We start from the raw sequence: 144,179 nt of genomic DNA on the forward strand, positions 1-144,179 counted from the left end.
CCTGAGATGATCAAGACTCACAGGATACTTCAGTCATGACTTGATCATAACTCTAAATTTTCTTTAGGTCCCCATAAGATTATCAGCGCCCCAACCAGCTGGAAGTAGCCTGGAATACTATGCCCACATTCCCAAAAAAATGGACTATGGATATTTTCCTTTTTCTTTTTTTAAAGAGGGGGAAGTGGTGTGGGAAAATTGTCTGTATTCTGTCAATTATGTTATAAATAAGCGCTGATTGGCCAGGCAGGAAATACAGGTGGGAAAACCAGACAGGAAGTAGAAATGATGTAATGAGAACAGGAGAATTCTGGGAAGGAGGAAACTGATGCTTCCCACTCCTGCCCAGACCACCGAAACAGCAGGATGTGATCTGCCCCACTGAAAGAAAAGGTACTGAGCCACATGGCTAACATAGATCAGAAAAATGGGTTAATCAAGATGTGAGAGTTAGCCAGTGAAAGGCTAGAACTAATGGGCCAATCATCTTTATAACTTATAGAGACCTATTTGTGATTTTCTTTGGGGCTAAACAGATGTGGGGTACCGGGCAGGACCAAAACAGAAACAAGCAGGCCCCTTCATGTTACAGGTGGTCCTGGGTTGTATAACAAAGACTGTGCAAGTCACAGAAAATAAGCCAGTAAGTAAGCAGCACTCCTCCATGGCTTATGTCTCTTACCTCCAAGTTCCTGTCTTGAGTTCCTGTTCTGACATCCCTTCAAGATGGACTGTGAACAGTATATGTGAGTAAAATAAACCCTTTTCTCCCTTAGTTGCTCTTGGTCACAGTTTATGACAGCTCTAGAAGGCAAGCTAGGGCATGAGAAAACATTTGACTGTCTCTATTTGATTCAATTTACTGACTCTGATCCAATTAGCTTCTGTCCAAAGGTGGTAGTATATGACGTAACTATGGGCAGACGTATTTACAAAGCAGAGGCAGAGAATGTAGCAAATTTGAGAATGCAGATATTGTTGTGGCTGGGAAGAGATTCCAAAAGACGTTACCTGCTTCATTGGCTGGAAGAATACAGGAGAGGATGAATAGGTTTTTAACGGTTTCCCAATTTAAAGGTAGTGTTATTGGGAATTCAAGTCTTTTTGAGGGGTTATGAGCAAATTTTAATTTATAGGAATTCAACATACTCCTTAATATAATAGTCACAGAAGCAAAAACATTGTGTTTGGCAAGCTTGCATCAAACTTCTTAGTATCAAAGTATTGTGGTTTGAAAAAAAATGTTCCCTATAGGCTAAATATTTCAACACTTCTTCCACAATTGGTGGTGCTGTTTGGGAGGCTATGAAATCTTTAGGAGGTGGAGCCCTGCTGGATTAAGTGTATCACTGAGGTGGGTTGTCTTGGCATTTATAGTCATGCTCTATTTATTGTTCTTTCCATCTGTTTCCTGTGTGAGGATAAAAATGTGATCAGCCAGTTCCGATTCCTGATGCCATGCCTTCCCTGCCACAATAGACCCTAACTCTCTGAAGCTGTAAACCAAACCAAACCCTTTATTTCTTAAGTTTCCAATGACCATGATGTTTTATCACAGCAACAAAAAGTAGTTAATACAGAACTAACCTAAGTTTTATTCCATTTATTTATTCATTCGTTTATTCACCCATTCATATATGTGTGTACAGGTGTGTTTGTATGGGTGGACTCCTGGGTGCCTCAGTACATGTTTGGAGGTTAGAGGACAGCCTGCTGGACTTGGTTCTCTCTTTCCATCAGATGTGTCCCAGGGATCAAACTGAGGTTATCAGGCTTGGCAACAAGTACCTTTACCCACTGAGTCATCTCGTCAGGCAGCTCCTAACTCTTTAAAATGAGTATTTATGGTTACTAAATTGTTACTTAAAACCTTACTGAAGAGTGAGTAACATTCTCCATTGTCGTTTTTATATAGAAAGTTTTCTCCACCTCTAAGTTAAACTTCTTATTTCTCAGCTTTCCACTTTCCCTCTGAAGAAAGTGTGCTTAATTCTCTAGCTCTTCAGGCTGACTTCATGCTGTGCCAATAACTTCTTAAATAACAAAACTGACCTTCAGTAAACCCTGAGATATGAGTTTTATAAATAAAATCTATACTTCTGCCACTGCCAGCATTCATACCAACACATGGAACCAGAACTTCTTCTTCTCTAAGCCAAAGCAATCAGCCACCAAGTCCTGCTGCTTTCTCTTTCTTGATTCTATCAATGAAGCTTTCATACAGGTTTGTGTCCTTGTCTAGCATTCCCTAACAAACTTTCAGTGGCTCACTAGTATTTTCACACTCAAGTCTTCCTTCCCACACTGGCATCCCGGAATCCTACTACATTTAGCTGTTGGTGTAAATATTAGTCTGTTTTTCTGTCATGATAACACAATGCCTTATGCTAGGAACTTCATAAAGAAAAAAAAAAGCAAGAATGTTTATTTAGGTCGGAGTTTTGAAATCAGTAAGTCTAAGATAAACTAGCCTAATCTGTTCATCTTTTGCAGAAAGCCCCTGTAGTTACATCACTGTATGGGAGGGAAGCAGAACAGGAGATAGTGTTATTACAGAAGGGTTAAGTTTAAGAGGTGGACTTGTTTTATAGTAACCCACTCCTGTGAGATCTCATCCATTCTGTAAGGCCAGCAATGATATCTTCAGAGAGCAGTACCTCTCAGGATGTAATTACCTCTTAAAGGTGTTTCTACCTTAATACCACCACTCTGAAGAGGAAGCTCTTAAATAAAAAATTTAGCAGAAAATACTCACTCAAACCTCATGATCTCCTCACTCCATCCATGGATGTTGCCCCTGAGAGACTAGCCATGTTCCAGCATGTGCTGCCACAACAAATGTACACATAGACAGAACTAAGTGAACTCTGGATTTATCAAACAAAACTACATGAAGTGTGGAGGAAAAAGTGGTTGAAGGGTGACAGGGCAACAGTTATAGGGAAGGGGGAATATGTTTTATTAAAACATATATATGCATATATATGAAATTCTCATTAAAAGAGAAATCTGGGTGTGGTGGCACATGCCTTTAGTTCAGTACTCAGAAGGCAGAGGCAGGAGGATCTTTGTGAGTTTCAGGCCAGCTTTGTCTTGATTGTGAGTTCTGGGGCATCCAGCAGTGTCCAGTGAGATCCTGTAGCAAAACACAGGGCGAGAGAGAAACTTTAAGGGGAAATTCCAGCTCCAGAGTCTCCAAAGCCTCTAGCCTCCATGGATGTCTGAATTCATATGCACATATCCACATGTAGACACATGCATACACATAATTAAAAATAATAAAAACTGTTCTAAAATCAGAAAGAAAAATTATGCTTTATATTTTATTTAAAAATTGTCAGAGCCACCCCTGAGAAAAGTAAGATTTTATCATAACCTCATGTTTCTTTCAAAGTTTAGTATTTGGAGTATGTGTGAATTAATTATCTTTGGGAAATATTATTACTTCTGCAGAGTTCCCTGAGTTTATCATCGTAACAGTTTCCATGCTTCTGCTTTGACAGCAGGGTCTTTGAGTAAGAACATTCTTCGGTGTACTGTCTCTTGAAGAGTGTGTATGTAGTTTATCTCAGAAACTTTCCCCCATACATCACCCGAGTTTCTACCTAAGATTCCTTCCTTCTTCTCTGGGACTCAGAAGTGTTGTGGAACCCTTTAGGAGCCCCAAGTCTCTGGTTGAAAGTAACCCCTTCCTCTAAATCCCAGACCTCTCACATAAGTTACACTTATTGGCTCAGAAAATGACTTTGTGTCATGATTGCTTTTATTCATGTAGAGCAATCACTGTGAACTGAAAGGAAATTTCACATGGATGAGACATGTATATAAGGGTCATTTTATATGTCTGCCTTCGTAGATTATATTTCTTCCTCTTGGTGACTGATCACTGATTCTTGTCTGATTCACTTCTATTTTTGTCCTTATACATTTGGTGTAGAAAGGATGCCTCTCATTCCTCTTCCTCTTGGGATGATTCTTATTTCCCCTGAGTCAATTGGCATAATCCTCCACACCTCACTGCCTGGCCACATGGTTCCTTCAGAGAAGTACTCTACAAGAAACCAGAGCCAAGCAGGTGCAAGGAAGTACTGTCAAGGTTTCTGGGAAGCCAACACACCCTGAAAGGCAGAAGGAAACAAATGAGCAAAAATTAGTATCATGGTTTGCCCTTATGTATCCCACATTTTACCTGTTGATGACAACTCTGCTGTTCTTGGTTTTAACAAGATGGTCTTTGACAACACAGAGAATACTAACAAACACAATCATCTTGAGCTAACAATCAGTTTCTGTCTCTATACATTGTAATTGGAGGCTTAATATTACTTATAAATGTTGAGCTGATGGCTCAAGCTTATTACTAGCTAGATCTTGTATTTAAATTAATTTCTATTAATCTGTGCATTGCCATGTGGCCATGACATTACCAGTTTTCTGGCATCTTTCTTCTCTGGCAGCTGGCAGGCATCTCCCTGATCCTGTGCTTTTTCACCTCTATATTTGCTTGTATTTCACTCTTGGCTCTATTCTCCCTTGCCATAGGCCAAAGTAGCTTCATTTATTGACCAATGAGAGCAACACAATTCACAGTGTACAGAAAAACCATCTCACAGCAATACATGAAGGCAAAGACATTGGGATTTATCTCAGAGAACTGGGAAGATTTTAAAAAGTCATATGTTTGAAAGAATTAAGGCGTGGACACTTACAAAAATTGTTGTATTGCTATGTTTATTTATAAGTGTGATATAGGGAGGTCATCTTTATATCTGTTGTTTTCATTGGTTAATTAATAAAGAAACTGCTTGGCCTGATAGGTCAGAACATAGATCGCGTGGAGTAGACAGAACAGAATGCTGGGAAGAAGGGAAGTGAGGTCAGACGCGATGGAGCCAGCTGCCAGGTCAGACATGCTGAATCTTTCCTGGAAAGACACCACTTCGTGGTTCTACACAGATTATTAAAAATGGGTTAATCAAGATGTGAGAATTAGCCATTAAGAGGCTGGAACTATTGGGCCAGGCAGTGTTTAAAAGAAAACAGTTTCTGTGTTATTATTTCGGGTGTAAAGCTAGCTGTGCAAGAGCCCGGCAGAACGAAAAGCAGACTTGCTCACCTCATCACTACGTAAGTGGTTGAAAGAATCTGGGATTTAGATTCAGAGCTGTTATTAATCCAGGGCAAATTCTGCCATTTTTTTCTGTTGCCTGGGTAGCCTCATGTATTAGCTAATTTTCTGTTGCTGCAATAAACCTCCATAGCCAATGTCACCTGTGAAAGGAGGAAAGTTAAGTTGGGCTTATGATTCCAGAGTAAGAGAGAGTCCATCCTGATGGTGAGGGATGACAGCATGCAGCAGGCAATTCCGTTAGGAAAAAAAAAAAAAAAAAAAAAAAAAAAAAAAAAACAATGCAGAGAGAAGGAACTAGAAGTGGGTCTAGGCTGTGAATTATAAAAACTGGTCCCTAGTGACACACTTTATCCAGTAAGGCTATACCACCAACTGGGAATCAAGCATTCAACTCCTCAGACCTGTGAGGGACATTCTCATTCAAACCACCACAGCTGTATTCCTGACATGTATGTTGTAAGACTTGATGTCTTCTTCGGAAAAATGAAGCACATTTAACGACATGGTTCTTAAACTGTTTTAAACATTTTTTGCCATTTTCAGAATCATACCAGTGTCTAATATGAAATTTTAGTGACACAGATAGTGCTTTTCTTTCCTCCTTCCCCTTTCCGCATGCACTCACCCCTTCTCAGGTGTGTGACTATCTTCCTATACTAAATAAACCTGAGAGGTTGCTACTAGGAACCTGAATGTTTCCTTGCAAGATGGCATAGCAACACAATGCTACAAAGACAAAAGAATGTTAAAAATAAAAGATACACACATTAAGGTTTTGTGTTTGCTGTGCAAGGATGGGGACTAGAGTTTATATCATCAGTATCCATAGTAGATAGGGTGTGGCAGTGCTTGCCTGTTGTCCCAGTAGCGGATGGGTGAAGATGATATGGCTCCTAGGGCTCATTGGCCATCTAGTCTAGCAGAGTTGACAAGTTCTAGCTTAACTGTGGGACTCTGATTAAAATTTAAGGGTGGACCGATTGAGGAGGATACCTGGCCAACACACAGACACACAGACACACAGACACACACACACACAAAGAATCTTGCCCTAAATATATTCTGTCATAGCTGCTCCACCACCAACTTTTTACCCAGAGAAATAATGGGCCAAGTACAAATCTGGTTGATTGCTGCTCTCCAGTTAACCTTGAATCAAGATGACAAGAAGATCAGGAAGTGGAAAAGGAGGAATGAAAAGGAAGAGACAGCAGCTTGGTGAAGAATCCAAGGTTTCTCCAGGGAATGAAGCTAAACTCCACTAATCAAAAGAAGTGAAATCTTTTGTGAAGTCTTTGCCTGATTCTTCTAGGTTTTTAATTCTGTTTCTTTTATTATTTGCCTATGGGTCCTGGCATGGTTCCAAAAGCTCCCAAGAGATTTTCAGAGAATCTCCCCACTGTTCTCTGTCTTTATCCATAACACACCATGCAGTTCTGTTAGAGGATGAATCAGAGATGTGTGTGTGTGTGTGTGTGTGTTCATGCATGCCAATATGATTTAAAAGCTTCCTGCTTCTCCTAGTGCTATAATAAATGTTTGTTTGCATTTTCTCATAAAGGTATTTTATAGAGGAGGTGCTTTGTGTTATTTCATTATTTTTCCAACTGTAGAGAAGATAAATTTTGATGTCTTTGTTTGCTCTCATGGAGTCCTATGTGTACATTTAAGTTGTCTTCTCTAGAAAAAGGAAAAGATAAATATACAAAGATGAATTAATATATTACAGAAAAGAATCAGAATCAGAAATTTTCCCTAACATCTGTCTGGTAGTATGGAATAGATTCTGTTTGCTCTGGTGTTTTGTTCCTGCCCTTATCTTTCACCTGAGTGTGTGAGCTGGGCAAAATCACTTCACTTAGCCTCACTTAGGAAATCCCTGCTCTCCTGCTTCCATTTGGTCTTGGATTCTCTTTCCTAGTTTGGTATCAATGCTCGGGAGAGGTAGTCTGTTCTCTAAGCATCCCTCTAAAACAGGACCAGCATTTCTGGATTACCTAACTTGAACCTCATATTTAAAATCAAGAGCTAGAGATGCAACTGAGGTCAAGACAGACTGTTTCTAAGAAAGCCACCAGCGTGTTGGGTACATGAGAAGATAAATCAGTGTGTGATCCAGCATAATCGTATCAGCCTTCCAGTTCTTTAATTACCCTCCCTCCGATACCTGATAGAGGTAGTGTACTTTCTTTATAATAACCTTTTAAAATTATAATTTTCAAGGACATCAATATTTCTCCTACTTCTAACATGACTGATAATAATATAGCAAATGATAACTACCATTTTATACGGGTTTGTATCAATCGCTGTGCTAAAACCTCTCTGCATGCTTGTAGAGAGCTGCATTGTGCAGTGCCATGAGGGTGGTGCTGGTTTCTGCCCATCACCCCTTCTTGAGAATGTGCTCTAAGTCACGTACTATTCCCATATATGGTTAAGACTGAGAAGGTGGTCTCAGTCACATACCATCCCATATATGGCCTAGACTGAAAATGTGGCTTGAACACCTAAAGTCCTGCTGTTCTTAACCACAGAGAGTGAGGGGTCATTTAATAGCACCACATACTGAGTGCAGGGGGAAATTGTTAGGAAGGGAACAGGTACTTAGGGTCACTATCCAAAGTGAGCACCATGAAGTCTCCAAAAGAATCTCACTGGAATACGAGGAAATGCTGGCAACTGGTTAGATTCCAGGAATGTGTTTGCTTGGCTGGGACTGAGAGTTAGCTTTTCTGGCATACATCACCGGAAAGTTGTACAACATGAACCACAACTACCATGCAGCACCATAGGTGGAGCGGGAGAGCATTTTGAAGAAGAGCTCACTTTAACAAATAGAGAAATCCATTTTAATAGCAATTAAGCAGAACCTTGGAAGATGGGTAAATATTTACCAGACACATATGAAGGGCGCCCGGAGGAAGGCATTCCTGGCAGAGCATTCAGCCCAGGTAGCAGCAACTGAGTAGGTGACAATCTGCAGAAGAGTCCCAGAAAATTAAGCTTTTGAAGAGTTTGCCCCACTGGGATGGTGTGGCTGGAGGAACACTGGCTTGGGGATTCTGATTGACCTTGGAAGGATCACACCCTAGAGCAGGATGCACTCAGCTCTTGAGGGAATTTTAGGAAAAGAAGAACCATGTCAGATCCTGTCCCTAAGGCTCATCCTGGTATGATCCAGAAGATGGCTGGAAAAAGGACACACAGAGCATCTGCCTTGTTCCCAGACTTTACATCCAATTGCTAAGTACATCCTTAAAACAAGTCCTGAATGTCTCAGGAAATGACAAACTATGTGTCACTTTCAGAGCAGATGTTAGCTTACTGTGGTTTGGATTTATATCTGTGAGAAATCATGAGAGCTGAGTGGCTTCACAGCGTCGCTGTTGGATGTGCTGGGAAAGCTTGGTGGTCAAATCAAGTCTTGCTGCTGATTATGAAAAACATATTTTTCTATTTCACCACTCAGTTAATAAACAAACATCAATTTACTGTACACAGTTTGCTGGGTGGATGGTTCACTAACACTGGGGACCAAACATGATTTAATGCCACTGGGACCACTGGTAATAAATGTGGCCATAGGCAATAGTTATCAAGCTATGTCAGACATTTTGCTAAGTGTTTTGCAAACATTGCTTAATTTAACCCTCACAAAAATATCACTAAAAGGTAGATTATATTACCATTTTATTATACTCATAAAGCAACATATACGGAGATATACAGTATAAAATTGTAAAGCTAGTTGGAGGTAGAATTGGAATCTTAAATTTGTCTAACAACAGAACCAGAGCTTTCGACTTGATATGTAAGGGGAATGTGATGAATTATGGGAACAGGCAAAACAGTGCAGAGATTCATTTAGAAGCTACTAGAAAACTGTGAAATCCTTCACAGACTTGTATGCTAATAACAAAGGGGATATGATTCTTACAGGTGATAAGAGTTGTGTGACGGGGAAATAATGAAAATACAGGTTCACTATATTAATGGCTTCAGGAAAGAGAACAGCGGTTGCATTTTGCATGGGAGGATCAGGAAAATGGGAAAGAGAACCATTTGCTAGGCTGGGATTTATTTATTTATTTATTTATTCCAAATTTATTCGGAATTGTGTCAATTTGACACAAACTGAAAAGAAGGGAACCTCTGGGAAATTCTTCTCTTAGATTGAGCTGCAGGCTTGTTTGTGTGGTGCTTTCTTGATTAATGATTGACGGGGGAAGCACAGCTTACTTTGGGTGGTGATACACCTGAGAGACTGGCCCTGTTGTGTAGAAGAACACAAGTTAAGAAAACACAAGGAACAAGTCAGGAAGCGGCATGCCTCTAAGGTCTTTGTTTCACTTTCTTTCATGCTTCCACTCCTGCTTTGACTTCCCCATATGATGAACTATGACCCAGACTTGTAAGCCAAATAAGCTTTTCCTCCCCAAGCTGGTTTTCATCAGTGTTTTGTCTCAGCAACTGAGACAAAACCAAATTCTAAACATTGGCATAAGTAATGAAGCATATGTAGTGTCATGGGCGGGGATGATCTAAAACAATTGCGGCAAGGAGTAGTGAGATGACAGAGAGAAGACTAATGATCATCTCTGGAATAAATTACCACTGTGGACAACTGAGGCTCTGATTCAGCAAGTACTCCAGGTGGTACCCATTGCACTAGTCTTAGTTTGGGTTTCTGTTAATAATTTCATCAGAACAGCAAGGGAGCTGTGTAGTTATTCCTCAACATAATCCTGTCACTGACCAATTAACACCTACCTCATTATCTCCCAAGAATGTCCACCTAGCCCTAACTCAGAGATCAGCCTGTGAGCAGAAAACATCCAGCAGTTATAATAGGATAAGTCGGGAATATACTAACACAGTGTACCTGAGGGTATTGGACTAGGCACCAAGAGCATTGGTTCTTTAGTTGCTTTTCTCATTGATTTGACCAAAAATCTGGCAGGAAATAAACTCAGAGAGGAAATGTTTGCTTGGGATCATGGTTGAAGGGGGTCCAGTCCATCCTGTGGAGAAAGAAGGCTTAGTGATGGTAGCAACATGGGCAGTGGAAGGAATGTACTATGTGTTCCTCATACCTAAACAAACCAGTAAGCTGGAAATCTGGGACAAGATGTTGGGTTTGGTTTATCCTGATGGCACCTACATACTTCAACTAGCTAGGCATCATTTTCTAAAGACTCCACTACCCTTCAAAGCAGTACGACTAGCTTGGAACCAAGCATTCAAATAAAATGTCGTCAGACAGCTATTGTATTTGAACTGGAGGCACTCCCATTGCCAAGGACGCAGGAGTACTCCTCTTGGCCAGTGTTGACTTAGATAAACAACTGCATGTATGAGGAGGGCCCGCTTGTTTATCCAAGCCACCTGGCTAGCTTAGCCCTGAAATAACCACACAGAAACTATATTATTTAAATCACTGCTTGGTCCATTAACTCTAGCTTCTTATTGTCTAACTCTTACATCTTAATTTAACCCATCTCCATTTATCTGTGTATCGCCATATAGCAGTGAATTACCAGCAAAGATTCGGCATGTTTGACTCTGGTAGTGGCTCCATAGCATCTCTCTGACTCTGATCTTCTTTCTCCCAGTCCAGTCCTCCCCACCTACCTAAGTTCTGCCCTATCAACAGGCCAAGGCAGTTTCTTTATTCATTAATGGTAATCACAGCACACAGATGGGACTCCCACATCAACTGCAGTTCTAGTACACTGCTCCTGAAGAAAGTAAGAACATCTTTCTGATGCATTGATGCCCTGGGAGTGGCTCACAGGGAGACCAGAGAAGCTTTCTCTGAAGAGATATGGACTAAGTTGTGATAGTTAATAGGGATTAGTCTGTCAGGCTATAGATTTACATGGGAGACACAGCTCTGGGCTAGTCTGTGGGGGTAGTTTCTAGAGCATATTCACCCTACACATGAACAGCACTGAATTAAACAGCAGCAACGGCTTCTCTACCATGCTGGACTAAATCTCTGAAATTTGAAGCAAAATAAACCTTTTGTTTCATGAGCTGCCTTGTCAGGCATTTTGTCGCAGCAATGAGAAAAGTAGCTGAACTCAGAATGCTGGCATGCAGAAGCAGCAAAGGGTGTGAAGCCGAGAAGAGCATGTCAAGTTGGGATAGTATTTAAGAAAGCCAGTGTGGCAGTGGTCGGAGACAGATGAGGCTGGGGATTGAAGAAGGTGGGATGGCAGGTAAATTTCTGTAAACTGAGAACCAGTTACAATGACATATCCCCCTTCATACTGGGTATCATGTTGATTCAGTTACCAGTACTATCTTGGTCCCTGAGAAATGACTGTAACTCCAGAAACTATTAAGTTGGTCAAGTACAGGGTACGTGAATGCAGCCAACCCTATGATCCACCTGATGTCATTCAAAGTGAGTGGCTACATATGTTATTTAGGATGCATTTGGATGTTCAAAAAATCTGTTAGTTGCATGAGTCAAATAAGATGGATATTTTTCTCCCATAGGATATATGTGATCAGGCTTCCATCCTCAGAGATTTGGATGGTGTTCTGTTGCCTTGATTATTCCCTCCTCTTTGCCAGCCCCTGTCTATTCTTGATCCTAGGGCTGGTTCCAGTAGTAACTTCAGTGGTGATTTGTTTTGTTCTAGAAGGTGAGGGGTAGCCTATTTTCTTGACCATGGGATGCACATATTTAGATCATGTCTTAATAATACAAATATTGATCCTATCCTTGGACCAACAATTGTCCATAGAGAATTTCTAGAGAAGAATGACTTGGTTTTGAGTAACACTAACCATTAGAGATAAAATCAGGACTCTTGTGAGCTCAGAGAAAACAAGGGCATCTGAAGGTACTTATATTAATTATGAAAACAGGATAGATAGACTCCAAAGTAATTTTTTTTAATAAATAAATTTATTATTTTACATCCTGATTGCAGTTTCCCCTTTCTCTTCTCCTCCCAGTCCCTCTGCTGCTACCAGCCCCCAATCCCAAGCCACTCCTCCGTTTCTGTTTAGGAAAGGACAGGTCTCCCATGAGTATCAACAAAACATGGCATATTGAGTTGCAGGAAAACTAAGAACGTCCCCATGTATTAAGGCTGGGCAAGATGACCCAGTATGCAGAGTAGGTTCCCCAAAAACCAGTAAAAGGATTGGAGACAGCCCCTGTTCCCACTGTTAGGAATCCCACAAGGACTAAGTCACACAACTGTAACATATATGCAGAGTGCCTAGGTCAATCCTACGCAGGCTTCCTGATTGTCTGTTCAGTCTCTGGAAGACCCTTTTTGTTACCTACTCTTTCTGGGTCTATGGATTCTAGCATAGTTATACTTTATTTTACAGCTAATATCTGCTTATGAATGAGTACATACCATGTATGTCTCACCTAACTCAGGATGTATTTTTCTTGTTCCATCCATTTGCCTTCAGATTTTCTTGCGTCCTTGTTGCGATTTTGTTTTTCTAGACAAGGTTTCTCTATGCAACAGCTGTGACTATCCTGGAACTTGCTTTGTAGACAGGCTGTATTCAAGCTCCCAGGCTGTTGCTCTGCCTCTTGAATGCTGGTATTAAAGGAGTGTACCACCACTGCCCAGCTAGTTATTGTTTTAAAAGATAAAAACAAGAAGGAATAAACAGTTGAGTTTACCTCTAGAAGCTCTCCACTTGGGCTGATTTCATGTCTTCTTCAGAAAGCCCTAGAAAACACAGGTTTAATAATTGGTAAGTTTCAAAGCGTGGATTCTTCGAAAAATAGTCACTTGAGATGACCTGGTATTGCAGTGACAAGCTTGGATCCAAATCCAGGTTCCAGTATTTACCACATGTCTGATGTCAGCAATTAACTTAAATTCCTTGTTGTTATTATCAGAATACCAGGGATATTAAAATCCACAGAGAATCATGCACATTATCATATGATATCATATTCATTGAAATCACAGAACTGTGCTGGGCTCAAGATAAGAATCTAATAAAGTTAAGCTATGTCATTACTTGTTTGCTCAGTACAGAATACACCCTTTGTGTTATGAAAAACAAGTGCCTGAACCTGTGATGTGTGATACGAGGTGCCCATCTGGAAGGCATCTTTGGGAATAGGTGAGCCGCCACGAATTTAAATTGATTCCTCATAGATGTTTGGTTTATAAATCAGAGTTGGAAAAGGCAGCTAAGGCATTGGAAAGTGCTTCCCTGATAACCTAATCAGGATACCAAAGCTTCTAAGCACAGACATGACTGAGCCCCTTTAAGGAACAGATGCGCTTAACTAGCAATGAATGGAGTGATAACCAAAGCATAATTAGTGGGAAGGCACGATGATACTGTTATTAGATTGGGGATGTGTGGAATTGAAGAGGACTCCAAATACCCTTCTTTCATTGAAGTAAAATCTTTAGAGGGGATTGGAGCTCGGGGAGTGAGATGAGAATGAGCTTCCCGAGGATGAGTCCATTGTGTACGCCAGATCCCATCCAGCCATTCGGTAGTTCTGCGCATCTCTCTCCTGAGAGAATGAGAAGATAATTTTCAAGGCAGCTAAGCCCACATAACTGCTAAAATGGAAATGAAATTAATGGAATAGTTTTTATATTCCCTCTCACACTCATCTACAATAAATCACACAAAGCCAGAGCAATTTATGCATTTATCATACACATATTCCTTTTCCTCCTAATGGCTACACATCTGTCCTTAAATTCCAGGGAAATGGATTCAACGTCTAAACAGCTATTGTAGCAGTTAATACCGAAGCCCCTAAGTGGCCAGAATGCCAAGGATAAGTGATGGCACAGTACTTTGTTCTAAATGAAACGTCTTTATCACCTCATCCACGGCTTGGAACGGTTCAGAAGAAGGGATAGGAAGCTGTAAGAACTGAGCTAGGGAATACAGGAAGCAAAGAGACATCTTCAGGACATGGTGCGTTACTCATGAACTCACTTCAACTGTGGTCATCTGCACAGGATTGGGCTTGTTAGCATTTCATCACAGACAGGGAAGGGGTCCACGAGGCCCTAACTCTCCAGTTGAAATTATCAACAGTTCATATTAATTGGTAAAGGAGGTTATCATAGTTATTCTTGCCAGCTTGACACAAACTGTTTATAACAGGGGAGAGGGAAACTCACCTGAAGAATTGCCTCCATTCGATTGTGCTGTGGGCATGTCTGTGGAGCATTTGCCTATCACTACTGATGTGGGAGGGCATAGATCATGGTAAGCAGTGCCATTCCTGAACAGTTGGGCCAGGTTGTGTGTGTGTGTGTGTGTGTAAAGGTAGGTGAGCAAGCCAGAGGAAGCAAGCCAGTGTGCAGCCTTCCTTTGTGGCTTCTGCTTCAGTTCCAGGTTCTAGCTATACTTCCCTCCATCATTAACCAAAACCTTAAGACAAATAATCCCTTTCCTCCTCCAGGTTGCTTTTGGTCACCATTTTATCAAAGGAACAGAGGAGGAGACTAGAATTATCATTTTCTTCAATGGTATATACATAGATAAGTCACCCTTGTATCACTAAATACCATTCCTCCAAACATTCAACCAAGTACCTTTTATTAATTTCAGTGGTCCACACACAAACAGCAGACAGGAAAGTAGGAGGAGGGAAGTGGGGATGAACATGACTGAAATTCATTGCATAAATATATAAAAAAAAAAGTGAAAGAAGAAAAAGAAACAGGGATGTAGTCCATTTGGTCTTGTGTGTGAGACTGTCAGGAAGGGGTGGGATGCTCAAACTATGAAGAGACCAGCCCAATCTTGTGTCATTCTTTTTGTCCACTGGAGATACTGTGCTATTTCATTGTTTGCTGTGTGCAGAGAATCCCACAGCAAGGAAGCCTTGCTCCTGTCCTGTTCTTACTTAAGTTTCCTCGAGAGCTGAAAGCAAAAGCATCGGTGACTCGGGGCTTTTGAAAGGAGAATATATTGTTAGCATTGAGGAAAACAAATGGACAGTCTCTTCATCGAAGTTGACTATCCCTGGTGTGATATGCCTTTCTTCTGTAATCCAAAAGGACTCTGTGTGTCAAAGAATGGCACTAACCATTCCTTGCCTAGAGGACCAGGGCAAACCAGGGCATCCAAGACAAAAGGACTTTCTCTTGTCTTTCTCAGACCTTTAAGTTTAAAATTCTATTTTGTCGAAAGTCAGCAAAGAAAGAGTATCATAGACTGAAATCCTAGAGTGAAACCGTCTGAAAACTGTAGTGGGTGCCCATGGCCGGGCCTGTGTTTCTCAGATGTGTTTGACCCTTGGCAGCCCAGCTGATAGGATTGGTATGTAATGGTGAAGTTAGGTCTATTTGAGTGGGTATTATTTGTCCTGCTTGAGGATTAGTGTGTGAATTCAGAGTGCATCTGGCATCTGACTACAGGAACAAAGTGGCTTAAACAAGCAAGGATTTCTATTTACTTGTGTAATATGGACAACAACATAAGGTAATGGTGTTTCTAGAGGTTCAGATTTAGTTTTTGCTTTGCACCCTTAGCAGCCATTATTAAACTTTGCTTACCTTACCAGATTTTTTTTTCTGATAAAATGTTAGCTCCCCTTACTGATAGAAGACAGCTTTTGTCCCTCTGTAGAGCAGGGGTGTGTTTTTTTAAATTAATTTATTTATTTCTTTATTAAAGATTTCTGCCTTCTCCCCGCCACTGCCTCCCATTTCCCTCCCCCTCCTCCAATCACGTCCCCCTCCCTTGTCAGCCCTAAGAGCAATCAGGGTGCCCTGCCCTGTGGGAAGTCCAAGGATCACCCACCTCCATCCAGGTCTAGTAAGGTGAGCATCCAAACTGCCTAGGCTCCCACAAAGCCAGTACGTGCAGTAGGATCAAAAAACTATTGCCATTGTTCTTGAGTTCTCAGTAGTCCTCATTGTCCACTATGTTCAGCGAGTCCGGTTTTATCCCATGCTTTTTTCAGACCCGGGCCAGCTGGCCTTGGTGAGTTCCAGATAGAACATCCCCATTGTCTCAGTGTGTGGGTGCACCCCTCGCAGTTCTGAGTGTCTTGCTCGTGCTCTCTCTCCTTCTGCTCCTCATTTGGACCTTGAGATTTCAGTCCAGTGCTCCAATGTGGGTCTCTGTCTCTGTCTCCTTTCTTTGCCTGATGAAGGTTAATATTCAGGAGAATGCCTAAATGTTTTTCTTTGGGTTCACCTTCTTATTTAGCTTCTCTAGGATCACAATTATAGGCTTAATGTCCTTTATTTATGGTTAGAAACCAAATATGAGTGAGTACATCCCATGGGCACAGGAGACCACTTCCTACGTATAACCCCAGCAGCACAGACATTAAGGGCATCATTGAATAAATGGGACCTCCTGAGACTGAGAAGCTTCTATAAAGCAAAGGACACTGTCATTAAGACAAAAAGGCAACCCACTGACTGAGAGAAGATCTTCACCAACCCCGCAACTGACAAAGGTCTGATCTCCAAAATATATAAAGAACTCAAGAAATTAGACCCTAAAAGGCTAATCAACCCAATTATAAAATGGGGCACTGAGCTGAACAGAGAATTCTCAACAGAAGAAGTTCAAATAGCCAAAAGACACTTAAGGTCATGCTCAACTTCCTTAGCGATCAGGGAAATGCAAATCAAGACAACTATAAGATACCATCTTACCCTGAGCAGGGATGTGTTTAAGGTGGGAAGACTGGGACAAGTGTTTGGGTAGTTGTTCTAATTTCCTATCTGTTGCTTTGTTAAAGTACCCTCACCTAATTTGATAGCTAATGCTACCTATTCCTACCTGTCTCCATCCTCTGACACAGGGAAACAGAACAATTCTCTCTTCTCACTAAGGATTCTATTTTTCCATCACGTGTTAGAACTAGACCGTATTTCCTTCCTAGGTGTGTGGACCTTCGCCACAAGAGACTGAACAAGTGGCCTCCATTGGCTTTGGTCAGTTAAAGGTTCTGGCTTCTGGGGTTTGGCATCTTGAATAAAGTTAGGTACACATGTGGACAAGAAGAACATGGTAAACAGCTGAAGATGCATCTTACAAATGCTGAAGCAAGCTAGGATGCATCACATGCCGTAGTGCAAGCTAGGATGCACGACATGCTGCAGTGCAAACTTAGAGTTAGGTTTTCAGACAGTCTTTGAATCAAGACAGATGCCTGTTTCAGTCAGGATTTAATGAAGCCACATGCTTTAGCCTTCCATAGTCAGTTCACCCTGCCCGTGTGTAAATGACACCTTTCAGCCTTGCCTTCCTCTGGCCCATTGGCCCTGTTGTGACTGTGGTGGTCTCTGAAATTCACAATCATCACTCTTTATTCTCAACTTTGGTGACTGGGGACAATCCTCTAGGGTATCTCCAGGCTTGAAACTCATCCTGAATACGGGAGAGGTGACACTATCTTATGGACTGTGGGCCCCAGACTGAAGGACTCAACAGAAGGGGAGAGTATTCCTTTCTCTCTGCTTTCTCACTACAAATCTTGACTCCCTCTTGCCACCAGGGTTTCCCCATCAGGCCCTGAGCCCAGATAAACAGTGTGTTTGCTAAGGTAAGTGTGACTTTTCTTATTTCTGTGACAAAATGAGAGACAAAGACAAGTTAAGGGAAGAGTGCTTATTTCAGTTCACAGTTTGAGGGCACTGGGACAGGAACATGGGGCAGCTGGTCTCACTGGATCCATAGCTGGGAAACAGAGAGAGATACCTGTTGGTGCTCACCTCCTTTATATTAAAGAATTCCTATCATTACATGGAAGTTCTCACTTCAGTTAACCCAATAAGAAAAGCCCTCACAGACATGCTTAGAGGTGTTTTGCCTAGTTGCTTCTAGATCTCATGAAGGTGAAGGTATTAATCACCACAGTGATGGATTTTGTCACAAAAGACAGAGTAAAGTGATGGATTGAGGCACCATCTAAATTTGTTTTCCCCTCAGTTAACTCATGTATTCTCAAGAGTGTCAGGATAAAGTCTCAAGTTCTGTTTGTGACTTTCAAATTCCCACAACCCTGGCTGATCTCCAGCCCCAGATCTTAATCTTCCTGTTCACATTTGAAGCTGGTTCCAGACTTACTCAAGTCTTCAGCACAACTAATTTCTCTTGCTGCTGAAGCCAGGGCATACTACCCTGTGTGTCCTGATCATTCTCATGCTGCTTCTGGTACAAATCACTCTCTGCCATCCCTCCACACTGTCATTCCTCTGGGAAGCCCTCCCTGGTGTCTCTCCTGCTTTGCAGTCTTTTGACACCCTCTCTTGGCATTTATAATTGTCTATCAAAAATGCTACAAGAGGAAATTCTGTCCTTTCTCGAAGTGCTGGAGTGAACACACAAATCTCAGACATTGGACTCAGGAGATAGCTTGGTTGGCAAAGTGTTTGCCATGAAAACATGAGAATCTAAGTTTGAGCCTCATAAACCCACATGGAAAAGGCCAATGTGGTCACTTGTAATTCCAGCTCTGGAGGGGTCAGATGCCCACAGCTTGCTACTCAGCCAGTGTAGACTACTTGGGGAGTTTCATGCTGGTGGGAGGACTTATTTTAGTAGATAAGATGGATATTTGATCAGTGATATCTGAGTTTGTCCCCTGACCTCACACAAGTACATACATTCATGTTCTCACACATGTATATGTCAATGTCACATATATAAAACATACACACACACACATGTAGAATCAAACATCAGACCTTAGGAAATGAAAAGATAGTGTATCATAGATGAGTAGGCACTTGTGACCTCAATATCTAGGTCAATGGGAAGATGAAGCAGAAGATGAGACTAGAAACTGCTTCTATGAGCAGGGCTTCTCTCTTCAATAAGTAATGTCTTATTGCTTACAGTTTATATTGTAAAGGAATCTGTTGTCTCACATTTAAATATTTGCTGTTTTGTTTTCCTTCCACTTTACAAATAAATGAGTATTCTAGGATACTTCTTCAGCAGACTTTCCTCTAAACTGCTTTACCAGGCTTGTTAGCACCTATTTATGGTAAGTTAGAAGTAGACAGTAGGACTGAGGGCCCATGGGAACTGCAGGAGCTAGGCTACTGATAACTCCAGGGTTATGGTAATTGTCTCATAAGGAAGACAAAAGCATCAGCTGAGTTCTCATATCTATACTTGAAGCTCCTCATAATGCCCAGGCTTGTGAATGAGCAGACATCCTCTTACTTGATCTTTTTTGAGTTGAGATTTTATTATTCATAATGAATCACGAATGTGGAATTAAATCAGAAGTGTATTGATTGGTTGACAAGAAGGTCCATTTCATCTTTGTGGTTAGCAGAGGAAAGATTTGTTTCTCCCACAGCACCGAAGAGTCAACTATGGGAAAAAGGAGAGGAAAGCCAATGATCAAAAAACAAAAACAAAAACAAAAACAAAAAAGGGAAGGTGCCTTTTTAATTGCCTCAGCACACATCATGAGTTGCTCTAGTTGTTTTGTTTGCTAAGGATAGGACTTCATTTGGAATGGGCAAAATAAAGGCAACTCTCTGAAAATTTTGCAAGTGCCATTTTTGCCAATTTTAATTTTCTGAAAGTCAATTTGGCAAAAACATCCATTTTAAGTTTTAATTTAAAATTCAAAGTGTATGATATAAAACAATCCTATAATAAATAAAAATTAAAAAGAAATTATCTTCTCCATGCTGAACATTTAGTTCCAAATGATAAAGTGATATTCTGACTATCATGTTCAATAGCTAACGCTATTAACCCTTAAACTTTTGTCTTTCACTACACACTTGTAATGAGTAGATTTGTTGTGTTGGGCTTAATAATTATTGTGTGTCTAGGCTTTCTAGTTGGCCTGGACCTGTTGGTTGGCAGTAACCACCCCTTCTTCCTGATCTCTTCCAAATCAGTTGAATTTCCAGCACTTGCTGGGCTTTTGTTGTACAAGGCAAGGAATCCAGTGTTTGTGGGAGAATATACAGGAGAAATAGAACATTATCCATGGGAGAGGTCACAGTACATAGCATGAAACTGCTTCACAGGTTGCCTCATTACATCCCCATGCCCAAGACTCTGGACCAATACTAATCTGCCACATTTGTGCCATTATGTCTTTTAGAACCACTACAGTGGTTAAAGAGCCTGGGTTTTAGTACTGATTCAGCCATGTACTAACTTATATAAGTTACAGTAAGCTGTGTTTTAATGTAGTAAGCAATATCCCAAGTCTCAGTGTCTAAATGTCCTTTAACAAGCTATTTCGTTAAGAAAAATACTATTGTGTATGCATGCCTGTGTGCATGATGCATGAGTAAGCACGACATTTGCCATGGTGCATGTGTGGTGAACATAAGAAAACTTTGTGGAGTTGTCTCTTTTCTTCTGCATTTATGTGCATCCTGGGGGTCTACCTCAAGTCCCCAAGGCTTTACAGTAAGAACCTTCGCGCTATTGGCCATCTATCCAGTCTTTAATGCTATTTCCGGCTGATGTTCTATGTCCAGTGTGAGTCAATAGGGAGATAATCAGGTCATCCTTGCAGTTATGGAAGGTCCCTGTAAATTTTATCATTGTATAACTATACAGCTTAAGCACTTGGCCTCCTTGGTCATGATGTTAGAGAAAGAGAAAATAGTGACAGTCAAGCATAAGCTCTTAAAATCTACTCATAAGTCACATTTACATTTTATTGTCCCACTTAAGTGACACTGTTATACTTAAAGAGATCAGGCGATGCTTCTCCTTGTATTTATTTAGAAGAGAGCTTGATATTTGGAGAACATTAGTATTGTCATCCCAAGATAATTGTTCTGTTCCTCTGTGAAGTCATCTGTAACATAAGGCTAATAACATTCATGTCATCGAGCTGCCTATGAAGTTAAAATGAAAAGTGGAGTAGAGAAAGGCTGAGTGCTTTATTTGGCAACCAATCAATAAAATCAACTATTAAGATTATTGGTCCAAATATATATCTTTAGCCATAAAGATCATATTATAGTCTCACATATACAAAATCCATTGTGGTGGGGAATATACGGAAAGAGAAACAGTTGCAGCTTTAGCACACTGGGACAGAACAGTATATATCCATTATATTACAGAGTCGTTTAAAACTATACTTAATGGGGCTGAGGAAATTGCTCAGTCGATATATTTGCTGTACAAGTATCCTCATGTTGTACATGTTCGGATTCCCCAAGTTAAGATTTCCAGTACCCATGTGAAACCCAGATGTGACAGTGTACATCTGTTATCCCAACATTGGGGAACAGAGAGAGAAGGGTCCTAGAGACTCACTAGCAAGTCACATAGCCCATTGGTGAGCTCCAGGATCAGTGAGTGAGCTTGTCTCAAAATATAAAGTGGAGAGCAATAGAGGAAGACACCTGACATCAGTCTCTGGCCTCTACACTTTCATGAATGGGTACATGCACCTATGCAAAACTTTACATACACATGCATATTATACACACATATGCATGCACTTAAAAATGTGCCTTTCATTTAAAAGGTCCAATTAACCAATTTTCATTGAAATGAATAAGTTGTGTTATTTTGCATTTTGTTTGATGTTTTCTTCCTTTCTTATAAATAGCAGTATCAACCACACATCCAAACTGTGAAGTTAGACATCTGTTTTCTTTCACTACCTATTTTAGTCAGTTAGAAAAGCCCCATTAATTCTGCTTTTACATCACCTGCTTCAAACTCACATTATTGTTGTGGGTAGAGTTTTTATGTGCCCTTCACCTTGAGTTCATGTGTGGAAGTAGTAACCTCAGTATGACAATATTAGAAGGTAGAGCCTTTGGAAGATAATGAGGTTTATATTTATTCATTAATGTAGAGCCCCATGTGATGGGATCCATGCCCTATTAGGAAGAGAAAGATTCACCAAAACACTCTCTCCTCCATCTGACATTGCAAGAAGTTTGGTCCTTCAGGCCAGAATGAGAATCCTTATTATACACATAGAAAAATCCATTTTTTCCTTCTGTATTATAGCCATCAGTAGTTTTTTTTTTTTTTAATTTCATCATTTTACCAAGAGTTGTAGAGCTCACTGTAGGAAAACACAGTTCTTCTGAAGAATACTGTATTCTTTTCTAGAGTTGTGGATTTCCTCCAGCGTTCAATCCATTGGCTTACACTGGCTTCTGATTCTTTGGCCTGGGCTCCTGGCATACATTCAGCTTACTTCCTGGTGCCCAGTGATTCTCTCCATTTCCAAGGAAAACTGTCACCAAAATTAGTCAAACACAAAGGCCACTATTGTCCTCCCTTCCTCCAGTGGTTTCTCAGTGTTAAGATTTTAGCCCCAAACCAAGAATCATTGGCTTCTATGACTTTTCCCATTACTGAGAACAAATGCCTGACAAAAAACAACTTAAGGCTTTACTTTTGCTCATGATTTGGGATGTTGAATCCATCCTGGTGGGGAAGGTATAGCAACAAAAACCACTCACAGTGTGGTAGCGGAGTCTTTCCTATGTCTTTGTGGATTAGGAAGCAAAGAGAGAGGAATGCTCATACTGAGATAGGAACCCCAGCCTCTGAGTCAGTGGCTTTTACTTTCTCAGTCAACTCTCTTTGGAAACACTGATGTGCCCAAAAGTGTGTCTTCTTGCTCGCGACTCTGTAATATAAAAAGACTCCCTCCTATAACTCACTGTCTCCTACTCAGTTTAAGGAGAAATATTTTGTGGAATTGTCATATTCACAGTGTGAAATATGCTCTCAACAATGGCAGACATTATTAATCAAGCCTGATGCTGTTCTTCACCAAGCTCTATTTACCTTTCTCATCTCCCTCTTCTGAGACAGTCATTCACAACAGATGAGGGTTGTAGAAACAGCTCAGTGGTAGAATACATGTTTCCCATGTGTAAAGTTCTAAGTTTGATCCCTAGAAAGACCAAATAACAGCTGAACAGCCCTTCACCCAACTTAAATATAAAATAGCACACTTTTGCAATCACTTCTACTTAAATGGCTACCTAGAATTAATGGTGTCTCTATTATTGTGTATTTACCTCTTAGACATATGAAGACATGAAAAGCTTTAGAAGGTCAAAAAGAACAAGAAATGCCTGATTGAATTTCTAATATCCTCCGTTTTGCCTGCCAACCATATTATTAAGACATAATCAAGAACTGAGGCCCTGCCAGCTTTCTCCCTTCCATACTAGTGCAATATGGAATGAGAAAAGCCATCTTTGTTCAAACTTTCTTTAGGTAACCATGCTAAGGATATTCATACGTGTAGCCTCTCTGGAACTTCTAGGAGTCACAATCTACTCAGTCCGAGATTTCTAAGGCAGGGACTGTTACATGTGCTGCCAGTATTAAAGGCTAAATATGTCACAATGCTTATTAAACGTTTTTGATTTTTCTCTTGTATTATTTTGGTTACACAAACTCCAACAGTTACAGGAAACATAGAATTAAAGTGTTCCTACTTGGAAGCATTTATTTAGTTCCATTCTCTCATTAAAATAATTTAGCCTTATCTTATCTAATCTCAGTGTGATACTGAGGCAAAGAAGGTTATGATATTATGGTGAGGAACTTGGACTCTTTCCTGCCAACATTCCTCAAGGAATCAGAGGCAGGCAAAAGGAAAAAGAGGGAAAATCAATCTAAAATCAGGCATTACCTGTCGCATCTGCCACAGAGTATTTCATTGATAAAAGTCAAGTTGGAACACTCTCTATAGCACTGAGCTCTTAATGCACCAGTTATCACATAAAATCCCTCTTGAAATGAATCTAAACCCAAGACCCCACCAAGCTCACCCTTCAAGGCACAAGAATGAGACAACACAGTGTCCTGCAGATCCTCCTGACCCATCCACGCAGCTGCACTGTGAATATTCCTGACCATGGATTTCTAAGACACTCAGGTTTGATGGCTCATGGAATATGGAGGTTTGTGTATGATGATACCAGGCATGTGTGACTTTCCTTCCCTGTCTCCTATCTCACGTTCACTGCTGAAAATATTTTGATTTCTCTCTCTCACGTGCCACAGATCAACACTTTCTGTTTCAAACAATAGCCTTTTTATTCAAAAACTTCACACTGTAATGGGTAAGAATTTGAAAAATGCCTGAGGGAAATTAGTAGCATCATTTTCTTACACACTTTCAGTCTATTAACAGCATCCTCAAACTTATACCCTAACTGGGGGGATGTTCTGTTCCCAGAGTCTGCTTCTGAATTGCTTCAGCTTTTAGGAATAATGCAAGAAAAGTAAGCACGGGGCCTACAAAGCATCACAACATGTTCAAGGGAAAAAAAATATCTTAAAATAAACAGTCAAACAAATAGATAAAAATAGGGCCTAGAGAGATGATGGCTAGGCAATTAAAAGAACTTACTGCTCTTGCAGAATACCCAAGATTGGTTCCTAGCATTCTCATTGGGCATCCTCAACTATAACTACAGCTCCAGGTGGTCCAGGGCCCTTTTCTGGCATCTGAAGGCACCTGTATTCTTGGGCACAAACCTTACACTGACACATGCATATCTACATGATTTTGAAAGAAAATCTTTTAAGATATTGAAAACTGAGTGACTTCAAGTGTTCATAGAGCTAATGGGTCAGACCATGCTAGCCTTCACGCAAAATCATTAAGAATTATCAATAATTGCGACTATTTTCATTCAACGCCATCCTTGCAGAAGCAGCTTTATTGTATTACTGAGGGATGATAAATATATAACAAGGATTAAAGATTGCCGCACAGCAAGTAGACCTCTTAACCGATATGTCATTACACTGATTACAAAGGTATGCAAATGCTATAAACAGAAAAAAAGGTGTTTTTCTTTTATGCTAATTTTAGCCTGGCCCACCTGTGCATTAATTAACTCATATTCAATTAGCTAGTTCACCAAGGCAGAATTCTGTCTTGTCAGCCCGCCCTCTGTGGCACATAAGGCAGTTGGAACTTACCCTAATTTTAAACCCATACTTTTAACTTTCGCCTTTTTCTTTCTTTCTTGTTTTCTTTAAATCTTTCCCTATTTTGTTTTTTAGTTTGTTATGTTTGTTTGTTTGTTTGTTTGAAACAAGGTTTCTCTGTGTAACATTTCTGACTGTCCTGGAACTTTCTTTGTAGACCAGGCTACCCTTGAACTCATTGAGATTCACCTGCCGCTGCTTCCTGAGAGCTGTGTTTAAATGTGTGCACCACCACTGCCTGGCTGCCTTTTTATTATCAAGACAATAAAATCCAGACAAATAACTTTTGTTGACCAGATGAATTATGGATGTCTTATGGTGTAATTCTGGTAAGAATCTGTCCTTCCTAACCAGTCCATCAAGTTAGAAAAATGAATGGTCCTGGTTGCACAACTATCATGATATGCTCATGTGTTAGGCTGGTGACCATCTTGCAAGCATCTTAATTTTTTAAAATAAAAGATTCAGTTTACTTTTAATTCTGCATATGTGCATATATTTGGATGTAGGTGCACCCAGGAGTGTCAGATTCCCTGAAGCTGGAGTTATAGGTAGTTCAAGTCTCCTCAAGCAAGCACTGGGAATTCTTCAAGATCAGTTACATGCTCTTAATTGCTGAGCCACCCCTCTGGTCCCCACCCTTGCTACTCTGTGTTTAATAGTTTGATGTGAACTTGACAAAAGCTGAAGTCATCTGAGAGGAAGGAACCTCAATTAAGAAAATGCCTCCATAAAATGATGTTGTAGGCAGGCCTGAAGAGCATTTTGTTGGTTAGTGGTTGGCAGAGGAGGGCCAAGCCAATTATGGGTGGTGCCATCTCTGGGCTGGTAGTCCTGGGTTCTATAAGAAAGCAGGCTGAGCAACCCATGAAGAGCAAGCAAGTAAACAGCTCCCCTCCATGGCTTCTGCATCAGCTCCTCTCCCAGATTTTGTCCTGCTTGAGTTCCTTTCTGTTATGATGACTTCCTCTAATGATGAACAGCGATTTGAAAGTGTATGCCAAAGTGGTTGCACAAATTTGCATTCCCACCAGCAATGAATGAGTGTTCCCCTTACACCACATCCTCTCCAGCAAAGGCTATCGTTGGTATTTTTGATTTTACCCATTCTGACAGGTGTAAGATGGTATCTTAAAGTTGTTTTGATTTGCATTTCCCTGGTCGCTAAGGAAGTTGAGCATGACCTTAAGTGTCTTTTGGCCATTTGAACTTCTTCTGTTGAGAATTCTCTGTTCAGTTCAGTGCCCCATTTTTTAATTGGGTTAATTAGGGTTTTAAAGTCTAGCTTCTTGAGTTCTTTATATATTTTGGAGATCAGACCTTTGTCAGTTGCAGGGTTGGTGAAGATCTTCTCCCAGTCAGTAAGTTGCCTTATTGTCTTAATGACAGTGTCCTTTGCTTTACAGAAGCTTCTCAGTTTTAGGAGGTCCCATTTATTCAATGTTGCCCTTATTGTCTGTGCTACTGGGGTTATACATAGGAAGTGGTCTCCTGTGCCCATGTGTTGTAGACTACTTTCTACTTTCTCTTCTATCAGGTTCAGTGTGTTCCAATTAATATTGAGGTCTTTAATCCATTTGGACTTGAGTTTTGTGCATGGTGATAGATATGGATCTATTTTCATTCTTCTACAGGTTGACATCCAGTTATGCCAGCACTATTTGTTGAAGATGCTTTCTTTCTTCCATTGTATACTTTTAGCTCCTTGTTCAAAAATCAGGTGTTCATAGGTTTGTGGGTTAATATCCGGGTCTTCTATTCGATTCCATTGGTGGACTTCTCTGTTTTTATGCCAATACCAAGCTGTTTTCAATACTGTAGCTGGATAATGGAAGTAGACATGATTGCCAGGAAAATATTGGAAGCTCAGTGGTGGGGGTGGGGTAGGGGTAAGGGGAGATGGGGAAAGAAAAGGGAGAAGGGGAGGATGGGGAGAGTTTGGGGAATGGGATGGTTGGGATGGAGGAAGGGTGGATATGGGAGCAGGGAACTACATATCTTAATTAAGGGAGCCATTTTAGGGTTGGCAAGAGACTTGACTCTAGAGGGGTTCCCAGGTGTCCAAGGAGATGTCCCCAGCTAGTTCCAGGCAGCTGAGAAGATGAAGCCTGAAATGGCCCTATCCTATAGCCAAACTGATGAATATCTTGCATATCACCATAGAACCTTCACCTGGCGATGGATGGAGATAGAGACAAAGACCACACTGGAGCACTGGACTGAGCTCCCAAGGTCCAAATGAGGGGCAGAAGGAAGGAGAACATGAGCAGGGAAGTCAGGACCGCGAGGGGTGCACCCACCCACTGAGACAGTGGGGCTGATCTAATGGGAGCTCACCAAGGCCAACTGGACTGGGACTGATGGAGTATGGGATAAAACCGGACTCTCTGAACGTGGCTGACAAGGAGGGCTGACTGAGAAGCCAAGGACGATGGCACTTGGTTTTGATCCTACAGCATGTACTGGCTTTGTGGGAGCCTAGTCTGTTTGGATGCACACCTTCCTAGACCTGGATGGTGGGGGGAGGACCTTAGACTTCCCCCAAGGCAGGGAACCCCGACTGCTCTTTGGACTGGAGAGGGTGGGGGAGGGGGTGGGAGAATGGGAGGGAAATTGGAGGAGGGGAGAAGGTGAAAATTTTTAATAAAATTTTTAATAAAAAAAAAGTGTAAGCCAAATGAACCCTTTCTTCTCCAACTTGTTTTTTGGTCATACTTTTTCATGATTAGAAATTCTAATCATGACATATCATTGTTACATCAGTATCCACCTTTGCTTCAGTTGCAAGCCAAGACTTGTAATCTGATTTTTCTTTGGGCCTCCATTTCACAAATAATGACATATAGACATAGAGGCAAATAGATGGAGCTAGAAAACATCATTTTGAGTTAGGTAACCCAGACACAGAAAGACTATTACCACATGTACTCACTCATAAGTGGTTTTTAAACATAAAGCAACAACAACAACAACAACAAAAACAGCCCACTAATCACAATCCTAAGGAACCTATACAGCAATGAGGACCCTAAGAGATACCTACATGGATCTAATCTACATGGGTAGTAGAAAAAGACAAGATCTCTTGAGTAAATTGGGAGCATGGAGACCTTGGGAGAGGGCTGAAGGGGATGGGAGAGGCAAGGAGGGGAACAGAAAAAAATGTAGAGCTCAACAGAAATCAATGAAAAAATAAAACAACAACAACAACAACAACTAGCTCTTAGAACTTAATTAACCTGTTTTTATTAATCTACATTCTATCTCGTGGCTTGGTTAACTTTCATCTGTTCTATATATCTGACTTGTCCTGAGTCCCACTGGCATCTCGTGTGCTCTGAGATTCATCTGTCTGACTTCCTCTCTCTCTCTGGAAATAACATCTCTTCTTTCCTGCCTATCTATTGGCCATTCAGCTTTTTATTACTCCAATCACAATGACACATCTTTACACAGAGTACAAATATCTCACAACAAAGATTAGATGCAGTAAGAATAAATAGTTTTAGATTTATTTCCATAAGGGCAAAAATGGCCAATTACACCACCGTACCTGCCAATTTAAAGCAATCTGTGCAAGTAAATCAGTGAAAATTCAGTAGGAAGATCCAGGTGGGCTATGTTTATGGGTAAGTAAGAAGTACTGGTAAATTTTATAAGGATTTCCTCCCTGCATAGGAATTTGTATTCTTCCTTTTGGTCTTAAGATAGAGCTACATGTAACAATTTCCTGTAGCTTTATTGTTATCAGTGGCCAGGATCTTGCCTCAGTATTTCCAGGTTCTTGGTCTCTTGTTCAAAATTGAAATAAAAGTTCATACGGAACAAAGGATGAAGGATGTATTATTAAAAGCAAAGGGAGAGAACAGTGTGAAGGTGTGAATATAATTTGCCCCATATTCTCACAGGGAGTAGCACCATTAGGAGGTGTTGTTTTGCTGGAATGGTTGTGACTTTGTTCAGGATACTTCCCAGTGTCTCAGTCAACTTCCTGTTTCCTGCAAGATGTAGGACTCTCTGGTACCATGACTGCCTGCATTTTGTCATGCTCCCCATCATAATGATAATGGACTAAACTTCTGAAACTGTAAGAGAGTTACTGAAATTAGATGTTTTCCTTATAAAATTTGCTGTGGTCATAGTGTCTCTTCATAGCAATAAAATACCTTAACTAACAAAAACAAGTAAGAAATATAGCAAGATACTCAAAGGGCTCCAGTGTATTGCTTGGGGTTTCTTTTTGTGGCATCTAAGGGAAGGAAGGTCTGGTAATTAAGGAGTGTTGCTGGCATATGATTGAGAGGTTAGTTTATATAATCACTTATCTACTGAACATGTCATATGCATACCCAATAATGTGTAAAATAGTAAATATGAGATTCTTCTTAAAATCTCACTTTAGAACACATTTTTTCTTTATTGTGTATCACAAGCCATTTGAGATTGGATAGGCCTTTACACTTGTGCAATAGTATATAAGCAGTGTATGATGCAATAGAATCTGTCTACATTTTATGGCCATTAAGGGGAAAAGAACTATTTGTTGCTCACAGTAGGGTGTGCTTGCAGCTCTGCACCATGAGGATTGCTAACAGCTGGCTAGTTAAATTATTGCAAGAGGTTTGTACAGAACAATTTGTATAGGCAAAATCTCAGAATGTCAAGTATATTATTAGAAGAGGGAATTACATACCCCATACCAAGTGGAGAAAGGTGTATGCTTGCCTGTATCACTAGTACGTCCTAAGATTACTGGGTCTGGAGTTAGACAACATTGGTTGAAAGGTCAATTATTGTCACTTATAACTGAGTGAACTTGGGAAGATTTTACCTATCTATGTTTAAATTCCCTGAAAACCAATAAAAGTAAGTAGCCAATATATAGAATTATAATGAAGGTTGAGAGAAATATCACATGTAGACTTTGGCAGAACTACACACAATGACTGTGCCATAAAAAGTGTTCAGATGATACTTACAGTCATATAGGAATGAAAATTCTTGCTTGCACCTGTAGTTCAAAATTCACCTTTTATTTTCAGCAAGGAAACCCAGGGAAGGATGAAGAATAGGCCTGCTCTGTTGGGATTTTAATTCACAAATCCCCGACCATTAAGTTTGGCATCAGAGTCTTATCATTCCAAGTGGTTAGCTGATATGAAGGCATCTCAGAGTTTGGAGTGCAGAGGCCAAAAGACCTGCAAACCCAAAACTGCCTTCTCCAATAAATTGCTTTCCACATTCATACAGCCTTATCTTTCCGTGTGCAATCCCAGACGTAATACCAATGAGACATAAATGGGTTGCTATTTTTCTTTTCTTCTTTGACCTTAGCAAGGCAGAGGAATCATGCCATTGAGGATAGGTTCTGGGACTACTGACTCCTGCCCCTTATTGCCTACTGATAAACTCCCTCTGTATTAGCCCCAGTTTATATTTTTTTATGTCATGTGGCTTTTTTTTACAGAGCTAGGGGGCAGTACCATAGCCTTACCCATACCAGGCAAGCACTCTGCTCCTGACCTGTGCCCTCGTCCTTGTGCTTATCATATTGACCCACCCTGCACAAATTCATTTGTGGGTTGAGTATGAAATATCCTTCACAGGCTCATATGGTTGAACACATTGTCCCCAGTTTAAGGTGACATTTTGAGAGGCTGTGGAACTTTTAGGGATGTATTCTAGCTGCAGGACATGCGTGGACGTTGATGTTTATAGTTAGGCTCTGCTTTGTTTCTTTTTTTTCTGGTTGCTCTTCTACCCAGGCAGAGGAATCAGTTTACTGATTGCATTGGAATTCTTCAGTGGAATTTTTACAGCCTAATTAGTTAAGTAACTACAGGGTCTCCTATAACCACCTCCTATAGTTCTGTGACTATGGTTAATTTACGTTCTAGACTGGTTTGATCTGTTAAGTCAAATGCAGACATGAGACCAAATCAGTATTGTCCTTTAAAGTTCACAATCTGAGTGTCAAGAGATTTCCTCTGGAGAGAAGGATTAACAGGGCTAAGTAAATATTTGCATACAAGGATATGTTTAGCAACCAGGTTGTGTGATTTGTTGTTGGTCTTAGGTCAGTGCTTTTGCAATGGTTCAATAGGGATATTGCAGGCTTTTCTGGGTTCAGTGTTAGAGGTTATTGTCAAGGGTATTGATTGTCTCCTACATCCTGATGGAAAGGCCATGTTGCTAAAGACGGCATTTACTTAGGTTGTCAAACATGGGGAAGTTGAGCTGATGCCTACATATCCTTATTATCATTCCTGGTGATGGAAGATACTCTGCACACTAACAGAGGAGAAAGGTTATCACAAATATCACCAAGCTAACAACTCCGTAAACTTCAACAGGGACTTGCCTGCAAGTTATACTGGTATAATAGTGGCACAAATATTATGGGAGTAGCTAATCACAATTTTTAAAATTAGATTTAAAGTCCACTCCATGAGATGAATCCCATTCCTGATACTAAAGTGACCAAGAACCTGTTACTAGATGGGTCTTTGACTAGGGGAGAAGTCCTCCTCACACAGTTTTTCAGCTAAAGGAAATAGCAATAAAAATTACTACTAATTACATTCTGCTATACCCATACATCAGTGCCTCACTTAGTTATCTGCAGAGAACCTTTTTCTTGCAGTATATGAGAGTTAACAGGGACTCGTAAATGGATAATGTGCAGAGACTTTAGAGCATCCAGTCCTTAAGGAAATGTCTTTATCAAAGTTGTCCCTGCAAGACACAGAGTCATGAAGACGAGGTGGTGGAAATGTTTTAAGAGGTGATAGATGACTCCAAGGAAACAGTGTCTTCAGACACAACAGGACAGTGCACATATGAACTCGTGGACACTGTGGCAGCACACACAAGACCTGTACACACAAAGCAGGTTCAAGCAAGATGGTATCCCAGTACTGAACGAAGGTAGAGAACATGGAATCCCACCCCTGTTGGTACCTACTGGCAAATAAAAGAGTTAGTTTTACCCAATGGAGCGTCACTGGCTATATCAAACATACTCCAGGGCAGGACCCTTACCCAGGAGTTGACTGACACAAAATGAATTTCAAGTTTTTTGTTTTACGGACTTTTTGTTCTATTCTGTTTTGTTTGGACTTTTTTTTTTTTCTCATTGATGTTTTGATTCTTTGGTTTTATTTTTATTTTTGTTTTTTTGTGATTTTTTTTCATTGAATATTTTTTCATTACTATATACCAATCATGGTTTCACCTCACACAGCTCTTCTAGTTCCTCCCAGATCCCTATCCATCTAATTCCTTTCCTTCTTTTTCTCTCTCGTTCTCTTTAGAAAACAAACCAAAGGCAAACAAACCAGATGGGAACAAAGAAAAATAACAAAGAGAAAACACAACATGCACACACATACATACACATACACACCTATAAAAACACAAAATTGGAAACTCTAGTATACAAGAAGACAACTAGTAAGACAAAAGAATGTCTAAATAAAGTGATGTGAGACAAAAACACCATTGAGTTTCCTTGTGGCTTTTCTGTTTTGTTTTTCAGAGAGAGAGAGAGAATTAGAAGAAATATGGCCTCGCAGTTTCTGTGCTACCGAAACTCTTTGAGTTGCTGTTGTTACAGTCATTTCATAGACGCTGTCAAAGTGTTCTGGCCTTGCATGAGATTATGCAGACAGAGGAAATCTGCCATTTTGGACTTGTGGAGTCGTCAGAATGAATTGAAAACTGGTTAGGTATCCAAGATAGTCATTATAAGCAAATGGTGTAACAGTAGCAAACAGTGTTTTCAAGATTTCCCTCCACCTTCGAATCACCTTTCTTACTGAAACTGACAGACTCTGAGGCTCCTTCTCTTAAGAGTTACAGATTTATAAAAAGATTTCTTAGTACATTTTTTAAAAAAGTGTTACAGATTTATAAATTGCCACTTAGGACATTTTGATCCTTGCAACATCCTGATTAGGCTCATTAAGTTTAAGAAATTTGTCTAATATAAAAAGCATTCATGAGTCTCTGAGGTACATGCAAAGATAAAATTTGACTACTAAGACCAGGAAAGAACACATGGAATAGAAAAGGGGACAATGAAGTAGAATGTCCCCATCACACACACACACACACACACACACACACACACACACACACACACACACGTGCAACTGGACTTTGACTGAAGTGCCCTTATGTTGGTGTTGAAGGCTTGCTAACTTGGCAAGGGTATGTAGATATTTTTCTGCTGCATGCCTGCACTTTGGGCAAGTAACTGACTGGTGCAGTATTGTAGTAGGAGCTGCAGGCCTCTTCCCACAGCCTGGCTCATGGCTGCCTGGCTAGCTTATGCCCCAAAATAGCAACACACAAACTATATTCTTTTAAACACTGCTTAGCCCATTTCTATTCATGTGTGTAGCACCCCAAGGTGCACTTACCAGAAAGATTCTAGCCTGCATCCATCCTGGGTCGGAGCTTCATCGCGCCTGCTCTGGAGAGGAGAACATGGCGTCTGTCTCTCAGAGGAGCTGCCCTGCATCTGATCTCACTTCCTCTTCCTCCCAGCATTCTATTCTGTCTACTCCACCCACCTAAGGGATGGCCTATCAAATGGGCCAAGGCAGTTTGTTTATTGACAAATGACCTTCCTCCATCATTTCCCCTTTTTCTGTTTAAACAAAAAAAAAGGAAGGCTTTAACTTTAACATAGCAAAATTACATATAACAAAACAGTTATCAAGTAAAAATTACAATATTTACATCTATTTTATCTTTATTATAACTAAGGAAAACTATAACTATAACTATCTATCTATTCTTCAACTCCATCAAAGACTCCAGAAGAATACAATATTACCTAAGCAAACAAAAAGTAAGCAATTTTCAAAACTCTAGAAATCACAGAGACATCTCGCTGCCTGGACAGTCACCCAAAGTTCCTCTGTACCATTGGGGCATCCATCTTCGGCCTAAAAGTCCACAGTATCCAGAGACATTTCCATGAAGCAGGAAATTTCAAAGGCAGTTCAGTCACTATCTGCTGTGTCCTGCAGAATGTCTCGCAGACTCCTTCATGAATCAGGAACCCTGAAAGATCATGTCATCTTTAGGCAAGTTCAGTAGTCCTCTCTCTGCGGGTTCTCTGTGTCCAGTTTATACAATAGTCCAGGCAAGAGCAGTTTCTTGCCCAAATAGCTATCAAACTCCATAAGGTGCCTCTTCGATGCCCATCTTCTTCTTGAAGTAGATTGGTGCTGCCAGGAGCAGACGTGTCTCATTGTTATAAAAAACCCTAAGTTATTAAAACATTTAAAATGCCATATTCTATAATATTTGAAAGATATGAAGAATGCCTATCTAAAATATATCTATGTACATCTAGAAAATCTAACTAACGTGACTACAAGCTTGACTATTAATAATTATCCATTAACAACCTATATACATTACATTTTTAAGTGAACTACACAATCACAATACCTTAATCAATATCAGAAATACATATACATATAATAAAATTGACCTTAAATTAATATCAGTAAACGAAGATTCATATCAATGCAAATTATTCACATCTATATCATCTCCCCCTTTAAATGTAAAAAAACATTTATAAACAATATATGGGAACATGAGCGCAGTTTTTTTCTCTCCAAACTGCTTCCTGCTGAATGGGGGCGCTGTTATTCAGGTCTTTTATGGGATAACCTGTCTGCTAGGTTCATCTCAGTTGGCAGTTGAGCGAAGCAATTTTTTAAGGGTGTTCACAGCAACCCTTCAGGAGGGCGTGGTCTATCATACCATATTGGGATCAAAGAAGCAATCCACAGTGTCTCATCCTCTGTGAAAACAAAAGAAGAAACTCTTTTCCAAAGTATCATATCCTTAGATTGAAATTCTGAAGTCAAGGTATTTTGAAAATATCTATCTTGGTTTAGTTCAGCAACATTTATAAACAAATATCTTTTAGCAGCTGTTGTTCCTTCCTCAGCATTCAAACAATTCAAACAGAGCATAATAGCATATAGTATCAAGATTCTCATTGTATTTTCCATCTTTGTGCGGCTTTATTTTATCCTCTATTTCGTTTACTTTAACTTTTATATTTTCTGTATATCTTTGTCCTGGAATAACCCTTTAGACCAGGCTGTCCTTGAACTCTCAGAGATCCTTCTGTCTCTGCCTCCTAGGCATTGGGATTAAAGGCATGTGCTACCACACCTTGAAGTCACAGAGGTCAATCTCCCTCTGTCTCCTAAGTGTTGGGATTAAAGGTGTGTACTACCACACCCAACTACTTTCTTCCTTTTTGTCTTTTAGCCTGCATATATTTTTTACACACTGTAAATCATTTAGAAATTTTCTTTTGTTTTGTTTTTGAGTCTCTCTTTACTGCGTATCTCTCTTTTTTTATCTGACCACATGAGCCTTCAAATTACTGAGCAATATGACTAGGATTAAAGCCGTGGCTTTGCCGGCTAGATCCAGCCCATTCCTTAGCTTTCCAGCCTCATGGCAGAGGTACCAGCTGTAGCCATGTTTATCACCTCAACTCTGTGGCGTTTCAAGGTCCTTGCCAGCAAACAAGCTGCAACAGACAACACTCAAGTCCTCTCTCTGTAGCTGGCCCTCCTGCCTCAAAGAATCAGAGTTTTCCCTGGCAGGACGGCCCAGAAAGCCGGCATTTTAAAACAGCACAACTTTTTTCCTGCTACGGCCGAAAACAAACAAGCATTCGGTCAACTTTTTATCAACACTATTTAAGTTTTCTTGACAGAATCTCTTAAGAGCTGCAGAGTTTTGCAGCTAAAGCTGAGTCAGGAAGCCTCTCTTAGATGAGAGCGCTTGCTTGCATCTAGCAAGCAGAGCAGACCCAAGAAATTGCTGCTACCAAGAAAACACGTTTTATTCTTTCCCAAGCTTTCTCAGGCTTTCTGTAGATTCAGTGCCCCATGTCTGGGCGCCATTCTGTAGTAGGAGCTGCAGGCCTCTTCCCACAGCCCGGCTCATGGCTGCCTGGCTAGCTTATGCCCCAAAATAGCAACACACAAACTATATTCTTTTATACACTGCTTGGCCCATTTCTATTCATGTGTGTAGCACCCCAAGGTGCGCTTACCGGGAAGATTCTAGCCTGCGTCCATCCTGGGTCAGAGCTTCATCGCGCCTGCTCTTGAGAGGAGAGCGTGGCGTCTGTCTCTCAGAGGAGCTGCCCTGCATCTGAGCTCACTTCCTCTTCCTCCCAGCATTCTATTCTGTCTACTCCACCCACCTAAGGGATGGCCTATCAAATGGGCCAAGGCAGTTTGTTTATTGACAAATGACCTTCCTCCATCACAGTACAGATGCCTAACTAGCTGGAGAACATCACTAGAGGATGCCTAATCTTCAGGGAGTCTGGAGTGTGTTGCCTCAGTAACCATGATCTTGTTTGTGCCTCTGTAAAGAAAAAAAAATCAATCAGCTTGTTCAGGGAACATAATAGAAATTGTCTTCTGAAAATACTGCTTTCATGACAATCTGCTCCCCTTATCTTTCCGTTTTTATAGTGACTTAAAATCCCCTTTCCCTCCATTTACACACATTTCTAATGTTGTTAAGACCGTTAATTTCAGAAAAGAGTTAGACATATATATTAAGGGCAGCTTTAAAGTCTTAAATAGACCCAGTGGATGAAATCCAGTGGAAGACAGATTTCGGGGGACATTTAAAAAAGAATGGTTTAAAATACCAACTGGGGGATTAACTAGATAAAGGCACAGAAATAGCTCATCTGGGAGCATGAATGCATTCTTGGCTGCCTAGAACACCAGATGGGGGAGGATTCTGAGCTGACACCTGGACTTACAGGGAGAATGTGCTTTTACTGTTTAATGACACTCATCCCTGGCTTCAGAAGGATGTGCTAGAATGTGCATGGTAGGTTAGAATCTTTCTGACTCATTCTAAATATAGCAGCTTGTAGAGCATTAGTCTCCTTCTGAGTATGGTAACTGAAACATGGAATCCCAGCCCTTAATGAACAGGTTTGCACCCAGTTTGGTGCCAGTTTGGACTACACAGTATGTTCCATGTCAACCTAGGCCATAGAGTGAGACCCTGTCTCAAAATCAGACAAGCAAGAATAAAGACAAGAATAACAACCACGATATAAGAATTTACTTTACATTGAGAGAATGGCTGACAGCGTGAAAATGCAAAACTGTGCTGAGAAAAAACCTCAGTCATTGGTTGGTAACTTCTACATGCTTCTGTATGCTCAATAGTACAATCAGGGTTCAATAAAGTATTTCCATAAAGAGCTAGTTAGTAAATATTTTGGGCTTTGAAGGTATGTAATCTGTGTAGGAAGTACTTAGAGAAAGAAGCTACAGGCAATATGAAAGCAACGAGTGTGACTGTGTTCCAGTCAAACTTTACTTACATAAGCAAGTGGTGGGTCATGTACAGACATTCCACACAGCCTACTGACTCTTGACATAAGGGATTCTTAAAAAATTCCTATTACTTTGTGGACAATTTGGATTCCGGGAGATATGAAATCATAATTGCGGAGTTGATGGGAGAACGAGTATTGGATATGAGACCTTCTGCAGAGATTCTGCTCAGACCTTCCGATCTTGCCTGTAGGGTGCACATCTCTATTCGCCAGCAGAGTTACATTATACTGTGAGGATAGGGTACAGGAAGGAATCGTCAGGGATGTTCTGACCTTTGTCTCTGCTGATAGAGTTTTTTTTTCAGCAAACATCAGGAGCATTTGATGGGCACTGTGTAAAAATAGCAAATGGTTTAATATACCAATGTCTCTCTCACTATTAAAATATTTAGCTTGTCAGCCAATGTATTCTTAAGAATATTTTATTATGGCTTTCTCTCTGTCTAGTATTCTTGCTTGACTCTGAATATTTGCAAATAGACAAAATGAAATTAAATCCCTACTATTTGCAATTTTTTTCTGTCTTGGTAGCTTTGTTTCCAGAGGCAGTTCAAAATTATTGAGGTTTTTTACAAAAGTGTTTTTGGGGACAGTTAAAGGGCAGAGGTCTGATTGTGGCAGCTATTCTCATTGCTTATATGCTTTTAAAAGTGGCTTTAAATGAATAACTTTAATCAACTTAAAAAAATAGCCCTAGTCACTAAGTTTTTGGTATATTATCTCTAATGAGAATTGTTTCAAAGCTGTTTCCTAATTGTTCTCTGGGTGAATCTGTACTGAATTCTGAGTGGATGTGTTAAGATGCCTGGGGACTTGGTGAGGAGGGCACAATCACTTCTGCTTTATTAATACTCTAAATAAAATTTGTTTTTTCATCCTTAAGGCCTGGCTCTACTGAGCTAATGGTAATGGAGTTTAAAAACGAGACAAATAAAGAAAGATCCTACTGGACACTATTCTGGAAAAAGAAGTGAGAAATATGTCTGTATTTCTTGCTATGGCGATTCACTCCCTTCTTGACGGATCATAAAACCCTGCCCCAAATAACCCACAAATTGTGCTGAAGTTATCCTTTGCTTGTCATCTTCCATAGTTCATTGCCTAACAGAAGGATCTGCTGGCCAGGCAATTAACAAGTCCTTAAGTGTACAAGCCTTCTCTTTTCCTTCCTGCCAAGGTCCACCTGGTTACAAGCAACCTGCTCTTTTGTTCAGTTCACATCTTCACTTCATGGAACGATTGACTTCTTCATGAAGATCAAACCTCCTATTTCCATCTACATCCCATTTTCTCTGACCTGGCTCAACTGTGAGGTTCTTGGGGTCAGTTTTCTTTCCAGCATTTGATGTCGTCTTCCTTTCTGTTCAGAGAAAATTCTAATATATTATCATCTGTGGAGCTGAAAAAAATTTTAAAAACATTTTTAAATGGCACAGTTCTTCATTACTTATGTGTTTCTCAGCTTTCCCAGATGCAAATATTTTAGTTGTCTTCTTATTGATCATGAACGGAATTATGTCAGAATAGGGTTTACTGAATGATTATCCTTCAGTGTTTGCATGGACTTACCTTCTTGGTCATTACTACTATGTGGAGTCACCTCCAGGTCAGGTATTCTCATGTTCCTGGCATCTCATTCAAGAAATTGAAATAAAAGCCACAGAAATTTGCAAAGTTAGCAAGGAAACTTTATTTAAAGCAAAGTGATAGACAGGGTCAGAACAGACTTTAAGAGAGCAGCAGGCCACACGGGTGAAGATACTGAAGGGCCCCTCTTTGTTTGGGGTTCCCTTTATGGAACTGAAGAGAAGGAGCAAGGAGTTTTTGTTGTTCTCTATTCTGACTGATAGGTTAAGCAATTTCTCTAACGTTCATGTCCCCCTATGACGCTCTTCCTTTTCATCATTTGTACGCCTAATTTTGTATAATATAGTAAGTAGAAGAATCTCCCTAAAACTTTACTTAATTCTTGGATTGTGTTTCAGGATGTGTTTGAACAGAAATGGAGAATTAGTAAGTGGTTTCTAGGCGAGTTACTTATTTCCATAGTTTAAAGTACGTATAGGTGTCAACTGAAGGAGGTGGGGTCTTGGGGTTGCCAAATGGTTGCTAAGTACAGTGTTTGGAGAACAGTGTGTGCAGAGTACATGGGTGTATATACACGGAGGTAAGGGACTGGGCTTCCAGTTTTGTTATAGTGGAGAGGGATGTGCATAATTCCAATCAAGTAGATTTTCAGGTTACTAAGGTATTCCCTATGCATGATTGCCTCAACCCTAACAAATGTTTTATTGGTGGACTTTGGAAAAATGTGAATTGTGCAGTATTTAACAAGCTTATACAAGGTCTAGAGAGATGGCCTAGAAGTTAAGAGTGAACATTGCTTTTTTTAAGAGATCTGCGTTTCGTTCCCAGTACCCACTCTAGGTACCTCACAACTGTCTGAATCATATGCACACATACACACATAAAGGCATAGATATATACATACAATTTAAAATACAAGGAATCTTTTATAAAAACAAACTTACTTGATTTGCTCAAATTTGTTGCTTCTTTACTAATGTTTTTTTTTTGATATTGCTTCTCAATGACCAGGAGAACTATCAAAGACTTAAATAGGAGAGTCCAACTTTTTGACATTGCAACATAATGCTGTTGTCCATCAGTGTGTTGGGTAGTGTTTTTAGTTGTCTTTGGATGCACGCAGTCACTGGATCATGTATTGGTCTAGTCTGGACTAAAGCAATAATGTTAAATTGTCAACTCACTAATTTAAATCAAATTTAGATGATTCAATATTTTCGCAATGGACATTTTTATCATCATGTGTTGACTTGTCCCTAATAGCTCTCTGACCCCCTTCATGGCTTGCCTAACTGAAATCTCAATTTTGTACATTCCTTTATTTTGTTATTTCCTATTGAAATTAAAGTCCTTCATATTGTTTTTCATATCAAGCTTTTTTGGTTGCTGTTCATATGTTTTCCCTTACAGTACAGAGAAGAATTTTTAAGTCATCATCCACTTTTAAAGTAGAAATTTCATTATCAGTTCTATAGTTACACTCAGATTTTACTTATATTTGTTTTTTATCTTAAAATATCTTTTTAGTTACTTCTATTATTCTTTTCTTAGATGGAGGTGTTTGTTTTTAACTCCTTCTCTCTCTATAATATAGTGTTTTTTTTTTTTTTAAAAAAATGGTTCTCTACTAGTTTGAAAATTATGTAATTTATTTTTTAAAGTAGAATTGCTCAGGTATTGTAAATTTTATACTCTAAGGGAAATCAAATATTTATCCTCTTGAGCAACATGGAGTCCCAACATGGAGTTAAAATTCTCTTCCCTTTAGAGTAGCTGTCATGACCCCTATTTCTCAGTATTTGAGAATATTGATCTTCTCTTTTTGAACCTAGTTGTTAATAAATACTCAGTTGACGCTCATGTATATAGAAACACCTTTTTGTGATCACTCATTACTTCTGTCTCACAATTTTCTTTGCAAAGCACTTATTTCATTGTTCTCTGAGAAAGAAGATTTCTTGTGGTTACTCTGTGTTTTGTTTCTTCTGAAGCTATCAGGTAATATGATATCTTTGTTCTTGAAAGTGGTTTTCTCGGGAGACCCATTTCTTGCCTAGATGACAATTTGACAATGTTTCTTTTCAGATTTCTGGATGTATATTATTGTATTCTAGCTTCATTTTGTTTTCTAAAATGAAGTCCACTGACCATCTAATTATCATACTACTTTAGGTAGGCCACCTCTCTCTCTAGTTGCTTTTGATCTTGTTTTATTAACATTTCATGTTTTCACTCTATCAGTGTATGAGTTTTTCATTAAGTTCCTCCTAGAACACCTTATGTTTCTCAAATCTGTAAATCCATGCTTTCTAAATGAAAGAAATTTCTCAGCCTGTTTTGGTGAACTATGGGTTTCACAAAGCATGTGAGGTTCATTACAATGCTGTGGATGCTGCATGTTTTCCATTATTCTACATCTTTCCTTCTCTCTTTAAAATCAGCTCTGCTTTTAAAAGCATCAAGGCACTTATACTCAGTAGAGTTCTCACCATGATTTTTTTTTTTTTAGTTACCTTTACCATGGCTTTGATGAATATTTCAGAGAAACAATATAATGGAAGAAAGGTTGGTTTAAGGTTATAGTTTCACAAATTTCAGTTCAAAATTGCTGGATTCATGTCTCTATGTCTAAGGAAAAGCAGAATATTATGGCTACTGGAAAAATGTAGCAGCCTGCTCACATAATGACCTTCATGGGCCGACATGAGCATGCCTGACTGGTAGACTGCTTCTGCTTCTCTTGATCTATCCACGTCCCCATCCTAGACTTGCTGCCCATGCCCGTGGATGGTTTTCTTGTTTCATGTTCTGTCACACATGCCAATTTTCTCTGTCATCTTCAGCCTCCAGGCGCTATGGTGTGCTCAATTAATTTACTAAGCACTTTTCAATCAAAGCAAATTGACTGTCCATTGCCATATTCACAAATGTTCCCTTTGTGGGAATTATCTGATCTAAGATCATCCCAGAAATCCTTAAATACTGAAATGATAAATCATTGGTTTATTTACAAATGTTATCTGAGGGGGTAACATTAGGGTATTGGGTATAAGTGATAGTATTCCGGTTTATCTTTATGGCTTTTACTAGGACATGTGCTCAAGAAAAGAAATAGTTGTGACAATGCTCAAAATGCATTCTAAAGTCAAGACAAGCAGAAGCAATGAGCAACTAGGAAATGGAAATTTAAAGTATTTCTGGAAACTTCTACTCCCAGGCATGTGGAGTACGTGCACCAATTTTCCCCTCCAACATTAAACAAAATTAAACATACACAAACTCTGGTATAAGGAATCTTTACAACCCCTTGAAGATAGAAAGTTCAGGAATCCCAACCCTGAGAAAGGGGGCAGCACTGAATGGAGATCTCCTGATTTAAATGATGGTATCATACATATTCCCATAAGTACTCTTTCCTGGTTGTGTAAGTTATGAATTATTTTATACTGTGACTTCAACCTCTGCCTTAAGGTACCTCCATTTTGAGTGCTACTTTGAACACTCATAACTAATTCTCTTTCTTAGTGCAAACTCTCTTCTTCTTTGATTTCTTTTCATGCCTTGGTACCCATTCAATGCCTCATTTTCCTTATGAGATTGTAAATAAACATGGTATATGAACAGAGAAGGAAGAATGCTATAGTTTAAAGAAAGAAACCCCTCTTCCCTTTGAACTGAAGTTTTAAATTGATGGAGAAAATATATTCCAGTTGTTTAGTGTTATATTTTTAAAAAACCCTGCTAATACCTGGCTGTATAAAGTACCCATTTAATTTTGCTCACTATGTATGCCTGTCCTCAAATCCAAGAGAATGCAGAAGGAAGGGTGCTCTCTGCTCTTCAGTGTTAGAAGCTCTGAAGACTCAATGGTTTAGAGATGGAATCGTGTAGAATATTTGTCATTCATTCACACATAAGAGATTGGATGTGTCCCCAGCTGAGCTCAGCTGGGTTATTAAATTTAGTGCCAAACTGTGATTTTCCCAGACTTGAGATTCCTTGTAATAAGGTCACACTTGGGTAGCTGGACTGTATACCTGATAACTTCAGGTTTTAAAAGAAAGTTTCGGTGACAAATATAGAAACCACAAGACACATGGTGCCATTTCAGCCTCTCTCCATTAGCTGGTGTCATCATGCATGTGCCAGACTCAAGAGGAGGGCCTCCTGATTGGAACTAGACTCAGGGTTTCAAAATCTTGCTTTAAACCTGCTCTGACTGAAAAAGTAGTGTACACTCTGAAATCTTACCCCAGAGGATCATATTTTCTAATAAATAGGGTATCCTTTCTCAGTTGTAAACAATGCACCTTGGTCATAGGCACCACATACTACAACCTTCCAGTCTTTCCTGGATCTCCCAAATCCACCTTCACATTCCCTCCAGGAACAGCCAACACCATACCCTTCATTCCCTCTTCTTTCTTGTTAATAACTCAGAGTCCAGTTAGAAAGTTGGCTGTCCTTGTTGCTTTGATCTTGTGCAGGTGACTCTAGTTGCAGTGAGCTCATGACTGCAATGGCCATGGCATGTACTGAAGACAGCATTTCATGGCATTCTACTCCATTCTCCAACCCTTATATCCATTCTTCCATGAGGTTCCATCAGCCTTGGAGGAAGTGGACTGACATATATATCCCATTTAGGGATGACACTGAAAACTGAATAGAATGACCCTGTGTAACACATTCTTGGTCTTAGTTTTTGGGGTCTTGCAGTAAATCAGAGCACAGTTGAACTTTTAGTTCTGGTACATAAAGTAGCAGTAGTTTATGGAAATGTCCTTTCAGTCTTAAAGATAATATTTTTTCTCATTGTATGTTATAAATATGAATATAACACATTTATAAAATATAATTGTTAAGTAATGGATGGACCATTTGATTGGATGGTCAGTAGAGAATGGTTCCTCTCAACCTAGTCTGTGTCTCCAAATCTTATTCCCCAGAACAGAACTGGAGTCAATACACTGATTCACTGAAGTTGGTGTCCGTGCATTATGTGGTCCAACTATAAGACTTCTACCTGAGTTGTTGGCCTCCAGGAACATGAGTGCCAAACAGGAACTTCTCATATGTTACTGACAGTCCACTGTAGCAAATTCATTATTGACCACTCACTACCAAATGCTGTTGACATGTGTGCATTGTGGCAAGGTGGCTCTGACGTTCAGCTCTTTCAGGAAAGCAATTCCATGAGGAAATTGCCCGGGATAGCAGCAGTGGACTAAGCTGGGTGACAGCCATGTCACAGCAATCAATACAGGAACAAAAAATATCAAATATTAATGAAAGATGAATTTGTCTGTGCAGTGGATCAGTGTTTCTTTGTAAATGCTATTTTACTTCCTCTGTCTGCTTTCCAGTCAAAGCTGAGTAGAAGCTCAATGACACTAAACTCAAGGTGACATTTCTCATTTCAATTATTTCCTAAAGTGCCATCCACCTCCTTTCTCTCTCGCCACTTGTCAAGAGCTGCAGGTGACATAATGAAATACTCCATCAGCTGTGGAGTCCAGAGTCTGGTGAAGCAGCAGAGAATTGTGTTCCGCTAACTAAATGCAGAACAGTTACTAACTGTGAAGCTTGGATGTTGCTGTGAGATCTTGGGCTCAGATTAAAATATTACATCATATTATCTTAAAGAAAAGTTTTACTTTCAGTTTAGCCAAGTTACCTGTTAATTAGATTTAAATTTGAAACTTCAGTAATCAACTCATAGGAATGACTGTACTACTGAGTACCATTTCTAAGTGTTTATGCTAGAGATTATGAGACTCTCTTTTGTTTCCTGAGAAGTTTGTGGTAATTTTTATTCATTATGCTTCCAGATTCTGTAAATATTCTTCTTTGAATGATTATTTTGTATATTATGGCAATGGTCATGATACTGAGAGAGGAAACAAAAAGAATTATTTGATCTTATACTGGCAATGACTTGTTGAGTCACTTCTGGATTAGTTTTTTGGATCTGATTGAGCAATTACTAAGTCACTTTTGAACAGCAATCTTTCAAGCTATTGAAAGGAGTGGGTAGGTATCACTTGTCTTTAAAAACATGGAACATCTAACTCTTACAGTCATTGCGGCTGTATTAGTTATTTCTCTGATGTTCTGATGAAATAACTGGAAAAAAAAATTTAAAGAAGAAGTTATTTATTTTGGCTTATTGTTCCGGAGGTATAGAGTTAATCATAGTGGAGAAAGCTTGGAAAAAGTCAAGGGAAGCAAAGGGGCAGGAACTGCCCTGGCTGGTCACATTCATAAAGACATAAAGAGAAAGAATGGGAAGTGGTAGTGAAGCTACCTTAAATCCTGCCTTCAGTGCCACACTTCTTTCAGCAATGCTGTCCCTCTTAAGGGTTCCATAACTTTTCCAAATAGCACTACCGATTTCAGACCAAATTTTCAAATACATAGTCTTATGAAGGACACATTTCTCACACCAGCCTCTACATGGTCAATTCCTGAAAGACTCCCAACATTATTGCCTTTGTCTTGGTTTTGAATGAATGATAATTACTCATTTTGGTATGAGGACTCATTTGGTAACACTGCCCTTAAACTTCTAAAATTAATCAAGTGTTCAATGAAGAAAATATTGCTTGACATGGTGTTTTATTAACTTAAGTTTAAACTTGAAACAATTTTGCTGGGAATGAGAGGGACTGAGACCTACAGAAACAGGCTATAATCCACTGGAATGTTTCAAGAAGTGACTGGGTTTTCACTCATAACCTCAAATGAAAGACATTAGGTTGAAGCAATAATAATGAAGTTTTCTTTTCTCCTCTCCTTTCTCCATGTTGCTTGGTGGTCAAGAGAATTCTGACCCCTCAAAGATGCTCACATCATAGTCCCTGTATCTGTAAATATGTACTCTACGTGGAAAATGGGATTTTAAAGGTGATTAAGGATCTTGAAATAAAGAGAATATCCTGAGTATCTAGCTGAACCCAGCAGATACACAGGAATCCTTAGAAAAGGAAAGAAGGAACGTGGAAATATAAGAGACAAATGGGGAATAGAACCTATGATTTCGTCATCGGAGCCAAGAAATACAAGGTAATGTAAAAGGACCCCTGCAATAGCCCAATCCTGCTAATGTGGTATTTAAGCCTTTTGGAGACTTCAGTCCTGCAGAATTAAAAGATAACAAGCCCATGGAGCTTCAAGTCACAACATAAACATTTGTAACAAATATAGCCTCTGTCCCTTCCTTGACCCTCTCATCCACATCTGAGTTTTTCTTTCTCTCCCAACTAACCCAAGTCACTGATGTCTTTTCTTCATCAACATATTTTAACAAAACAAAATAAAATAAAACAAAATTGGGCTCATGCCATTGTGGCTATATAACTAGGAAATATTGGACAATAGAATACTAATTATCTTATAAAAGTGGTTGAGTTTTCTGAAATATGCAGGGGTCGGAGGAAATGGGGGCTGAGCTTGCTTTTTGGGGGCTTGTTAAGGGATAATACATAGCTGGAGATGCCAATATGAAAAAAGCTACCCATAAAAAGGTGCCAGTGAGATGATGGAGTAGTATGGAAGGAGTTAGGGTAATGACTGCTGTTGTAGCGTGAAAGGCCAGCATTAGCCAAGGAAATGTAAGCAAAAGCATTCAGACTACATTATATGTGTCACATATGCTCTTGTTAAATGACCATCACTCTTGTAACCTCAGTGAAAAAAGAATCAATAGCTCTCCCATAGGGAATTTCAAGCTCTCCCTACACCTAACTTAAGCTACTAAAATTCTCATTCTTCAAGAAATGGGAATGTTTAATTAATTTGTTTGGCTTTAACCCCCACTCAACATTGAGCAAAGGTTCTACTAGGATTAATGTCTCAGTAGTGGAGGGACTGACTTGGCCAGCTTGACCTTGAACTTGATGATTATACGGCAATGTTTACCAGCTAATCTTCTAAGCATGCTGCATGGTGGAGGCCTCAATGTATAGCATGGCGGCTTTGGTTTCCAGCCTCTTTGCGCATTTAAGTTTTATCCCTCCTGGAATTTGTAACCTGTTCTGGGATGTTCTTCTGATGTTTTATCTTCCACAAATAGTTCCTTCTCCCAGTTTGGGTACCTGATTAAAGGACGGAAGCCTTTCCCCTCTGATCTTCATTCTATCACTTCCTGCCGGAAAGAGACATCACAGACAGTTCAAGGCACTAAATGCTTTTCTTTGTATTTGCATTACCTTTCAACCCACAGGCACCTCTTGAGTTACATGAATATTTGCCTTCTGGCTATGTTATTGGTTGCTATATGCAAGGTTTTGAGTTATAGTAATAGACAGTAAGATGTGAAACATAGCAGTGGGGAATAACTGAGATTATAGCAGCAAGAATCAGTGTCGCCCACAATGTAACTTTGCATTAGGTAGTGATTTTGTTTATTTACCTTCTCACTATGATTTTAAAATTGTCCCGTTGAACGCTTAAAATGTTTGTCTCACCATCCACTTCTTCCTGTACCTTTCCTGTTTGTACTTCCTGCCTTATCAAAATGTCCCTGATGTGTTCCCAGTAATTAAATTCCATAACTTTCCACCCTTCAGCCTCATTGTTTTTAATTTTCTTATATGAGACATCATAGGCATCACTTCCTTTATTTTACTTATTTATTTATTTATCTATTTATTTATTTTTTTATTTTTCATACTGACAATAGCTGCCCTTCCCTCCTTACCACCTACTTCCTTGTTTCTCTTCCTCCTAACCCTCCCAATTCACCCCTCTTCCGTATTCACTAAGAAAGGGGCATCAGCAAAGCATGGCATATCAAGGTGCCTTAGGACCTCCCCTGTATCCAGTCTGGGCACAGCAATCCAGCATAAGGAATAGGTTTCCAAGAGCCAGTCGAGGTACCAGAGACAGCTTCTGCTCCCACTACCAGGAGTCTCATAAATAGACCAAGCTACACAGCTGTCTCATATACGCAGAGGGTATCCCTTCCTTCTTAAGCTGTGATCTGTCCAGACTTTTATTATGTGTTTGTTGTTGTTTGCTAGTATTTACCAGCCCTCATGGTTTTCCTCTCTGCTTTCACACCTAAATCCTACAGTCCCATTAGGATATACACTCAACTGTGCTTTCTGTTTTTAATCTTTAACAAGACCTTCTCATGTTGAAAGGTGTTCTCTTTACATGCCGCTCTGGCTTTATTTATTCCACATCATGAGTGTGTAGTGGACTAGGTAACTTTGAGAAAGTTCTATGGGGGCTTCATGACATCTCTGCCTAGTGCCGCCTGTCAGTACATGAAGCCAACTAAGGAGACTGAAACAGGGCTATGGTTCACAATTTCCCATTTGATTGTCATGAGGCTTAAATTCTAGGATGCTGAGTATGTGGCTGAGAAGCTGCACACACTGAAGTTTTCCACATGATCCTCTAAAGACTGATTTGTGGTAGTGCTAGTAGAAATGACTATTGTGCTGCCCAATGAGATCCTGATGGGAACACTCATCCAGGCAGGTGCGTTCCTACTGACTGCAGCAGGGACGGAGTAACCGAGCCATCATGAATATGCTCACTATTTTCCACTGTTTTCAGGCTGAGTGGACACAGCAGACTTTTATCCTAAAATGACATTCACTGTCTTCTTTTCTTGTATATTCCCTTCCAAATGAAGAAAACAAAGTTTCCAGAAATGGGACAAATGATAGCCAAAAGTTTGTGTTCATGGCTCCATGAGTCATAGGTGACTTAGTCAACTAATGAACTTCAGCTATGTAGGGTTTTAACTCCCCTCCAGACAAACCAGGATTTTTTTTTCCCAGGAGACCTTCTGATTTAACCCTGTTTCTATATGTGAACTCATTGGCTGTCCAGGGCATCACTCCAACCCTGATTTAGGAATCTCTCTTTGCTCTTTGTCATTCTGACAGAATATCTAGCTGAGAGGCTGTGGCTGTGGGAATGGAGAGGGAGGGGAAAGGACAGATAATAAAGTAAATGATGAGCTTAATGAGACTTGAGACTTCATTATGAAGAGCGGATGAAGGAGAGGGTGGAACTGGTCTGCAAGAATAGTTAGCAGTCATTGGACCCTTATTTACATGCTTGGCATCGCTCCAAATTCCATCTGCATTGTCTTCCATTAAGAAACTAAAAATAGATGACAACTGAAGTTCTAACCAGAACTGACTGGTGGTAGGTAGGTCAGTACTACTTTCTCAAAGGACTGCCGCAGACTGGGGAGGTCCACAAGCTGAGCAACAAGTGGTCTGTGACATGGTGAATATAGTAACCAAAGCACTTAGAACCCCTTGTGACGCAGAGAAAAAGAGGTTTGATTGAATATAACAACAAAGTTTTGAGTTCTCTGTTTTGTTGCTGTACTTTTGCATGTTTCACATAAGTCATCTTCATGGCCCTTTACACTTGTATCTGTTTCATTTACATGCATATTTTTGGCAGGAGACATGGAACCCTAGATTAGAGAATCAGTCATTTACTAACCATAGAGGACAAGTGCATCAGTTCCCTGTGCTCCCATCAACGGAGAGAAACACCAGGACAAATCATCAAATTGTTTCATTTGGAGTTCACATCGTGTGGCTAGGAATGGCTTATCCTCCCTTCAGAAGAGAGAGTTATTGCAAGAGAGGTAAGCAGAACGAGGCTAATGGTTTCCCTAGTCTTTGGAGAAAGAATGGTTTCTAGATAGAGAAGTCTCTGAATCGCCTCAAAACAGTGTACGATGGTCTCCAGCTTCTAAGACATAATTGCTATAGACTCATTCTTTTTTTTTTAATGAAAAAAAATTATTTTACATCTCAGGTCACAGTTTTCTTTTCCTCTACTTCTCCTGGTCCCTCCCTCCATGCCCTCTGTTTCCACCCCTTCCTGTTGAGGAAAGGGCAGGTCTTTTGTTGATGAATATCAACAAAACATGGCATATCAAGTTGCAGTAAGACTAAGCACCTCCCCATGCATTAAGGTTGGGCAAGGTGACCCAGTATGAGGAGTAGAGTCCTAAAAACCCATAGGAAAGTCAGAGACAGCCCCTGTTCCCACTGTTAGGAATGTTACAAGAGGACCAGTCTACACAACTGTCACATATATGTAGAGTATCTAGATTAGTTCCATGGACTCTCTTGTTATTGGTTCAGTTTCTGGGATCCCGTGTGAGCCTAGTTAGTTGAATTTGTGAGGTTTTTTTTTGCGGTGCCCTTGACCCTCTGTGACTCCTACAATCCTTCCTCCCCCTCTTCTGCAGGATTCCCCCAACTCTGCCTAATGTTTGGCTGTGGGTATGCATCTGATTCCATTAGTTACTGGATGATGCCTCTCTGATGATGATTTGACCAAGCACCAATTCAAGCATATCCCATAGGCAGGACAGGCTATAGGCTGAAAGTTATGTGGTGGGTGGGTTTTCTACACTCCCTTCTTGAAATCTTGCCTGGTCACAGGAGATTGCCAGTTGAGGCTATTCATCTGCTATTGCCAGTCTCACCTGCAGTCATCCTTGTAGATTCCTAAGAGATTCCCTTGAACCCGGTTTCCACCTGACCCTGAAATGTCCTCCCCCTTTCCAGTAGTCTTTTTTAGTATTTGTCCTTTACCAGAGTCAGCCCATGCTTGGGGAGCACAAACCCAAAGCATGAAGGTAAAAATATCCATAGAGAATCACATTTCAATAGCACCAGCAAGAAAGAGATTTACCAGTTTGAGATCAGGTCCTACAAAAACTCTCCATCTTTATTCTCTCAATCCTGATGCCATTCTGGGTAATATCCACAATCTTCATGGGGCCTAAAAGAGGTGGAAATGGAGAACAACACCTTCTGGAATGTTGTGTGGCAGGCACAGCCTTCTGAGAGAAGGTACAGATTAAGAAGAGATTGAGGACACAGAGAAGAACTTTCACTGGAAACTCTGAAAGTTAGTAGGGATTTGTTTCAGGGACTGAAATCCATTGGATCTTTCCTAGTAAAGAGGTGTGGGAACTGAATTTTGATCCCCTTTAACGGACTCATTCCTCCCCCACTAACTTGATTCGAATCCATGCTCCTTCTTAATTGAATGCATTTTTCATTCCTTTAGTTTAATTTAATTTAATTAAAAACACAGTACCAGAGTCTCATAAGCCCAAAGGTAACCCACAAAGTATTGGTACATGTATCTCCTAATACACTATTTATTTATTGATGGGAAGACTGAGAGGAGTGAGTGCCTTGGGCACACTGGGCAACAAGGGAGCAGGGTCTTGTTCCCTCCCAATCGTCACACTAGCTTTCCTCATAGGAAGACAACCTTGGGCTTGGGGGAAGAAACACAGCCGAGCATCAGAAAACCAAATCTTCACAGAAATGGATATTTGAAAGCTGTTGCAGGTTCGATTTGCCAGATAATTTATTTCCTACATACAGCTTTCCCTACGGCACAATGAAATACATTTCATTTAAAATTGCCTCCTAGCTCCAATCAGCATTAAGTTCATAACACGTATTCAACAGATACAAACACTTCAGATAACTAGAGACTGAGTTCAGATCCATGTATGCTTTTGCTGATTTTGGCACTTAACTATAAACTATGAGAAATGGCAGTGGAATTCTCTTATTTCCTCTCTCAGATTGGAACATAAAAGCATTTGCCAACACGCACACAGGCGGAACGCCTTGGACCACTTTGTTTTCTGTGGATTCACCATTGTTTTCTCTGTGGATCTTATTGTGATTGGGACAGTAGCCTCCTTTGTGTGATCATGGTGCAGTGTGTGCTGATTGGCCTGTGTAGCAACTCGGCTCAGCCTATGGAGGTGACACTTTGTCCTGGTGCAGGAAAAGGGGAACACCAGGCCAGTTTTACAAAGAAAGAGGTCTACATAGCTGTCTTTTTGAGTGGAGTAAACAGACAGAATGCTGGGAGAAAGAAGCCGAGTAAGGGAGTCGCCATGATTCTCCCACTCCAGACAGACGCAGGTTAAGATCTTCCCTGGTAAGCCAGCTCGTGGTACTACACAGAATATTAGAAATGGGTTAGATCAATATGTAAGAGCTAGCCAATAAGAGGCTGGAACTAATGGGCCAGGCAGTAATTAAAAGAATATAGTTTCCGTGTAATTATTTCGGTGCATAAGCTAGCCATGTGGGTGGCCGGGTGCCGGGGACGCAGCCCCGCCGCTCATATTACAACATCTTTTAATAAAAACAAATTGAAATAAACATCGAGCCTGCTAAAATTTGGTGGGCCATCTGGGAGTCATATCTTTCATGGTACATATGGATAAGGAAAGAGACCAAGAGAAATCCCAAGTTAGCTTGGACCTTCACATTGCCTTAGAATGTTAGGCAATGCAGGAACTGGAAGCTGAACCTCCTACCTGCAGGTCTTGCAATGCAACTACCGTTCAAGTTTAACTGCCGGCCGGGCGGTGGTGGCGCACGCCTTTAATCCCAGCACTCGGGAGGCAGAGGCAGGCGGATCTCTGTGAGTTCGAGACCAGCCTGGTCTACAAGAGCTAGTTCCAGGACAGGCTCCAAAGCCACAGAGAAACCCTGTCTTGAAAAACCAAAAAAAAAAAAAAAAAAAAAAAAAAAGTTTAACTGCCACTCAGACAGAGCATAGATGGACTGAGAATGCAAGTGCCATCTTTGTTTTAAGCCAGACTAAGCACTGTTTTGTTGAAAGGGAGAGCTGATCAGCTGGGGGGGAGGAGGATGAAAGAAAATTGAAGATTTAATACAAAAACAAATGGCAGGGGCCAAGGAGAGGAGATGGCTTAGTTTTTGAGGAGCTTCCTGTGTAAGCGTGAGGACCTGAGTTCAAATCCAAGCACCCAAAAAATGCTTTCTGGGGTCTTCAGTAGTCAGCTAGCTAAGCTAAAATGTAAAATGGTGAGCTCCAGGTCAATTAGAAACTCTATCTTAAAAAAAAAAGGAAAGAAAAAAAGAAGAAAAAAAAAAGGAAGAAAAAAAAACTAAGGTGGGGCTGTCAGGATGGCTCAGTGAGTAAAGGCACTTTCCACTTAAGGCTCATGATCTGGCTTGGATTCGCTGGAACCCATGTCAAAGGGGGAAGAGACTATATTGTCTCTGTAAGTTTTCTCAGATCTTAGCACACATTTTAGACATAAAAATAAAGATAGAGAAGCACTTGAGAATCCTATTCAGACGTTAACCTCTGGCTTACCCCCACCCCAGCACTGGTAAGCTCTTAACACAAACATAGGCAAATGTCAGTGCTCACAGCATAAAGTGGTCCCTCTTCATCTTAGTCAAAGCCAAATGTTCAACTAGTTAAAATCACAGCCTTAGTACACATTTAATAGATATCAGTGTCAGTTTGTGTGATTAATAAGGGGATAAATGAGCTGATAAAACTGATGGATTGCCAGAGCCTTTGAGGAATGTAGCATTTACAGACATTGAAAACTTTTACCTTAAGCTTGATAGGTTAGCTACCAAGGTGGTTAATGTTCCAAGGGGCAATAAAACATTAGCGCCTTAATATCTCAGAATATATTTTTGTACTGAATGTAAATCTACATGTTGACCTGTAATTTTCCAGTGACTGGATCTAGTCACATAGTAAATAGCTTCATCTCACACATGTCTGTGCTTCTAGAAAGTTCAGTACAGTCACGTGGCATTGTTGCTGTCTCATTGCACATGCTTAACAACAAATTTCATATAATGTGTCCCCATCTTTAAATTATGAATCAGCTTAAGCCCTGAGTGGACCTTTGGATCCAAATCACAGAGGATATTGTCATCACTCCTTAGAGATTTCTGCCTCTATAACACTCCAGAGCCTGCCTCCCCAGGTTCTCCCCAGTCTGCCTTTTGTTTACAGGGTCCCACCTCTTCCTTCTCACAGCTCTCAAACTCCTTCTTTCCCCTCTGTGCATCTGACAGGAACAGCACTTTGCAGTTCTCCCTGTCTTGAGTCAGCCTCATCATCATTAGACTCCAGCTTGCTGTAGCAGTGACAGTGGTGTTGCACCCTGGAGTCAGGTCCAGAAAGCAAGAGCTAGATTTCATGGGAACAGAAAGAATGAGTGAAGAGGAGGGTGGTGGAGAGGGAAGGGCTAGTGTGTGTGTGTGTGTGTGTGTGTGTGTGTATGTGCGCGCATGCATATATGTGTGTATGTGTGGTCTTGATGCATGCTCAGGAATAAGGCGCATGATCTTGGAATATATGTATTCATTCTCTCTCTCTCTCTCTCTCTCTCTCACACACACACACACACACACACACACACACACACACACACACTTTCTCTGTCTTTCTCTCTGTCTTTCATAGTTTGCAAGGGCTTCTGTCTCTTTCCTTTCTTCCTTCCCTGACCCCTTCTTTCTTCCCTCCTTTCCTTTATCTTCCCTGTCTCTGTCCCTTTTCCCTTTCCTCTCAGTATCAAGGTTAGAACACAGGACCTTGAGCATCCTAGGTCAGTGTTCTAGGGAGGGATACAGCCTTCTCGATTCAGAGTAGTATTTTCCTTTTTTTTTTTTCTGTGTCATCTGTACATGTCTTGAGTTATCCCTATATAAGACACCATCTGAAAACTGGCTTTCTATGAGTAGCTTTGGATGAATTATTGGTTTCCTTTGTCACTGTAATTATTTTACCATGGATCTATAATAATTACTAAGTATTTGGCCAAATTTTTAGTCACAAACTTCAAAAGTCTTATTGATTTTAAGGAAAGGTGTTTTAATTCTCTTCATCCTGAGGAATTTAGTACACATATGCAATGAAATATGATCATATCTACCCTTGATTTTTCTCTTCAACTTTACCCATATGCCACCAGAATGCTCCTACTCCCACCTTCTGTCATTCATTTTTCTTTTTAATAACTCATGAAATCCTGTTAGTGTTCTTCATTTATTAATGGGTGTGAAACCATCTGTGGGACCATTGGAACCCTACCTATGGCTGAATTTTAACAAAAAGAGTGGTTCTTCATTCCTTAGCACCTATCAACTGTTGGTGGCTCCTCGGGAAGGGGTGTGATTTGGACTGGTTTGATCTTGTGCAGGTCTTATGAATAACTATGGTTCCACTGATTTGTGAAGGCCCTTTAAGTAGAAAATACATCTTTTGTTCTTCTTCTAGGTCAGTAGGTCCTAGTCTGTTAGAGGACCCCTCACTGACCGGTCACTTCTCATATTAATTCAGAAAGCCCCGTTCCTAAAGAACCACTGGATTGAGCGATTACGATAGAGAACTTCCATAGCCTACTTTTAGGAAGTCCAAGAAGATGCTCCTGGACTGGGCACTGTATAATGTATTTTGCATGCAGCCTTTCCTTCTACACAAAATGCCAGATTCCTCACCAGGTCAGTTTCATTTTAAAATCCTATAGAAAGAGAATTGTGAAGTGCTCTCCCAGAAGCTCATGGTCCCTGTAGTTGACATCCCTGTCCCACACACTGCAGAGCAGTCATTGGCGATGAGCCTCATACTCCAGTGAGATGACATTGTCATCCTGGGACTTGCTGAGCTCAGGGAACTGTGGCTGGTGCTCTTAATCTATTTTATTCTAGCCAAGTTGAGGTTGCCTTAAATTATCCTGTGCATGTCAAGCAGCTCATTGTTCAAACACAAAAGCTTCCACATAGCAACCACTTAAATGGTGGACAGGGGAAAGGACTTCCTTTGAATTATTAAGGAATGTTGTGTTTTCCACCAGTTTGAAAAGGTTTTCAAAATGAAAAAAAAAAATGAAGTGTAAGATTTCTAAGTGTTTAAAATGTAAACAGGTCTGTGCATGAGCCAGGTGGTTTAAGATGAAGAACAACAACAACAAAAAATCCATGGAAGAGTGGATGAAGAAAGTATAAAATATATACATATTAGAGTACTACTCAGCAGTAAAATCAATGACTTCCTGAATTTTGCAGGCAAATGAACGGAAATAGAAAACACTATCCTGAGTAAGATGAGCCAGACCCAAAAAGAGGAACATGGGATGTACTCACTCATATTTGGTTTCTAGCCATGAATAGGTGATGTTGAGCCTATTATGCGTGATCCTAGAGAAGCTAATTTAGAAGGTGAACCCAAAGAAAAACATTTAGGCGATGAAAGGAGACAGAGACAAAGACCCACATTGGAGCACAGGACTGAAATCTCAAGGTCCAAATCAAGAGCAGGAGACAGAGCACGAGCAAGGAACTCAGGACCGCGAGGGGTGCACCCACACACTGAGACAATGGGGATGTTCTATCAGGAACTCACCAAGGAGAGCTGGCCTGGGTCTGAAAAAGCATGGGATAAAACCGGACTTGCTGAACATAATGGACAATGAGGACTACTGAGAACTCAAGAACAATGGCAATGGGTTTTTGATCCTAATGCACGTACTGGCTTTGTGGGAGCCTAGGCAGTTTGGATGCTCACCTTACTAGACCTGGATGGAGGAGGGTGGTCCTTGGACTTCCCACAGGGCAGGGAACCCGGGTTACTCTTAGGGATGATGAGGGAGGGGGACTTGATGGGGGAGGGGGAGGGAAATGGGAGGTGGTGGCAGGGAGAAGGCAGAAATCTTTAATAAATAAATAAATAAATAAATAAATAAATAAATAAAAATCCAGTGATCTTCGATAATTCAGATAAAATCCAAATGCTACATGGGAGGGAAGAAAGTATAAAAGGGGGAGTGAAGAAAAATTGACAGTCTGAAGCTTTGCAAAGCTGGTGTGCTTTGAGGGAGATTGGTTGAGAGGTCAGTACTAATCCTGAGGTCCAGGAGCTCCACTAGATACTGGTGGAGTTCTGTTGCTCTAAGGGTAGGTAGTTCTACGATGACTCAAATAATGCATCATAGTGCTTACTCAGTAAATGTATTTGTTTATCACCGGAAATCACTGCATCAATTACTGCAAAGAAGATTGTGAATGGGTTGATAAGTAATCAGGAGAAAAATGTGCTCCAGAGGTCAGAACTTTGTGGACCAATTAAATGGGAAGGTGATGCTACTGTAGGTAAATTTGCACAGAAGAAACTGTTCTCAAGATGAAGTCATACAATAAGGGGCCATCAGAGAGAACTCTCTGCTATGTACATGACAGTAATATTGATTTTTAGCTCACTACCTTTATTGAGGAGGATGTCCCATCCCTGGACGATACGCTGCTAGTTTTCTTGATGGCTTCAAAAGACTGATAATCTGGGCCACCCTTGAATGATGTGGAAGAATTCTTGCTCCCAAATACTGTCATAAAATGAAATGTCAGCCTTTGAGTGCCAGTTTTTCATGGGCATCAGAATCACTTAAGGAGAATGATTGTGATATTTTCAGTTTTGAATGAGTGAGGTTTCTAATACATACAAAGACAAAGTAAGATAATAAATACCAAGTGACACATGCATGTGATAAATAATCAAAGCATCATCAAATCACATGTTCAGAACATTCAATAGTAATTGACTGGGGATATCCAGCCGGAATTTATGATAGAGAGCTTTCTGGATAGAGCAATGTCACCTCAAATGAGGCTTTCCAGTAAGAGAAAAGAATACAAAGGAGAAATGTAACATCATCAAATCAAATCGAGTGCTTAGAAATGTCAAGTAGAGATCAACTATGGAAGCTAAGGCAGGCATCTGCATTTCCAAAATGAGCTTTCCCTTCATGCTTGAACATTCCATGGCTGAGCTTCTAGCCTCTCTTCGCACTGCAAGCATTCTATATCATGGGACAGACAACAGGAACACCTGCTGGAAATAGTTTACCCTTCAGCCCATTTTAAGGAGACGATGCTTTTACAAGTGGGCTGTTTTGCTGTTCTCTTACCTCCTTATTACAGAGTTAGGAGAGCTGCCCACACACAGACAAGGTGCCTTGGAAGACACATTGAGACAAGTGTGGTTGGATCTGTAATATGAGAACCACCCCTACTTTCAGAGTCAGCTTCTCAGTGCACCCAAACTATGTATGACCAATTACCAATATGGTGATTATTGCATGCTTTTGTGTGTGTTTTAATTAATTTTTATTGAGCTCTACATTTTTCTCTATTCTCCTCCCTGACTTTTCCCTCACCTTCAGCCCTCCCCCATGCTCCCAATTTACTCAGGAGATCTTGTCTTTTTCTACTGACCATGTAGATTAGATCTATGTATGTCTCTCTTAGGGTCCTCATTGTTGTCTAAGTTCTCTGGGATTGTGATTTGTGTACTAGTTTTCTTTGTTTTATGTTTAAAAATCACTTATGAGTGAGTACATGTGATAATTGTCTTTCTGTGTCTGGATTACATCACTCAAAATAATGTTTTCTAGCTCCATTCATTTTCCTACAAAATTCAAGATGTTATTTTTTCTGCTGTGTAGTACTCTATTCTGTAAATGTACCACATTTTCCTCATCCATTCTTCAGCTGATGGGCATTTAGGTTGTTTCCAGGTTCTGGCTATGACAAACAAAGCTGCTGTGAACATAGTTGAGCACATGTCCTTGTGGCATGACTGAGCATCCTTTGGATATATATCCTAAAGTGGTATTACTGAGTCTTGAGGAAAGTTATTTCCTAATTTTCTGAGAAATAGTTACACTGACATCCAAAGGGGTTGTACCAACTTGCATTCCCACCAACAATACAGAAGTGTTTTCTTTACCCCACAACCTCTCCAGCATAAGTTGTCCCTACCCAAGAGCATGGAAGATCTTTCCACTTTCTGGCATGCTTTTAAGAATGTTGATCCCAAAGCTTGGTGGTTGTCGTGCATACTTTTAATCCCAGCACTCTGGAGGGAGAGGACAGGTGGATCTCTGTGAATTTGAGGCCAGCATGTTCTACAAGAGCCAGTTCCAGGATAACTAAGGCTGTTAACAGAGAAACCCTGTCTCGAAAACAAAAAGCATAGCAAAACAAAACAACAACAACAAAAGAATGTTGATCCCAGAGTCCCAAACTCAGATATTCAAATCTTAGGCCTGCTTGGTAACTGTTTTATTGTATATAATTTTACTACATTAAAGTTAAAACCTTCCTTTTCATTTAGACAGAAAAGGGGAAACAATGTGAGAAGTCTTTCTGTATATGTTTGCATTTATTGGTTAATTAATAAAGATGCTGCTTTGGCCTGCAGCGAGGCAGAATGGAGGTTGATGGGAAAAACTAAGCTGAATGCTGAGAGAAAGCAGGCAGAGTCAGTGTGATGCCATGTAGCCTCTGGAGGAGATAGACACTGGGACTTTGCCTGGTAAAGTTCCACAGCCACATAGCGATACACAGATGAATAGAAATGGGTTAATTAAAGATTTAAGAGCTAGTTAGAAATATGCATAAGCTAATAGGCCAAACATTATTGCAAATAATATAATTTCTGTGTGATTATTTTGGGTCTGGGTGGCCGGGAAAAAAAGGAGCAGCATCTACCAACAAATTAGCACTAACATGGTCAATTATATCCACCTAAAACCTGAGAAATCTTGGAAAGGAATTCTAGACATCAAAAGAACTGAGTTAAGCACGGCTTCTTGGTAGCTAGCATTATTGGGAGGGATGGGCTCTGTTTGCTAGCAGTGAATATGGGTGCCATGGCTCCTTTAAGAGAGGTCTTTCTGATTCAGCATTAGTGGGAAAAAAAAAAAAACAGGGTAGCAGCTTCCTGGTTCATGCTGCCAGTATGAACTCTGGCTCTTACAGAATGTCAATCACATGAATAGAGTATGTGGGCCCAGGTGCTTGTATGCCCAGCTGGGGTTAGGAGGAAAGTGGCTGAGAGCATGCCTGCCACTCATCACCCCAGCCTGGACAAGTGGCCATATCTGGTCTGCTAGGTGTGCACAGGCAGGAGAGCATGGTGAATTCCTGCTGCCATACACAGAGATATTTCCAGGTAAGCCAACTCCTCTTTAAAATGCCAGCCCACAGATCCAATTATTCACACTTCTCTTCAGCTCAATTTGAAATTTCCTTCAAGTCAGACAATTTGCTGAAATGATTCCCAGGAGCCAGGAAAGAACTACACCTGTGGTTATGGTTTTATTTGAATGGATTTAATTCAGAAAATGCAAGCACCAGAGATATAAAAATCAAGATATGTAGAAAAGGACCCGAGGTCTCCCACTTGCTCTGACACTGCTGTTTCCCAGCACGCATGTATGTTCTCCACCTAGGAACCTCTCCAGACCCTTTGGGTTGATTGAGGCTTTATGACAGGCAGGGTGATGTCATAAATCATGTCTGTATAATTGAACTCAATCTCCAGTCCTACTCCCATTTCCAGAGACTTGATGAGTGGAGGGTTGAAAGGTCTGATCTCTGAATAGGTTTGTATTCCTTTGGTGACTAGCTCATACCTTGGGCCCCATTTAGGCATCTTGCAGTCGGTTATCTCATTCACATTGTATCCAAAAAGGCTCAGTAGAAGTCATAAAGGATCCTTTTACTGCTTAGAAAGCCCTGAGAATTTTCAAAGCTCTGTGTCAGGTTGCAAGGATGAAGCCTGAATACCTATGTTTTATTACACCACATCTTTCACTTGTGTTTTAAATAAATGTCATTGTCATGGAGGGCCATTTGTCTTCTTGACTAATCTGCAGCTTTCTGAAAGGAGACGTTTACTATCTGGGGCTGGACTGCCGTATGTAGAAATATTAGGAGTGATTATGTGAGCAGTTTGCATTTCTTGTATATGAGAAGATGAGTACAGATTGGTTTATAGATTATTTTGCAACTGTCTGAAGGCTGTTAGGCTGTATAAAGAAGAATAGATATATACTGAAAGGTACATAGCCATGTAAGGAACATCAGGTTGAATAAAAAGTTACACCCAAATGATTGCTTGCAGTTTATGATATACTTTTGTAAGCGCAGAAAATAAACCATTAACACTTACCAAGAGTCTTTGCATCAGATTCTGTGCTCAATGTTTCTAAGCATGCTGTTGCATAGGCACTATTCCAATACCCATTTTGTAAATGAATACAGACAAGTGAAAGGTTATAGAATGCCTCTTCAAGGTCATAAATTAACACCCGTAGCCTGAACTCTGATTTATCTGAGCTTGTCTCCCTGAAGTATTCACAAAATCCTGCTCAACAGCCTGAGAGCAAAGGAAGAAAACCTGAAGTAATAGCTGAAGTGGGACTGAGTCCTTGTGACCTTATCGTTCTTATTGGGTATTGAGCAATTGCTTTTCTGAACTTCTCGTTTCTCCTTTCATCTTGTCAGACAGAGTACACATTGGGGTAATGTCTGACATTTCTACTTTGTAGTTCAGCGTCCATTGCTTTAGCTGTTAGGCTGCTGCTCTGCTTTTGATGGAGGTTGCAGTTTATAAATCTGCAAATGGGAAGTGTGAAGAATGAGCTCTCCATTTCCTAGTCATAATTCCTAATCCCAACATGCTAAACGCCAGCATGTTTATCTTCTCTGCTTATCTCTGAATATAGATGAAGATCATGTCACAGAGATGCCCAGGTGATAGAAATGCAAATTTCTCTCCACAGAGTCTCAGGAAAAGGACTTCAACAGACATAGGCTTAAAATTGCCTCTGGTTGTTTGTTTGTTTTTTCTCTTATGGTTGAAATTGAGAGTATATGAGTGTTTGCTTTTCCCTCCTCCTCTAAAAGAGCATTGAGCTTGTTCACAGCAATCTGAGCTTTTGTTTTTTGGCTGTCATTTGCCAAAAGATAAATGGTCTTGGTCAAGGTGTTTAACCATGCTGAAGTTCAGTTTTGTTTTACCCAATGATAACGGTCATGTTACCAAATTGCCAAGATGAGAAAATCAAAAGACTTGCTAAGTCTATATGGTATAGATGGGGCCTTATCCCCTCAGAAACATCTTTACAACTTCTGATTCCAAAGGCTTTCTAGGGACATCCATCGTCTCCTAATCTGAGGAGAATTTGCCTGAACTATCTATAATCCCTGTTTGAACATGAAGAAGCCTATAACTTTGTCATATTGTTACACAGCAAAAGACTCACTGGAGTGTACTGATGGCTGTCCACTTCAGAAGTTCCATCCTTGATTCCTGATTCCCAGGTATTTTTTGCTTTCAGCATCTTTGACTCAGTAGCAGCCTTAGTCAGCTCTGTTAGTCATTGTGTGCTTGTCATTTTCATGACTCTTCGTGGCTCACATGTTTTTGTTTCAACTTTCTGTAGAAGAAGCAGTGGGCTGCATTCTGCTTGACTCCCGCATGGCTAGCTTTACACCCAAAATAACAACACAAATTGTATTCTTTTAAACACTGCTTGGCCCATTCACTCTAGCCTCTTATTGGCTAATTCTCACATCTTGATTAATCCATTTCTAATAATCTGTGTAGCACCATAAGGTGGTGGCTTACCGGGAAGGATCTTAACCTATGTCCATCTTGGAGAGGAGAGCTATAGTTTCTGCCTCATTGCCTTCTTCCCAGCATTCTGCTATGTTCACTCCATCCACCTATATTCTGACCTATCAGGCCAAGCAGTTTCTTTATTAATTAACCAATGAAACAACAGATAGATAGAAGACCCACCTGTATCAACTTTCCTAGATGCTTGAAGAACACAACAGGTTTCCTAAATAGGCAGTTTCTGGACAAATAAAGCATTTATATCAAATATACAGAATTGATCTTCCTGATTATGATAATGAACTTTAAGATCAGCTGAGTTTACGCTTTCATATCCGAAGTGAATTCCCTCATAAAATTGATTTCTCATTTAAAAATAATTCATTATGATGTAAGTTTTAAAAAAGGTCCTAGTTTTTTCTCTGTTCTCTAAAATTATCAAGAACATCAGAAATAACAATAAAATTGGAAGGGAAAGTCCTTGTGTTGGTTTTTCTTAGTTAATGGGTTTTGTATCTCCTCTCCATCTTTAGGGTCTCCAAGAAAATGTTGTGGTTGTTGAGAGGATGACATCTCTAGGAGGCAAACCTGACAGAGAAGGGGCCTGAAATGGGAAGCACTGATTTAACCATAGCATATTTTGGCAAATAATAACCTTTAGATGCTTAAAGTTATCTGCAATAATTTTACATAATAGAGAACTTTGAACTATTGTTGCCATGGAGCAGGTTCAATTCCAAATTGGAATTTCTGGAATTTGAGTAGAATGTTGCACTTTGTAAATTTCATTCAGAAAAAAAAAATATGAATTGTCTTTATTTTTTCTTTATTTTCAGTTTATGTGGATGGTTGTTTTGCTTATATGTATGTCTATATACGACATCTGTGCAGAGCCTATAGAAGCCAGAAGAGGACATCAGATCCCTTAAAGCTGGAGGTATAAACATATGGGTCCTGGAAACTGGACATGGGTCTTCTGCAAGAGCAGCAAATGCTTTCAAGCCTAGGCTGTCTCAGCTCTTGCTTAAGTGTTTTATGGCTTAGAGTAGTAGTTCCCAACCTGTGGGTGAGATCAGATATCCTGCATATCAGATATTTATATTACGATTCACAGCAGTAGCAAAATTAAGTGATGAAGCAGCCAGGAAATAATTTTATGGTTGGGAGTCATCACAACATAAGGAACTGTATTAAGTCTTGCAGCACTAGGAAGGTTGAGGACCACTGACTTAGAATAAAAATGAGGAGTATTTGCCAAGTTCCTTATATATGATAATTAAAAAGAAAAGAAAAACTTCAACTGTAATGCTGGACCAAAAATATGCAATAATCTTGGGGACACCACAGAATTGGGGGTTGTGTATTCAGACTGTGTATCACGTAGGGCTCAGTTCAAACCCTAGTTCTCATATCTGCTAGGGTCAGAAAGATGATAAATTCTTGATGTGTTCTAAATCTTTTCCCTCTCTTGAAAAGGGGGAAAATAATAGGACTTAAGGGAAACAAAGAATAAAAATAACTCCCTTAGATCACTTAGATCACTGTCTGGCAAACCAGAAATACACTATAAGGTGGGTGTTTTTTAGAGGGGGTCTCAGAACTGTGATCCAACTACTTCTATCTCTACAATTTAAAAGATACTTTATAAATATTTTGACTATTTTCTTTTCATAAAACAGCAAGTGGTATCTGTCAGTGTTGCCTTTTCTTCCCTGGGATGCATCACCAAGATGGTGTGATGGGGGAGAATCTTCTGTTTTGTGTTAATTGCATTGGTTAAATAAAAAGACCGCCTTGGCCCTTTGATAGGACAGAAAATTAGGTAGGTGGAGAAAACAGAAGAGAATGCTGGGAGAAAGAAGCCAAGTCAGTCAGTCACCATGATTCTCCCATTCCAGATAGATGCAGGTTAAGATCTTTCCTGGTAAGCCAGCTCTTGGTGCTACACAGAATATTAGAAACGGGTTAGATCAATATGTAAGAGCTAGCCAATAAGAGGTTAAAACTAAGCCGGGCGATGGTGGCGCACGCCTTTAATCCCAGCACTCGGGAGGCAGAGGCAGGCGGATCTCTGTGAGTTCGAGACCAGCCTGGTCTACAGAGCTAGTTCCAGGACAGGCTCCAAAGCCACAGAGAAACCCTGTCTCGAAAAACCAAAAAAAAAAAAAAAAAAAGAGGTTAAAACTAATGGTCCAAGCAGTGTTTAAAAGAATACAGTTTCTGTGTAATTATTTCAGAGCATAAGCTAGCTGGTGGCCAGGAGCTAGGCGGCAGGAATGTGGCCCACAGCTCCTACTACAGAGTGGCACCCAACGTGGTAATGAACTCCATGTAAAACCTGAGAGAGCTTAATTTTAAACAGAGAAAAAATAGAGTTTAACAAAGATTTTTGCTGTTTGTTGGTGGCGTGTTGTAGAGAGATTTCCTGATTCAGCGACAGCAGCAGAAAAAAAACCCTGCTTCATTTTAAAGCGTGGTTTCCTGGGGCTGTGCTGCCAGTGCAAACTCTGGCTTTAAAGTATTTCAATGGCTTTTATGGGACTGGATGTTTCTGTTCCCACTCAGGATCAGGAGGAAAGTAGCTGAGACCATGCCTTTGGCTCAGCTCTTCCTGCCTGAGCAGATGACAGAATCAGACTTGGTCAGGTGGTAGAGCATGGTAGATTCCCACCGCCATACAGAAAGAGGTTTTCAGACTGTGCAGTGCTCTGTGTGTCAGATTTGACTGTAACTTGGATGAAAAGAGTTTCTGTGCTGCATGTTCAGTCTCAGAATTAAACTGCTGACTGTGGCTTCAATGTGGACTTGGTGTGTGCCTGGAACTGTGCGCAGTGCAGCAGTGCAGGGTCACCAAATGGATATGAGACAGGAGTGGCTGCTCCATGCTGAACTGTGCTGACCTCAGGCAGGAACTACCATAATTACCATAATAACAGCACAGTTAAGGTTTAGACTGACCAGGAAGCAGGTGGTACCATATTACCTCTATGTGGCACAAGCCAAAGTTTTTAAGAAGTGCTTACCATTTTAAGAAGTGCTCCTGGGTAGTAAAAAGATTACAGATTCACAATAGGACAGATTCAGACCACTAAATGGATCACAATATTGGATGAGTGTACGTAGGCTTGAGAGAGAGAAAAAAAAAAAAAAAAAATATATATATATATATATATATATATATATATATATATATATATAGAGAGAGAGAGAGAGAGAGAGAGAGAGAGAATAAAGTTAATGCCCTTAAAAAAAGGGGTGGGGGTAAAGTCTTTAAAGAGACAAATAGTTATAGATTAAAAGAAATAAAGAAAAATAAGCCACGTAAAAATGGAAAATTCACAGAGAGTCTGGATTATGTACATTGTGTTTTCTTTAAAATTTTTGACTGTGAAGGAGCTAAGTACAGAGAGATATTTCTTTTATGGGCTGCCAAGAGGAACCAGAACGGATATCACGAAGGTATGACTTCAGAATTTGGGTCTAAGGATATGATGCTTTGGAAAGGGTCTTCTTTTGTTTTCACAGAGGATGAGACCCTGTGGATTGCTTCTATCCCAATATGGTATGATAGACCACGCCCTCCTGAAAGGTTGCTGTGAACACCCTCAAAAAATTACTTCGCTCAACTGCCAACTGAGATAAACCTGGCATATAGGTTACACCCTAAACGATCTGATTAACAGCACCCCAATTCAGCAGGAAGCAGTTTGGAGAGAAATAACTGCGCCCATATTCCCAAACATTGTTTATAAATGTTCTTTTACATTTAAAGAGGGATGTGATATAGATATGAATAATTTGCATTAGTATGGATTTTAAGGTCAATTTTGTTATATGTATATGTATTTCTGATATTGATTAAGGTATTGTGATTGTGTAGTTCAAGAATGTAATATATAATTAGGAAATATAAGTTGTTAATGGATAATCATCGATAACAGTCAAGCTTGTAGTTATGTTAGTTAGATTTTCTAGATATAGAGATATATTTTAGTTAGATAGGCATTCTTCATATCTTTCAACGACCACAGAATATGACATTTAATGTTTTAATAATTTAGGGTTTTTCATGACAATGAGACACATCTGCTCCTGGCAGCACCAATCTACTTCAAGAGGAAGATGGACATTGAAGAGGCTCCTTATGGAGTTTGATAGCCATTTGGGCAAGAAACTGCTCTTGCCTAGACTGATGCATGAACTGGACACAAAGAACCCACAGAAAGAGGACTACTGAACTTGCCTAAAGGTGAGATGGTCTTTCGGGGTTCCTGATTCATGAAAGAGTCTGTGAGACATTCTGCAGGACACAGCAGATAGTGACTGAACTGTCTTTGAAATTTCCTGCTTCATGGAAATGTCTACTGGATACTATGGGCCTATAGGCTGAAGATGGATGCCCCAATGGTACAGAGGAACTTTGGCTGACTGTCCAGGCAGCGAGATGTCTCTGTCATTTCTAGAGTTTTGGATTTCTTGTTTACTTAGGTAATATTATATCCTTCTGGAGTCTTTGATGGAGTTAAAGAATGGTTATAGTTTTCCATTATTATGATAAAGATAAAGTAGATGTAAATATTGTAACTGTTATTCTTGCCTGATAACTGTTTTGCTATATGTAATCTTACTATGTTAAAGTGAAAGCCTTTCTTTTTTGTTTAAACAGAAAAAGGGGAAATGATGGGGGAGAGTCTTCTGTTTTGCATTAATTGTATTGGTTAAATAAAGAAACCGCATTGGCCCTTTGATAGGACAGAAAATTAGGTAGGTAGAGAAAACAGAAGAGAATGCTGGAAGAAAGAAGCCAAATCAGTCAGTCGCCATGATTCTCTCATTCCAGACAGATGCAGGTTAAGATCTTTCCTGGTAAGCCAGCTCGTGGTGCTACACAGAATATTAGAAATGGGTTAGATCAATATGTAAGAGCTAGCCAATAAGAGGTTGGAACTAATGGTCCAAGCAGTGTTTAAAAGAATACAGTTTCTGTGTAATTATTTTGGGTAAAGCTAACCGGGTGGCTGGAAGCAGCCCCACCGCTCCCACTTCTACTGAATGGCACCCAACGTGTGGCTCTAACCCATGACCCTGAGATTAAGAGTCTCATGCTCTACCAACGTTAGGCCTTAGCCAAAGTTGGTTGACTCAACATTGCAAATGAGATTTTGGGTGACTGCCCAGGTAGTCAGTTTTCTCTGTCATTTGTTGCACATTTTGGATATTTCTCATTTGTTAAGTAATTTTACTTCCCTTCTCAGATCTTTGATGGAGTTGAAGATTTGATGATTGTAGTTACTCTCTACATTATTTAGATTCCTTGAAATAGAATGTTTAGTATATTTATTATTTGTTCCTATTGTATATAGTTGTATTTGGTTTGGCTCTATCTTATTTAGACAAAAGGGGGAAATGTAGGGGAAGCCCCAGTCAATCACCTTGCTTGTAGGGTGGGGGTCCCCTGAGGATATTTTTTATTTATAAATATTGTGGGTGTGCTCCCCGCTCTCCCTTCTTCTTCTGTTTTCCTGTTCTCCATGGGAACCTCGGTCTTGTAAGTCCTTCATTTATTAAAGCTGAATATTTTATTATAATTTCTGTCTGCCGTTCATTTACGCCGTAACAATGGTGAACAGGTGTATGTCACATCTGCCCTCCCTTCTAAACTGTTGTTTGCCATTTCGCAGCCCTGTTTTTGAACTGAGTCATTTTGTAGACACTCATTAGCAGCATGTAGTTTATCTCCATGTAGAAAATGGAGGTGCCAACTAATTTGAGTTTACTTAGTTGTCATCATGTTGGTGTGGGGATGATATGAGAAGTTAGGTAAGCTAGGACTTTGTGTGGTTGAGCTGTCTGATATATATGGGAGCCTCCTGGCATTTCTTAGACATCAAGTAGGTGCAGTGCTTGGCTCTGTCTTTCACTAGACATCTGCTTGGTTTGCCCATTCATGGGCTGTTACAAAAGATTGTATCCCTGGTAGATCAATATGGCAGAGGTATGTAAGCTGCTAGCTGCCTAAATCTAGAGTGGGAAGTCCTTTAAAGGATGAAAGCAGAGCAAGCTGTTGCCTTTGAGATTCACTCACACTGCTTAGGACTATGAGATGCAGGCACAGGAGTCTTCATCCAGAGAGAAAATACCAAAGCCTTCAAAATCCACTCAAGTGCAAATCAGCTCTTTGAACCTAAGCCTTTTAAGTACTGCTTGATAACCAAGATTCAACTCGGTTACCAACTCATTTACAGAAATATAAAAGTAGTATTAAAAGAGCTGTGAGGAGAACTATCCCTAGTGGGTTTGGGTTCCGAAGGAGGCCATTTACTTAGATAGCTCTAACATTGGTAGAATTATTGAAGATATAGCTCTTATATTTTATTTTAAGAAATCTTCACCTTTTTGAAATTCCTTTTGATTGACTTTCAGTATGTATCCCAGGCTGTACTCAAGCTCTCTGTGTATTTCAGACTCCTTAGACTTGTTATCCTCCTGCCTCAGCTTCTCAAGTGGTGAGATTGCATGCATGTGCCATTGTGCTTGTTTCAAATTTTCTTTACACACTGTTTGTATTTACTTTGTCTATTGTACATATTATTTAGATAGCTATTTTGCCTTTTAAAATCATCTAATAAAATATCCATTCAACACCGTGCTGGTTTTTGATATAGTAGGTCCTAATTTTCTGTGTTATTTTGTTTGGTACTTATTTTCAGAGATGGAAAGATGGATAACATTGGAGAAATGGAACAGATGTAGAAAGGTTGAATACATTGCCTAGGATTCCACAACTCTGCTGTGGAATAATCCTTTCATACACTGTAAAGACATTTCACTTGAATTGCTTTAATAGAAAGCTAATTGACTGGTAGTCTGTCAGGAATTATAGGCAGTACAATCAAATTAGGAAAATGATGGGAAGAAGAAGGGTGGTGTCAGAGGAGATGCCAGCTAGCAGCCAAGGAAGCAGAATGTGTAGAAAATGAGGCCACCAACATGGGCCATGTGGCAGAGGGCAAAAAATAAGTATGGGTTAATTTAAATGTAAGAGTTAGTTCGTAACAACCCTGAGCTTTCAGCTGAGCATTTATAAGTAATCTTAAGTCTCTGGGTCAGTTATTTGTGAACATACGGTCAGGATAGGAAAACTCTACCTACGCAGCTCAGAGTGGTAATTTCCATGTTCAGTATCAGGTACTTTCAGACTCACATTTTAAGCCTATAAATCCTAAAACTTCATTTTATTTTATAGTGCACCTTAGCATATAGAATAGCTTTAGCCCATAGTAGTTGTAATGTTTTCAATGAGAAATGTTCCCCATACACTCACAAATACTTGGTCTGTATAGAGAGGTACAGCCTTGGTGGAGGAAGTATGTCACTGGGGTGAACTTTATATTCTCTCTCTCTCTCTCCTCTCTCTGTCTCTCTCTCTCTCTCTCTCTCTCTCTCTCTCTCTCTCTCTCTGTGTGTGTGTCTGTGTGTGTGTGTATGTTCTGTCTGTTTGTCTTTCTCTGTTTCTCTCACTCTCTCATTTGTATGTGAATGGTCAGCTAGCTCCATGCCCTGCTGCCCTATATGACTGCTTTTCCATTAAGTGCTTTATACTTCTAGAACCATAAACAAAATAAACCCCATTTCCTTAAGTTACATTTTGTTATGACATTTCGCCATAGCAACAGACATCACTAATAGCATAGTGATCAATTAAAAGTTGTTTAAAAGAAATAAATGGCTAGTGTTTCTGGATAACATCTAGAATTTGTATATAAGTGGAGACGTACCATACATCGCGGCAGACATCTTCTCATGCTGCCAGGCTGCTGGCTGATGTATTCCCTTGTGCTAAGGATGTCAGTACCTGGTGCTTCCTTTCAAAGCAAACACTGCCCCCAGGAAACAATGGGACTCTAATGGCCAGTAGGCAAACTACCAAAATTTGTTTTTCTTTGATAATGACCAGAACTCACTTTGGAGAGTGACTGCATGTGTCTCTTGGAAGACTACTGGCTAATGCAAGGAATCAGTAGAAAAATAAGTGTTACAAAGCAAGCCAGAACAAGGCAAGGGAGGGAATCAGACCTGTACCTTGTATTAGCTACTCTCCTTGTGACAAAAATGGCTGACCAGAAACAACTTTAGCAAGATTTGCTCTGGTTCACAGTATGAGGGGATACATTCTAGCATCTCAGGAAAGGCATAGTGGCAGAACTGGAAGACTGGTTGGCCAGGAAACAGAGAATGAAAAGTGATTCCAGCCTACAAAACCTCAGCTCCCTCTTTCAGCAAAACACTTCATCCAAATTTCTGCCCCTATAAGTTTCTACAGGGGAACAAGTGTGCAAACACATGAGCCTATGGGGAACAATTACAGTCAAACCCTGATCCTGATATAGAATGATCATTATACCCATCCCTTAATTCTCTCCCATGCATGTACCAAGCCATATACCTACTTACAGGGAAGTATGGGTGAAACTACTTGTCCATTCATCCATGCTGTAGGTGCCATCTACATGGTGCCTCCTCAGATGTTTGTGTCTTATGATGCCAGCAAATTGAAACTATGCTTGCTTTGGGATGGGTGTATTGATCCTCTAAGGTACCACCACATCCTATTCAGAGGTACAGAGATGGTAACTCAAAGTTTTCTATCCTCCTTTCACAAAGCTGTTCCTCCTGTATCTTCCTTTCTAATATTTTGGGATTCTCCAAATATGGAAAAAATGTGCTTTAGATGTGGTACAGCTGTTATGAGTATCTATTTCTCTTATACCCATATTACATGGTCCATAACCACTGAAAAGGCCAGTTTCAAATAATCTAATGTCCTCTTTTGGCCTCTGTGAACACTGCACTCATGGGCACGTACAAACAACACAGGTGTGCATACACATAATTTAAAAAATTATTTTCATCTTTCAAAAATATATAGAAAGGAACTGGAAGGATGGCTCAGTGTTTAAAAGCATTTGCTGCTCTTGCAAAGGACCTGGTTTCCATTCCCATCACCCACATGTTGGCTCACAACTATTTATTATTCCAGGTCTACCATTGCACTTTTCTGACCTTTACTAGGACAAGTTGGGGTGTTTAGTTTGGAAGAGGCTGTTGACTGGCCTTTCACAATGGCAAAATCTTTTGTAGTATGTGATCATACTATATTTATTATGTTTACAAAATGGTTCATATGTACGGGATATTACTCTAGGCACCAGGTAGAAAGGAAAGATAGTGTCCAACACCCTGTGATGTCAACTTGCTAACAAGCAGAAGTCAAGTAGACTTATTGAGCTTCAAAGTTCAATCTTTTTCCCTGAGATGTAGAGCATTCTAACATTCAGTACATCGTTGTAGTGGGATACAATTTAGTACCCCTAATGTTGGAAGAATGGAAGCAAGTTACTAGGTTTAGCTTAACAAAGCCTCTGCAAGCTCATTTTCTGGCTTCTTTGCTTGGATGGAAGTAGCTCATTTTCCCAGCAGGCTGGAAGCCTTCTTAGCAGATGGTCCTGTGCTGTGTGCTGTGTGCCAGTCATAGAGAATTTGCCTGGTGTGCCTGCAGGTGGCCTTGATCTTGTCCAAGCAGCAGGCTTTGGCTAGAGAGTGCTTTCCCTGGCCCTCAACAGAGGATGGGGAAGGAGGAGTCACTGACAGGAGGGGATCCAGAAATGGATTTCTTTCATGTAGGGTTTTCTGTAAGCAGGCTTGTTGGATAGCACACTCAAGAAAGATTTAGGGATGGACAGTATCTGAGAAACACACAACCTTTGGAGAGGTCAGAATCTAGCAGAGCCCTCTGGGTGTTCATTACCACCTGATTTTTGGCTGCCCCTGCAATAATGGCACATGGATTTTGTTCTATGTGAGGTCTGATGAGGTACTGAAGCCCCAAAACATGGGTCGTTGGCTATGCATGTTTGTTTTTATCAGGGCTAGGCAGTTTTTTCTCCTGCCCACAAGGCTGGTAGACTTTTGCTAGAAGACTTGCTTTAATAATAAATTCAATCACTATTTTCCATTAGAACGGCATTGACTACTGTGATCTAGATTCCAGGGCCAGCTGTTGTAATTGATCTTTCCACTAACTCCAGTGGTCCCATCTATATAATTGAGAAGGGAAATAAAGATTCTCTTTGGATATTTGAAAGGTTGAAATTAAGTATGTCTAAAAGTGTTATAAAAGTTGCATTAGTCTTCACACATTGCTGTTGTATTAGTTATCATTACTCAGACAGATGATATTTACATATTTCAGTTGCTATAGCTGAAAAGAACTTAGGGCTCTGAATAGTGTGCAGATTTAGGTCTTGTGTTGGTTAACATTTGTTACTGTAGCAACATACCAGAGACAATCAACTATGAAAGAGAAAAGTTTTACTTGGTTTTAGAGGTTTAAAGGTTTCAGTCTATGGTCAATTGGCTCCATGACTTTGGGGCCTGTGGTTAGGCAGCACTTCATGGCAAAAGCACACAGTGGAGGAAAATGTTCAGTTGTTACTCATAGGAAGTGGCAGCGGTATAAAGGTGCTCAACCTGTTATCCTATTCACTGACACACTCCCAGTGACCTGAGAACTCCCACTAGATCACACCTCTTAGAGGCTCTACTGCCTCAAAAGAGTTCTTACATGGGGACCACTTACCTAAACTGTTATCTGTCATATAGCATGACAATAGCCAGGCTGTAGGTTCAAAGGAAGGTATAACTACCTAAAATCTATCCCCTATCACCCTCTAAGACTTTGCTCTCCAAGTTCTTATTATTAAAAGAACTAAGGAATAGTTTGTGTTTGGTCTTAAATAAGCATTTCACACCCATGAAGTATGTCTTTTTTTCCTTTGGGAGAAACCAATTTCCTGATTGTCTTTCCCAAATGTGAAATAAATGATTTTCTTCCAGTCATTGGTAATGAAGGAAATAACATCTCTGTTGTTACTGGATTCTTTCTAGACACATCCCCAAGAGGAACAACACTTAGTGAGCAGCAGCAATACCAACTGACTGTCTGACTGTCATTGTTCCAAGCTTCCTGACATACGCTTTCCAATTAACTGACCTAATAGTGTGCTCTTCTCAGAGTCAAAAGGATGTCATTTTTGTGAGATCAGCTGTGTTTATTTCAGAGTGTGTGTCAAAATCAGGCTTATGGACTGTAGACATTCTCTCCTAAAAGCGGGGGTTGGGGAGGGGAGGGCCATTGGACCCTCACTTGAGTATCCCCCTACTCCTTTCAGCTGTTTATGTACAACTCTGTCCTAATTGCATGTAGCCTTGTGGTCTCAGAAGAAGGTGGTCATGGAGAAGCTGTCATCCATTCTGAAAGAAGACTTTTCATGTCGTTTTTTTTGAGGTCATGCAGAGAAACCGCTTTTCCTTCCAGTAACCACTTACCCAGGCTCTATACATCAGCTCAACAAACACACTGGCTTCCCAGGGCGAAATGTGATGGAAATGTACTTTGGTTTGTTGCTGGGACTGTATGAGGAATGAGTAGATGTCATTTAGGTCCTCCCCAGAAAGGAATTACCACAACTGTAAATTACCATGGCATCTCTGAGTATTTTTCCGAGATATTTGTGATGACTAGATCCTTCAACAGATCACATATAGCCAAAGCTCATCTGCCCTTTCCTTGGTTGCCATGGATACTTTCCTTCTCCTCTGTAAACAAATGCAAGGCAATTGAAAGACTTTCTCTCTATGACATTTAAACAGACTAGTAACTGCCATCTCCACCGAACAGCTCCCCCTTCGACAAGATTAAGGTTATGAAAATAAACTAACCAAGAATCTGTGTTCTCAGTGTAACTCCAGCTCAGAATATGGGAGGATTTTGTGAGGAGAATTCTGTAGCGCCACCCTCTTTCTTGTTCTTCGCCTCAGTCTTTCAAGTATCAACATGATAAGCACCTTGATCTTAAATACCCGTCTGTGCCAGTGTTCCAGTGGCACTGATGTTTCTTTGTAAGTTCTGTATGGTTTGCTTCTGTCAGAGTGACGGAATTTGCATATATTCTTTATTCTTTTGAAAGAATTCCAATATATTCATCAGTGTGGCTATGGGAGAAGGCCAGTTCAGGAACTCTCTCCTCTGCTGCCCAAGTACCTAGTTGGGGACATCCCCTTGGACACCTGGGAACCCCTCTAGAGCCAAGTCTCTTGCCAACCCTAAAATGGCTCCCTTAATTAAGATATCTTCTTCCCTGCTCTCATATCCACCCTTCCTCCTTCTCAACCATCCCATTCCCCCAAGCTCTCCCCAATCCTCCTCTTCTCCCTCCCCATCTCCCCTTCCCCCACCCACCCTTACCCCTGTGCTCCAACTTTTGCTTGGTGATCTTGTCTACTTCCAATATTCAGGAGGATAAATATATGTTTTTCTTTAGGTTCACCTTATTATTTAGGTTCTCTAGGATCACGAACTCTAGGCTCAATGTCCTTTGTTTATGACTAAAATCCACTTATGAGTGAGTACATACCATATTCCTCTTTTCGGGTCTGGGTTATCTCACTCAGTAAAGTGTTTTCTATTTCCATCCATTTGCATGCAAAATTCAAGATGCTATTGTTTTTTACCACTGAGTAGAACTCTCATGTGTATATATGCCACACCTTCTTTATCCATTCTTCCATTGAGAGGCACCTAGGTTGTGTCCAGGTTCTGGCTATTACAAATAGTGCTGCTATGAACATAGTTAAACAAATGCTTTTGTGGTATGATTGGGCATCTCTTGGGTATGTTCCCAAGAGTAGAATTGCTGGATCCTGAGGTAGGTAGATTCCCAGTTTCCTGAGAAACCGCCACACTGATTTCCAAAGTGGTTGCACAAGTTTGCATTCCCACCAGCAATGGATGAGTGTTCCCCTTATTCCACATCCTCTCCAGCATATCATCATAGAACCTACATCTGGCGATGGATGGAGATGGAGACAGAGACCCACATTGGAGCACTGGACTGAACTCCCAAGGTCTAGATGAAGAAAAGAACAGAGGGAGAAAATGAGCAAGGAAATCAAGACTGCGAGGGGTGCATCCACCCACGGAGACGGTGTGACTGATCTAATGGGAGCGCACCAAGGCCAGCTGGACTGGCACTGAATGAGTATGTGATCAGACCAGACTCTCTGAATGTAGCTGACAATGAGGGCTGACTGAGAAGCCAATGATAATGGCACTGGGTTTTGATTCTACTACATGTACTGGCTTTTTGGGATCCTAGTCTGTTTGGATGCACACCTTCCTAGACCTGGATGGAGGGGGGAGGGCCTTGGACTTCCCATAAGGCATGGCACCCTGACTTCTCTTAGGACTGGAGAGGGAATGGGGAGGGGGAAGTGGGAGGAAAATAGGAGGAGGGGAGGAGGTGGAAATTTTTAATAAATAAATAAATGAAAAATGGAATGCTGACAGCCAATCCTCCTCTTTAGAACCATCTGAGAATAAACTACATGTGGATCATGGAGCATTATAGATTGCTAATATCTCCCAAGCAGATTGTCCTTGAACACTTCTTCCCGTTTATAGACAAGATAATCAGCCACAGCAGGGAATCAACGTGGCTACCTCACTAATATCACATCCACAGATCCCATTTTATTCTTGCAGATATCCCAATAATGTCTTTTGTAGGCAAGGGACCCAACACACGGGCAGTCATTACCTACAGTTTCCATATCCTACAGGTCTTCTTCAATTTATAGTCTCTGCAGTCCTTCTTTGATGATTTTCAGAGCCTGGAGGGGGGAATGCTGTGGTGATGCCTCAGTGGCTAAGGGCACATACTGCTCTTGCAGAGAAAGAACTGGGGTCGCTAAAAACCTACATGCTATTCAAAACTACCAATAATTCTAGACCTTGGGTGTCTGACATCCTCTCTCAGACTCTGTGGTTGTCCTTATGTGCACACAAACAAACGAACACAGTTTTAAAAGAGTCTAGGAGGTGGGCAGGTTAAGTTTGCCTGATTTTTATGTTTATTTCTTGATTTCATTTAGCCTATGTGTATTTGGTGGGAGTATCTTAGAGATAAGAGGAATTTTTTTAATGTGTGACTCTGCCAATGGCACACAGCTTCACTGTGAACACTCCTAATGACAATCCCTGTGGCCCTGAAGGTGAGATTCTCAGGGTTTCTTTACTAAGATTTTTCTCTCAAGCATTTTATGATGATTCAGGGTGAGAACACATTCAGTCAGTACATAGCCTGCTGCTCACTAGGTTTTCCCTAAGGTTGGCATCATTTCTTCTGTTGGGAGCAGTTATTTCTCCACTTGTTAACACTTTATTTGGAAGTGTTTTGGGTTTTGATTTGTTTGTTTCTTATGTTTTTCTTGGTGTTGTGGATTTGTATCTTCTTTTCAGAAAAACCATTGCCATCCCTGAAGCTGAAACTCAGTGTGTCACAGATTTGGTCCCGGAATACCACTGTTCAGTTAATCCCCGTGCCTTTGACTGCTCCCGTAATTCCTTGGACTCTTTCTTCTATCATTGGAACATTGTCAAACATTATGTCTTTATCTGTGTCTGTCTCTCTGTCAGTCCTAAAGTCAACAATTTCTCTGGGAAATGTTGCTTCTTTTAATTGAGAGTGATTTTCACAGAGATCTCTCCATAAGGGGTACTTCTTGTTCTTGGACACAATGATGACCTTGGACCAGCCTTCTTTGTGTACAGAACTATGTGAACACCCACATTTAAACCCACTTCCATCTATCTAACCTATAAAAATTAGTGAGTTGACTTAACTCTAATTGCAGTTTAATTTCAATGGGCTTATACCTTTTTTGTCTCTTTCCATACTGGAAACTTTTTTCTTCAACAATGAGAAACTTTTGGTCTTCCTTCTTGAAAACCAATCACCACCAACTTCCACCTAGATAAGCACTTCTTTCATTGCGCACATGTCCTTCCACAGACTAATAATGCTTGAGAGGATGGGAAGGCCAGGCAGACTCAGTGTCTCCTAACCATTCTACAAGCCTGTCTTTCAAAGCCCAGTAGGACTGTGGACTTGACTTACTGTATACCCCTGACTTGTTCTGGCTCTCTTCGGTGCCCTGCTCTGGTTAGAGTGGGATCATCTTAGGGTATCTTCTTCCTTCATTTCTTACCACCCATCTTTGAATTTATTCCAGTTGTAATCATTACTTGGGAGTCTAGGCTCAGATAGTTTTGTTTGCCTCCAGCTGTGCTGCAGCATTGCTTTACTTCACTGAAGCCTCATGTGTGATTCTAAATGCACATGCTATCACACCACACACCACAAGGGAACACTGACTGAACCACCAAGAGTCAGGTTGGAGACTGTGCTATGAATTGTGGTGTTTCCTTGGCACATACATAGCTTCCTCTTGACCTTCCTCAGCATGTGCATGGGTATCTCTTAAAATTGCCTTGCGTTAGAATACCTTATTTTTTAAATGGATATTTGAGTTGTTGACTTGAGTTTCATTTTTAAAAAATGTTAAATTAATTTTGAATTTTAATTAGGACAAAATTCCCAACAATTTCTAACCCCACCCTAAACATTCTTTGTTTTGTACTATTTATGGGAAGTTCTGTGGTCTTAACGACTCTACCAAAATACCAATCAACTATGAGAAAAGTTGGGAATGCTCTTGAGCCTCTAGTATCAAGCTAAATTATACTTATATAAAATTAAGACTAATTATCTCATTAATAGACAATTTTTCTTTCCTCTTTAGTGAATAGTAATTATATGTCTAACAAATAATCATTCTAAGATATATTCCTTTATACTTTGTTAAAAATAGATATTAGATATTATACCTTATGCATGTATCTATATGATCAGTATCACATATATGTTTCTTAGGCAGAAAGGAGATATGAGTGGAGCAGTTGAGTAAGCCCTGGGATAGTTTATGATTTGTGTACCAGATACAATGAAGAGTTCAGCGCCCCCTGTGTGACATTCCTTGACTTTTCACAGCAGGGTTTTTTCCATTGTTTTCATTTTTTATTTTTTTCCTTTATTTGATTTTGGAAGTAGATGGTCATTTCCAGATAATGGCATAGATTAAGAGTCAGGGCTAAGGAAAGGGGTTTCTCTTCTTTAGAACAAATCTGTTTCTCATTTTGTGAAATGAAGGAACTTTAAGAGAGAACATGTTTGCGTTATAGTCAACCATTAGCTGTGTGGAATTGTAATAGTTAGTGATTGGTTCACACACAATTAATACATGTTTCTTGTGTTTATTTTGTACATTTGATTCATTTGTTAGTTTGGTTGATTGGCAGGTGTTTTGAGAGTCTCAGTATGTTGTTCAGGCTGATCTTGACCTCCTATGCTAAAATGATCCTCTTGCCTCAGGCTGCTGTGTGATTGGGTCTATGGACACCACCCACCATGTTGAAGTGTCTGTTTTTAGTAGTGTGTATCTTGAGATTCATGAATCCACCACCTGAAACAAAGCTAGCACCTCATCTTGTATTTACTTCGTGACCCATTGCCTTAGTGTATCCCTCTATATCTAAACCAAAACAAATAAAATCTTTCATGTTGGATCTGACTGTTCACCAATCATCTACCTCACTCACCCTAATGTTAATGGCTTCATGTGTCTCCATGAAGGGTAAAGGTATTTAAATAACATTTAATTTTATAGAAATGTATATGTTTTCATTCACTTACACTAGGTTGTTAAGGTTTATAAAAGTTTATAAAGAATGTCAGTTAGCTTCTTTTGATGTGACAGCCACCTGCCAAGAGCACCTTAAGGAAGGAAAGGCTTACTTTGCCTTACAGTTCGAGGGTAATGTGATAAGAAAGGCATGGGGGTTGCGGTTGGTCATGTTGAATGCATAGTCATGAAGCGGAGAGCAATGAATGCTTGGTGTTTCTCCTTTTCATTCAGTCCAGGGTCCCAATCCATGGAATGGTAGCGCCCATACTGAGGGTGTGTAATCTCTCCTCCATTAACCTAATCTAGATAATCTACCACAGACATGCCCACAGACCTGTTTCCATGGTGATTCCAAATTCCATCAAGTTGGCATCACATGACCTAAGGCAGGGTAGGGTCTTCAGGTGCCTCATTCTCCTGTACACAATGGAGAGACTCAACAGTGGGCAAAAAGAGTGTTTGTTTTAGATGTATTCACACATACAGAAAAGAATAGGTCACCTGCCTGTGGTGTGACTATAATTAAGTGGCTTCTTCCCCCTTTGATTCTATTTAAGGCAATAATGTAAAAAAGGAGGGATCATGTATGTCCAAATGGCTTCTTTTCTAAAATTTTGCCTTAATTTGTGTGTATGTGTGATGTGGTGTATGTGTGTGTGTGCACACATGCACGCGTGTATGCATGTGCATATATGTGTGGTATAATGCATGTAACAAGGCACACATGTGGAGGTCAGAGGACTACTCGCCAGAGTCAGGTTTCTTCTTCCTCCAAGTGTGTCTTTGGATGCTGACTTTTTATCTGGCTTAGAAGCAAGCATCTCTATTCATTAACAACCTAGTCTATATGGTTTCTAAAATGTTTCATCTGTAATTCTCCATGTAACACTTTGAACTAATTGGGAGGAACAGGAATGGGCTCAATGCATACGCAAATCCTCACATAAGTGCCAGAGAGATGCCATATAACCTGTCTTGCTATAGTATTCCTGAAGTTTCAACACTGACTTCCTAATAGCTGAATAGCTGTCACTTTCTTGACAGAATCCTCCTCCGAAGCATACCTAAGTATCTCAGGTGAACATTAAACCAGTGTCTAACACTGGGACAATTAAGATATATAAAGATATGAGATCAAAAGAAAAGACCCACTGAAATGAAGTCATCAGAAGCATGAGAGAGGTATTTGAAATTCACTGAAGCATAAGCCTAAATTAAGCAGCTAACTGCCTGTTTTTTTTTCTGTGAATTAATGTAGAGACTGCTATTTAGACCTTAATTCCTAAACAAAGGGCTGCCTTCAAGGTCTAGAGATAAATAGCATATGTTCAGAGGTAAAAGGAAGCCCCAAATTAGGTGAATTTAAATAATAGAGAATGCTCAGGGAATGTATAAATATGCATTTGCCTGGCTGCCTGCAAGTGAATGATGCTACCCAGCTCCCGAGCCCAGTGCTGAGAGTCTCCATCCATCCATCTCACTCCCTCCAGGACTCCTCTCCCCATCTGTTTTTTGCCTCACTAATGTCCATTTTGAAATCTTCTCTTCAAAAGTAAATATTCAAAGAAGCATAATCTGTGAATAATTGAAGGGAGGGGCAATCTCCCCTGAGAAAAATATTCTAAATAATATATTTTATAAATCTGTCAGGCTCCATACTGTTTGCTCTCCCTCAGTCCTTCTCTTCTTTCCTTATCCCTCAGTTTTTCACATTTTACTTTTGATAAAATGGCTTGTTTGATTCTTCTGTAGATGGAGGTAGACTTCTTAATGTATATGAATTTCTATTTTCAGTGTCCACTAATTTCCATATGTTACCAACCCCAAGTATATAGTAACTTCATAACTATTATCACCACCCCTCTTGCCCACCTGTATATTTTAAACAATAGCCAACCTCTTCTTTCTTCACCTCCTCATCACCCTTCTAGTCTCTCACAATTTCTAGTCTACCCTCTACTTCTATAAAAATAAACATGTTTTAGTTCCCACATATAAGCGATAATGTTTTGGGTTGTCTTTCTATATGTATGGTTAATGAACACACAATGACATATCCTAATAATATCTATTGCTTAAAATTATAGGATTTAAATTTCATGGCCTATGACTATTCCATGGTTTGTTACTATATATAATCTACATCTATATATCTATTTATTTACACACACGCACATACATATGCACGTGCACACACACAATGTTTTTACTGTGATTATCCATTGGTTGTGAGTCTGTTTCTGGAGTAATTTTTTTTAAACATGGAACCCAAAATCTCATTAACACAGTTCCTATTCACTTGTGGCGTGTGCATGTGGGTTGGCATAGCTGCCCAAACCCTGATTTTACCATCTCTTATTTCAAGACAGATTATTATGATGACTGACAACTAAACTCTTGTAGTGAGGTGAAGCCTATAATGCTGAGTTTGGTAATAGGAGTTCTTACACATAATAACCTCTACTTCTTCATATTTTTCAATTTTAAAAAATTTTAGAAATTTTGTTTATGGGTATTTTGTCTGCATGCATATATGTGTGCTGTATGCATGCCTGATGCCTGCAGGATCTGGAGAGGACATTGAATCTACTAGGATTGAAGTAAGAGTCTTTCCAGAACCATCATGTTGGTGCTTAGAATCAAACCTGGGTCCTCTTGAAGACCAGTGAATGCTCTTAAGCAAGAGCCATCTCTTCAGCCCCAATAACCTCTGCTTCTGAGGGAACACTATCACAGAGAACTGGGCAGTATACAAAATTTGTGGTAGGAAGGACCAGGAACCAAGTTGAGATTTATGTCACCAACATGTGACCAAGAGAGAAGCCAAAGTATAGTCCAAAATATTCTGAACATGTGATGTCATTAAATGCACATTTGGCCTTTTCCCTGTTTCCTGGCACGCCAGTCCTAATGGCTTTGGAATCTTCCCAATGGGATCTGTTTGCCAGAAAATCGATTAAAAACAAACAAACAATGAAGAAAGAAATGAAGTCTCAATACCCCTAAATTTTGAAAATTTACTTCTAATGAATTAGAAAAAACTCACTTCTAGTTATTTCCAGTTATGTCAATTTTTACCTTGAGGCGTTCATTGGTTAATCACTCATTCAACAAATACTTATGAGTTTCTGCCAGGAAGTCATATTAGCCATGTGCAATGAACACAGTCTGGTGAAGTCCACACATAAGTAATTGCATCCATGTTAAAACCAGGCCAAGTCTGCGGGCATGGAAATGAGCAGAAAATGGAGCGTGTGCAGGTGCCAGGTGCAGAGACAGCTCCCAGAGCCTGATAGAATTTTACTAAATTGAAAGCCAGGTGTCAGGGTTGAAGAGAAGTTAAGTGAGGATGGCCTCCCATGTTACTGCTGACTTACATAGATCTAATCTACATGGGAAGTAGAAAAAGACAAATTCTCCTGAGTAAATTGGGAGCATAAGGGCCTTGAGGTAGGGTTGAAGGGGGAGGGGAGACGCAGGGAGGGGAGCATAGAAAAATGTATACCTCAATAAAAATCAATAAAAAAATCATGTGGGATGAACAGATCCTGAGAAGCCACAGAAGGTGTCTGGGGAAAGACCAAGAGTTCAACGCAGGGTAGTTATAGGCTAGGCTGGATTTCCAAGAGATGAGCTCGTGAACAACCTTGTGTGAGGGACAGAGTTCACATTCTGGCAAGTACTGAGCCTCTCTCCTGGATAAATTCTAACGTGTATTTAGAATGTCCTCAGTTCTCTCAGCTCTAAAACCCAAAACACAATGAGAGAATTGCTTAAGTTGTGTGATTATGAAGATATCTCTTGGAACTTGAGAAGGAAGTTTGCAAAACAAGTTTGGAGGACTGGAAGTATGACTTGAAACCTCTGAGACTTAGAGATGCTCATTTGTCTCCACGGCTTGTATATCTCTGCTGTTCTCAGTCTCTGCCAGTTTAATCTTATTTGGCTTTTTGGTAAAGAGAAAATTTCTTTACAAACAGTCAGGAGCCCCATGGATATCAGAACTTATTTTCCATCCCAAGGATGTACTGGCTAACTGATCTTGAGCCAAACAATTAGTTTAATTCCTGTAATCAGAGAGTAACCCACCCTGATCATCACATTTCAGAATGTGTGTTTTCTGGAATAGAGGAGTACAGTCCTTTGTGGCTGACTCCTCCATTAAAATTATATTTTGTACATAGCTTTTTTCCTGGTAGGTAACGTCATTAATGGTTCCTCGGAGTTCAGTATTCACTTTCTTATAATACGCAGTCCCTAGTAGAGACTTTAATCAAGTACATACATCTGTTCAAAACAATCAATTCAAAAACACTATATGCCATTTGAATCGCTGGCCCTTGACCTTATCATTCCACTAATACCCAGTATGAAGTGAGAAATAAGCTTTGGCTAGAGCAGATAATGGAGGTTTGGGTGTGTGTTACAGAAAAATTATGAGCCTAATCTACCCAATACTTTCTTCTTTCTTGAGACATTTGCATTTTAAACTAGTAAAGAATGTTCTTGGTTCTGCTGTCCAGAGTTTGAACAAATCCTGTTGGATGTGAACAGAGATAGAGTCAGCCAGCTGAGGTCCACGTGTGTTCTGTTGGCCAATGAGGAAAGACAGTGATTGTGGATAGTGTGACAAGGGGTATCCCATTGAAACAAGTGTGGGTGACATGCCTCTTAAGAGGAAGGGAAACATAGGTTGTTAAGAACAGCATTCTGTTTTCTGGTGTCTTCTTCAATTTCCTTCTTCAAAGTGAAGAAGACATTAGAAAATGGAAAGATCTCTGCTGCTCTTGGATAGGTAGAATTAACATAGTAAAAATGACAATCTTATCAAATCAATCTATATATCCAATGCAATGCCCAGCAAAATTCTTCACAGACTTCAAAAGAACAATACTCAACGTCATATGGAAGAGGAAAAAATCCAGGATAGCCAAAACAATCCTGTACAATAAAGAAACTTCTAAGGACATCAAAACCTCTGACTTCAATCTCAGCTATAGAGTTACAGTACTGAAAACAGCCTGGTATTGACATAAGAGCAGACAGAAGGACCAATGTAATTGAATCAAAAACCCAGATATCAATCCACACACCTACAAACACTTAATTTTTAACAAAGAAACTAAAAATATAAATGGAATAAAGGAAGCATATTCAACAAATGATGCTGGCATAACTGGATATCAACATATAGAAAAATGAAAATAGATTCATATCTATTGCCATGCACAAAGCTCAAGTCCAAATGGATCAAGATCTCAACATAAAACTAACCACACTTAACCTCGTAGAAGAGAACATGGGAAGTACTCTTAAACACATTGCCACAGGAGACCACCTATGAAATATAACCCCAGTAGCATAGGCACTGAGAGAAACAATTAATAAATGGGACCTCCTAAAACTGGGGAGCTTTGACAAGCAAAGGACACAGTCAACAAGAAAAAATGTCAAGGTACAGAATGGGAAAAGATCTTCATCAGCCCCACATTAAACAGAAGGCTGATCTCCAAAATATACAAAGAACTCAAAAAAATTGACATCAAAAGAACAAATAATCCAATAAAAAATGAGGGACAGACCTAAACAAAGAACTCTCAAAAAGGGCTTCTAAAATGACTGAAAGACACTTAAGAAAATGCTCACTATCCTTAGATATCAGAGAAATGCAAATTAAAACAACTCTGAGATTCTATCTTATATCTCTCAGAATGGCCAAGATCAAAAACACTGATGAAAACTTATGCTGGAGAGGATGTGGGATAAAGGGAACAGTCCTCCATTCCTGATGAGAGTGCAAGCTGGTACAGACACTTTGGAAATCAGTATGGTGATTTCTCATAAAATTAAGAAACAACCTACCTCAAGACCCAGCAATGCCACTTTTGGATCTATATCCAAAGGATGCTCAATCATACCACAAGGACTTGTGCCCAACTATGTTCATAGCAATACTGTTTGTCATAGCCAGAACCTGAAAACAACCTAACTGCCCCTTTCCAGAAGACTAGATAAAGACAATGTGGTATATTTACACAATGGAGTATTACACAGTGGAAAAATGGTATCTTGAAATTTGCAGGCAAATGGACGGATCTAGAAAAAAACATATTGAGTGAGGTGAATCAGACTCAGAAAGACAAACACAATATGTACTCATACATACGTGGCTTTTAGATATAAAGCAAAGAAAAACCAGGCTATAATTCACAATCCCAGAGAACCTAGACAACAAAGAGGACCCTAAGAGAGACATACATGTATCTAATCTCTTGAGAAGTAGAAAAAAGACAAGATCTCCTGTGTAAATTGGGAGCATTGAAATCATAGGAGAGGGTATAAGGGGAGGGGAGGAAGAAAGGGGAGTGGAGAAAAAATATTTAGCTCAATAAAAACAATAAAAAAGCAAAAACAACAACAAATGAACAACATTCTACCCACTAATGCTTTGCCTTTCTTCATCTTTAAAATTCTAGAAATGTCCTTGACTTCTCATAGTAGTTAGTTCCTCTGTAGTCACAGAAGGTTTATGGACAGGATATACTGAAATGTATTTCCATGAATGTGAAGGCTACTGGGAGTCAGTCTGTCCTGTGTTCATGGGGCAAGTGTTTATTTGCCACTAACGTTTGAGGAGGTCCATCTATCCTGGACTTCTCTTTTTGATTTAGTTTTTAAAAAATGAAGCAACTGTTTCTTGTTATTTTTAGACCGAGCTCACCATTTGCTACTTCTCTTCCCCAAAGACTGCCTGAGACATAAACAACATTCTCAAACTAGAAGCAGAGAACAGCCATTTGTGTACATGGAGAGAGCAGAGCCTGTCCACGGTTCCCAGTTGGTCTCTAACTTGGGAAGGCCAGGAGATCTGAACCCATGTTGAAAGTTGCTAACAGCATTTTTCTTACCACTTTGCCTCTCTGGCAAGCGTTCCCCTTATTGTCTACACCTTTGAGAATCCTGCCAGATTGATTTGGGACCAATGGCTTGCATTTATGTTTGTGGTCAGGGAGAAATTGTATGCTAAATCTACCGAAAAGACCATTTTTAATTAAAATCCTGGCCCTCATGACACCAGTCTCAATGAATAGCACTTATTATTTTCTACAGATGGAATCTAAAGTCAAAGGAGCAGAGTTCTTGTGAGCTGTGTTGGGGATTTTAAGTCTGAATTGAGTTGTTGAACAAAGCACAATTTGCGAATCCTGCAAGTCATTCCAGTGTCTCACATGAGAGGTCTGTTTCCCTGGAGGCTTCCAACATAGATGCTGGACTGGCAGAGTCTTCACTGTTGTCTTGTACCTCGTCTGGAGATCGGCCCCCTGACCTCACAGAAGGACTCAGACTGAGGGGCTATTGAAATAAGAGTTTGGAGTGCGTCCCTATTGCTGCTCTGGTTCAGTCATATGGGAGCTGAAAGTTCCCTTGGACTATATTTCAGCAGATTTAATCTACCTCGGAGAGCTGGAATGAGGTGAATAAGAAAGATTTTACCTGTGCTCCATGGGAAGCAGCCAATGAGGCCACATATTTTATTTTCCACATGGGGAAATGGAGGTCATGAAAAAAGAATTACAGAGCTGGGAACTAGGACTTGGGGAGCTGGAATAAAAGATACTGTTTACTTTCCCAATTGTTCTGCCACACTGAATTGTCTCCAAATGTGGGGTTCTTAACAATCCCTGTGGTGGATTCAGAAGTTTGTCTGCTGCAAGAGGGGGCACTCTTTTCAACATCTTTCAGCAATTTGGAAGGAGATGGCCTTGATTGCATTATCTCATGTTCTCCTTCTGTGAGTGTTTGCTCATCTTTGTGTAACACATAGGCGATTAGCTTTGTTCAGTTTTGGTAGATTTGATAATTTGGGAAACAGAAGTCACATTGTATCGCTTTTCAAACAGACTTCAGAAATAACTGGCCATGAACTCTCTGCCTCTCTGTGTGTAGGTATGTGTGAACATAAGATAGGAGAAGGAAGTGGAAGCAGAGGAAGAAAGAAACGAAGAAGAGGAGGGGGCAGAGGTGGAAGAAGGGAGAAGGACAAAGAGCAGCGTAAGGAGGGGAAGAAAGAAAAGATTTATTAATACTTCTTTTAGATTCATAGCCTAATTTCTTTTTTTTCCTGATTGGAAATATTCATAATATTCTTCGAGGGTATGGTGGATACTTTTGGAGCTATTTTAACTCAACTTCCATCTACATTTCAGAAGATTTTTAATCTCAAACATGTAATTTACCCCTGTTGAAAGTAGAAAGTATAGGTATGTATGTGTCCTATGCTTTCATACGGATACATGGGTATGTTGGGGAATTGATGCACATATGTGTATATACTTGTGCCTAGCTGAAGTTTATGTTGGGTGTCTTCCTCAATTCCTCTCCACGCTGTTTAGGAACTTTCTAAGTTGACTATTCTAGCTAGTCAACTATGGTCTCTGCCTCTTGAGTACTGAAATTATAGGTGGCCACTATGAGTGCCTGGGTTTTTATGCGGATTTTGGAGAGCCTCAGTCTAGTCCTCTAGACTTTATCAACAAGTCCTTTAGGTTACAGTTCCTTATTAACCCCATGCTAGAGTCCATTTCTGAGTCTCTTACTGGTCACTGTACTCTGCAATGAATCATTTGCAGGTGTTCCATGACTCACTATTGGCTCCGGACCAACAAGGCCACGTTCTCACAAGGAGATTTGTTTTTCCCAGAGGGCCTGGAGATAGGGAATAAGAGACAAAGACAGGAGATATAGGACTAGGGATTAGGGGGGAAGAGAACGAGGGAGAGGGATCTGGGGTATTTGTCCCCCACCCTGGGGGGAGGGACTAAAAGGACTTACTTTGGATAGAGGTAAAATGGGAAACTCTGTTAGGATTAGGTGTTTAATTTTAATTGGGCATGGAATTAGATGATCCAAAGCAGGTTTCTGATTGTTAGGCTTCAATATTTTTGCAGTTGGACCAGGTTAGTCAGCTTTAGGAGGCGGAACTGGACAAATAAGGGACTAGACCTTGATGGCTAGCATTATAAATGTACTCTAATGGTTTCTAGTGTGGCAGAGGGAATGCGGGAAAGGGCAAGGCCAGCCAGAACCACACTTGCCATGCTCATGCTGGCCAGAGTACCTTCATTTCTTTCATAATTTTCATCACTGTTACAGGGGCAAAGTTACATAATCCTATTTTCTTATTTTCTAAGAAGACTCATGACGATATATTTAGAAGACACCTAAAATCACCAGATACTGGTTTTCACTAGTTGAATGATTTAGCAAGTACTTCCTATACACATAGAATGCATAGGAATTCACAAATCCAAAGTCTCACCTCAGGGGATTCCTATTGACCCTAGACACAGGCAAGTGATGAATCTGTCATGACACTGGGGAAGATGAGGTGAAACCAATAGCAACTTTACCCTCACTGTCACAGACTATTGCCATCCTGTTGCCCTGATACTGATGATCATTTTTTTTAATTCCCACTATTTGACTCTCAGCCAGTAGATATACAACATTATTTACTCAATTTAATTATGAGAGGGATAGGAACAAAGCACAATGGATCTAGTAACTTGACTTTGATCCCCATATACCATATACAAGACAGATGCGACTTCAGTGACAGGAACAAGAGAGACCCTACCTCAACAAGGTAGAAGTTAAGAATTGGTGATTGAAACTTAACTTTTGTCTTCAACATGCACATTGTGACACATACATGTCCTCTATACATACACATTCATACAAAAATTAAATTTTCAAAAGAAAACTAAAACTACTATGGGGTGGTACTGAAGTCTGGAACTTAGATGCCCTCAAGGCCTGTATGTTAAACGCTTAGGACAGATTGGTGCCATTTAGAGATGGTGAGATCTTCAGGAGGTGGCGCTAATCAGAAGGCTTTAGGTCATGGGAGGGCTGTTGTACTTTTAATGGTGGGTACCTTTCCCTCTCTTTTCTTTTCTCTTTTCCTTCTTGGTCATGAAAGAAAAGGTTTATTTAATCAAATGTTCTTTGCTATTGCTATATGATATTCTCGCTGGAATTCTAACAACAGTACTTGTTGCCTGCCTGCTCTTGATGGGAACTGATGAAACCATGAGTCAAAACTAAACATTTTCTCTTTATAGGTTGACTAACTCCGAAACTTTGCTGTAATAGAAAAACTTAACCTAAGTAGCTATTCACATGCATGATAATTCAAAGCTGTCAGGAAGGAGGTACAACTGGATAGCAGCCAGGAGACGAATATTCTGATACTATATAGCTGTTGATACGATTGAATGAGTCACACCTGTCGTCCTATGTGGAGGCACATGGAAAGGTGGTGTGATAAAAGGAATGTCCCAATTTATCCGTTTGTACTTGGGGACAAGACAACAATGCCCACGGCACAGTCAAGAATGACAAGTAACAAATGGTCACATAGGAACTTCAAATAATGGAACCTTCTTTATTTTTTTTTATGTTAAATCTTTTATTTTTTATTTATTTATTTTTTGTTGAAACAATGTCTGCCTCCTCCCCGCCTCCCATTTCCCTCCACCTCCTTCCACTCTTCTACTCCTAACCCCACTCCTCTTTCCCTCTCCCCCTCTCCCCAGTCCTCTCCCCTTCCCTCCACTCCATTCCCCCTCCCTCTCCAGTGTGAAGAGCAGTCCGGATTCCCTGCCCTGTGGGAAGTCCAAGGCCCTCCCCCTTCCATCCAGGTCCAGGAAGGTGAGCATCCAAACACGCTAGGCTCCCACAAAGCCAGTTCCTGAAGTAGGATCGAAACCTAGTGCCATTGTCCTTGGCTTCTCAGTCAGCCTTCATTGTCCGCCATGTTCAGAGAGTCCGGTTTTATCCCATGCTTATTCAGTCCCAGTCCAGCTGGCCTTGGTGAGCTCCCAATAGATCAGCCCCACTGTCACAGTGGGTGGGTGCACCCCTCGCAGTCCTGACTTCCTTGCTCATGTTCTCCCTCTTTCTGCTCCTCATTTGGACCTTGGGAGCTCAATCGGGTGCTACAATGTGGGTCTCTGTCTCTATCTCCATCCATCGCCAGATGAAGGTTCTAAGGTGATCTGCAAGATATTCATTAGTATGGCTATAGGATAGGGTCATTTCAGGTTCCCTCTCCTCAGTTGCCCAAGGGCTGGGGACATCTCCCTGGACACCTGCGAGCCCCTCTAGAGTCAAGTCTCTTGCCAACCCTAAGATGGCTCCCTTAATTAAGGTATATACTTCCCTGCTCCCATCCGCCTGGATATGGGAAGTAGACAAGATTGCTGGGCAAAAACTGGGAACGTGGGGTGGGGGGGATGGGGGTAAGGGGAGATGGGGTGAGAAAAGTGAGAAGGGGAGGATGGGGGAAGCTTGGGGGAATGGGATGGTTGGGATAAAGGAAGGGTGGATACGGGAGCATGGAACCTTCTTTAAACTACCCCTGTTGAAATCGTACCTTTCCCTGTTCACCTCACTCTTGGTTGATTAAAAAGCCCGCTTGCCAACCACCTTCTTCTTCAAGCTGTTCTCTATTACTCTATTATCTTCTTCTTTCAAAAGCGCTGTTTTCTCAGTACAATTCATCTCGACCATGCCCTAGACCTGAAGCTCATAATAGCAATCTGTTACCCTCTTTGAATCCGTTATTTCATGCACTCTTCCCACAAGTCTCCAGAGAATCCATTATTACCAGTCTCCATATAAACCTAAGGTTAAACAACTTTTGCAAAACTGTCATCTCGTTTTCCCTCTTTTCTAAAGGAAATCTTTTGGTTAACCTGCCCTGGACTTGACAAGTGTCAGGGTCTGGGCTTCAGAGTCTCCCAGTTTTGTGCTTGCAGTTTCCCACAGGTGGTGCCTCTGGGGTAAACAAACAGAATGCATTAATTAGCATGCGTTAAAAAAGAATGCAAAAAACACATGCTTCTGAGTAATACACACTTTGTCAAAAAATGAGCTACTTGACTCAGGGATAGTCTTTAGCTGCACTGTTCCACAAGACAGCAAAGCTAGGTAAATCTTCCTAATTCAAGCCTTAATCTGAAAAAAAAAGAAAGAAACACAGTTTAAAGTCATATTTTCCAAGAAACTTTCTGGCTATGTTGATAATTGCTATCAATGTTCTTTGATCCGATTTGTAAAATTTTCTATTGATTCTTTGGGAATTTCACATCATGCACCCCAATCTTATTCATGCCCAGTCCTTCCACGTCTATCCTCCACCCTTGTATAGCTTCTCACTCCCAAAAAATTTTTAAAAATTAGAATAAAAATTAAAAAATAAAATCCCTTCACTCCTCCATCTTTCCTGCCTCTCCATCACTTATTCATTTGTCATAGAGACACTGGGAGCCGCAGTGTGTCACACATTAAATTCTTTCGACAAAACAGATTTACTTGAGAATATTCTTTGCATTAAGGCATTGGTCTGGTTCAAAGCTTCTGGCTTCTGCTGTACTATCAACACTGGACCTTCACCGAAACTCCTCTCAGGTATCCTGCTAATGCCCCAGTCATGGAGACCCTGTGGCTATGATTCTGCAGGACCAGTCACTTCACGTGCTCCAAATAGATGGGTTAGATATTTGGGTGTGCCATCTCATGGCCCTGAATGTGGGCTTGGAGGGAACCTGGGTTGGTAAGCCCAGGCCTCCACCATGACATCTCTTCCTCACCCTTTGTCATCCAGCCAGATTCCCCACCCCCACACAACCAAGGCCAACTCTCCCAGGACTGGTGAGGGGTAGAGCCAGTTCTCCTATGTTAGTGATACCAGCACCAGCTCTCCTGTGCCCTTACCACCCAGGTAAGCTCTGCCGTATTCATTTTCTCTTTCAAGGTTTTTTTTTTTTTTGTAGTTTTCTTCTCTTAAATGAGAGTATGTGACCTAGAACTCTGCTGTCAAATGCATATTACATACACTAATATACTATATATGTGGATATGTATATATATGTAGGACTGGCTTCCATTCTCCAGGATCAGAATTTGTGTGTTTTACTGGTATTTGTCTCTACTGCATGTACTGGATTTTTGGGATCCTATTTTCTTTGGATGTACACCTTGCTCAACATAGATTTAGTAGGGAGGGCCTTGGACTTTCCACATGGTGGGGTACATTGCCCTCTCTTAAGACTGGAGGGAGATGGGGTAGGAGGGTGTGTGGAGAAAGTGGGAGAGGAGTGAGTGGGAATTTGGATTGTTATTTTTTTAAGTAATAAAATAAAAAACAAAAATATACAAAAAAGAATTTGTGTGTTTTAAAAGTTAAATGATTTTTAAAGTGAACAAAGAAAAGAATAGAGAAAGGACTTCCCCTTGAACATGGACAAAGACAGCACAGAGTTCTTTCCTTCTGAAGACTTTGTGTGAGGTCCCCTGCCCTTGAGGAAGTACTTCATGTTTCAGAAAACAAAAGTATTTCTTTTTGGTGTCCACAGGTCCCCAAGTGACTTCTCTTGCATGGTTCCTTTCTATCCCTGTGGCTTTCTTCCATCTTGGAGCCACCACTACCTGATTCCAGCATCAATTCTGATGGATCAAAACCCAAGTTGTATTCTTTATTAGGTCACATCTGGAAAGACAGTTAGAAAACCATAATAAATAATAACAGACTGGCAGAAAGTTTACCTCTACATGGTCTTTTGATGTTAGTAGTTTTTCATTGATTAGCGTTCACAGATTGAATTTCCTTTGAACTGATTGGTTTCCTGTGAACTGACTTCTATGGTGGTGACACTTGCAAGAAGCTAACTAGGGTTAAATAAGGGCATAGGAGTAGGGTCCTCATCCAGTAGTACTGGTGTCCTTATGAGAACAGGAAGAGGTACCAGGAGCATGTGCACACAGGAAAATGTATAACATAAAGACACTAGAGAAGGCAGACATATGCCTAACGGAAAGAGAAGCCTCACAAGAAATCAATCCTGCCAACTTTGATTGTTGGGCTTTCAACATTTAGAACCTGAAGAGCATTTCTGTTACTTAAAGCAAATCCATCAACTGCATCCTGTTTCAGCATCCCTGGCACATGAATAACTATAGTGATGGACATAAATGATGCAGATGTTCTTACTGTGATGAAGACAGTGTGCTGGTTGGTTTGTCAACTTGACACAAACTAGAATCATCTGGGAAGAAGGAACCTCGATTGAGAAATTTCATCCATCAGGGTGACCTGTAGGCATGTCTATGGGCCATTTCATTTGCTTGATTACAATTAGGGTGGGATTGCCCAACACTGTGAATAGTTCCATCCATGGGCAGGCGGTAACAGGTGGTATAAGAAAGCAGGCTGAGCAAGCCATGAGAAACAATCTTGTAAAAGCAATGTTTTTCTGTGGTTTTTGTTCCAGTTCTTGTCTTGAGTTCTTGTCAAGCCTTTCTTTAATGAATTGTCACCCTGGATATGTAAGTCAAATAAGCCCTTTGCTCCCTAAATTGCCTTTGTTCATAGTCTTTATTGCAATAGAAAATAAAATAACACAGAAGTTTTGCTCAGGAATAGCAGTAGATCATGTGATTCGAGATTGCAAGGATCCTGCCATTTCCTTGCACTATCTAATCTTCCAGCGTTCCAGAATGCCAGGTGCCAGGTGGTGGAGCAACACTTTCTTTGGAAAGTAAAGGGTATTTCTATTTCCCTTCTCCCTGAATTCTTCATAGGTGACAAAACTAGGGTTTTTGTAACTGTTTTTGTGATAGAAAGATGAATAGCAAGACATTTTACCTGAGAGGGCAAGGTCATCTTCCTTTCTCTCATAGATCTTCAACCTACATTTTAAATTAAATTCCCAGCAATCTGAGATGCCTTTTTGATTTTTTTACACCCATTTGATTTTATAGATTCTGCTGACAGTGGACAATTTTAACATCTGCCTTCATGAAGTTTTCAGGTCTGTTTTGCTCTTGTAGACAAAATAGAAAGGAATGTGTCAAAAAATATATATATGAATACATGTACATGCACACTTACATACATAGAAACACACACATATGTTTATAATTTCAATTATGTATGCTGTAAGCATTTCCAGTTTTCCCTGAGCTAGTTACAAAATGTTTGGTATTCAGTGGACTCTCAGTGTCCTGAACATTTAAAAAATCATTTGAAGCCCTAGTCATTCAGTCTCCATAGAGAAGCATGCTCTTCATGTAAGAGCCCTGTGCCTTTAAAAAAGCTTGTCAAGGCATCCTTTCATGAGGGGTATGGATAATTTTCTCCACAGACACAAGAATGTAGGTTCTCATATTTTAATCAGAGCCCAATGAATCCTGTCAGTACATGGCTGGATAATATTCTTTAACCCAGGGTCTTTTAAAATCTAACAAATGAACTAGACTTCTAGTTCACTATGGAGTCAACTATGTCAACTGTTATGAAATCAAAACTATTTATTCTTTCAGTAAATAATGCATTTGCAAGGTGCTCCTCACTGAGAAGTTGTTAAACGCCATGATGAGAGCTCTCAAAAAGACAGGAGCTGCATGTAGACTGCTCTGTCTTCACCATTGACTCTCACTTTCCTCCCATTACTCACACCATTTCTGGCTCTCTTGTACGTCCCCACATGCCATATTCTTCCTTAAAAGAACCCTCTATTTTATCATTACTCCCTTGTTTGTTCCACGTTCATCTTAAGTGCATATTCTGCTCAGTGGTATTGATAGAAAGATTTAGGATCTTTTTTCAGGTTATATTCCGAGAAGTCACTATTGATAAGCACATCCTCTGTGGAATTAGCTTGTTTCTATATTTAGTTTGAATTTTCATCATTTAGAATATATATTAAAATTTAATATTATTATAAAAATAAGTAAAGTAATAAAATTAATTTTAATAGCTTTATTATACACACTTTAGGTATGTGACACAATGTCTTGATGTGTGTATATATATATATATATATATATATGTAATCACTATAGTTAAGCAAATTAGCATATCTATCATCTTTCATGTTTACCTCTGTATGTAATGGGGAGAGTACCTAAGATCTACTCTTAACAAACTTCTACATAGTATGTTAAGTACAGTCCTCACATAGGATTCTCTTGTTCTATTTACCTTACCCAGCACTAACTTTGTGCTTTTTAGTCTCTGTGTTTTCACTGTCCTCCATGGTTGTGCCTGACAGTCACATCAACAACAAGGCTGTGCTCATTTTCATGGTGGAAGAGTTAAGTTAATTTAAAACTGTGAATGTGCTCTCCCCTCACTGAGCAAAAGGGTGGAAAACAGAAAATAGGATATCTTTTGCTAATCTAGGGCAAAAATTCATAACCATAACCATTGCAAATATGTGCATATCATCGTGCCCATTGTAAATCTACAAGTAATACTCAGTTGAGCATGCTATCTAGAGTTGCCACCCAGCAATACTGTCTTTTACTCACATTCAGACATGGACATGCATACATACATATATTTATATGCTTTCACACCCACATACACACATAAACATTTATGCACATATAAACATAGACTCACATGCACACACAGTTTCTGGTGTTTGTATCTACTCTGTTATGATGGTTACAAAAACATGTGCATTGTATCTGTAAATTATCCTGTAGATTCCAGGCATGGCCACGGGTGCTAGAACTGGGATGGCATATATAAACTTTTGCTTCAAGAAACCTGTAGTAGTGTGGCTTCCATAAAGCTCATGAGATTACTGAGTGCAGGTGCACTGAAAGCAGACGGGTTACAAAGTCCTGGTACCAATGTAAAGAGTAATAAGCCTGTGAGATTGTTCAGCAGGTAAAGGCACCTATGCCAAGCATGAGTTTGACCACCTTGAAGGAGAAGACTGATTTCTGTAAGGTGTCCTCCTATATCGACATGTGTGCAATGGCATATACTGCCCCCCATGCACAAACATGTACGTGAACACACATACACATAAACATGGCATAAAATAATAGGTAAAATGTAATTTTTCAAAACTCTAAGAAAAAGGAATTGTAATGAGAACTGAACTGAACTGATTCCTTGAAGTCTTTAATGATGAGTCGTCAGAAATTCCTTATTTAAATATAAGTATTAATAACATCTGAAACCATTCTGAAAATGCTGATATTTGAGATTTGTGATTGTTGTTGTTTTGGCCCCACTCAAGTTGCAATTAGATAATCATTCTGACAGCATCACTGTCACTGCACCTGTTTCCTGAACAATGGTGAATATCCATTTTGGTACGCTGCCACAAAGCCAGTGTCTGATTTCTTGCTTTGGGTAGGCTGTAGTGGAGGGGAGAAGTCTGTATTAATTGCTGATGTGTCGATCAATTTTCTGGTTGCTCTTCTTGGAAATCCTGAGGTAGACTTAATTTATGTTTAAATCATACTAATAGGAAAACAAAACAAAAACTGACATGACTGTGAGAGAAAAAGAAACCAAGGCATTCTTGAGGAATGGAATAATGTGTTGTCTAAACAATGCATGAAAGAAGCTTTCAAAGATAATTAATGTGTGTAACACAAGTTGAATTTGAAGCTGTCAGTATTGAAATAGGATCCCGTTTGTGTCTTCTTCTGCTAAGTCTAATTTGTAAGAAATTCTAAGCAGGAAAGTGACGTAGTCCACCTTCCTCTCTTCTCCTCTCCTCTCCTCTCCTCTCCTCTCCTCTCCTCTCCTCTCCTCTCCTCTCCTCTCCTCTCCTCTCCTCTCCTCTCCTTTCCTCTCCTCTTCTCTCCTCTTCTCTCCCTGATAGTATTTCAGGTACTGGGAAATGATTTTCAGCTTTCCTTGGAGCTACTGCGTCATACTGAACACAAAAGACATAGCACTTAACCACTATTGTTTCCTTGTCTGTGCAAGACAGTCTGTTATTAATTGCAGTCACTAGAGATCATCTATTGAAATAATACTTTCGAACTGTCCTGTGCCACAGATATTAATACCTGTATGGGACAGTCTAATAGTTATGTTGTTAAAAATAAAATTTAAATTTTCTAGTTTTAGCTGGATCATATTTTCATAGATTCATAGATAGAAGCCAGGCTGGGCATGTCGAGCACCTGGACCCAATATACATTGACCCTGAAAGGGAAGAAATGAGGTCTAAGTGGGGATTTTACATCAACCATACCTTTAGGGCCCACACCCTGGGTGAAAATGACTGACTTCTTTATATCACAGTGCTTACAGATAATTCACTGTGTAACAACCTTTCCTTTCCTCCATCCCCTCCTCCCTCCTTCCTTTGTCCCGCCGTACTTTTCTTCCTTCATTCTTTCTCTCTTTCCCTCTCTTTTCTTCCTTCTCTGTCCTTTTTCCTTCTCTCCTTTAAACCCTTCCTTTTCCTTCCTCCTTCCTTCTTCTATCTCTTCTTCTGTTCCTCTCTATGGAAAAACACTTAAAACAAATCCCACACTAGCTCAGAACTGAGAAATAGATGGTTATTTATTTAGGGATAAACTCACAAATCAGAATCCTCTGCTTGAATGGAGAACAGAAACCAAATCCAGTAACCAGAAAGAGGGGCTGGAAAAGAGGTCAGATGTGAGCTTATATAGTATAAGAGGCCATGCCCCAGTGGGCAGGAAACCACTGGCTGTAAGACTTCCTACAGCACCTCCCTCTTTCCTCCCTCCCTCTCTTCCTCCTTCTTTCCTTTCTCTTTCTGTCTTACCTTCTTCCTTCCTACTTTTCTCTCCTCATGCCCCTCCTCTAGGCTGTCACTACCAGAGTAGACCATGCTCCCTCTAACTGTGAGACAAAACCTTTCCTACCTGCAATTGCTTTAATCCGGTATTGTGTCACAGTAACTAATACATAAAGGTTCTGTTGGAGACCTTAGTAGGTTCATCTCAATAGTGCCCTCCCAAAAGAGGACTTTGGACTTTGCAAAGCACTGGGACTTTTTAAAGTATGCCCCTCCATAATCAAGTAGGGATGGACTACTAGTAGGTTGCTTTGCCTAATGTCTTGCTTATCTACTTATTTATTTATTTTTATTATTTTGGTACAGGGTCTTTCTTATGTAACAGAAGATACATAAGAGAATCCAAGAAATATGTATGAGATTGACCTTGAGCTCTTGACCTTCCTGTCTTACTATCCTAATTTCTAGGATTAGAGACATGCATGTACCACCACACCTGCTTCTATTAGGATTAGCATTCATTCATTCCTCTGTGTGTGTGTGTGTGTGTGTGTGTGTGTGTGTGTATGTATGTGAGCATGGATATGGGTATGCATGTCCCATAACACACATGTGGAAGCTAGAGGACAATTTCTGGAAGTCAAGTTTTTTCCTTGCACCATGTGAGTGCCAGGGATAACACTCATGCCATTAGGCTTGCCAGCAGGCAACTTAACTTTCTGAGCATTCTTGTTGAACTTTTACATGGATATTTTCAAAAAGACTGAAAAAAGTCAGAGAATAGATAAGAGGCATGGTCATCTTATTCTTATATTCTCTCTATTCTGCCTTTGTATGTATTAATCTATTGATCTACTTTTCCATCTATTCATCAAAGATTCTTCTTTTGTGTGGAAAAGACCAAACTAAAAGAAACTAAGGGCACTTAGCCTTATCCTGGTGATATTTTAGGACTTTGTTTGGGTTGAGTGGTCGGATGCTGGTATGGAGTAGTGGTTTTCTTAGAAAGTTAAGGCTTTCTCTTGTACCATGAACATTTGGAGACCTTTGTTGAAAACAAAATTGACAGCAGAAAGTAGGGGAAGTGGGATGTGTTCAGAGGAAGAGAATTTAGGAGCCATAGAACTGGTTTTGTTTCTTAATGATGCTCAATAAGTATTTTAGATGCCAGGTCATGATATCTAAAGCTTACAACTGTCCAGATCTTGTCCAGCCATGCAGACTGGAAGCCATCATTTTTTCCAACCATCTGGGCTTGGCAGAAGAGTGAAGCTGCATCCCATGAGACTCAGGGCATAGACTCTCAGCTTCTGTTAGTTGCTGATAGGAGCCTAACAGGGAGAAGGCACAATGGTAGGGACCCATGTATTTTTCAGGTAAATGAAATCTAGATATAAGGATAACAGAATAATGATTTTTCAGGTACAGTAGATCACTCATCTGACAGCCAGAAAGCAAAGGACTCTGTGCCCCCATCTGGTAAAGGACTGCTGTACTGACTGACCTTGGAATGCTTACAAGCTGAGAGTTCAGTGTCCATACACTTAAAGGTGAATACTGGGAAGCTTGTAGATGACCACACACTTAGCACTTGTCTTTAGTTTGCTTGCTTGAGCTTCAGGCCTAGTGAATCCCATTTGTGCCTCAGCTTTTGATTCAAAGCTATTTGACAGTTCTTTACACTACAGTTTAAATGACTATTTGGAGTTACTAAACTCTAGTTGAAAAGCACAGAGCCAGTTGTCATAGCTACCTTATTAGATTCTTCGGAGCATAGAGGCAAACAGAACAGAGTCATGACATCATGAGTTTCATTTCAATACGCTCCTGTTCATTGAAATCAGTGGGCTATGAACGAGAAGCTCAGAGTCAAATCCAGTTAGCTTTCCTTTCTTACTGCACCATAACGAAAATCAGTCGCTTACATAGTTTAAAATATTCACTTCTAAGATACAAGGAAAGAACTGAGATTCTGTAACAGAAACTTTATAGCCTGAAGAGCCTAAAGTATTCGGCCCCTAACAGAAATGCCTTGCCAGCTCTTGCCTAAACATCTGAGAACTATGAAGTCCCTTGTAGAGGCCAGAGTAGCATGTCGGATGTTTTTCTTTATGGATCTCCAATTGACTGCTATGAGGCATGATTTCTCACTGTAGCACAAGCCAGACATTTTTACTTGGCTGTCTGGCCATCAAGCTCTCAGTGTCTGCCCGTCTCTGAGCCCCAATGCTGGGACTATAGGCACACACAGCCATGCCTAGCTTTGGGATCGCATGGTTGCTGGGGAATCAAACTCAGGCCCTTAAGCTTCTAAAGCAAGCACCTTTACCCACTTAGTCATCTCCACATACCTGGAATACATTTAAAATTAGACTCACAGGTGGGTATTTGTAGAGGCATTCTTCTTTGTTTGCTTACTCAAAGTCTACTCTTTTATTTTTGTTGTTTTGAGTGAGCTATACATTTTTCTCTGCTTCCCTCCTTTACTCTTCTTTTCCCTCTACCCTCCCCTGTGACCCCTATGCCCCCAATTTACTCAGGAGATCTTGTCTTTTTCTCCTTCCTTGTAGAGCCATGTATGTCTCTCTTAGGGTCCTCTTTGTTATCTAGGTTTTTAGAGCTTGTGGACTGTAGGCTGGTTTTCCTTTGTTTTATGAGTAAAAGACACTTATAAATGAGTATATATTATATTTGTCTTTCTGGGTTACCACAATCAATATGGTTTTTTCTACATCCATCCATTTGCCTGAAAATTTCAATATGTCATTTCTTTTCTGTTGTGTAGTACTCCATTGTGTAAATGTACCACATTTTCTTTATCCATTCTTTTGTTGAGGGGCATCTAGGTTGTTTCCAGGTTCCTGACTGTTATGAATAATGCTGCTATGAACAGAGTTGAGCACAAATCCTTGTGGTATGATTGAGCATCCTTGAGGTATATACCCAAAAGTAGTATTGCTGGATCTTGAGGAAGGTGTTTTCCTAATTTTCTGAGAAATCACCATACTGATTTCCAAAGCAGCTGTGTAAGTTTGCACTCCCACCGGTAATGAAGGAGTGTTCCCCTTACCTCATATCCTCTCCAGCATAAGTTGTCATCAGTGTTTTTGATCTTGGCCATTCTGACAGATGTAACATAATATTTCAGAATTGCTTTGATTTGCATTTCTCTGATGACTAGAGATGTTGAGCATTTCCTTAAGTGACTTTCAGCCATTTCAGATTCATCTGTTAAGATTTCTCTGTTTAGGTCTGTATCCCATTTTTTATTGAATTATTTGTTCTTTTGATCTCAAGTTTTTTGAGTTCTTTGTATATTTTGGAGATAAGTCCTCTGTCCAGTATGGACTTGTTGAAGATCTTCTCACATTCTGTAGGCTGCTGTTTTGTTTTGTTGACTATGTCCTTTGCTTTGCAGAAGTTTATAAGTTTCAGGAGGTCCCATTTATTAATTTTTTTTCTCAGTGTCTGTGCTATTGGAATTATATTTAGGAAGTGGTCTGTAGAGACATTCTTACAAGTACAGACTTCTGAGGCAATGCTCTCCTACCCACTAGCTTTCTTAGTCTCACCTATATGTCTTATTTTTCCCTAACCGGATTTCCCTCTGTATTTTTAATGACTATAGTGGGTACACCCCAGAAGCCCCACTTTAATGCCTTAGCAGTAGACTAAGGCTTCTACTCCCCTATTCGTCTCTTCTGGCACTGCCTTGCTTGTTAAAAGTCCTTACACGTCTTCATTTTGGTTTACTTTTCACTTTTAATTCTTTCAGCTGTTTAATTTTTAGAGACTAGGTCTTACTTTGTAGTCTAGTCTAGCTTCAAACTACACCAGTCCTCTTGCCTAACCCTGTTGAGTGCTGTGATTACAAGTGTGCATCGCCACCCCCACAACCTGCACCCTCACTTTTCTTCTCTTAAGCTGCCTGGCTGTGTTTTCACTTACCTGCCTCAGAGGATCATTGTTTAGAACTCTCCTGTCTGAGATCACATTCATCATGATTTTCCTCTAAACTAGCTCAGCCTGTGGCCTTTCCAGTTCTTTGTTATTGGTAGCATCTGTCTTCCACATTGCGATCTTTGTCATTAGTAATCATGAACATATTTGCATCCTATGCTCACTCCTGGTGCTGAGAAACAAATTGAGTTTAAATGAAGAATTAAGGAGAAATAAGGGAAAGCAGAAGTGTGCAGAAAGCTCATAGAGCACATGGCCTGTTAGACACTCTTTATTTCCTAAGAAAGAAACGGAGGGAAAGAAATGAGCCTTGACTGAGAATCCCACAATGTGTCAGCTCCATGCCAACCACTGTTTTCACAGAGTGTGCACAGACCTCCCAGGAATATTTTGAGTGTCACCTAATGAGAAACTGTCACATCGGAGATTCAACTACCTTGCCAAATGTGATTCAACTAGTCAAGTATAGTCCTGGTGTGTACATTTATGTATTGTTCCCTATCTTCTTGTGGGGTATCAAACCCAGCTTAGAACTCTTAAAAATACCAAGGGTTTTATTAAAGCATTGACTTGATGTTCTTCACTGAATGTTATATTTTGAATAATGAGTCAATTACAACTGATTAAAGCATATCTGGGTTGGACTGGCTGTAGTCTGCAATGTCGCTCTCCCTCATTTGGCCCCATGACAATCAATACTCGTGATAACCATATTAGTCACAACAGCTAATATTTATTGAGTGAAGTGCCTGCTGGGTCAATGTCTTCATTGAAAATACCTACTTAAGAGAAGTGTAGCTGTGGCTGCAGAGTTGAGTCAGTCATTAAGAACTCAGTTGCCAAGAGTAGTTATTGTTCTTACAGAGGTTCCAAGTTTAGTTCACAGCATCCATGTACAGCAGTTCACAACCATCTATACCTCTGCTCTTAGAACCTCAATGCCCTATTTTGGCTTCCACTGATGTCTGCATACACACACTGCCAGAGATGGCAAAGCATAGCCCCCTCCACATGCAGTTCCGGAGATGCAGGTAGCAATTCCTTCCAGGCAACCCAATGGCAACTAAATGAGCATGTTACTTGAGGGCCAAGGAGAAAACACCTATGAGCCCTGAGGACTGCTTCTATGGTGTCTGCATATGCATTTGGCAATGTTACAGATGATTCTGGTTATAGCAATTTTACTAGTGTACTTGTTCTTCACGTTCTTTTTCTTTTTCCACACCAGTGACTTCTGAAAATATGGACGTACTGTATGACAATATGAGTCTTCCTGATTTGATAGAGCAGGCAGGCATTAAAGTTATAAAACAGGTTATGGGGGAAAAACCTGACTGATGAAAGAATTGGGAAAATTTGAGAAAAATGCAGAAACTGTTTTATACCTGATTATAAAACTTGGCAAAATAATTATACTGAAACAAAAAAGAACTTGGCTATGATGAATAAAGTTTCTGTGGAATCTAGGGTTTTAGGACTGACTGCCTATGATCTTATAAATCAAAATTGGAATTCTGTAGAACAACAATGGGAAAGGTACAACAATGGAGTAAAACCCACAAAACTAAGGCTCTGTAAACTTCAAATAGTTAGCAGCTGAGGTGAAAGCCTCAGAAGTTGTTTTATTATTAACTCAGCTAATAATTAAGAATATGAAGACTGGCATAGGGCTTGGGAACTGGGAAAATGTCATGCTGAATGATGATGTTCTGATTTCAAAGAATGATGTAGGAGGGTCATCTGTCTATGTGTTACTTTCATTGGTTAATAAAGAAACTGCCTTGGCTTTTTTGATAGGATAGTATTCAGATAGGTGGAGTAGACTGAACAGAATGCTGGGAGAAAGAAGCAGAGTCAGGCAGATGCCATGAAGCTCTGGCCCGAGATGGATGTGGGTTAGAATCTTCCCGGTAAGCCACAACCCCATAGTGATACACAGATTACTAGATATGGGTTAAAGCAAGATGTGAGAGTTAGCCAAGAAGAGGCTAGATATAATGGGCTAGGCAGTGTTTAAATGAATATAATTTTTGTGTTGTTATTGTGGGTGTAAACTATCTGGTTGGGAGCCGGACGTTGGGAAGGCAGCCCGCTGTTCCTTTTACTACAAAAGAATCTTTATACTTCTTGTGAACTGCTTTGCCCTGGTAATGATTAACCTATGGCAAGAAAAAAGGAATCATTTTCCTTGTGTAAAATTGGCAATAAAAGACTGAGGCAGAAGAAGAAGAAGAAGAAGAAGAAGAAGAAGAAGAAGAAGAAGAAGAGGAAGAGGAAGAGGAAGAGGAAGAGGAAGAGGAAGAGGAAGAGGAGGAAGAAGAGGAAGAAGAAGAAGATCTTATTCTGCAGCTGATAGCCTTTCAACTTGCATCAGAATCCTGTGTTTGTGTACTCATTTCACCTTCCAGACATCCCAGATTCAAGACTCACTTCTCTACTGAGGCTGGTCCCTGGCAACACACACACACACACACACACACACACACACACACACACCAATGAAGCCTATATTAGTATCACATAAAAATAAGTAGTTAAACGGTGTTCAAAATTGGTTTGTCCATCTAGTCTTTAGCTTTATCATCTGTAGTAGTTGTCTTATTGCTAAGACAAAATACCTGTCAAAACCAATTTAAGGAATGAGAAGTTTGATTTGGTTTATTGTTTAGGTGGATACAGTCCATCAGGTAGGGAAGGGATTGCAGCAAGAATGTGAGACAGCTATTCACATTGCATATAGTCACAGTGTAGAGAATGATGGTGTTCAGCTTATTTTCTCCTGTTCATTTAGTCTGTGACCTTAGTTCATGGAACAGTGTCCTCACATATACTGTAGCTGTCCCCTCCTCAGTTCTACAACTCTGGAAGCACCAGCAAAGTCAGAGGTATGGGTAATCTTCATTGAAAGTTTGATGACATTTGGAATCACCTGGAAGACACATCTCCTAGGAGATACATCCCAAAGTCCAGGAATTCCAAAGTCCATCACATAGATAGTGAAAATTAACTAGCATATCAAATAACAAAGATAAACTGTTCTATATTTACCATCTACTGCTTCAGAGGAGGATTTTGTCATTTAACAGCATCTGTGGTATACCTACAGTGAGGCTGATGGAACTATGTTATGCATGTGACATCATTGACTCATGGTCAGCCTGAAAGACTGAGACTCAGCTCTTGTGATAGTACACTAACACTCTCCAAACACCAGCAGACACCTAGATTTTGTTGTCCTTTGGATATGTATCTCCATTATTAATGGTAGATTGTCCAGCAACCTTGATATGCCAGGTGGTTGTGACTGATGTGAATAGAGCAGGACCACACCGATCTGAACCAAGTTGTTAAGTTTCAAAATGCCAAGTGGGATTTGATCCCTAAGTCCTGCATGATAAGAGACATTCAGGAGATCCAGAAAGGCTCTCCCAGCTACAGAGTTGTGAAAAATGGGGGCTGTTTAGGAAGCAGTGAGACTATATGGATAGAACTAGAGAACAACTTAGGAGAAGAATCCAGAGACACCATTCAACAAAGAGAATGGCCATGCAGTCTCTACTGAGTGGGTTGCTGATTTCTTCAGTCTATCTAAGCTGGACTGAGGAGCGGATGTGGTGCTTCCCACCCCGAGTGATTCCTTCATCATAGGTATCTCATTTTTATGTAGACTCCTCTGGCTGTTTCAAGTCATAGCATCATTTCCCATTAGAGTCTTCATTCCAGTGTCATTGCTGTTGATATTGATAGATGTCAGATATATTTGAAACTAATTTTAAAACAAAACAAAACAATCAAGGTTCCACTGTCCCCAAATAATAAGACAAATTCCTAAGTTAATGTTTAGTGTAATTTCACAGTTGTCCAGTTACAGAAAATGTATGTTGTATTAATTTTACTGTATTATAGACACACTCTTTGAATCATGGAAAAGGCAATAATTCATTCTGTTTTTCCTGGATTGTATGTACCATCTGGCCTGTGATGTTTCCTGGCACATCAGTTGATATGATGTCTCTGTGATAACAGTGACTGTTCTGGACTCTATGAGATGCCATCACAGTGTTGTCCATGTAGCTGGCACTACTAACACATAGGAGAACATCCATGGCCTTACTAACCCTGGTCTGTGCAAGTGGCAATCTGTATACTAGTCTACTGCTAGATGAGAAACAAAAATAAATTATTTTATTTATTTATTTTTATTACTTATTTATGAATTTTTATTATTTTTTATGACTGACTTAGTGGGTAGAGGTTCTTTCTACAAGCCTGATGACCTGAATTTGATTTTGGAAAATCATATGATAGAATGAGAGAATCAAATCCTGAATGTTGTTTACTGATTTCCATGTTATTGCAAATACATGTTCACATATACTCAAAGAAAATAACAATAAAAAGTTAGTGTGGTAGTTGGGAAGCCCTTCTATATATGTGTTGCTTTTATTGGTTAAGGAATAAAGAAGCTGCTTGGGTCTATAAAAGGGCAAAATAGAGCTAAGCAGAATAACTAAACTGAATTCTGGGAGAAAGAAGGTGGAGTCACAGAGATGCCATGTAGCTGCAGTAAAAGACAGACTGTCGGAACCTTGCCAGTAAACCATGAGCCTCATGATAAATTACAAAATAATAGAAATGGGTTAATTTAAAATATAAGAGCTAGTTAGAAATATGCTTAAGCTATTTGCAAAACAGTACTGCAAATAACATAGTTTCTGTGTGATTATTTCAGGTCTTGGTGGCCAGGAATGAACGAGCAGCCTCTGACTACAGTGTGTGGTGGTGTATGCCTTTAATCCAAACACTCAAGAGGCAGAGGCAGGTGAATCTCTGTGAATTTGAGGTCACCTTGATCTACATAGTGAGTTCCAGAGAAGCCATGCTAGCTACATAGTGTGATTCTATATTGGCATCATCATTATTACTATAAAAAATGTAGACAATTTAAAACTAAAGCATAAAATAAGTAAATGATAATAATTTTAAATTTACAAATACTAACTTGTGCTCTAAGAAAATGTAGTCTTGTCTTATTTCGGTTATTCACTGTCCTATTTAAATAATAACTTTGGAATGAGATCTGTAGTTTGTGAACAGTCTTGGGACTACATCGTTCTTGCTGTGTATTTCACAGTGTCAATAGCAGGGTCACCCTGATAGCAGGGACTAGACATCTGCTTCTCAGCAGAGATGTTGGCATCTTTCTCCAGGCTGCCTTTTTTATCTTTTAAATAATCACTTGCTTTTGTTTCATGGGTGTCTTGTCTGCATGTGTGTACGTACACTACCTGCATTCCTGATGCCTGTGAAGGTCAGAAGAGGGTGTTCAATCCTCTGAGACTAGAGTGATAGAAGACTGTGACCATGTGGGTACTGGGAACCAAACATTGGTTCCCATAAAAGCAACAAATGATTTTAACCACTGAGCCAATTCTCCAGTCCTCCCAGGATGCTAGGTAAACACTTTGCTCTGCCATTATTGAGTTTAAGATACAGGTGTCATGATAGAAATAACTGAGGATTTGCATTCATTTTCTTCTGACAAATCTTGCTTACTTCATAAAACATATAATTGTCAGGACAGGGGATATTGGTTATTTTGCCAGGGTCTAATGCTAACCCACCCAGTGCCGCTGCATTCTGGGAAGAGACTCATAGATAGCAGGGCATAGAAGGACAGCATCTCTTTGTGGAAACTCTTTGTTCTTTCTGGTTATTAGAGGTCTGTTATCTCAATTTGTTCAGAGCTATAAAAAGCCAGAAAAATTATCATTATCCCAACTGGATTTGGGTCCTAACTTCTGAGGGAAGAGAAATAGTTTCACTTATGTCCATCCTGGAATTCAGTAGGCATTCAGATTTCCACACACCCTGATTACTTCACTTTGTGTGTGTGCGTGCACATGCACACGTGTGCATGTGTGTGTGAATGTGTTTATATGGTACATTCATGTTTATATGCTCACATGTGCAGGTACACATGCACATGTATTTGCATGCATTTGAAATCCAGAAGCCAATATCCAGTGTGTTTTATCCTCACTCTCCACTGTATTTTTTGAAATTGTCTCTCACTGCCCCTGAACCTTAATGATTCATCCAGATGGGCTAGCCAGCAAGCCCCAGAAATCCTCTGTCTCTACCTCCCTGGTGATAGGATTAGAACAGCACACACCATGCCTGGCTTTTTCTACAGATGTTGGGGACCCAAACTCAGGACCTTATTGTTCATGACAAGCATTTTACTGACTAAAACAACTCTGAGGTCTCCCTAGTACATTTTCTTTCCAGTAAAGGATTACTTACTGTACTCCTTTAATTTAAAAGATTCTTTAGTAAAAGTCTTAATGGGAATATGCTCATTAGTTATAAATTCCATAGAAACGTGTGCTTCTTTCACTGGCTCAGCAGATATGCAGTATTGCACTGCTATCTAACCTGTGAACAAATGGACCTGTTTGCTCATTTGTGAAGGATGGGAGGCAGAAAGTTGTCCTTGAGAGATGCCCAATAGAACTCCATCTGTCTAACACTTGCTTGTGCCAGGAGGTTGGTATCATAGCAACCAACATTGTGGAGAATGTAGAGGCAGATGACTTGATCAGTGTTGAGTAATCAAAGCAGAAAAAAATTTTTGACAAATTGAAACAATAGCCTTATCATGGAGGAGTACAGTTGATGAACCCACTTGGTGTGTGGTCTAGTTTGCTTTCTATTTCTGTGATAAACATCATAACCAAAAGAAATTTGGGAAGGAAAGAGTTAGTTAGACTTTTGGGATGAAGATATACTTCCCACTAAGGGAATCCAAGGCAGGAGCTAAACTGGAACCGAGGCAGGACTGATAGATGAATGCTGCTTGCTAACTCACTCCCCCGGTTCATTCTGAGTTAACTTTGTTATACAAGTCTACATGCCTCTGGATGGTGCTGACCTTCATGGTCATGTCCTTCCCACTTCATTCGTAATATGAATGTCACAGGCCAGTCTGAAGGATCTGATTCTTCAGACAAGTTTCTCACTTCACAAGTGACTCAAGGTTGTGTCACGTTGAAGACAAAAACTAATCATGGAAATGGGATATATTTGTCCTTTAAGGCTAGGATTTAAGTGGAGAAAATGGAGAACAGGGTATGACAGCCAAAACTTCCAAAGGACAACATGAGGAAGGATAGGAGGAGTGGGCTGTTGGATCACTGTGGAGCAGGGAACCAGCACACTGCTTTGCTCTTTTGTGAACATAAGATCAGACAAGGGTGTGAAGTGTGTCTGGAACAAGCTAGTGAATCTCGCAAAGGCTGAGGCTGTCTTCTCTGCAATGGAGATGGTCACCACAATACTGCCTATACCTATATCATACCAACCTCAAGCACTGGGCTGTAGAAGGAGCAGCAGGCTGTGTCCCGCCACCCAGCTAGCTTTATGCCCAAAATAACAGCATACAAATTGTATTCTTTTAAACAGTGCCTGGCCTATTAATTCCAGCCTCTTACTGGTTAACTCTCACATTTTGATTAACCCATTTCTATTAATGAATGTAGCACCATGAGGTGATGGCTTACCAGGAAGGATCTTAACTTGTGTCCATCTTGGAGAGGAGAGCTATAGCATCTGCCTCACTTCCCATCTTCCCAGCATTCTATTCTGTCTACTCCACCCACCTAAGGGCTGGCCTATCAAAGGCCAAGGCAGTTTCTTTATTAACCAATAAAATTATCACATTGATAGAAGACCCACCTACATCACTTGGCTCTATTGGGATTAGTTCAGTAACCTTCATGAAGGTCTGTGTGAGGCAAATGCCCCCAAACACCTATTTTATAAATGAAGAATCTAAGACTTGCAGTCTCCAGATCAAGCTCATCAGGCAACCAAGGGAGAGAATAGACAGGAATACTGGGGTATGTGTGTGTGTGTGTGTGTGTGTGTGTGATATCAAAGCCTGCAATGGTAGAATCTCACCCTACCATGTACTCCTGGAGAATAACCCGAGGGTGTTGGAGTAAACCTTTTCCAACATCAATCCTTCCCAGTTTTTGCATTCAGAAGTTGTGCAAGTCAGGTTTCCATTGCTGCAACAGAATGCCAGACACAAACTGCCTAAAGAAGGGAGCCTTATTAAGGACCATGATTTTAGGCAATCCAGCTTTCTGACTTTCTAGTTTCAGGGACTCTAGTGAGCCAGAGCACTATGGTTTGTGTGCAGTGGGCCAGAGCAGCTCACCTTGGGACAGTCAGGAAGAAGTTGTGATTGTATCAATGGCCTTCTTGTTTCTACACTTTTATATATACTCAGCCTTTAACATGGGGCATCCTCCATTCAATTAGACCTTTTTCCTCATATAATATCTCTGGAAATACTTCACAGGCATTCCCTGAAGACTGCTTTATGGAGCCAGGGTCTTCTCAGCTCAATCTAGTTGACAGTCAAGACTAGCCAGCATAGCACTTAATTCCCCCCAGTCCTGCTTAGATCATTGCAATCATTTAAGCCAGCATCACCGGAGTTCAGCTTGTTATTGAGCATCAAGAATAGCTCTCACCTATGTGTGTCTCTACTCAAGACCTGCTGAGAAGATGCTCAGAGTCCTTGTATGCCTGCTACTGAAAACCATTCCTGTAAAAGCAAAGAAAAATCTGTAAATAATCTCATGAGAAATAATGCCTTATTGGATACTGTAGCAGAAGCATGGGTGGAACTGTGGGCAGTTGTGACAGTCTCTGCAAAGGAGGCCCATGTAACTGAAAGTGGGAGGTAGGAGCTCCTTCCTGGTTGGAATTGGTGGCTTGACTCCATTCAGACATCTGCCAGAACTGCTTTGTCAAAAGAAGCCTAGTGGGACCTCAGGTCAGACTATGCTGTTAGTTCTCTCTTTCCAGGAAAGGCAGGATCTTTCTCTGATGTTTGCTCATGTGTCAGAAAAATCACAGCCCAGAATTCACTCTGGTTACCGACTCAGCAGCAGTGACCAATGAGGGCGGGGAGGGTGTCAGGGGTGCAGTCATGTTTACTTGATCACCGAGAGGAACCTGATCCTTAGTACCAAGAATTTCCTCCAATACCAGGGACCAGCCTCCTCTTATGGCCCCCAGGCACATTCTGTGGACTAAATTCTATGGATAAATTGGAGTTTACCTCACTTGGAAGACTAGAGTCTAGCAATTGACAGCACAGAAACTGAAAAACAAATGAAAGAACAAATAAAAATCATTTTCCCAGATATGAAAGAAATGAAATCCCTCATCTAAATCAAATACAAAAGCAAATGAACTGATTAAAAACTATGCTATTATATGTATTATAAAATGGAGCTTTTATGGGGCACATATAGGTACATATAAAATATTAATGTGGGATTGACACATATTCTACATATGACCTATATTCTTAACCCCCTCTTTCCAGTGAGCCCTGATGAAGGTAGTCTTACGGCTGAACAAGGTGCTGAGAATAAGTGATACTTGAGAGTTTAGCTGTAAACAAAACGTTTACACCACTTACTGCAAGGCTCAGAGAACATCCTGGAAAGAGGAGAGAAATATTCTAAGAGCCAGAATAGAGAGAAGGACTGTGGAATGCCTGCTTGGGGCAGTACACAGTCATTGAACTCTCAATAAGTATCATGACTCGCCAGCTCCAACGGACAGTTATGATCCAATGTCACACAAGTATCTCTGGTTAAACTAAAGGGCCACACAACAAGAGTAAAAGTCATGAAACTGAGAAAGGGGCAGGTGGGGAGGGGGTTGGTGGTGGAAGAGGAATTAGTGGGGATGGGAGGGAGATGAGAAAGTGGAGGCAGAGAGTAATCAAAATACATTGTATACATGAGAAAATTGTCAGAGAAAAAACTCAATTTTTAGAAAGTGTTGGAAAGAATTCAGCAAACCAAGAGTCATGATTTTTGTTACATTAAGAGTTTGTAAATAATTGCAAAATTTTTCCATATTTTTATTTTCCCTGGATTTCATATAATAGGCAGAAGTCCCTTTGTAATCACAAAGTACACATATGTTTTAACAAAAGAATAAAATGTGATAGCAATAAGATATGCTAGAGAAAACATTCCTGCAAGGACAAATGAAATGGTCATACAGACACACACAAATCAGGCCTCACTGCTGCCATGGAGTAAGAAACAAGCCAGCAGGAGGGAGAGTGTGTGTATGATATCACCTGATAAAGTGTAGGGGTAGTGGCTGGGGTTGTAGATGGGTGGTGGAGTATTGAAACCCCTAGTTTAATATCTAGTAAACACACATGTGCATACACAAGCTCACAGATACACACAGAGAACACAGACACACTCTTACACACACATACACGAGGGAAGAGTTCTTTTTGCCATTTGGGACACTATGATATTTGGTAAATATTGCTGTTTAAATCTACTAACAGACCATGTCCTTTTACATATATGTCATATATATTTGTGTGTATGCTTATGTATGTGTGCCTGTGTGTGTATATATAATGTTAAATTCTATTTATTTACTCAGAGAGAAAATCAGAGGACGACTTACAGCTTGGAATCGTCAATTATTTCCCACTATAGTGGTTCCTACGGACTTGACTCAAGTTGTTAGCTTGCTGATTACTGACTTCACCTATTCAGTATCTCTCAGACCCAAGTCCTGAAATCTATAAATGTAGAAAGCAAAGAAATGCCTTAAAGAAGAGATGCTAAAGAATGGAGTTGGCTTTCTCTCCCTTTACTTTTATACAGGATGTAGCATTCGTAAGGAAGGGCATGATGAAATTGGTTCATATATGCAGCCCTTTGTTCTTTTTGCACGTCTTTGTGAGTTGGGAAGAATACCATTGCACTTTTCTTTAACATCTTTGTGTAATACATTTGTGTATATGTCCATGTGGCCAGGTTCCTGTGAGGAAGTCAGAAGACAACCAAGGGAATTCACCTACCATCAAGTGAGTTATGAGACTTGAACTCAGATTGTTAAGATTGTCTGCAAATACATTTAGCTGCTGAGACATCTCGGTGGCCCATGACTAAGTCTTTCTATGGCACTGGTTATACAGAACACTGAAGTACTCTGTGGTGTTATCTTAAATTATCTTACAGTGTTCCTAATTGCTTCCACGGCAAGTCTGTGATTGAAGCTGCTGGGTTTTCAGTATCTTAACGCTGTCAAGTTCTTATCCAGCAGATTGGGCTTTGATCCCTAATTCTAGAGTAGGCAAAAACAGTTCAACTCTAATTGGCAGACTTGGCTCATGATTTACCAGTTACCTATTTGTGGCCATTGATGTTGGTTTTCCACTCGCAGCAGTGCTATAAAGTACCCATTTGTGAAAATTACAGTAGTAAGGCAATTTAGAGAAACATATTGAGTCAATAGTTTTGCTTAATAGATGTGGTCCAAGAATGGATAAAGCTTAATAAAGTTGTGTAGGAAATGGAGGGTCCATTTGGGGAGTTGTTTCCTCTCATTGGGTGAAAGCCCTTCTCATTCAACCTCCTACAGCAATGTCATCTACCATGTTTGTTGTAATAGGAGCGGCGGCAGGGCTGCATCCCGTCACCCGGCTAGCTTTACCCGAAATAATTACACAGAAACTGTATTTTTTTAAACACTGCTTGGACCATTAGTTCCAGCCTCTTATTGGCTAGCTCTTATATATTGATCTAACCCATTTCTAATATTCTGTGTAGCACCATGAGCTGGCTTACCAGGAAAGATCTTAACCTGCATCTGTCTGGAGTGGGAGAATCATGGCGACTCACTGACTTGGCTTCTTTCTCCCAGCATTCTGTTCTGTCTACTCCGCCTACCTAATTTTCTCTCCTATTAAAGGGCTAAGGCAGTTTCTTTATTTAACCAATGAAATTAACTCCTCCATCATTTCCCCTTTTTCTGTTTAAGCAAAAAAGAAAGGCTTTCACTTTAACATAGTAAAACAACATATAGCAAAACAGTTAACAAGCAAGAATTACAGTTACGATATCTATATCTATTTTATCTTTTATCATAACTAAGGAAAACTATAACTATGTATCCATTCTTCAACTCCATCAAAGACTCCAGAAGGATATAATATTACCTAAGCAAACAAGAAATCCAAAATTCTAGAAATGACAGAGACATCTCACTGCCTGGACAATCACCCAAAGTTCTTTTGTGCCGTTGGGGCATCCATCTTCAGCCTTCAGGCCCATCGAATCCAGCAGACATTTTCATCAAGCAGGAAATTCCAAGGACAGTTCAGTCACTTTGCTGTGTCCTGCAGAATGTCTCACAGACTCTTTCATGAGTCAGGAATCCCGAAAGACCATCTCACCTTTAGGCAAGTTCAGCAGTCCTCTTTCTGTGGGTTCTCTGTGTCTAGTTTATGCAACAGTCCAGGCAAGAACAGTTTCTTCCCCAAATGGTTATCAAACTCCATTAGGAGCCTCTTCAATGCCCATCTTCCTCTTGAAGTAGATTGGTGCTGCCAGGAGCAGAAATGTCTCATTGTCATGAAAAGTTTTAAGTTATTAAAACATTTAAATGCCATATTCTGCAGTCTTTGAAAGATATGAAGAATGCCTATCTAACTGAAATATATCTCTATATATCTAGAAAATCTAACCAGCATGACTACAAATTTGACTATTATTGATGATTATCCATTAGCAACCTATATTTCCTAATTATACATTACATTTTTAAATGAACTACACAATCACAATACCTTATTCAAAATCAGAAATACATATACATATAACAAAATTGACCTTAAAATCCATACCAATGCAAATTATTCATACCTATATCATTTCCCACTTTAAATGTAAAAGAACATTTATAAACAATATTTGGGAACATGGACGTAGTTATCTCTCTCCAAACTGCTTCCTCCTGAATGGGAACGCTGTTAATCAGATTTTTCATGGTATAACCTGTTGTTAGGTTCATCTTAGTCAGCAGTTGAGCAAAGTAATTTTTTGAGGATGTTCACAGCAACCTTTCAGGAGGGCGTGGTCTATCATACCATATTGGGATAGAAACAATCCGCAGGGTCTCATCCTCTGTGAAAACAAAAGAAGAAACTCCTTTCCAAAGCATCATATCCTTAGACCCAAATTCTGAAATCATAATACCCTTATGATATCCATTCTTGGCAGCCCATATAATGAAATGTCTCTCTGTACTTAACTCCTTCACAGTCAAAAATTTTAAAGAAAACACACTAATACAAAGAAGCCAGACTCTCTGTGAATTTTCCATTTTTACGTGGCTTATTTTTCTTTATTTCTTTTAATCTATAACTATCTGTACTCTGTCTCTTTAAAGACTTTACCTTTTTTTAAAAAACCATTAACTTTATTCTCTATATTTTTTTCTTCTCTCTCTCAAGCCTATGTACACTCATCCAACACTGTGGTCTTTTATGTCTGAATCTGTTCTATTGTGAATCTGTAATTTTTTTACTATCCAGGAGCATTTCTTAAAATGTTAAGCACTTCTTAAAAACGTAAGTTGCACATGTACAGGTAATACGGTACCGCCTGTGTCCTGCTCAGTCTAAACCTTAACTGCGCTGTTATTATGGTAATTATGGTAGTTCCTGCCTGAGTTCAGCACAGTTTCGCATGGCGGAGTTGAGCCCCTCCTGCCTCAGAGCCATTTGGTGCCCCTGAGCCTCACACAGTTCCAGGCACACAGCAGTCCACATTGCCATCAAGCAAACCGTAGCACTTTACTCCAAATGCTCCATTCAAAAGCTCTGTCTCCCGCAGGAGCCAGACAGAGATCGCAATGGCAGCACAGCCCAGAAAGTAGGCATTTTATAACTGCCAGTTTTTTCCTGATGCTGAGTAAGGAAAATTTCTTTGCGGCAAGCCACCCACAAACAGCCAAAAGCTGTGATAAACTGTCTCTCCCTTTCTTTTTAAAGCCCTCTCAGGTTTTTAAGTGGATTTAGTCCATCACGTTGGGTGCCACTCTGTTTTGATGAGGAGCGGCGGCAGGGCTTTACCCGAAATAATTACACAGAAACTGTATTCTTTTAAACACTGCTTGGCCCATTAGTTCTAGCCTCTTATTAGCTAGCTCTTACATATTGATCTAACCCATTTCTAATATTCTGTGTAGCACCATGAGCTGGCTTACCAGGAAAGATCTTAACCTGCATCTGTCTGGAGTGGGAGAATCATGGCGACTCACTGACTCAGCTTCTTTCTCCCAGGATTCTGTTCTGTCTACTCTGTCTACCTAATTTTCTTTCCTATTAAAGGGCTAAGGCAGTTTCTTTATTTAACCAATGAAATTAACTCCTCCATCACATGTTTCCAGGACTTCAACTGCAGCCTGTAAAGTCATTAAACATGTGTGTGCTTGTTTGTGTACATGCTAAAGGATGACAGAAGTGACCTGTTCTTTAACTAGACTGCCTTGTCTGCTCAGGGTGTGGAAATCACCTATAGGGGCTCTTATATGCAGAGCTAAATAAAGATCCCCTCCCCCAATCATTCCCACGCCTTGCTTTTATGCTCTTTGTGCTCAGATGAGGTAGACACTGAATGTCATCAGGGATGAAGAGTATACTCAGAGGTACATCCTCTGTGGGGCATTCACAGGTTTTAAATTCAATACCCAGGGCTGCCAAAAATAAATGCAGACAAAGAGAAAAACCGTCCTATGAGATGAGTTAGGGAGCACAGAGATCAAAGGATAACTTCAACTTCAAAGCCAGACTAATTTACACACTGAGTTCTAAACCTGACAAAATAATGTAACTAACTGTCTCAAGTGAGGATGTTGGGGCTGGCAAGGTAGCTTAGTGGTTAAGAGTTTGTACTGCTCTTTCAGAGGACCCAAATTCAGTTCCCAGTACCCACATCACGTGGCACAACCAACTATAACCCCAGCTCTTTTAGACTTCATGGGTACCTGTGTACAGAGTATACATATGCATGTACTCACATAGAGATAATACACAAAATTGAGAACTGCTGTCATATGCTCAGGCAATTTTGAAGTTGTGTCTTTGACTACAATGTCACAGCTGATCTGTCAGTCCACTGTCATTTGCTTTTGATTTATATTAAATCCTGAGTCTTACAGATTTTAATTGGTTCATTAATTATAGGATAAGTCAGAATGTTGGACTCAGAATCAGCACTGGATAAATAACAAAACAGGGATGCAGGAACCTTTCCATAGTCACGATCAGAAAAATAATGACATAGAAATGGGAAGTGATACATTCAAGACCATCCAACTAATACTAACACTTAAAGCAGGGCTTAGTTGAGAATCTTTATGCCCAACATGTTATTCTTTCCATCTCTAGCCATTTATTCTTGTGTGAATTTCACTGTGTGTTAGTACAATCCCATTTTCATTTATGCTTGTTTATGTTTTTATGACAAGTTTGTTTGTTTTTTATTTACTTTTCATACTGTTAATGAGTGTTACTACTCAAGTTGTATTCTCAGAAACATTAAAATGAACATCACAGAATGCAGAACACAAAACTGCAGAGCTGCTCAGTGGGTAAAGACACTTGCAGCTAAGCTTGGCAGCGTATTTCTAGTCCTAGAATCTACATGATAGAAGCAGAATCAACTGGTTAACAGAGAAGCTGAGCTTCCTAGAAGAAGCAGAGACCAACCAAAGTACTAGAGATTCTCCAAACTGTGAGGTAGCCGTCTGCCTACACAGTGCATCCCAGGTTGCTATCTTTCATGACCCATTGCTAGGGCTAGGATAGACTTTGGTGATGTCGCTGTCTTTGGGTCATTTCTGCTACTTAAGTAACCCCTCACCCACATTCCTATAAGTAGCCCTAATTGGTTCTCTCAGTTGGACTTTGGTGGCATCCATACTTTGCTATGTCATCTTTTCCCTATCTGACCTGAGTAGACTTTGTCATACAACAATCATTCAAAGGTTCAGAAATCCCTGTATTTAGTACCTACTGTCCAACCTAAATTCTCATCTGTCATATACTGTCATTCTCTTATGATGGCTAAAACATGGTGGTTCCCATTCTTACATTGCTATGATTTCTGAGATTATTTTAAAGGGGGATCTGGGACCTAGCAGCAGGTCCTATGCTTTTGTGGCTGCCTCAGCAGAGATGAGTTAACTGATATAAAGAAAGTATCTGAGCATGTGGGGGTGACAGTTCATGCTTAAGTTGACCACAGATGCCATCATGCTCTAAACCAAAGACTCCTAGGTCTTAGGAACCCTAGGTCCTAGCCTCACCAGGTCATGGACCCAGTTGTAAGACAATGGTGTAAATTGTTCAGTCACATAGAACTGGTCACTCTGCTCTAAATGTGACAGGGTGAAGCTTCATGGCTGAGCATTTCCCTTCCAGCTTTAATTCTGCATGAACCTATGAATATGCACTGATTTCCCTGGAGCTGCATGACAGATGGTACAGGTCCAGGGCACAGTGAATGCTTGGGCTCTCACTCTTTCACAGTGGGCTTTAGGGGTCAGTGACCCCATGTTCATATGTTAGTGTCATTAGAATTTGGTGGTACAAGTCCACTCCTGGCCAAAAAAGATCATGGAGGTTCACTGGCAGTTCACTCTGACCTCTGAATCCTTTCCAACATGACCATATTATTCAAAGATAAGCATCAGCCAGCTTAACATGGTTTGATTTGCAATATTCCATCTATTTTTGTGTATCTAGGAAGCATCCTTTTCATCAATTATTCATAGTTGCCCTAAAGTTCTAAGCTTGTTCTCTGGGCCAATATTTAAGAAAACAGTGATGGATCATTTTGTTGACATTTAGTTTCTTTCTTTTTTTTTTGGTTTTTCGAGACAGGGTTTTTCTGTGGCTTTGGAGCCTGTCCTGGAACTAGCTCTGTAGACCAGGCTGGTCTCGAACTCACAGAGATCTGCCTGCCTCTGCCTCCCGAGTGCTGGGATTAAAGGCGTGCGCCACCACCGCCCGGCTGACATTTAGTTTCTAATCAAGTATCTATATTATAAAATCTTTCATTTGGATGTTATAGAAACACTAAGCTGCTACAAATCCTGCTAAGTGCTTACTCTCAACTTTATACATTTTCTATTTGCAGTTATGGATGGGGTGATTAATATAGGGTAATCAGTACCATATTTTTCCTTCATTGGAATGCATCTTGTAACAAGTAATAGCTTAGATTTCAGACAATAAATTAAGTTTAAACTTTGCAGCCATTAAAGTAGATTAAAGTTTTTATTTTTAGTTCAGAATTAGGTAGCTTTTCTGATTTGTTTTTCCTTTTATTCATAGATTGATTCTGAAGTTTATGAAATTTTTTTTCTTTTTAACTTTCTTTTTTATTTATTTTTTGTGTCTTTCATATCATGTACCTCAGTCCCATTCATTTCCCCATCCTTTTATATCTATCCTCTGCCCTTACAACTCCCCTCCCATATAATTTAAGAGAAAAAAAAGGAAGAAGAAGAAAAACAGTCTTGTCATGGAAGCCACAGTGTGACACAATGAGTCACACAGTAAAACCTTTTTTCCCTGTATCTTTACTTGCAAGTTCTCGTTGCCAAGAATCATTGGTCTGGTTTGAGACCTCTGGTTTCTGCTACACTATCAATGCTGGGCCCTCACTAAAACTTCTCTTGGTTATTCTATTGTTGCCCTATGCCGCCATGGAGATCCTGATGCTTTAAGTCTCGTGACCAGTCCCTTCACGTGCTCTAGCAAATCATAGATAGGATGGATGTTCTGATGGGCCAACTCATAACCGTGATTCTGGGTCTAGGTAATTGTATGGTTAGTGAGTCTGACAGTTCTCCCTTGTCCTCACCACCAGAGTGAACTCTCCTGCATTTTCCTGGCCAGTTCACCCCCTGCAGTGACGAGCAAGAGGCAGGGACAGTTCTCCAGTTTTCATGTCCTTAGTGTCTGTTCTCCCACACAGTAGAGTTAGCCCTAAAGGTGAGGTGTAGGGTCTACTCTTACAAGTGTTGCATCTGGTGGGGGACAGGAGCAGCTCTCCTGTTCTTATGACCTCAGCATCAGTTCATCTAACCTGCCTTGGGCAATTATTTCTTATAGTAAGATAGTTATTAATTTTTTCTTCTTACATGTTAATTTGGTAAATTTATTAGTAGTGACTTTAACTTTAATTCTTTAACTTTGTATCACTTTGATAACTCACACTTGGCTTCAGAATACTACTTTCTATACATTACACTGTTCTCTTTATTATTGTAAATTTAAGAGTATTTTAGATAAATTTATAAGCATGAACATAGATTGGCATATAATTTGCATCATTGTCTTCATCAAAATGGGTCTTATAACCAAGACAACACCATCAAAAATCAATGCATAATCCTTTTTTTTCCTGGAAAAGTGCATGTAGCATGGGTTTACTGGCCCACTGATTTTCTTTGCTTCTCTCTCTGTGTGTGTGTGTGTGTGTGTGTGAGAGAGAGAGAGAGAGAGAGAGACAGACAGACAGAGACAGAGACAGCGACAGAGAGACAGAAAAAGAGAGAAAAACTGAGAGACAGGGAGAGGGTTGGGGAGAGGGAGAGAGAAATAAAATCATGATGATAGAGAGAAAAAGAGATGGGGGAGGAAGGAAGGGCAGAATGGAAGAAAAAAAAGGAAATGATATTTTCTCAATTTTCGTAAAAGATAACGGGCTGCTGGAATTTTCCTTTGTGATTCAGTTGTCTTTAAATAGATTGTTCTAGAAAAGTGTCCTTTCTTATCTGTTTACAGATTAGTTTAGAGTGTGTGATTTGTCTCTTGTGATTCCATCTGGGTCTCCTTTACTTTGTTGATTCAACCTGTGCCCCAGGGTCTCTGCTGTTTTATCGCTCTGACTCAGCGAGGACATAACTTGTTTATATTCTTTGTCCCGTAGTTTTCTTTTTGTTACCTTTGTTTGTTTGATTTTGGTTATTTTAATAGCTATATGTATGACTTCTGAAGATTTGTTTTGAACTTTTACATCTATGAGTGGTTTGTATACACGTATCATGTGGCTGTGTAATTATAAATGATAGAAATGTTTTATTTTTATATTGCTGTTGCCTCAAATTTCAATTAGCTTTCATCCTTTGAGAGAGGTAGTGTGAGTTACAAGCCTTTCCTTATGTTTTTCAGATGGATGCTTTCAGGTCAGTCATTTAGCCAGTTAAAAGAAACAACTTGAGTTCTCTCATCTGATCTCTTCTAAGACTTTAAAAAATAGTTTTGTTTTATTTTTACCTGTGCATCCACATCAGTGTATGCATGCACATGTGAGTGAAGATGCCCGAGGAGGACAGAAGAGGGTGCCAGAGATGGAGTTACAGATGATTGTGAGGAGCCTGATATGGGTGCTGAGAACCCAAGAAATTTCTCTGCAAGTGCAGCAAGTGCTGCCAACTTCTGAGTCATCCCTTCAGACCCACTCTTCTGTCTTTTTAAAGGATTTTAAACATTTTCATACACGACTGAGAGACAGTGGAAGTTTCCACACAGACACAAATTAAATAGAATACCATTGTCTGCAACTCAAGATCTCCATATCTGAGAGAAAAAGTTGAATTTATCACTATAGACCCAGGTTTCTAATCTGTTAAATGGAGGTACAAGTAATCCTGCCTGGTGCAGAAAGACTAAGATGAAGATACATGGTTTTGTTTTGCTTTGTTGCAAGTATCATAAAGTGCTCAGGGAATCTGGTTTCCTGCTTCCATTAATACCTTTTCTTTTTTTCTGTCACAGGGTGTGGATGATTTTGTGGGATGACAATGAGCAATCATCACATGTGTTCTCTGTAGTACTTTTTCCCATCTAGATGCTAGTTAGGCCTGATCTTGCTTAGCTTCCAAAATAGACAAGATGGGGCACATCCAGAATGGCATGGCTGTAGATTTTTGCTGCCATTTCTAATATGGTATGGTAAGTGACCCAATTTTAGTTTCTGTAGAGAAATATGTAGAGCTCAATAAAAATCAATAAAAAGAAAAAAGAGATTAATCACAAGAGTAAATGAAAAGAGCTTTTTTCATCTGGCAAGGCTGCTCACATCTCTAAGACTGATTTTGGAGGCTGATGCTGTAGGAGGTCCTTCTGTCTTTGTGTTGCTTTCATTGGTTACTAAAGAAACTGCTTTGGGCCTGGTGATAGGGCAGAACTTAGGTAGGTGGGGAGACAGAGCTGAATTTGGAGAGCAAGAAAGCAGAGGCAGGGAGAAGCCATGGATCCTCTGCCTGAGACAGATGCCGGTTAAAATCTTTGCCCTTAAGCTGCTGCCACATGGCAATATACAAATTAATAGAAATGGGTTAAATTAAGATTCAAGAATTAACCAATAAGAAACTAGAGATAATGAGCCAAGCAGTGTTTGAATGAATACAGTTTCTGTAGGATTATTTCGGGTGTAAGCTAGCCAGGCAGCCAGGACAAACAAGTGGGTACTCCCCTTGCAACAGGCTGAGGCAGAAGGCTTATTGTAGGTTTGAGGCCACCCTGGGTTCTAGATTAAGACCATGTGTTAAAAGAAACAAAACCAAAACCAAATCTTTAAAAAGACAGAAAAAGAGAGTGCTGCTTTCTCTGCCTGTGTGTGTATAAGTGTATTGTGCATTAGAGAAAACCTGAAGATGATTTGTGAGAAATTTAATTGATTCTGTTTCTCTATATTTATAAAATCTTTTTTCTTTAAGAACAGTAGTTTATGATCTCTTTTTTCACCACAGACACCTTGGAGAATCAACTAAAAATCATAGATACTGTCTTCCCTCAAATGAAAATTTGCATATTCTCTTACATAGAATTCTATATTTGATATCTTGAGATTAGAGACCCTTTGGAAAATATTCATGAACTGGGAGGTGAGAATCTCTGTTTTTGAAAGTAGCAATTTTCCTTAATGTTAGCCGAATGTCATATTTTTGACAGCACAGAAGTTATCATGCCGCACAGACTAATATGTCCTGGGAGAGAAGATGAGGTTGCCATAGACAGATAGATTCCTTGACATTGCTGCTCCCCATGGCAACGATTTTGAAGGAGAACAAGGGCAGCTCGTGTGCTTCAGCAAAGTGGGAGAGCATCTGTCTGCTCCTCAGACATTCTGAGAAATGCGTCTCATGATTTCCCAGTGCCTCTTAGATTGCATACATCTGTATTTCCAATAACTTTCCCCTTCCCTTCTACTTGTCTTTGGATGACGTCATATAAAGTAGCATCTATGTTCACAATATGTCTACTGTGTTTCTAGTGAGGGAACATGCATAGTGTGTTAATAAGGACAGCTAAGTGTCCTTCATTTGAAAATAAAAATAGTGTTTTGTTAAATGATGGGAAGAAAGGGGGAAGGAAAAGATGGGTAGGTAGGACAAAGGAGTGAGAATGGAGGTAGAAAGATAAAATATTAAAAAGTCATCCCTTTTACTACTATAATCCTCTCTCTTCCTCCATCTCTTTTGTATCCCCCCCACCCTCTCTATCCTCCCCTCTGCAAACAAGGTTTTACTATGGGGCCGAGCCTGGTCTAGAACTTGCAATACTTTTATTTCCGTTCACATATGGATGACATTACGTTTCAGGTTGCCATGCCCAGTTATTCTCCACATTCTGACCCCATAAAGAGAAGCAGAAAAAAAGAGGTGACATAAAAAATAGAATGTTATTATTTTGTACTTTAAAATTAATCTGTTTATGTTATGTGTGTGAATGTTTTTCTTGCATATATGTGCCTTTATCATATGCATACTGGGGTCCATGGAAGTCAGCAGAAAGCATCAGATCCTCTGGGACTTATTATAGACATTTGTGATACACCTGATCTGACTTCTGAGAACGAAATCCAGGTCTTCCTCAAAAGCAGTGAGTACTCTTAACTGCTGACCCATCACTCTTACCCTTAGTTTGTCCTATGTAAGGCCGCTCAAAGGTTGACCTAAGGATTATCTGAGGTGATGCATAGAAATATCTTTTACACAGTAGCTTGGAGGTAGAAGAGTCAAGGATGTTGCTAATTCTTATTCTTACTTTTAAGATTGTGTGAAAAGCACTGGACTTGAGCTTTTGCTAACTCTTCTGCTGAATGGTGGAAATAATTTCCTTTTGTGACTAGTAAATCATCTCAAAGGCTATAATTGTTTCCCATGCTTGGGTCAAACTGTCTGCATATGTCTAGGGAAAAAAATCACATGCATGCAGTTGTTTGTAAATGAACATAGATTGTAGGCTCCACTAGTCTTCAAGATCCCTGAAGATAATCTCAGATCACAAAAAATTTCCTAAAGTCAAAATTAGATTAATGCGAGAAGTCTTAAAAACAAGCACATGAATAATATCACTTGGAAAGACTGTTGAGGACAAGAATGGCGTGGAGTATGTAGAAGCACACAGTGTGGAGTATGTAGACACATACAGTGTGGAGTATGTAGAAGTGAGTGTTGTTGAGTGTTAGTGCCTGTGTCATTATTGATAATCTGGCTTTAAAATGAGAGATCAAGGAAATTATTGAAAACTAAGCTCTGCAAGATGAATTGAAGTCAGAAAGCAGCAAAGCTACTGGTCTGGAGATAGTTTCAGCAACTAAGCAGAGGGCAACAGAAATAAAATGTTCACATCAGTAGGAGGAGGGAAGGGAATTCACAGTCATTCTCTGGAGAAACTGAGAGAAGAGTGATGAAAATGTAACCTTGCCAGGAGTAAGCAGCAAGTGTCATCACCCAAAGCATTTTACTGCCCACTCATTTTTATCAAAATGCCTTGAAAAGTCATACTGTGTAGTAAGGGAGTGATGAAAAATCCCCTATCATCTGAAGTGGTGGACCCAGAAGATGGACTGGACTGCAGAAATGACTCCCTGTGTTTAGAGGATGCAGGAGATAAATATTTATAGTGGTCACTTGCTATCAATTCAATCCCCTATGAGTTAGCACATCCAGACTTGATACATTACTGACTTCAAATATCCCCACGTGAGCAATTTTTCTTAGCAGCTCTTTTAAGGGACAGGACAGAGAGTAAGGGTTATGGAAAGATAATAGAAGGTATCTCAGCTCACTGTTTCCACATCTGAACAGCTACAATTTATACTTCAGTAATTCAATTTTTCTCTTCCTTTATGCATATTAAGTATCCATACTGTCTATGATTGCTATGCATGCTAGACCTAGAACCAAGTTAAAAGAAAAACTTGGCCTTAAAATAATAATGCTTTAGAAAGGAAAGGAATTAATACAGTAGAAAGTCTAAGTTATAGCATTAGGTGACAATAGTTACTGTGCCCTTTATATGTGACAGGTTTTGCCCTAAATCAGTGTGAATTGAAGTCTGCAGCATTCAATGACAAGTTAGTGAGCATCTACTGTGTACTAGAGAAACAATGTATTAAGACCCATCTTTACATTAAATTGCTCATAATACAGTCGTCATGACTACTTGTAAACAAATACCATAGCTATTAACGTGTACAATAGTAGAGATAAGTACTATGGGGAGCATAAAACACCAATTTGTCCAAGTTTCATATTGCAAGAGAGAGGAAGCACATTGTGGGGTTCACCTGTTGTTTGTTGATTATGTCTCCAGTGATGGATCAAATGGAAGCACATGGAGGATCAAGAAATTTGAATGTTATGACTTGAATGACTGAAACTTCGTCTAAATGAGCCTTAAGTAGCATTTAGCCATGTAGAGAAGGGGTGAAGTAGAAGGCAAAGAAAAGGAAGTGAAGATTGTGTTTGATGGATATAAAGGGCCATTATGTACCAGAGCTGAAAGCCCTGAAGACAGCAGAAGAAGCTTCTGATGTAGCAATGTAAGTTGATGGAGCTTATTATAAACCATAGATCCTGGAATCAATTAATTGTATGTTTTAGTTCCTTAATGTAGTGCTTGTTCTTAGGAACTGTTATGGTCAGTACAAGGTGATCATGATATAGGATTCCCCTCTGTATGCCATAAATATGTTTTATTACCATTGGTTAATAAAGAAGCTGTTTAAGCCTATGGTAGAGCAGAATTAAACAATGCAGTAAATCCAAGCAGAGGTAGAGGAGGAAAGAAGTCAGAGTCAGGGAGATGCTATGTAGTCACCCAAGAAGCAAGAGGTAACAAACCATGAGCCTCATGGTAAAATATAAAATAATAGAAATGGGTTAATTTAAGATGTAAGAGTTAGTTAATAAGAGGCCTGAGCTAATAGGCCAAGGTGTATGTAAATAATATTAACCTTTGGAGTGGTTATTTCATAAGGGGGCCCTGGTAGGTGGAGAGAAACCAGTCTGGGGGGGGGGGGACTAGCAGAACTGAGAATATTTGTAGTCACATGATCAAGAAGTGTGGTATGTCAATTTGGAGTGGGAAGAAAGAGCCATTCTGTAAGCCTTTCGTAAGTCTTTTGTACATATGTCAAGTCAGAAGACAACCTCCAACTACCATACCCATGAACAAGACAGAAGTGTTTGCTTTCTTATACCCTGGAGATCTGAGGGTGGTTGGTACAATGAAACTTGGTCTATAGTATTCATGGTCACATCCCTATGCTTGGTGGGTGATATAGAGAGTTTTGTAAATAGAAATATGGAGGATTCATGAGTATGCATCCTAAGGCCTTATAATACACAATGCATATTCATGAGATGTCCATCTGATAAAGATAATATCCCAGCAATCAAATTCTACATTTACCATCTCATTTTTAACTGGGCTTCTGTTTTCTATGAATAACCTGTGTACTGCTTTCAAATATGATAGATTAGCCTTAGCATTTTAATGAATCTAAACTCTCCATTATGAAATTCGTTACATCTGGATTCTTCTACCAGCATCATATATGAGATATAAACAACCCTGTTGCTTATAAGATATCTCATTCATGTTATTGATATGTGTATTTTTAAATGAATATATCATAATTTATACTATGATCACTTTGATTTTGATTGCAGCAAATAGTGCTGTGTGATGTTTTCTATTACTAGCCTGACAGGATCTAGAATCTTCAAGGAGCCAAGCCTCTGGGTATGCTCCTGAGTGATCATCTAGATGAGGTTTATTGAGATATGAAGACCCACCTCAACTGTGTGCAGCACTATCCTATGAGTGGTTCCCTGGCCTGAATAAAAACGAGAAGTGATCTAAGCAGCAGCAATCATCTGTCTTTGATGGGTGCAATGTGTCCGACCAGCTGCCTCATGCTTTTGCCAGCATGTCTCCCCCACTACGATGGACAAGAACTCTGAAACGAAATGAATCCTTTCGCCATTAAATTGCTTTGGTTAGGGCATTTTATCAGAAAAGCAATGCAAATGCCTAATAGTTGTGGTTGCCCTATCTTTGTGTACGCTTGGTATATGCATGTGTGGAAGTCAAAGGTTGATATTAGTCATCTTCCTCTTTCTTACATTTTGAGACATCAACTCTCACCGAGTCTGGATATTGCTGTTCTTACTAGACTAGCTGGCAAGTTAGCCCCTGGATCTCCTCGGACCTGCCTATAATGACTTATGAAAATCAGGGGGCATAGACATGTACCACTGACTTTTACATAGGTGCAACACAGCAAGCACTTTACCCGCTAAGCTATCTCTGAGCCCTAGTATATGTCTTAATGTATGGAATTTGGAGATCCCATGTATTTCTTGAGTTTCTTGGTATGCACAAATATGCCCATGTTCACTTTTAGTACACATTTCAAAGTTGCTCTCCTCCAGGGTCTGCACATTTTCTCTCCCGTCGGCATTGCATGGCCTCCACTTGCTGCCCACCACTTCTTTGTTGATCTGTTCTCATACAGTCTAGCTGAGTGTGCTGTGGTATGTCCTTCGTTTCATTTTCATTTCTTTGGTGCCTGATAAACTTGAGATTTTCAGGTGTGAATTTGCTGTTTGGATATCTACTGTTGTGAAATGCTTTGTCCATTCTCACAAGAGATTTGATCTGCCCCATATCACCCATAAATTAGTTTGTAAGTGAGATACTTGTTAATCATACCTATTACAAGTATCTTTTCCTTTTTTTTGTTTTGATTTTTTTTTTTACTTTCTTGGCAGAACTTTTAATAAACTAAGTTCTTTTGTTTAATAAAAATATGTTGTCTTTTGTTATTATGACTGTTGACTTCTGTGTCTGATATAACCACAAGTTTGGTCTTCGCTTCATAGCAATTTTGAGGACAACATATGACCCTCTCAGGGTTACATATGATTGATCCTCTCTTGAAAAAAAATCATCAATAGAAATGAAAATAGGTTGAAGGCCAGTCTGGCCTTCAAAGCCTTTTTTCAAACAAAAAAAGAAACAAAAGAAAATAATTTTAGCTCGTGTTAAATTACTTTTTATATGCAAAAAACAAGAGACTAATAATATTTTTAAACTTTTATAAAAATATTCCTTGGACATTTTCACTTATATAACTTCTGTCATTTCTGCATATAACAGTGTTGCTTCTGCCATGAAAGGATTTCTTATGAATTCGATTCTGTATTCTGCTACTCCCACTTCCACGGCCTCTTAATGACTAGAGTCATACATGTCTGGACATCAGCATAAACCCACCAACTATGTTCTTAAATTTTTGACTGTTCTTCATTTTTTTGGCTTTGTAATAGAATCATCTTTTGTTGAATCATCTACAGTTGTGTTGCAATTGCAGCAAAAAATCTCTCTCTCTCTCTCTCTCTCTCTCTCTCTCTCACACACACACACACACACACACACACACACACACACACACCTGAGTTGAATTTATGGCTTGACCCTTTTATACAAGAAAACTATATAACATATTCTTCCATTTATTGAGCTACAAGATTTTTTTCCTATTGTTTTTTGTGTGGTTTGTTTTGGATTGACATTCTATATAAAAGCTGCGTCATTTTCAATTTTGCTTCTACTCATTTGATGAAAGCCTTTTTTGTATTAAAAGCATGGTTTGTATTTCTGTAATTCATTTATAGATCCCTATTTGAAGCAATCTTGCAAACTGCAATTGTTCCCAGAAGTTATATTCATAGACCAAGCATGTTGACACATTCATAACTATCATCCAGAAATAAACATTTTTACATTTAACTGGAAAAAATGTCAAACTTCTAGAGTAATTTTACCAAATGTGAAGAATGTCTGTTGTACTCTTTCCCTGATCCAGTCCCTCCCAATCCTTTATCCTATGTGACTCAGTTAGTAGTTCATGACTCTTTCATTTCCTGTCTCCCTTTCTACCTCCTCCCTTTTGCCCAGATGACACAATATCTCCTTCTGTTGGCCTGCAAGGGTGTCCTGTATACTGTGAAATTCACCTTTAAACACTTAAATTTTCTGAGCATTGGGGTACTATCCTCTGCAATCCAAGTGTAAATATCAACTTCAGTGAATTTGATAGAATATTTTAATGTGATGAAAGATGATAATTTTACAATTAACCCAATCAGACCCTTTGACACACCCCTTCCCTTCTAGCACAAGATCCTATCTAAAATTATTCATTTGAGTCCTTCATCTCTTCTGGGATGGAATGTTTTTATATTATCTCCATATTTTGTTTGTGTGTATGTGTGTGATGTTTTATTTTATTCTGTGTGTGAATAGTATGTGGGAGATAATGTATGTATGTGGTGACATGTGTAACTGAAGACGTGGGTTTGTAGAAGTCAGAGGACAACTTCAGATGTTGGTCCTCACTTTCTACCTTGTTTGCCACAGAGTATCTTGTTTGTTGCTGCATATACTAGGTTAGCTGATTTGTAAGCATCTGGGGATTTTCTTGTGTCCACCTTCCATGTCATTGTAGGAAGACTAGATTAGATACACACTGTGGGGCACAGCTTATATGTGGATATCCCAAATTTGGTCCACATACTTGCTGGCCAGAGCTTCACCCACTGACTCAACTCCCCAGCTCATGACTGCTGTTTATGAAGACTAAATTTTCTACTTTATGTATTAGAATGTTTCTCATTTTGAGTTTGCCTAATCTTTTGTCATAACCTTACTCAATAATATGACAAAAGTCATGTTCTTAGGGGATTACTTCTGGGCTCAGTGGTGCTTCTTAATTCTGGTATTTATTAGGTACTCCTGCCAAGAAATATAATTTCTGCTGTGCATAGTCTTCTCCTTCAATCAGTAGTCATTCTTCAGGAAGTCATCCTGAAGGCATTCAACATTTTATGTTATACTATTACTGCATTAAAACAGAAATGGACTGATATTGCTGCTGGATTAAATCTGTCAATATTACATATTATCCATTCTTTACTCAATGCATTACTCTCCTAATGTATAACTTTCATGTAAGATATATGTATACTGTTTTTGGAGTGCTTAATACTAGAATTTCATATTTGTGTGAGAATGGGGTTATTTCTGTTTTTATTGTTTCAAAAAGGTCTCATGGTTTAGTTCTAGCTAGCTCGGAACTCTCTATGTAAACTAGGTTGGCCTTAAACTCATAAAGATCCACCTGCCTCTACCTCCCAAGTGCTGTGATAAAAGACATGTGCACAATACTATATCCAATTTATACATTTTATTTGATTTTTATTATGTAATATTTACATAGTATCTATTTAACACTCCTAATCTGAAAATTAAAATTCCAAAAAGTATGAAGAATGGGAACTTCTTGAATATAACTTAAGCCAAAGGCTTCACAGAGTGGGTGCTAAGTTTTAATGTTTTAGTTTAGGGGTGTGGCCCACAGTAATTTGCTTTGTCTAGCACCTTATCATACTTTTTCAGTTTTCCATAGCCTTCCCATATGATGTGTTTAATTTAAAAGCGTAACTGTCAGCTTAATTATTTTATTATAACTATTCAACCTGGCAATATGCTTTTCTTATATTTTCTTATCTTCATGTGTATATGGCATGTACATTTGCTTGTATGCCAGTTTGCATGTGTATAATGCCACATGTGCAAGTGTGTGAGTACATTTGGAGGGCCCCAGCTAATGTTGGAGCCTCCTTGAGTTCTCTACTTTATTGACTTGAAGCCACTTAGTTGAACCCAGAGCTCACAAGGAGTCTAGCTAGCCAGTTTGCTCAGGGGTTCTGTCTCTGCCTTCTTAGCAATGTAATTACACATAGCCCATCATGCCCTCCTGGAATTTGCATGAGAGTCTGGGAATCCAAACTTCTGTCTTCGTGCTTGCTGCTTATGTAATTATATTAAATGGCTGACTCATCTCTGTAGCTCTCACAATTGTTTTTTAACTGAAGTGTCTGTTTATTGTATTATGGTGGTTTAATTAGCCTTTGATAATTTCACACATATACTTTCATAGTATTTTACTCCCACTCCTGGATCTATCCTTCCTATCAGTCTCCTAACTTCATGACCCCTTTCTAAATTTTTTGAAATAAACCACTAACTACAGTACGTACAGCTATTATGTGACAAGTCTTCCTAGCAGCTTGCCTTTTCTGAGTGACCCTCAGCTGTCTTTATTATTTACTCTTGGAAAGAGGGGCCTAAGGAATCAGTGAGTTTCAGGATCTTCCTGAAGCTAATTTGAATTTTTTGCCTTTTGTCTTAAGGTACCTCCCTGGGAGCTAGAATGTTTCAGTCAGGAAGAAACTGCTCCAGAACAACTTTTCATATACATGGATGTGGGGCCAAACTCTGGATCATGGCTGACTTGAACTCTCCCTATACCAATAGCCATCAACTGTTATAACTCATGTAGGCGTGGAGGCTTGTAAGACCCACCCTACTCCATGTTGGACTGGCTTGACCATGTGCTGGTATTATTCAGTCAACCTCAGTTGCTGTGCGTTCATGAGTGCAGGAGCCCTGATTATCCAGAAGACACTATTTTGTCATTATCCTCCCCAACCTGTGACTTTTACAGTTTTTCTGTCTTCTGGTAGTAATTTTGTATGTGTGCATCAATGTCTGTCTTCTGTTCAGGAAAAAAAAAAAAGAATTGTCAATATATCTCCTAATATTACTATGCCACATTTTCTGTCTTCATAGATGTGATGAGCTCTAATAAAATGTCATTCCATCCCTTTCTGTTGAATCTTATATAATTTTATTATTTTTAATATTTAAAATATCTTTCACCTTAATATTTTCAGATGAATTAAAATATGCTCTCCCCCTGCCTCCCTTCTTCCCTCTCTCCCTTTGATGCAGGAGTTCATATATTCCAGACTGGCCTTAACTGGAAATCTAGAATGTAGATAACCTTGGCTGTCTGATATCCTGTTTCTACCTCCTGGGATTACACATTTGCTGCCATGCCTAGTTTGTGTGAAGATAGAACCTAAGTCTTCATTATAGGCCAGCACTTCATCAGCTGAGCTACATCCCTAGCCTTTGGTTCATGTCTCTGTGGAGAGTTTTAAAACCATTGATTGATATAATACTATTGGATTATCACATCAAAGAAAGATTATGATGACTGAACATGAGATCAAAGGACTGCTAGCTTAGTTTGGAAGGCCTTTCCGAAAAGTTACAGCATATTTTAATTCATCTGAAACATTCTTTTCACTGGAACAAGTCCCTTTAAAACTTTATTAAACTCATATTCTTGCTAACTAATTAAACATTCTCTTCACTTCTTTTACTCTTGTGATATGCTCAGTTTTTTCACAGAATACACTTGCTATTTTTCTTGCCTTTCTGTGAAATGTCTAAAAATTTATTGAGAAGATTTTTTAAAAAATCTTTTTCAGACGAGTCAACCCACAGAGGTCTAGAAAAAAAATTTTTTTGAGAACTGAATGGCTTTTCTCTTTTCTTGTAAGCCAAATGTTCTGGAAATACCTTCTTTTCTTTTCTTTTTCTTTTTTTTTTTTTTTTGTAGGATTATTTGCTGACACTTCAAATCTTGGATCCAAGGTGCTGATTCCTGCAATTTGAGGTTCTGGGAATTGCTTAAAGTTATAGCTTCCTTGGAAATAATCATGTTGATGTCAAAGAAAGTTTGTAGAGCTATGAAGAATCATAATTACACAGCCTGCTGCTGTGGTGTGCAGGCTGATGGATAAGGGACAGGTTTAACAATGGTGCTGACAGCTGAGCTTTTATCGATCTTTTGTTTTTAAAGCTAGTCATGAGTACCTTGGGCTATAACTTCCATTCAAAGCCAATAAAAGAGGAATTGCTGCAGTGAGAGTAAGACACAAAGTCAACAGGTTATAAAAATGTGATCAACTATGCAAAACTACAAACAAAATCATAGCATTTGTTGAAAAAAAAAGATTATTGATGCACTATGAGGTACAGGGCATTTCTAAGGATGTTTACAAACTGTGAGGTAGCAAGAAGAAAGTGAAGCTGGAGAGATGGCTCAGTGGGTAAGAACACTTAGTGTGCATGCACAGAAACCTGAGTTCAAATCCCAGCAACCATGTTAAAGAGAAAAATGAAAGCAACCTGGCCACGGGTATGTATGCCTATAATCCCAACACTGTTTGGGTCACTGGGCTGCCCACCTAGCTCCAAGTTTAATGAGAGACCCTGTTGTGAAGAATAAGGTGGAATTGTAATAGTACAGGACACCAGATTTCCTTTTCTGATCTCTACCCTTGCATGCATGTACATCTGTATGTGCTGTATACACATACACTATACTCACAGGAATATACACAGGCATAAAAAAGAATAATAATAGTCATACTAGAGAGAGGCTATGTTGTTACATTATTTATTGTATCAATAAAAATTATAACACTATGGGACAGGCTGTGCATTTGCTGTCCTTGCAGAGAACCCATGTTCAGTTCCTAGCATCTGCCCTGGAAAGCTTATAACCCATTGTCAGTTCAGTTCCAGGGCAGCCAACATCTTCTTCTTCCCTCCCAGGCAACCACATGCACAAGTACAAGTTAAGGCAGAGACAAAATATATATTTTTACATGTATATATATATATATATATATATATATATATACATGTAAAAACTAAAATTAATCTTTAAAAAATGAAAACAAAATCTAACATTGGAAAATTTTCATAATACTTCCTTGAAATTAATAGTTACTTAAAGTGTTTTAGAAGCGTCACATTTATCATAAGCCATTGCTTCTAAGTTACACATTTCTTACATATTGCCATTTCCTAGTACAACACATGTCTTTAAATCTGCTGCAGTCTTAATTCATCTTTTTAAATATTTATTTTAATGTTCTGTTTATAAGTTTGTCCTTGCTTAGTTTTATGTGCACTACATGTATGCAGCACCTGCAGAGGCCAAAACAGGCTAGTAGACCCCCTGGAACTGCCATTAAAGAGGCCTGTGAGAAACCCACTGTGGGTGCTGGGACCTCATCCTTGATACTCTATAAGAGCTGATGTGGGATTCCCCTCTGTATGCTGTGAATATGTTTTATTGACATTGATTAATAAAAAAAGCTCCTTTGGCCTATGTCAGGGAAGAATATAGGTAGGAGGGAGAACTAAACTGAATGCACAAAATGAAGGCAGAATCAGACAGACACCATGCCAAAACCTTACCTGTAAACCACAGCCTTGTGGCAATACACAGATCAATAGAAATGGGTTAATTTAAGAAATAAAAGCTAGCTATAAATATGCCTGAGGCATTGGTCAAACAATGTTGTAATTAATATAGTTTTGTGTGATTATTTGGGTCTGGGTAGCTGGAAAATGAAAAAGTGGTCTCAAGTTATAAAGAACAATAATCATAGTTACAGAGCTATCTCTCTACCCTTGGTCTCAATTCATATGCTGAGCATTGATCATCAGTGTGACAGTGGGAAAAAGGCTGCCTCTGGAAGGTGATTTATAGGAGGCAGTTTGCGGAGGGAAGGGTTTACTTCACTCATTATTCCCTAGAGCAGTTCATCAACAAAAGCAATGAGGACAAAAACTAAAGCAGGGCATGTGCCAGGATCTAATTCAGAGGCCTTGGAGAAATGCTGCTTATTGGCTTGGTCAACATACTTTCTTATAGAACCCAGGTCTACAGCTCTCCCATATCAATCACTAATTAAAAAAGATATCCCTATAAGCTTGCTTATAGTCTAACCTTATGGAAACATGTTCTCATTTGGAGCTCCCTCCTCTCAGATGACTTTAGTGTGTGTCAAGTTAGCATAAAACTAGGCAGCACAGTACTCTTATCAATGATGACCTGGTAACATAGCCTCTCTTCTACCAGGTTAGACTGTGAACAAGAAATCAATAATCTGTCACCACCTGCATCTTGAACACCCCAGCCTCTGTGACAAATATATCCCTACAGTTTCTAAGGCACTATGAGTAGCACTTTATAACAGCAGCCCATAGGAACAAAGACAGTGTATCTTTTTAATTATTGAAAGATACAACATCAAACTTATGCCAAATCAAATCTAAATCAATATGCCAGAGTAAGAGGTGAGATATTTAGTTCTGTTTATAAATTTTAATTTGATTTTGTTCAGAAAACATTAAGTTGTTTCTTTTAGTAGAACATGTTCCAGAAATTTTGGTTTTACCTTGAAAAGTATTGACTATAACTTACCAAAGCATGCAACAAAGACACTATTAACCATACACAGTTGTATAACTTACTTTTATGTTTATGGGTGTTTTGTCTGTATGCACATCTGTGCACATGTATGTGCAGGTGCACTTAGAGGCCAGAAGAGAGTGTTGAATCCCCGAGAGTTGGAGGTACTGACAATTGTGAGCTGCCATCTTGGTGCTGGGAATCAGACTTTGATCCTTTGTAAGAGCAGTCAGTGCTCTTATCCTCTGAGGCGTCCCTCCAGCCTTTGCATAACTATCTTGTTATATTTCCCTTGGTGTAGTTTTGCATTAAGAAAGAAAACTTGACTGAAAAAGCTTGTTTATTGTTTACATTTTTTTCCTTCCCACTTCTTTCCCTAGATAGAAACTATTAAAGGTTTATGACTTATAACTCTATTGAAAATTACATAATTTGTGTGTATTTTCTATTACATAAGACTATATTTTTGCTGGAGTTAGGCTGAGTACAATATATAATATTATTTGGATAACTAAAACATATGATAAAAGGGTGAGTGGAACTGGCCAATAGGAAGAGAGCTAACTTAGCTTTCATGGAGCCTTGGGCTCTATCCCCAGCGTCATATCAACTAGGCACAACAGGTCATATCTATAATCCTAGAACCAGGGAACTGGGTTGGAGGAATGATGAGAAAGTCAAATTCATCCCAGAGAGTTTGAAGCCTGGGCTACATAAGACTATCTAACAATTAAAAGATAAAGAAAGGTCCAATGACACATGCAGGTTTTGTTTCATTTTGTTGTTATCTTTTCTGATTGGTGTATGCAAGTGGTGGCACCTTACTAAATGGTTGGTAGATAAGATGAAATTTATTAATGAACCTGTAAGATTTTTCTTTGCTGATCACGGGTAGTTACATCAGTTCAGTTTTTCTTGTAACTGTTTCCCACATTGTATAAAAACTATACTGATACATTTGTAAGCCTAATTTTCCTTGTACACATTTGTGAGAGCTGTGTAACGGTGTTTACCGATTGGTATAATAGTATTAACAGTGGCAGCTTGCTCCTGAAATGGCTGTGTGATGTACTCAGAGTGACTTCCCTTTTCTTTGTATACTCATCAACACATGACATTATCTAGAATTAAGCCTCTTTATTGGTTGTGCAACACTAAGCTATCAGCTTTGAAACCATGTACACAAAACAGCAAAAATGCATGCAGCAAAAACATATACCAGTAACACAATATATATATAGATGTATACATGTATATACATCCTATATATGTATACATATGTATATACACGTAACTAATACAATCAATGAAAAGGAGGCTAACAACTTAGAGTAAGAGACATAAAAGAAGTTCAAGGGAGGCTAATTGAGAGGGACTAGAGTGGAGGGGGGAAGTGTTGTAGTTCTATTATTCTATTTAAATTAAAACACTGAAAAACTAAAGTTAGAACAGAAAATCAAAGTTTTAAGATACACAGTCCTGTGACTATCATGTGGGATATTTTGAAAGTTTAAGGAGCAAATGAATGTGCTTACTGCTGAGTGTTGGCGAAAAGAACCGCAAGCCAATCCTCTGGTCATAAGGAGAAGACCACACTTCTTGGCAGATGGCTAAGTGACAGCGGGCCTCCATTCCTCTGCTGTCATTTCTCCTTGTAGTCAGAACAATTGCTTCTTCTCGGCACTGATCTAGTCAATGAGCTCTCAGGCTGTAGTTCACATCAATTCCAAGTTCCCTTAGGAAAAAAGAAAATATTACAAAGCTTTTTAGAACAGACTTGTATTTTAGAACAGACTGGCCTCAGACTCACAGAGCTCTGCCTGACTTCCATGTACTTGGATTAAAGATGTGAGCCATTGCACCTGGCTTCGCTACCACATCTGATGACTTGAGCGTCATGTCCAGGACCCACATGGTGGAAGGAAAGAACTGACTCCTACAGCTTGTTTTCTGAACTATACCTACCCTGTGGCACATGCATGTACATACATCAAGTAATGAAGTAATAAAAATTCAAACCTACTATAACCACAGTGTAGATTAATGCTCTTTTGTTAGTATTAGCATAAGTTTTAACATCAGAACCATGGTTTTAACACTGGATTTACACTTCTATTTCAGTGATTCTCAGCCTTCCTAAGGCTGTAACCCTTTAACACAGTTCCTCATGTTGTGGTGACCCCCAACCATACAATTATTTTTATTGCTACTTCATAACTGTAATTTGTGACTGTTTTGAACATAATGCAAATATTTGTGTTTTCAATGGTCTTAGGTGACCCTGTGAAGGGATTGTTTGAGCCCCAAAGAGGTCACAACTCACAGATTGTAAACAATTGATCTGTTTATTCTTTGTTCTTGGGTTTTGTGGGCCTTAGTTTTCTTGTCTGTAAAATATCACAGAATATGAGAACCGATAAAGTTCTCCATGCAAAGCACTCAGCATTACTTGAAGTATCAAAAAACATTACGATTGGTGGGAACATCCACTTATTATCAACTTCCAGGGAAAGCATCAGGAGGTCTTTTACTGTCTGTGATGCCATCATTTTGTTTCCCACCCCCATCCATGTCCTGCAAGTGTGTGACCTGTCTGCTGTATATTTGCAAGGGCTTAAACAGTCATAGTGCTCCTGAGTCTACAAGTCTACAGGCCTCAGACATAAAAGCTTTCACCCTTACAACTGTTCCTCAAATAAAAATTACAGTAATTTGGCTGGTCACCACAGATACTCATAAGTTCTGGATTACTGTTATCACAAAAACAAAACAAAACAAAAAACAAAACAAAAAAAGTTTTGCCTCAAAGGGCCAAAAAAGCAAGGTTAATTCTGGAGCAAATATGAGTGACCATATCTCAGGAACACATATTTAGATTTCCCTAAATATAATGTCATAATATGGAAACATGTTTATGGAATTTAGTAGTAACACAACAAAAAGATTTATAAATCAAGACATTTAAAAAAATATATTGATGTAACCATCAGAGGCTGTGTTAAAGCAAGAATCTCTCATACAGGCCTCAGACGCTAGCTGATGACATTCTTAGCTTTTGGGGTGGAAACTGTTAAATTAATACAGTCCAAAATGTTTTATCTATTAATCACAGGATGCTGCTTCCAGAATAGAGGTGATCCAGGAAGGGCCTTTCAGAAAGAACAGACTAGCCCAAGATAAACTATACTTAGGCTCTGAACCTGCAGCATTGGAACCTCTCCTTATCGCTGAATATAAATGGTCAAATCAGTCTTTGTGCACATAAATTCTTTGCAAGACTTCTCATTTACACAGTTTAGCCCTTGAAGATTTCCCCTGAATTTTTTGTGGGTTGTTTTATCCTTAGCCAAAGGACTACTTTCAATATTTAATAGTTGTTTGCCCAGGGATTTTTTTCCATCACTTCCTACATGTGTCAAACTAAGACATCCCTCCTCTAATCTTTTACTGTGTTTATGTTACAGGAGATACTGAAGGTCAAGTGAGTTAAGTGACAACATTTAAATATGGAAAGGGTAACATGACATCACAAGTCATAGTGCAACCTGTCATCCTGTTAGTGCTGGGAAGAATGGATGTGGGTACTATAACACCCACCAGTTAGGAATTCTCAGCAGGTATTTGTTAGTTTATTGGAGATGCTTAAGGTAGCATCACCTCCCTCTGCTCCATGAGTTTAATTGCTATTGACTCCAGGTAAGTATTGAGTTCAAGAGCAGAATCCACAGTGATGGTACAATTCTGGTGGAGGCTAGGGTGGAAGTGAAAATATTGTTCTTATGTTCTAAGATTATACTAGTGATTAGAATAATATCTCTCTTTATCAAGTAACTCACTGGAAAGACTAGGAAAAGGAAGAGCACACCTTCCTATAAGATGCTCCTCTAACCACGGAATTACTATGGAAAACAGTTTCCATTAATTATGAAGCAGTTACATGCCAAGCACTGTGATAGGGTCTTTATTGAATTAGGGTAATTGAGCCTGCTGGTTTTATAGAGATGAAAGTGCTAAAGAAAAGACCCTCCCAGCACCACATACCATGAAAGGGACTAGTTATTCCAGTATTAGTAATCTTAACATGTACTATGTGTTCATGACAGGACAACACATCCCTGGAGAATGGTGGTCAACACCTTTTGTGCTTTACAATGTTCAATACAGGACACAATCTGAACACTTCCTGGTGATAAGCAGAGGGCTAGAAGATAGAACAGTTTCCTAATATCATGATGATAGCAAAAGTTTTTATTTTAGTGGCTATTTCATTTTATTTGCCTTTCACACAAAATGCCTCACTATGTATCCCAGGCTGGGCTTGAACTTGCTTTGCAAGCCAGACTTATTTAGAAGGATGAGAGGTGTACATCCCTACCCTAGACTCCTCCAAGCTGTTCTGGTAGTTCACTGTTTAACAGCTCGTCTTAGGAAGTTGGGAAGTGAATTCTGTTTTCCCTATCATTTTGAATATGTACGTTTTGCATTCCTCATTTAGCCTCTCTAATCAGAATGCTATACTCTAATCAGTATCAGGTACTCTCCCACATTCACTGTTGATATCAACAATAGTATAGTTTCAGAATATTAAATTTAACAAAAAAAATTTAATGCCTTATCCAATCCTCACATAAATCTTTGAGAATTGACATCATCCCAGCACAGAGCTGGGTTGTAAATATGTAAATCCCAGCACAGAGCTGACTACACATTTGCCCCTGGGCAAGCAGATAGAGAGGGCAGGTAGGGATCCACTCGAGCTGCCTCATTGGGAGTCTTGTTCTTCACAACACAACTACAGTGCCTAAAACCAATACATTACTAACATTGTACAAATTAAAACTCACCCAAAGTCAGCTTAGCAAGTTGCATAGGAAATGGACTGGGTAGCTAGTTATTATCTCTCTTCCCTTCTTACTATATCTCGCTACTCTGTCATTTTAAGATGGAGAGTTTGACAGGAACATGAAGTACGCTGAGTCTCAGAAGATATAGTTGGGAACTGAGGTCCTCTGTAGGCATATGGGACATAAAATGAACCATCTTTATTCATAATTAATTTATAATCACTGGGTCCACTGTCATTCTTCACTTTATATTTCACAGTTTTGGAAACCTGTCAGGGTGAATATTCTATGCAAAAGGGAGTCTGAAGAGTTGGAGCACAAATCTTAAAAACCTACCAGAGACTTTCTGAAAGAGATAAATATCAGAGTTCAGCCTCTGTTAAGGAAGACAGTTACCCTTGGTGGTTAGGGTCTTTGCTGTCTCTCCTTTTGCTGGGGATCTTCTGGCTTTAAGCAGTAGACCATGGTAAGGGGACAAAGTGGGAGGATGGCTCCACAATTGGTCCTATTGTGGTTGTCCTGTGTGTGAACTATGCTGGGAATGAGGATGTTCATTGACTGACATCATTGATTAAGTAAGATGTTGCTTCACACCTTACTTATTCATGCATTTTTTAAGGAGAAAAATGAAAAAAAAAAACTCCCTCTTGGTCCAAGTAGCATGTTTCTATCTTTGTTGTTCTCTACAAATAGAAGTTGTAGTATCAATGAAGATGATATTTGTAATTTTTAATTGTGCTTTTTTTTACAGTTCATGTTGTGTTTATTAATACCAAGGAAGATTCTGAAGTGCCAGCATTATATGCGCCACAGCCATTGCCTTATCCACTAGGAGTAGAAGCTCCCAGGAACCTGGGTCCTCCTGTTGACATCCATCACCACAAGATTGTCTTTGATAAACATCACCTTGGTTACTTTGGAACAGTCAGTAGGAGGCGTAACAAACATGAGTTTCTGAAGAACAGTCATCCTTGCCCTGTACCTACTTTGGTCAGTGAGCAGACATTTACAGAGGGGGCTATAGACAAAATGTGACACCTTTTTCCGACCTGGGAGTGGTGACTTGGAACTACTATAGCTTTTTGTGATCTATGATCATATAACCCTGAACATGTCTGATCTCATCAGATTTGTGGGGAAGGGATGATTTGTGGATGAGGACCAAATTCTTCAACAGACTCAGGGGAACATGAGGAAGAGGAGGATGAAAAGGAGGAGGAGGGATGAAAGAAGTGCAGACTGTAAGATAAGGCTTCTTCATGCTAAGTGAAATATCATGGGTAAGAGAGGACTAATCCTTGGGGCATATGTAGAATGTGTAAGAGAGAGCCTAGGGGAAACTTCTCTGCTTTGGCCTAAGTATTTCTTATGAGTCTCACCCCTTCCTTCCTTCCTTCCTTCCTTCCTTCCTTCCTTCCTTCCTTCCTTCCTTCCTTCCTTCCCTCCTTCCTTCCTTCCTCTCTTCCTTCTTTCCTACCTTTCTTCCTCCCTTCCTCCCTTTCTTTAGGACAGGAACCCACAGATGATCAGCCTGCCTTTGGCTCTGAATGCTTTACTGAGACTAAAGAGTGTATCAACACTGCTCTCCTAACTAAAGCTGGTGGAAAGAACATCAATACCATGAGCCTCCACAGGATAGGAAGAGGGTGCTGCAGACCAGACACAAAAGAGAACCTCTTTGTCTCTGCCCTAGTGTGTCACCACTGGGAATGTATCTTGACTCCAAGCTGAATTTAAAGTTAAACTAATTAACAGAAATGAAAAAAAAATAAAAGAAGGTAAGAATTGGAAATACCAACATGAGGTTTTGGCTTTCATGAGGAAGAATTTGCTATTCGTTAGCAGCATGGAAAATCTGGAGTCAGGTTGATCAGGGTTCAGGGCTTGCCCAACACTTCTTAGATGTGATCCTGTGAGTGGGAGAGAAAGCCAGGAGAACATGGGAAGTGAAAAGAGACCCTTGTACTGAAATCTGGTTGAACTCTCTCTCCAGCTGATAATCAAGTATTTCAGTACAATTAACAATATTGTCCATGGAGATTGCCTAGATAGAGACAAAATTCCTTTTTGGTGGAATAGAGACAAATCAGGTGCAAATGTTAAAATGCCATGAACAATTTTTATAGTCATAGCATATGTCTTAAATCTTGGGTAAATAGGTTAAAGGATCCCTTTAACTTATAACTTGTAATTTTCTGTACTCTTAGCCAGTTGTCTACATGAAACTTATGTCTTATCACAAAGGCAATAGGAGTCAGAATATATTACTTCTGAGCCGAATAAGAGGAACCATGCATGACCCAGGAACCCAAATCCAGGTAACCCCAATAACATTCTTCAATGCAGAAGTGGTTTCCTGAAGCTTTTATCGATAATGTTACAAGGAACTTTTAGGGTATACTGGTAGAAATATCATGTAGGGGAAAATTCTGCTATGGATTGGTTGATATAGTAGTCTATATCAAGCTAACACATCTCCAGTGGTTTTAGTCAGAAGGTTGTTAAGTCAGACACAGAGGTAGGGAACGAATGGCTTTTAAAGAGACTAAAGATGGACCAATGTAATATGGTTCCAGACCTGCAACATTTCAACTCCCCACAATCATGAAGTTTGAATTGGTCAGTCTTGTAGAATCTTCAACAGAGGAGCAGAAGTCATAAGTAAATGGCAGTTGACTTCCTCAAAAGTTCCTGTCCTATATTTTGTTTTGGGATTTTGTGTGTGTCTGTGTGTGTGTGTGTGTGTGTGTGTGTGCCCGCGCGCGCAGTAGTGTTTACTCACTGGAACCTGGGACTCACTTCTTTGGCTAGGTTATCTGGCCCGTGCATCCCAGATATCCTCCTGTGTCTGCGTCCTCAGTGCTGGGATGACAAGTGCATGCAACCTTGCTTTGCTTTTTGATGTGGGTGCTTGAAGTTGAACTTGGGTGCTTATGCTTATGTGGCAAGCACTTGATTGACACTAAGCTATCTTCCAACCCAGAGACATTTAGACATTTTTTTGGTACCCAATCTAATTGCCCTGGAGAATTTAGCAATAAACAAAGAAATAAGCATATATTAAAATTGCCTTTTCCTGTCCCATAATGTGCTGACTATTGAGTATGGATTTTTTTTTGATGGAATGATGGATAATTCCTAATGTGCAGCAATGTCCACTTCCAACTATGACTCTCTGAATAGACCATACTTTAGCGACTATCAGAGTTTCTTTTCTCTCCCCTTCCCAAGATCTTTCTTCATTGCATCATTGCTTAACATGATTTAGGAAAATAAATTTGAGGGAGAAAATTCAATGCCCTCAGGAAAACAGAGCAATGGTGGAAGGTGCCCAAAGCGAGGACTTCTCAGTACCAGTCTGCAGTCATAGCTCTTAGGGTTGGAGTGAGCACATAGTTGGTGGCTGTCTTATCAGTTTGCTTGTAAATTGGGGCATAGCAGAGCATTCATTTGTTCCTAAAGTGCTTGTGGAACTTGGATAAAAGAAGCTAATAGCATTACCTGGGCAGCCCAGCATCTGAATGATCACCTGCTGACTCGTAGGCTGACAACCCAAAGCATTCGCTCTTAAGGAGAAAAATAGAGTCCATTTCCTATATCCAGGCTGCTTTGCTTAGAGGAGAGCTCTGTGTGGATCCCTGTGCCATCCCAGCATTCCTTTAAATAACAAGTGCAATTCTCGGTTAGACAGAGGAAAAGTGGGTTAATCAACAATTTACCAAAGACACAGGAAAAGCCGTAGCCTTGTCACATAGTTTTAAAGGTTGCGTATAAGGTAGAAAACAAGCAACAAATTGAATTGCTTCCACAAAGACAGTCAATGTCTTTGGTTTTTCTGAGTGTAAAGGGTCTTAGCTCTATGATCACAGTCAGCTAGAGACACATTAACAGTTGCCTTACCCACTGTGCAGCCTTTCCACAGAACCTGGTACACAGTCAGCATATGGTGAACTAAGGAATGGAGATATGGACACCTGCCTGGTGTGCATGAAGCAATGGATTAGATCCCCATCACGTTGAAACAATCATGATAACTCACGTTTACAATACACCACTTTGGAGGTAGAGGCAAGAACATCAATTTTCAAGACGATTATAGTCGATATAGTGAGTTCAAGATCAACATGGGTTGTCTCAGGATAAGCAAACCAATTAAAAAAATGCATAAGCACCAAGCTCAATATGCTGTCAATTATTCAGTGCAGATGGGTGTTGTTTACATGCTAGGCATGTGCTATACCTCTGAGCTCTACCCTCAATCCCTCTTTCAAAGATTTATTTATATGTGTGAGTACCTGCATGTATGCATATGCTGCATGTGTGTGTCTAGTGCCTGCAGAGGACATAAGAAGGCAAAGGAGCCACTAAGAAAGGAGTTATATATGGGTGCCGGAAACGGAGCCC

Source organism: Chionomys nivalis, chromosome 1 (assembly GCF_950005125.1).
Source record: "Chionomys nivalis chromosome 1, mChiNiv1.1, whole genome shotgun sequence".
Taxonomy (NCBI): Eukaryota; Metazoa; Chordata; class Mammalia; order Rodentia; family Cricetidae; genus Chionomys; species Chionomys nivalis.